General features: G+C 40.7%; 6 protein-coding genes and 2 pseudogenes across 8 annotated transcripts; 3 read left to right on the plus strand and 5 right to left on the minus strand.

Moving 5' to 3' along the window:
• The first annotated feature begins 22,951 nt into the window (after positions 1–22,951).
• gnl3l (G protein nucleolar 3 like) lies at positions 22,952–46,565 on the plus strand. Its single transcript, XM_080845432.1, has 15 exons — positions 22,952–22,992; positions 23,086–23,126; positions 23,391–23,504; positions 29,593–29,709; positions 32,653–32,736; positions 33,096–33,231; positions 34,052–34,155; positions 34,296–34,440; positions 34,552–34,639; positions 34,729–34,906; positions 35,083–35,225; positions 35,465–35,601; positions 35,799–35,947; positions 37,277–37,448; positions 46,316–46,565. The coding sequence occupies exons 1-15, from the start codon at positions 22,977–22,979 to the stop codon at positions 46,375–46,377; spliced, it is 1,686 nt and encodes a 561-aa protein (XP_080701558.1). The 5' UTR covers positions 22,952–22,976; the 3' UTR covers positions 46,378–46,565.
• Positions 46,566–47,342: 777 nt separating this feature from the next.
• On the plus strand, positions 47,343–62,337 carry tfe3b (transcription factor binding to IGHM enhancer 3b). Its single transcript, XM_080845433.1, has 10 exons — positions 47,343–47,599; positions 48,563–48,621; positions 49,642–49,889; positions 50,645–50,869; positions 52,100–52,195; positions 53,234–53,345; positions 53,460–53,516; positions 53,754–53,829; positions 54,286–54,433; positions 59,762–62,337. Exons 3-10 carry the CDS (start codon positions 49,698–49,700, stop codon positions 60,224–60,226), a joined length of 1,371 nt encoding a protein of 456 aa, XP_080701559.1. The 5' UTR covers positions 47,343–47,599; positions 48,563–48,621; positions 49,642–49,697; the 3' UTR covers positions 60,227–62,337.
• Positions 62,338–65,144: 2,807 nt separating this feature from the next.
• Positions 65,145–65,732, minus strand: LOC308371292 (transcription factor HES-5-like; the record flags this gene model as incomplete). The annotated part of the gene is made up of 2 exons (XM_080846137.1): positions 65,145–65,576; positions 65,676–65,732. The coding sequence occupies 2 exons, from the start codon at positions 65,730–65,732 to the stop codon at positions 65,145–65,147; spliced, it is 489 nt and encodes a 162-aa protein (XP_080702263.1).
• Positions 65,733–69,919: 4,187 nt separating this feature from the next.
• LOC308371293 (transcription factor HES-5-like) lies at positions 69,920–70,511 on the plus strand (the record flags this gene model as incomplete). Its single annotated transcript, XM_080846138.1, has 2 exons — positions 69,920–69,982; positions 70,104–70,511. The coding sequence occupies 2 exons, from the start codon at positions 69,920–69,922 to the stop codon at positions 70,509–70,511; spliced, it is 471 nt and encodes a 156-aa protein (XP_080702264.1).
• A 3,535-nt stretch (positions 70,512–74,046) lies between these two features.
• Positions 74,047–74,690, minus strand: LOC308371027 (transcription factor HES-5-like; the record flags this gene model as incomplete). The annotated part of the gene is made up of 2 exons (XM_080845810.1): positions 74,601–74,690; positions 74,047–74,451 (listed from the first exon to the last, which is right to left on the minus strand). The coding sequence occupies exons 1-2, from the start codon at positions 74,661–74,663 to the stop codon at positions 74,047–74,049; spliced, it is 468 nt and encodes a 155-aa protein (XP_080701936.1). The 5' UTR covers positions 74,664–74,690.
• Positions 74,691–106,715: 32,025 nt separating this feature from the next.
• On the minus strand, positions 106,716–107,314 carry LOC308371125 (transcription factor HES-5-like; the record flags this gene model as incomplete). Its single annotated transcript, XM_080845915.1, has 2 exons — positions 106,716–107,141; positions 107,252–107,314. The coding sequence occupies 2 exons, from the start codon at positions 107,312–107,314 to the stop codon at positions 106,716–106,718; spliced, it is 489 nt and encodes a 162-aa protein (XP_080702041.1).
• A 7,015-nt stretch (positions 107,315–114,329) lies between these two features.
• LOC308371023 (transcription factor HES-5-like) lies at positions 114,330–121,037 on the minus strand (annotated as a pseudogene). The gene is made up of 3 exons: positions 120,793–121,037; positions 120,425–120,684; positions 114,330–114,504 (listed from the first exon to the last, which is right to left on the minus strand). The product of its transcript is annotated as a transcription factor HES-5-like (transcript).
• Positions 121,038–131,568: 10,531 nt separating this feature from the next.
• Positions 131,569–132,271, minus strand: LOC308371855 (transcription factor HES-5-like; annotated as a pseudogene). Its single transcript has 2 exons — positions 132,097–132,271; positions 131,569–131,985 (listed from the first exon to the last, which is right to left on the minus strand). The product of its transcript is annotated as a transcription factor HES-5-like (transcript).
• Between the last annotated feature and the right edge of the window lie 11,908 nt (positions 132,272–144,179).

Consider the following 144,179-nt stretch of genomic DNA (forward strand, 5'->3'; position numbering starts at 1 on the left):
GTTTTCATATTGAATACAGTTTTCAATTTGGCACAATATCTACAGTTACATTTAGTCATTTAGCAGGTGTATTTTTCCAAAGCCACTTTCAAATGAATCAGCTATGTTTGGAAAAAAACAAGACATCCATCCCATTGGTATAATTCATACTTCACTCACTCTTAAAGAAATAAGGAACATTTTTAAAAATGTAGCACGACGGCCTGAACACTTTTTTAGTGCTCTGTTTGGAATATTTGGATTTTTGTTGTGATGAAAAAGAACTGTTGTTTACACTCAGATTAGTCAGACAAGTCAAATGCCATCTCTTGTCACTGGCATTACAAGGTAAAGCAACTTCCCCTAAAAGGAAGATTAGCCTAACCTTAAATCACTCACTGTAAAAAACAAATGATTGACATAACTTAAAAATGTAAGACAACATGCTGCATTTAGATTTTTGCGTTTTCCCAACAATTTACTGTGTGATTGTACCAACTACAATATCACTGTTGTCCTTATTACAGTGCATGAAATGCCCTGTATTGTTATTCCTAGGCTTCTTCTTCTTCTTCTTATTACAGTGCATGAAATGCCCTGTATTGTTATTCCTAGGCTTCTTCTTCTTCTTGTTAGCTTTTTCTGCGATTAATTCAGCCCGAACCGCTTAACGTAGAAACTTCATTCAAACTTTGTCGCGTAGGTCTTGTAAAGGACACTTATGCTATGTATTTTTCACTTTTCTAAACTTTATACTTTTTAAGATATTAAATAAAAACGAATCAAAATTTTCCCATTGACTTACATTGGGCCATTATGACATCATAATAGGGTCTTTAAACTGGCTTGCACCTGTGCTTCACTGACACCTGCGCCAAATCAAAGGAACCTCTTCTCTAGTCCTTTTTCCATCAAAAAGATAATGAGCTTTAAAATGATGCGCATCAAAAGTTAGTGCGACATATGTGATGGAAAAAGGGTTATATCGCTCTAACGCCGATTTTGTTGCACTAAGTTAATTCGCTCTGCAGAGGTGGTTTTGGGGAAGTTCTAGCGACATAAAAGTAATGGAAAACGGTTGAAGCGATATAGAATGTCGCGCATGCGCATTGACAACGAGAGTTAAACTAGTGTCCTCTAGTGGGTTTTAGGAAGAGAAATTAACTAATTTAGATTTAAAATATGGCACAAAAATAAACATTTAAAAGATATCTGCCGAGATAGGTGCTAATTATACTGTAGCATGGTAGAGATTTGCAGCTCAAGTGAGTAGGTAAACGTTGTAAGCTAGAGTTCACTAGCTAGTTAAAGCTGGCGGAGCTACTGTTATATCCAGCAGCTGATTATGGAAGCTATCACCGTCTGTCTGCAGGCTCGCGAGGAGGCTCACTTACTCACCACCAAACAGAGCAGGGCGCTTGCCATCACAGTCTCAAACAGGCTAATAACTAATTTGAAGACGACATACACATGCATGCCGTCGTCTTAAACTTGAACACAAGGAAAATGAATCTGGCAGAAATGAAAAAAGCCATTGTCCTACCATGTTTATTGTAGATGTATTTATCTCAAAAGCACGTTAAGCTAAAAGCACAAGACTTCTTCTGCCTTTATGACCTGTCAAATTGATCTACTATGCAGTTGGCTCTAGCCTAGTGGTGTGGTGGTGAAGTGAGTCATGCTGCCTTCATGAGCATAAGGTAGGCTAGGGTCTGGCTATGTCCCGTGGCATGGTATCCTCAGGGGATCCTGCTGAGAGATCGCTGGTTCAAAAGCAGGACGTGAACTATATGAGTTGCACTGGAAACGTGGACGTGCAATGCCCCTGTCATAGTGGCAGACAAACGTTTGCCTTTAAATGAAATTATCTTCCCATATACAGTGCCACTTTAAAGTATGTGAACCCCTTGACCACTTAGGAGTTTTCTGTTGTTTTACCATGATTTTTCATTTTTTTCACCACCAATTTTCCATAGAAGGAATGTCAGGTTTATGTTTATCATTTGCATGTACTTTTTTTAGAGGGAATTGTTTGAGTAGCCAAAAGACTACATGAAACATGGAATTAGTCCATTTCAAAAGTAAGTGAACCCCCAGCTAAGTTGGTAAAGTCAAGCAGGTAACAGATTCAGTGAAACTTATTTGGGTGCTTAATTAGTCAATTAAGCAAACCGATCATCTGAGACATCCTTAGGGAAAGGTTTGGGCAACACAGATTAAAAGAGAGAGGAAACCAACCAAACTACTGTAATGCCAAGGTGTACCCACACAGATCAACAATGCCGAAAGGAAACGAGATATCCGAGAACATCAGGAAGAAGGTTCTGACAGCCCATCAGTCTTGGGAAAGCTATAAGACCATCTCCAAAAGATTCCAGCTCCATCCATCCATCCAAGACAAATAATTTTGAAATGGAGGGCATTCAACATGACCGCATCTCTGCCTAGAAGTGGACGCCCATCAAGACTATCACCAAGAAGCACCAGAAGAAGAATAAATCAGGTAAAAGTCAACCCACACATCACCTCTAAAGAGTTTCAGACCTCTCTGGCAGCATCTGGGGTAAATGTACATGGGTCTACAATCAGAGGAAAATTGAATAGACATGACATTCATGATCGGGTTGCTAGAAGGAAGCCTCTGCTCTCAAGAAAGAACATAACTGCCCGTTTCAACTTTGCCCGAGAGCACTTGGATAAACTAAAGGCCTTCTGGAAGTCCCTTCTTTAAACAGATGAGTCCGAGATAGAATTATTTTGTCACGATCAAAACCAACTATTTTCGTCTGATTGTAGACCCATGTACATTTAACCCAGATGCTGCCAGAGAGGTCCGAAACTCTTTAGAGGTGATGTGTGGGTTGACTTTTACCTGATTTATTCTTCTTCTGGTGCGTCTTGGTGATGGTCTTGATGGGCGTCCACTTCTAGGCAGAGATGCGGTCATGTTGAATGCCCTCCATTTCAAAATTATTTGTCTTGGATGGATGGATGGAGCTGGAATCTTTTGGAGATGGTCTTATAGCTTTCCCAAGACTGATGGGCTGACAGTACCTTCTTCCTGATGTTCTCGGATATCTCGTTTCCTCTCGGCATTGTTGATCTGTGTGGGTACACCTTGGCACTACAGTAGTTTGGTTGGTTTCCTCTCTCTTTTAATCTGTGTTGCCCAAACCTTTCCCTAAGTATGTCTCAGATGATCGGTTTGCTCAATTGACTAATTAATCACCCAAATAAGTTTCACTGAATCTGTTACCTGCTTGACTTTATCAATTCAGCTGGGGGTTCACTTACTTTTGAAATGGACTAATTCCATGTTTCATGTAGTTTTTCGGCTACTCAAACAATTTCCTCTAAACAAGTACATGCAAATGATAAACATAAACCTGACATTTCATCTATGGAAAATTGGTGATAAAAAAATGAATAATCATGGTAAAACAACAGAAAACGCTTAAGTGCTCAAGGGGTTCACATACTTTCAAGTGGCACTGTATTTTCTACTGGCATTGTAGTATTACCAGTTGGATGCCAACATACCGTAGCCTAGCCTACTTGCTTAGGTAGCCTACTTACTTAATATCAGAGCAGAAGCCGGGTAAACCAATTTTTTAAATCATGTTGATGCTTTGTTTCTCGACTTTATTTCTTGATTTATTCCCGTTTGAGTAAGTTATTCTGATAAATGAGGCGAGAAAAACAGGGTTAGGCCTACTGCTTTTATTGTCAGCTCCAAAAGTAGCTACTTTACGGTCTGAGAAAACGTTGACCCAGATGACGTGACGTTAACGTAGGTGAGTTTTAAATGCGATAAACACACAATAAGGGCTTGTCTCCTCGCCGATTTGAACAGCCATTCGAGAAACAACTGTCTGGCATTTTACTTCCTAAGTCAGACAATTTAAAAGCGGAGATATTAAACCATGCCAGACTTAATTATTCCACACATTTTTGAACCAATGCAATAACTCGTTTCAGCCACCCCTGCCCCCCCCCCGCAAACTCCGCCGCTGCACTTGAGCGATGTCGCTGCCACATCTGCGGCGATGGGCGCCGAGGTAACGCCAGGCAGGCCTCGACCAGGCTCAGCAGTTCCACCCTTCTTGCCCTCATCCTTCGCCGCAATACTATGATAGCTGTGATCAGCTGACATATTACCATTAAACATTGTAGGCTGGCCATTCGGTTCTCCATTATAAATACCAGTATGAAGTAGGCTATACTCGATCAGGAAACATCTATAAAAGTATGCGATCAAGCAATAGCTTGCGCTGACAACGAATTGACCTCAGTCTTACTCATCACTCCTGGTTGAGTGAAATATGAATTCGGGCTAGTATGGAGTTCAACATTAGTGTTAAGAAAGTTTAATTTAAATCACTGTACGTATCGAAGTGCATCGAAGTGCGTGAACATCGGTCCCTCCCTGCGCTGCTGTAACCGTCCCAGAAGGTTCTATTGCGCTACATTGTTGATGGAAAATCATCTAGCGGGTCAGAAAAATGCGCTTCAACACGGGGCATTGTGACACAATTTTAATTCGCTACAATCATTCTGTCGATGGAAAACCGTTAGGCGCTTCTTATGTCGCTACAAATTAATTCGCTTTAAGATTTAATTCGCTTGAAAATCTGATGGAAAAAGGACTTCTGTCCCTCTCAATTTAACTGTAACTAGGAACATTAAGACACCTTCCATTCTCTACTTTTTTTTCTCTCCATCTTTCTCTCTATCCCTCTCAGTCTACTTTCTCTCACACTCAATCTCTCTTCTTCACTCCATTTTTATCTCCTTTTTTCAATATTTTCACTCTTTTCCCCTTTTCCAGAGCCACTCTTGTTCACTCTTCTTTCCTTCTTCCACTCTCCTTAATTCTTTCCTTCTTTCACTATTCTTTCCTTTCTTCTTTCCTTCTTTCACGCTTCTTTCCTTCTTCAACTATTCTTTCCTTCTTTCCTTTCTTCACTCTTCTTCCCTTTCTTCACTCTTCTTTCTTTTCTTCTTCCTTTCTTAACTTTTGCATTTCATGCACTGGTATTTCCTTCAGGAAATGCATTTTCTAGTTATTCTTCTCACCTTTTTCTGCGATTAATTCAGCCCGAACCGCTTAACTTAGAAACTTCGTTCAAACTTTGTCGCGTAGGTCTTGTAAAGGACACTTATGCATGTTATACTTATGCATACTTATGTATTTTTCACTTTTCTAAACTTTATACTTTTTAAGATATTAAATAAAAACGAATCTAAATGTTCCCATTGACTTACATTGGGCCATTATGACATCATAATAGGGTCTTTAAACTGGCTTGCACCTGTGCTTCACTGACACCTGTGCCAAACCCAAGGAACCTCTTCTCTATCCCTCTCAATATAACTGTAACTAGGAACATTAAGACACCTTCCATTCTCTACTTTTTTTTCTCTCCATCTTTCTCTCTAGCCCTCTCAGTCTGCTTTCTCTCACACTCAATCTCTCTTCTTCCAACACAACCAACCTTCTTCACTCCATTTTTATCTCCTTTTTTCAATATTTTCACTCTCTTTTTCTCTTTATCCAGAGCCACTCTTGTTCACTCTTCTTTCCTTTCTTCACTCTCCTTTCTTCTTTCCTTCTTTCACTCTTCTTTCCTTCTTCCACGCTTCTTTCCTTTCTTCACTCTTCTTTCTTTCCTTTCTTCACTCTTCTTTCCTTTCTTCAATCTTCTTTTTTTTCTTCTTTCCTTCTTCCTCTCTTCTTTCCTTCTTCCACTCTTCTTTCTTTTCTTCTTCCTTTCTTAACTTTTGCATTTCATGCACTGGTATTTCCTTCAGGAAATGCATTTTCTAGTTAATAATATTCAGTTCTCTTGATAGACACAACTTTAAATTCCTCATTCTGCCAACGAAGATATTTTTGTTTAGTGAATGGTGTTGTTCAGAGTACTACAAAAAGATAATTGCGAATAAATTGATTTTTCTTTTCACTATATTCACTTTTTTATGTTGGCCTGAATAATTGTAAAGCTTAACCCTTTCGTGCATGGTGTCCACATGCGTGGACAGTTCATTAAACATTTTGTTTCGCATTATCATAGTAATATTCTTCAAACCACATAGGGGCAGTGACAGTAGACTCAGAGCAATTTAATAACAATATGTATAATCTTGTATTTGGAATGTTAACTGTATAATGACATCATTAAGTCAAGATGGCTGACGGTGCTGAACATGTGCTGAATACTCCAGGCATATCTGTTAAAAACTTCTACCCAAGAAGGCCAAATCAGTCCCAAAAAAACATTAGCATGTAGAGGACATGTGTTGAACAAATCTGTGTTAAAAAAAAATGAAATTTGATGTAAAATATAGTTTGTACACCCTAAAAACCAACTGTCCACGTATGTGGACATCATGCATCAGAGGTATCGGATGGAATTAAATCCCATTATATAATTATTATATATATAAAAAATATATATATATATTTGAATTTCAAGTTTAGGTTAATTTTGAGTAAGAAAATCAATCCAAAAAAAATCTAGACCATTTTTTTCATAATTCATGCATGAAAGGGTTAAATACTAAAATCAAATCCTTAATACACAATGTTGCACATTTCCTAAATACAAACAGAAGTGTGACCACAGAAGTGTGTCTAAATACAAACAGAAAAGACAAGTGGCACTATGAAGTTAACCCTCCTCCACATAATAATGCATTTAAATTCAAATTTGACATTGGTTTGAAGAACGAGCTGCCCGTCGGCATTACAGTTGACAAGAGGCAATGCAGGGAAGAGAAGACCAACGCATGGAATATCTAAGATATTGTGAGGTAAGTATTTTGTCAAAATAAAAATAAAGTTCTCAAAATGAAAAGTAAACATAGAACAAAAAGTAAGGAAATTTGTGTTTGGTAGATTATTTCTTTGTTGTAACAATGCTTCTTGGCAATACATCGTATACCGTTGGAAAGCTCTTCCCTTTCGAATGGTGTCACATTTGTAAGGACCATGCGTTCGTGGGTGCCAGAATAAACTGAAACTAAGGAAATTTGTGTGTGGTAGATTATTTCTTTGTTGTAACAATGCTGCTTGGCAATACATCTTATACCGTTGGAAAGCCTATTTACTCCCCTTTCAAATGGTGCCACATTAGTGGGATGAGCTGCAGAGCTGAGTTTGTGGGTTGCGCCCATGAAAAGTTTGCCAGAATAAGCTGTTTGGCAATTGTTTCATCGGCACAACCCACAAAATCAGCTCTGCAGCTCATCCCACAAATACATGTTCCTTGCACATGTGGTACTGAAAGGGGAGTAAACAGGCTTTCCAACTGCAAAGGCCAATTTTCAAACCAAACTTTTCTTTGGCCACGTGAGACAGAGTATGGCGTTTCAGACGCGCATTCTTGAATTAAGCACGCACGGAGAGTGACATTAAAGTTGAGATGTTTGCATTTATTGTCTACAGTCCGGTTGACTTTCCATTTCATCACACAAACAAAGAAATAAGCAATAAAGCTTGGATAATGCTATGCGGTTGAAAACTATTTCCTACTCACACTCTGTCTGCCAGGCACCTGTGAGAGTACCAATTAATTAAAGGTCTGTGACTCGCGCCACCAATGCGCGTCAAAGGGAGGGGTTCACAGTGCCATTCCAAATCACCTATAGGTGCGCTGACAAGCCAGAGAGTGTCCAGCCCTCTGTTCCGTTTTCCCTACCTACCGTACCTACCATCCTTAGTGTGAGTACGTAGGGTGTTCCGTTTTCCGATTTCCCATTTCCGCGTCGAAAAGAAGTATACCCAAAGGACCCGTATCTGTACTCATAACGGTCAAAACGCTGAGTGTGGAAGCAGGGTACACTGTCCATTCTCAACGGCCGCCATCTTGTCAACGTAGCGGAAGAGGCGGACCCAGGCAGAGCCGCTCAGCTCGAAAAAGACGAACGCGGGGCTTGTCGCGATCGTAATTTCCGGTAAGTGCACCACGGAGTATTAGATTTGGAGCAGCACTCACCTGCTGAGAATCTGCGTACCTAGTGAGTGTGTACTGTGTACTGCGTATAAGTATAGGTACGGTATGTACGGTAGGTAGGGAAAATGGAACAGAGTCCCGGTCCAGGAAAGTAAGAGCCAACTAAAAAGTCTTCCATTTACAGGTTAAATAAATTAAGGTTACGCAAAATCACAATATGGCTCCAACACCAACAGTTCAAGATTTTTTGCCAAGAAGCATTGTTACAACAAAGAAATAATCTACCAAACACAAATTTTCTTACTTTTTGAACGTACGTTTATTTGGCACATTTGTCATGGGCGCAACCCACATACTCAGCTGTGCTGCTCATCCCACAAATGCATGTTCCTTACTAATTTGGGACCATTTAAAAGGGAACTAAACAGGCTTTCCAACGGTATAAGATTTATTGCTGAGAAGCATTGTTACAACAAAGAAATAATCTACCAAACACAAATTTCGTTTGTTTATAAGCACATCACCATTGGTTTACAGAAAATGCCCTTAGCCTCACTTCATTTCAAATTTGTTCTTCAGAGACCGCACACGCTGGGTACATTTAGGCCCCATTCCCATGAACACATACTGCAGAGTATCAAAGGTATACTTGTGATCCTTTGGGAAGGACATGTTCAGTGCATAAAGAAGGCCAAAAAGATATGCCAGAGTGGTAGGGGTATCAGGAATGTCTTTAAGTACTACAGATTCCTCAAAAATCAGTGCAGTATTTTGCACCTTGGGAGAAGAGGAGGTTTCCACCCTGCAGTCCTCCAGGACATAAAGAATGCCCACAGCCACTCCCTTGACAGCCACGTCATCTGCATCAGTTTCCTGTAGAAAATATGACAAATCAGAGTTGATTTTCATGTATAACAAACACAACTTCATAATTTTGTAGCTAGGGCAATCTTCTTGCATCCCATCTTTCTACTTCTCAAATTGGGGTCTCTTATCTAACATTTCTACCATTCCAATTCATGTTCAGCATGACCAGACCTTTCAAAAAATGATTAACACTTACAAGACATTGCTTGAAAAGTTTCTCAGGTTCCTCACGGAGAAAAACAGGAAGTCCCCGGAGTGCAGCTTCCTTGCGGTGCTGGACAATGTTAGAGGTCTATCAAAAAGGGAAAATAAGGAAATAAAATTGTTTAAAATCATACAAAAACAAAACTGCTATACACATGAATACCTGCCCTGCTAGCACTATACTATATCTATATCATACATCATTTTCAAGCTTCTTCAAGATGTTTTCCATATCGTTCCCAAAGTTTGATTTTCGGTTACGGTAGAGCCGAAGGAGCTTTGGCGTGTTTCTCTCCACTGCATCTCTAAATGTTCCCAGCAAATTTTTGTTTGTGATGCGAAAAAACTCCTCACCAATCTGTTAAGCACAGAAACCAACATGTACAGAAAGACAGTGAGTAAAGTATTAAAACTCCTAAACATGGTAAGGAAAAGTGTACAGCTATTATAATGACAAGAGTAAAAACAAAACCATATTCTTACCTGATCTTTAAAGAATAAGGCAGGCCATCTATTTTGTATATCCACCACCATGGCTTGGTCTTCAACCACCTCTCTTCTCCTAAGGGAGAAGGTCAAGTCCGTCTTCTCCCTTATTAGTGTATTATCTACTCTTGCTTTCTTTGACGCTTCCACCAAGATAATGTGTTGCTCCTCAAGTGTGTCTTCATCATGCTCATTGGGATATTCAGGAAAATGATTAATTTCACCACGTTTAGCCCTTTTCAGTGTGTACTAGTGCAGTGCCCGTAGGAATTATGCATTCTGTAGTGTTAGCAGACGTAGGTGTAGCTGTTGGGTAGTGTAATAGCAAGACATATTTGCACTCCACATAGGTACAGGTTACACTGAAGTATTATTGTGATGCATGTTTCCTTTTCAATAAGAAATGTTTTAATGTTGTATAGCCTTTTTGGAGATATACCAACAAATAAAGTTTGAGATTATGTAGTGGATGCAGTTGAATATAGATGTCAAAGTTGCTGTCTAAACTATAAACTAAATGTCATAAAGAAAGAAATTATTTAAAATGAAGTTATGGTTGAAATAGGATCACTTCTTTATTGTAAGGGTAAGTGTAGGGTAAGAATGGTCATGCAGTTGGACTCAAATGTAGGTTAATTTTATTGAATGTATGTACTGTACTGTATGACTTTGATGATGCTAGCTTTGACAGCCCCCTCTCAGACAGATCGTAAGCTAATAATGTCCTTACAATGGGAACACAGTTTAAATAGTCTGACTGGAGATGGCGTTACTATCCCCCACCCGAATTCAGTGCAGAACTGGGAGGATAACATGACGACGTGGCCCAACATAATTTACAGCGAGATTTGCGCGTATTTTCGTGGACTCCATAGCAACAGATGGGAAAGCAGTGGACAATCTGAAAGCCTCCGAGGCTTATCAATATAAGCTACCATTTGTAGCGGTGTAGTACTCCACTCTTGCGTTGTGATTTGATTGGCACCCAGCCGTTTATTCATGCACTCTGACAGGTTTAATGAACACAGAGCAAAGGCGATCACACACAGTATCTTCGGAATGACAGCCTCTCCCAGCCAGGGTAAATGCAGACTGAGGTTTATAATATTGCAATAATGAGAAAACAAAATACACACAAATTACAACATATACATCGGACACTAATACATCGGAAAACCTCTCTCATTGCGTCAGTAGATGAATGAACGCATGGTCAGTGGTCTAGGCTCTAGGCTAACCACACGACTGTTCTATGACTATAACATCATTCACGTCGCGCGGGTCCGCCCCTCTTTCTCTGAATTACTACAGTACCCATAAAGCAACGAAAACAGGTAAGAGACATTTTTGTAAGTAGGTAGGCTATTAGTGACCTTCAGGTTTTAGGGGGGAGGGGTGAATGGGGGTCATTCCATTACATAAAACATAGGTCCCTAACTTTCAAAGAATACGTCCCTATGCAACTTTCAAAATTAATCAGTTCGATGCACGTCAATAGGCTAGCTAATTTCACAGCAATTAACGTAAACAGGTTAAATTTACTTACAGATGAGCAGGCCTAGGCTACTCCAGACGTCGAAGTGTGTGTTCCTCATGAATAGCCTACACCAGAGCCATAGAAAACAGAGTTTCGACACGCTTTGATGTCGCCGCTACGGCTGTCACGTGGTTCAGGCAAGCCTCAATAGTTCCTAAGAAACCGCAAACTGTCATTGACTTGTATGGTACAGTGAGCTATTGATAGTTTTCAGTGACGTCACCACAATTGTTAGCTGATGGGCAAAAAGAACAGCGAAACAGCGAGAATGGCGACAAACAGTGGTCAACTTCGAGTAGTGCCACCTACTAACCTACGATCCCCATCAACCACAGACCAACCAAATATAGCCAGACAGAGATACTTAGAAAAGCTGAACATTTTAGGGACTTGTGATCCCTTTACTGCTCCAGCGGACATTTTTATTTCTTTAACCTCTTCAAAGTCCCTGCCTGAGCTCCAGTTTGGAGATATTTACATATATCTTGTAGAAAACCCGTCCCCCTACACATCTCATAAACTCAAAGCGTACAAAAGCACCAACAGCTACTTATTTTTCAGAAGTGGATGGGTTCACAATGCGGTCATTTGGAAGGTGAAAAACCAAACATTTTTCATAATCAGAGCAAAGGTGAGTAACAGTAAATAGCTAGTTAGCAAGCTAGCTGCTGTTAGCTAGCAACCTTTAGCCTACCCATTGTGGTCTTTATCATTTGACACAATTTCCTGGTTTAAACAAATACGTACACAAACACCTGGTCTGGCGAATGACAAACTAAAATTATATCCCCATACATTTTCTACTGGCATTGTACTATTACCAGTTGGATGACACCGTAGCCTAGCCTACCTGCTTAGGTACTGTCGCAACCTCAGAGCAGTTGGATGACACCGTAGCCTAGCCTACCTGCTTAGGTACTGTCGCAACCTCAGAGCAGTAGCCGGATAATCCACTTTTTAATCGTGTTGAAGCTTTGTTTCTTGACTATTTCTTGATCAATTCCCGTTTTAGGTAGTTATTCTGATAAATGAGGAGACCAGAACAGGGTTACTGCTTTTATTGCAAGCTCCAAAAGTATGGCTACTTTACTGCGTGTCCGAGAAATGTTGAACCCAGAAAACGTCTAGTCAGCTGACAGCAACGTGGGTGGGTTTTAAATGCGAGTACTGCCCCCTTCCCTGTTTATAAATGTTGCCAGTCACGTTTCAGTGATTGAGACAAATAACAAGTGTTTAAGCATTATGTAGTCAGAATGTAAATAGCAAATGAAATTTTCAACCTAATGTGATGATGATGATGATGAGGATGATATATATCATCCTGAGATTCCTTTGAATGAAAAGTGCGTTAAAAATGAAATGAATTATTATTATTATTATTATAGCCTATGAGCATTTGAAACAATAAAATAAAAGAAAGTGATGTCTGACACCTTGTGATTTTGGTCCTAACCTACATCAAAACGTCTCTACCCACTAGATACATCACTCATACAGTCTTAATGAGCCGCCCCTGACAGCTTGGGTTGCTGTGGAGAAGGAAGGGCTGGTGAGATTCGGCCATTGCACCTGTATGGCAGGGTTGGGTGAGGTATGTTCACATGTAGGCGCCATTCTCTACGCTCTGCTGGCAGCTGTTGAGGGATTAAAAGGAACTGCATGCACGGAAGATGCCTGTACATGGGATGAACCTAGTAGGTCATCTTTGAAAGAAGTTATCTATGCAGAGGGGAGCCAGATAGCGTTCTCAAAGGCACAGAGAAGGAGAGCAACCAGGGCTGGACTGGCAATCTGGCATACCTGGCGTTTTCTCGGTGGGCCGAGGTGCAATATGGGCCGAAAGTCCCGAATTTTTCTTTTTTTCCCCATATAATGGTCTGACCGGCTGGCCCACGAAAGTAGTTCATGAGCGGCCCTATTGACACTGGGCTGGCCCAATCACATCCCCTGGGCTGACCCAACACCAACCCCTTTCGATTTGGACCTGCCCACATAATGCATTAGGACGGTAAACAAATTCAGCGTGGCCCATGGAGATACGATACAACAACCTACGGTAAGCTTACTACTCATGAATTAAAACGTCTCTAAAATATGTTTGACTTAGGACCTATGTTCTATGGCCAAGTTCGTTTGCATTAAATACAAGACAAGTCTGTAGCTGTTGCTAGCCCTCAGCCTACTCTACTCTGAAACAGCCAGCCGTTAGCCTACACTCTATGTTGTGTGTTTGAGTGGTGGGCTAGCCCCTTAGCCTATTGGTGCGCGGTGCCATGTCAATGTTCCGAAAGCCCAGTATTCCCAAACCCTGGTATTCCGAAAATATGCCAATTTGTCCAGATAGTGAATTATGATAGGCCGTTATACGCTCCAGTTTGCCCCCCCCCCCCCCCCCCCCCCCGCGAAGTTCAGGGGACTTGGTTCAAACCTCGTAGACGAGAACAGGGGGTTCTTCAGTCGCTATTTTCTGGTTCCAAAAAAGGACGGAAAATATCGACCGATCTTACACCTCTGTATTCTGAACAAAGCTTTAAAGTGTATGATGTATATTGTATTTTATTGAATTTAGATTAATTAAGACCACCACCTTAACACACAAACTCTTCTTGAACTCATAAAGTAGTAGGTTCAGTGACGTGCGGTGAGACAGCTGTCTTCTGTAGCTTCTGCGAGCCCATGAATCAATGTATCGTTGGAATCATGATGTAACGTTGTTGTTGTAGCAGGAATACAGCAATGCTATTTTCTAATTGGCAGGGCATATGATTCTAGACTTTGCTAAGCACTGAAGCGACTGAAACGGTGAATTTTGATCACATTCAGCGAAGTTAACAGGTAAAACGTGAGAAAAATAGGGCGTCTGTAGGCCGGTAATTTCTTCTTATTTTTTAGTAGACTATAGGGCAGACGCCCTGCTAGCTAAAAGCCTGGTTGGTGTAGACATTCGAGAGACCAAAAGGTGTGTTATCGAATTAAGTGGGCCGGTCTGGTTCAAAATGCCCGGGCCGATTTTTTGTCCCAGTCCAGCCCTGAGAGCAACACATGATTGTGGTGACCTTCCTCCTTCTAAAATTCCACCTCCAACACCAGATGAATGCACAGCATTGTACAGCATGCTACATATCTCCGAGAGCAGGGAGAAGGAGCCTGTGAAATGTGCTATACTTGCTGTAGTTCCTGGCCATGCATGCATGTATGTACCTCGGGCTGTGCAAATTAACATCCTAGCACCTCTAACCAAACTATACAAGCCCCAGCACAGGTCACTTTCACCTACAGAACTGCACTCAAAGAGTGAAGAATTCTTTGCTGGTTTGAGCATCACAGAAGAACAGGTACTTTTTTATGTTAGGAATAACCTACTAGGATAGTTTGAGTGCAGAAATCAGTCTCAGAAATATTGATGTTCATTTGCAGCTAGATCACAAACTTCTTACACAGTCTCTTCATTTGTAGTGTTGTGCAGTAGAGTGTGAAACTCGGCTACAAGCTAAATGTGCCATGTGGTATGACCAGAGGGCAGGAAGAGTCACCGCTTCAAACATCCGAGCAGCCTGCCACACTCATCTGGACAAACCAGCTGTGTCCCTCCTAAAGAGGCTTTGTTATCCTGTGGCCTTCAAGGACCGAAATACACCACACTCTCTCAGGTATTAACATAACCTTTGTTACACTGTTATCATAGTTTTTAAAATAAAAAACTAAATCAATTTATGACATTTGCTTTAGATGGGGCATTGATCATGAAAGTAGAGCAGTTGAAGAGTACAGCAAGGTCATGGAGGGACATCACACCAACTTTGCTGTCAGGAAGGGTGGGCTAGTCATCAATCCCCTATACCCATGGCTAGGGGCATCTCCAGATGGCATTATTTCATGCGACTGCCACGGGAGGGGTGTGTTGGAGGTCAAAGCACCCAGTAGCCTCCAAAACAGTGCACTTGAAGAAAAAGCTAAGTCTGACGGTGCATTTTGTCTTGGAGAGCTTGAGGTGAAACTTTCATTGAAGAGGGACCACCAGTACTTCTATCAAGTGCAGGCACAAATTCATCTAACAAATGCAAGCTATTGTGACTTTGTTGTCTGGGGCCCAGGAAGAGTAACATAGGGGAAATCCATACAGAAAACATTCTGCCCGATAAAGACTTCTTTGAAGCAATGCTTGGTAAGGTTGACACATTTGTCCAAAGATGCCTGATACCAGAGCTATTGGCAAAAACTTTTACAGCCCCTATTCTGGCACCTTCACGTGACGCTACTGAACCGTCTAATGGCAAGGGCTGTTACTGTGGTGTGCCAGTCTTGCATGATGAAGACAGACTGGAGTGTAAATCTGGATTCTGTGAAAGACTGTACATCCATAAAAGCTGTTTACAGTATGACACCTCAAATTTAAAAGTTTCCAATTGGAAGTGTAGTGATTGAAAACTACAAATTGCTAAACAAAAGAGTGCGAAAAGAAGAAAACTGAACAGTGCTTTGTCTTGAATTGTATTGGCAATTGCATTAGAAAAAAACATACATACACAAACATACATACATACAGTACATACAGAAACGAATTAATGTATAAATAAATAAGTTCATAGTAAATTCATTTTAATCTAATATTTGCCTCATGCTTAAGTCAATAGTTGTATATATGTACATTGAATGTGTGTTTATCTATATATCTATATTTATAGTGTATGTATGTATACATAAATAATCATCTATATAAAATATATAAATAGTAAATTCATTTTAATCTAATATTTGCCTGATGTTTAAGTCAATAGTTGTATGTACATTGAATGTGTGTTTATCTATATATCTATAAATATAAAATGCAAAAAACGAATACATTTCTCTGGAATTTAACCCAAAGGAATAACTGAACAAGACAAATTTGTGAGGGCACAACATACACTTTATCTAAATTTGTGTCCCCTTTAGGATGCTCGGATTCACACATCTGAATTCCAATGGTACTCTGAAGTATGGTGTACCTATTTCGCACCTCACCAATAACCCTCTCCACATGAATTCTTAAGGCTGATTCATGCTTCCTTACGTAAGCGTAAGCGCAAGCGCAAGAGGCCGCGCAAGCCCCTTGCGCGACTTCTTACGTCTTGCGTGCGTCGGCCCCATTTTCTAGACTTGCGTCATTTTTTACGTAAGCCCTTACGCGAGCCTCGCAGCCTGCATTCTATCAACGAATGATACGAGATGAGGTTACTAAAATATTCTGCATGTCTACTCAGTTTTACAGAGCTTCCCAAGTAAAGGTTTGAAAATAACTTCAAGCTTCAGACTTTCTGTTAGGGAACCTGTTATCTATCTGCAGAGCAAATGTCAGGCTCATACAAAAACATTAACGTGAATTACTTGATGCTAATACCTAGCGCGGTGTCTATAGGATTTTCCATATATGTTAGCATTAAGCTAACGTATTTTCTACCACAGTAAAACATGCAATACTATGTGATTGTTTTTAGAAAACGAATGTTACGAGATGAGATTACTCAAATGTAGTCTGCATGTCTGCTCAGTTTAACAGTGCTACCCAAGCAAAGGTTTGAAAAGAACTTCAAGCTTCAGACTTTCTGTTAGGGAAACAGCTTTCTATCTGCCAGGCAAATGGCAGGCTCATGACAACACGCGCAACCTTTGGGAGCATGAACTGCACCGAGTAAATTTTGCGCAACCGTTAACCCCCAACGCTGTAGCATGCAGCCGCCTTTACTGATGCCAGTCCTCTAGTCGACTCTAATTCTAGAGGACCCAGCTGTGACCTACCTTTGGTAAATGCGGGGATCTTAAGCTCTGCATTGTATAAACTCACCCCGATCAGCAAGAATAACATCACCTGGACTGAGAAAATCCAAAAACCCACATTGTTCAGTCAAACGTTTATCAGACGTTCTACCTCCCCATCCTTTAGATATGAAAGAAACTGTTCCTTGTGGTGTTATGCCTATTAGATATTTTATAGTGTGGTGGTGTTTGTAGTTCGAATAGGTTTGTGCTCTAGCTTTAAAGTCTTTGGGCCTCTCAATAAAAAACTTCAAAACAATCAATTATGCAAGCACATTTACGTAAGGTCTGCCTAAATATCATGGGCATAGACAGCCTAAGCTCTTCCCTATTTGGCCAGAATACAAGTGGTGGAACAAGCCTTGCATGTAACACGTCAAGGGTACATCTGAATGTTCTGCTAGCTGTAGGTATAGAAACCTGGAAGAGAACACTGAGGAGCGAGAGGGAAAGGTTCATTTTCAACCGCATAAGAGTAAGAAGCAATTGCTGGAATGGGGTGAGATTGCTTCCAGTCAGAGTAGACTAAACTAGGCTACAGTTATCCTGACTAGGGATAGCATAGCACTCTCTGAGCTAGCTAACGTTAACTCACAAGACGGCTAGAGCCAGTCTATGAAACTATTACACGATTCATAACGGTAATATAAGTATTTATAGTATTTAAATGTAAGAATTTAAATCACATACATTGAACTTACCATTTATGAAATGATCACTGCAGATACGTGAATGTTTCGAGGGTTTCCAAAGTTTGGTGGCACCTCCGGAGGCAGGGGCACTATGTATGTCTCTCCCTCACCAGGATATTTATAACATACTAGTATGCCTAATGAGCTCGCGATTCACAACTTCACAAGGCGTGAAGAAGCCTCGGAACCTGAATAGAATGTCCGAGCAAACACATTTACAAAAAAGAATGCCCATAACATAATTTAATATTAAGGGCTGCCAAATATTCGTTCGAATAACAGGCTACATATATTTTGTATAGGCTATTAACGAAGTTCGGAGTCAAAGCTATGGTGAAAAGGCAGGCTGTAGCTCAAAACTCTGTTGGTTTGAAACACTCATTAAAAGTTGATGCTCGTTATCTTGGAAATATTCTCTAACTGCAGTCAAGTTGTCATTGCTTGTGTCAAACTATTGTGAATTTGTTGTTACATTAAAACAGGAGACAACTTACTATTTGTAGAGATTGATGCTCGGAGCTCCAGTGGTTTCCTCTAAGAGCAAGGCCAGACTAAGCGGATTTTCATACTTTCCGGAACGTATTCGGGTTTAGTCAATCGCTGCCAGACAAAGCTGTGCTGCGCTGTTCTACGGCCACACACACCCATTGAAACTGGTGAATATGCTGTAGTACATATGCAAGGCCTGTTGGTGGCGCTGTGAAGGGTGCTACCGGAAATGGAGAAGAAGACTCGTAGAAGAAGACGACAAGTTACAACTAGTTAAGTTGGTGACAGTTCAGTTTGTTGCCAAGTAGTTGACCATACTGTGCCTTATACATTTCCTATGCTTAAATCATCATTGTTCGACCTGTATGTGATGCATTATGTGCATACCTAATGAAAGTAAGGGTTTTCATGAAGTTGCTACTGTGATAGATCGTGTGTATTAAATACCACATTTTGGGCTACCTTCTAGTGCTATTAGTAGTGATTAGCACGCTAAGCGGAGATTTAGCTATGTTCTGTTCTTATGTTGGTAATAAAGATGTGTTCAATCCTGCTAAGATTTCGACTGGATGAGATATGAATGAGATCGTTGTTTGCCAGCCATAAACAGAACAGAAGACTTACATTTTTTTGTTTTTATTGCGATTGGGAAGATGTACGTGACTACTTGACAGCTTCCAGCGTTCACGTGGGATAATTACGTCATCAGATTCGCGGATTCAAACCCGATTTGCGGCCAGACAGGCCCTGATAGCAGGGTAGATTGCAACCTTCCCACTCTGGAAAGGGGATTCTAACCTTGGCGGAAAGTAACGCTCCAAATGGCAGATTTATCTGGCCGGGAGGCCAGTTTGTCAAGTTATTTTCCGGAAAGTATGAAAATCCGCTTAGTCTGGCCTGGCCTTAAGGTGAACGAAAGGTGAATCGGAGATCAGACGCGCGCAATTCCAGGATGCTTTATTTTCATTGGTTGTTGGATTAAATCTTACCCAGATACAGAAGATACGTTTTTTCTGATTGGCTATTGTGTAGCCCTTTTTTTTTTGATTGGCTGATAAGTGGCACCTCACGGCAGAACTCCACGGGATTCGGGGAGACGTGCGTGATTCCTTTATGGTGAGGGCAGCGCAGCCAGGTCATGTTTACGCGATGCGGCCGGCACATATAATAAATATACTAGAGTTTTTTTTCTCAGCGTGAGAAATACGATGTGTGGCAGGAGTGCGTGACTTAAGACCTAAATGAGTGATTGTCACGCTCAATGCGTGACACTTGAGAGCCCTGAAGTTTAAGTAAGCTAATGTTAGCCTCCAGCTACAGCAACCAGCTAAGTCATTTTAAACCATTTTTCCCCACGAAGATTTTCCTCACAGACAAGTAATGTATAGTTGTTTTGGAAAGCTCAAATGATGTGTTCTCATTTAATGTTGTCCACATGTCCAGGTATAGAGTGTGTAATTCGACTGAGAATACACAAATAAGCGTGAAAGTTATAGTAAGCTAACGTTAGCCTCCAGCTAAGTAATTTTAAAGCCATTTTCCCCGCCAAGATTACACAAATAAGCATGAAAGTTATAGTAAGCTAACGTTAGCCTCCAGCTAAGTAATTTTAAAGCCATTTTCCCCGCCAAGATTTGTGTTCTCAATTAATATTCTCCACGTGTCCAGGTATAGAGTGTGTTATTCGACTGAGATTACACAAATTAGCGTGCATTTAAAGTAAGCTAACGTTAGCCTCCAGATGCAGCAACTAGGTCATGTTATTTCAAAGGAGCTAATTTTAGCCTCCTGATTTGTGTTGCTTATATCAATCTTGCTTGACTTTCAATACTAATTTATTTGGTGCATGTGCATGTGCCTTGGATAAACAATGCCATATTAAATCTGTAAAACTGAAAGTTGTCTTTGCTTATTGTTTACAGGTGCTTCTTGGGCATCAACCCACAAGGCTCGAAGAAGAGGCGTGGAGGGATAAATGCAAATGTCAGCAAGTCCAGAGAAAGCTTGTCGACTTCGAGTGGTCATGGTACATTTGTAATTGTTTTTGCATTTTTTTTTTTGTAATTGCATTTCATTTTTGTTTATATTGTATATGTTCTGAAGTTTTGTTTATATTTTATATGGTCTGAAGACAGACAGAGTTATTTAGGAGAGTCTACGTTCTGGAGTGTTGTGTGTAATTTGACGTGTTTTAAACTTTTTTCATTGTGTATTAGGATATTGATTAATTAATTTGACATGTCTTTAACCTTTACTATTTGTATTTGGGTTTTAAGTTCTAGGGTTAGGGTATTGAGTAACGAATTTGACATGTTTCAAACCTTCAGTAATTGTTATGTAATTGGGTATTGATTTTGGCGTGTTTTTAAACCTTTTTTATTGTAATCTATTTAGGTATTGAATAATAAATATGACGTGTTTTAAACCTTCATGAATTTGTATGTATTTGGGTATTGAGTAATGAATTAAAAAAGTTAAAATAAGTATTGTCTTTGTTCTTGCTTTGACTTTTAATTTAGCAAATCCAAAGCACATTTGTGTGGTAAAATCACAGTTAACAAGTCAAATGTGCAGTACTTAAATTGTAAATGTGCAGTATAATGTCCTAGTTGCATTACTTTTACAGTAAAAATACTGTAAATTATATAGGCCTACAGCAAGACGATGTAATTCCACAGCTACATACTGCAAAATCACAGTAATCCAATGGCATGACAACTGAAATTACAATATACCGCTGTAGTTGCATTGCATTTTACTGTGACATTTTTACAGTTCATTACTGTGAAACATGTGCAGTACATTACTGTGAAATATTTACAGTAAATTACTGTAAAATTACCGTGAAATGAATGCAACGAGTAGCCAGGAGTTTACTGTAAAATTACGGTGAAATATTTTACAGTGTACACAACTTTTTTATGTCTACATTGACTTGGTTAGTTGTCTATGTGCTACACGAATGTTGTATGAGTATTGTAGGTCCTAACTGAAGCACAAGGCCATTATTTTTAGGTTAATGCTAACGCTTAGACCAAAAACCCATTGAAACACATAGTGGCTAACTAGCCTCGCTGCTAATAAGTATTACGTTAGCATGCACATCTCACAGATATTGACAGCGCATTCATTTTGAAAGAGGAACAGAGAAACGCGATCAAGGCATTTGTTGATCGAAAAGATGTTTTTGCAGTCCTTCCTACGGGATCCGGTAAAAGTTTAATGTATCAGATGGTCATACTACGTTGCTCTGATTGGTTCTAGGTATCCAATTGAGCGAAGAGGCATTTTTTTTCCTGGTTCGTGAAACACGCCCCATAATCACAGCTCAATGGAGCAGTATCAGACTCATTTTCTGACAAGAATTATGAGTATGGCATCGTCAGGCTAGTTAATGATAACACAATACAAATATGAACTTTTCTTAAATAAAGAGAGAGAAATAATTGTCCTGCGTGTAAAGGAAAGACGGATAAACTAGCTTTCATATCCGCTCCCAAATCCTAATTCTTGATGAGAAAGTGTCAACCTATGAGTTGTTTACTTTATTATGAGCAGAGGGGAAAATTACTTTTATCAACATTTACATCTATTTTGTTATCCGTGTAGTTTTTACATACCAGTGATATTTTATGCTCATTTGGACACTATGGATGGAGAATGGACCTGACAGTGTCAACTTTTGTTTAGAAATACTTGAGAAATATATTAATGCAAAGAATAGAGAGAAGTCGATAGTTATTTCTTGTATTTCGAATTCTCTCGTTGACACTCTTGCTCACTGGAGACAGTTTATAACAAAGCTGGCTAGCTTAGTGTTAACATAGCCCACTACAATATTCCCTTTCATTTACCTCAAGTAAACCTAAATTTAAGCAGGTAACAATCTTTAACATCTACAGAAATTCCCAATGCACCAGGCCAGCCAACATAACTAAACATAACTCTCCACAACAAAACACATTCCCAATATCAATAAAACTGGACTACAGCGCATGTTGTACTGTGAAGGAGGGCCTTAACGGATCCTGGGTACAGCATATGACTTGGTTTGTGGCTGTTGCCAGGCAGTTGGGCACTGCTGTGTACCCTTGATATCATAACTAAAATTTGCATGCACCTTGTCAGCCAACCATAACTAAACATAACTCATCCAAACTAAACAAATACAATTCCCATACACATGGCCAAGCAGCCTCTCTCTCTCCCTCTCCTTCTATATTATACTGCATATGCTGGTACTGATACTGATAAAGTTGTGATATAACCTACAGTTAATTGCTTACCTAAATGTATCTCCTTATCTGTTTATCAAATTGATGTCAACTCCTCTCTGTCCTCTAGATAGAAGGTGTTCCACGGATCATCTTGAAATGGGAATATAGAACTTAGTTCTTCCCATATTGTTGTGTCTGGCTCTTATTGTGGCCAATCAGAATTAGCTCCATCTTTTAACTTTACTCAATCAGAACTTGTTGCGTGTTTGGCCCACTTTACTATTTCCTGTTGGCCTACTTTGTTGATAAAGCTATTTTGTGGAATAAAACAATAATAATAATGCATTTTATTTGTAGCGCACTCTTCATTCAAAAGAATCTCAGAGTGCCACAAAGCCAGTACATAGTAAAAACATAGTAGAAACAAACTATAATAATACAATAAAATTAAATAAAACTAGCAAACATAAGCATAATAAAAAACTTAGTGACAGAATATAATCAGAACGTCTTTGTGGAAAGCAAGACAATTGGCCATTTTGGGGGACATTCTCAAAATAATCATCACAGGCCTCCTCAGAACCATAAAAATAAGAAGAAGTATGTTCAAAGCCCAATGCAAATTTAGTTTTTGGGATATGCCTTTATTTTGAAACAACCAACAACAAAAAAACAGTAGGAACACCTCCAGACGTACAGCTGATTGTGTCGTCACATCCCCTGGATTGTGCCCCCTGTGTCAACACGTGCAATTATGTCGAAAGCCAGTAGTATGTTTCTCTCCTCATAACATGTGATTTCTTCATCCATATAAGAGTCATTTACACACTGTTTGTAACTTTACCACGTATCTTCTCTTTCAGAACAAAAAAGAGCGAAAAGGCTTGGTCTCAACGGTAAAAAGGTAACGCTAGCGTTAAGTGGCTTCCTTGCGACAATACTAGCTAGCTCGTTTATTTACTGGCCAGGCCGATGATGCATCCATGGGAAATGTGTACGTCGTTGAAATGGGATACAAGCAGAGTACAGATTGTGTTGTATCCTTCGAGGGATTTGTTTTTTCTAATGGTGTATGTCGGATTCAAATATACGCGTAATAGCGAATTGTCGATTTTTGTTCGACGTTACTCTTTTTTTATAGCTTTTCCCTTGTACCGTTACTTGTCAGAACAAAGATGGCAAGCAGACTGATTCTCAGACTAGCAGAAAGGGTCCAGGGTTGCCGGACGTGGCACGCTTCAAAGAAAATGCGCAGAGACAAGCTCTACTTCGACAAAAAAGGGTGAGAACATCAATTTGTCCTTTTTTGTCTTGGTGAAAATGTGACGTGTGCAAATGGGTCAATGACGTGACGCCTACATTTTCTGTCCGACTGCATTTTTTTCAGTTAAAAAATTGTTTAAATGCATAAAAAGATACCATATATATGAAGTACCTCTCCCATATATGTACTCACTTTAATTATCCCCAAAACATTAGTTATTCGTAATTTTTCTGTTATTCAAAGTGTCAAAATATCATGTGGTGCGACCGTCTGGCCATGACTGCTGTTGTGAAAACTTCTTTGAAATTGCTCTAAATCTGTTCAAATTTATTTTCTGCCCTATTTGGCATGATATCATAAGTGTTTTGTAGTCCTGTACAAAATTGCAAAGCATTTGTATTTATATTTCCATCATAATATACATTCATTGCAAATGTCTAGTTTTGCAAACGTGTCTAGTTTTTGCGCAGTAGTGAATAGAGTCTCAGTCTACTACACCATGCATATCATGTTTGTAGAAAATGATTAAGGTGCAACAAATGCCAATAAGCATATTTAAATTAAATGATTCACATTGCAAGTAAAATGGTGCGACTGGAGCACATAGGCTACAGGGAGGGACAACGGTGACGCATAGTTTGAATAGCGACAAACATTTATGTGCTGTAACAAACAGTGTTAACCAGTAGGCCTACTAGCCTATTGGACCAGTCTCCTTTCAAGAACAGGCAAGAACTTTCTAGCCTCTAACTAGGCCAGTGCTACATGAGGCAATTGTAACCGTATCGCGAGTTTCTATCGGAACAGACGCGATGTGATCGGATCACATTGACACATGTATAAGGGGCTAGTGTTAAATAACTACTTTTAATATTTTTTTCATCTCCTGACTAACGCATAGCAATATGACACTATATAACTCACAAGACTACGCGAAGACACTGTAGCCAATCAATGATGCATGGAATTATGAGACGTGATAGGGCATTCTACTGATTCTCTCGCGAAGTGCACGTCAGTGTAAGTCAAAAATCGACAGCTACAATCTTTGGTGATTGTTAAAATGGTTTTCAATTGGAACATTGTTGTTATTAGTAAGCTGTCCACCAAATAGCCACCGCTAGAATGTATGGAGAAGGTTAGTGTTTTATGATCTGTTTTTGCTGTTCAGACTGGCATTTTCAGCCTGAAACAATAAATGAACTAAGCTAACTTTAAGAAGCAGCCAAGCAGTTTAGCCTTCACTCAGAACAGAACCTAATAGCCAACAAGCTAAGTTATCCTAACCCAAAGAAAAAACATGACACCACTTTACGACAAAGTGCAGTTAAACTCTCATTAAGGGGCTAATATTCATAGGGGAACAAGGGCACAACAAATGCCTATGATGGCCAATGACGCCCGCACTAAAAAGCGAGTAACACCATACAAACCACTGGCTAGCTAGCCGCTAGCAAATGTCAAATCTGGTAGACTATCGCTACCTGCTTTAATTGTTTTATTATTATTTTTTGGAAAGTCATAATTTCTTAGTTCATTGACTGACAAAGGGGTCTTTAGTGTTACCTAGATTCATTTGGTCTTTGCAATATAGACCTAACTGAAATAATCAAACTCAACTATTAGTTTTCCAATATTTACTTAAAAATATATTTTTGACAATACCAGTTTAACTAAAATACGAGACTAATATGATATATAAAGACATGTGTCCCTCTGTTGTGGTTTCAGCTCTGAATTACACACAATATTTAAGTTCATAGGCTAACTTAAAGTTGTTGGTGCAAAGTCATTTTGAAAAACTGTAGGCTAATAGATTTCCAATGACCCTGAAACAAGTGATGATATAGGCTACTGTATAAATACCAATGTCTGCACTAATGTACTCATGAGTATACATTTTATATTATTCATGCAGCTTTGTTATGTGCGAATAATAAATACGTTTCATAATTTAGTTTGCTGATATTTGAAAAAAAAACATTGAATTGTAGCCTTTTTGTTTGAAAAACTATTCAACCCCACGTATAAGAAGAGGAAAAAGAGCCCCTTTAGTGTAATAATGCATTAATTCATAATGTATGTGAGAGCGATATTAATAAACATGCTTTTGAAAGATGACCATTGACCGCACACAATGGCTCCCCCTCCTCACAAAACCCAATTTAACCATTGGTGATATCATTCATTGAAATCATATTGACAAGAATCAATCAATTGCACCCGCGAGTTTGATAGAATGAGCCCGGTCTGCTCATATACAAAAGTTAACATTAACGTGGAGGTAACTTGTGGCCAGCACCATTGTATTTACAAGCATTGGCAACATACATTCATGATGAGATTCTCTCGCCGTTTACCTCTCATCTTTGAATAATGTAACTCATAAACACATCGTTTTAAAGCCTGTCGCAGTCATTAAATGATGTGTCAATAAACTAACTTTTGCGTCATGTGATCTGTCTTTATCGCCACTGGTACTGAATTGCAACCTTTGTATTTTGTGTAACACATGTATTCATAACATCAAGCCTTTCGCCCACTACACTTTCATGCTCCGGTAATTTTTTTTCCTTTCTCCTGCTGCAATAAATGCGCTTACTTCACTCAAAATAAATCTACAGTTCTGGTGTCAATTTGCTTTGCAACACGCACAATCCCTAGGGAACCTTAAGGAACCGTAAATCAAAACTTGTCTAAAACAAGTCCCTTGTGTAAATTACATGCTTACGGCCCTGCGTCTAAAACAAGCCTAAATCAGCCTTAAATCTAGTTTGCAAAACCAGCCAGGGGCATCGCAAGAAGTCCGAGCTGGAAGCGGCCCCCCTAGGACAGTTGATTAAGTTAGTCCACAGCAATAACAATTCCGTGAGAACCCCCTTTAAACCTTTCATACAGGACACTACAATAACATGTCCAGAAACCTTCCCATAACACTTAACTTGCTAGGAGGCTACCGCGTTAAACGTAGTAGATTCAATTGAAAATGCAAAGATGTCAAAAGAAAGCTCTCTTAGTCCATGCATCCAGAAAGAGGGACAGACACAACGGCTGTCAGAAAAGAGCAGTCTAAGGTTGTGTGCTTACCCATGCTATAAGAAAATCTGTTGTGATGAAATTGTATGTTCAATGACGCGGGTTCAATGACGCGGTTGCCACAACTTAACATTGCTTTTACACAACACTTGTGCCATAATGTTATTGAGGAAATCATTGTAACATTAAATGAAGAATGTTGTAGCTCACCTCCAACACCCTATGTCTTAAAACTATCCCATGTTGCTGCGCAACAGTAAACAAAACCAGTAGCCTGCTATCGATACCATGTATTAAAACTGTTAATTGGCAAACATTCAGAGTAATGAACTTATGAAACTGTTATCAGGGTACCCGCGAGGTCTTAAAAACTTGAAAAAGTCTTAAATTTAGTATTCATAATTTAAGGCCTTGAAAAGGTATTATATTTTGTCAACTGGTCTTAAATTTCGTCAACAGGTCTTAAATTTCGCTCATCAAGTCCACATTTGTTTATGGTTCGTTGTGACAACGAATCTTAGTACACCCAAACGTCGCATCCAAAATACCAGGCAACCTGTATATGACTCTGAACTGGCTGAGATGCTGACACGATATAAAGGATAAAATTTGCTAACGTTAGCTATTCACTAGCTGCGCTAGCTAGCTAGACAGTTATCTAGGACACTGCCCTGTCAGGGACAGGGTAATGCTAGTTAATAAGCTTCTGCTATCACAGGCAACAGTGGAGCGGGGCTTTTGGGTGATTAAAGAAATTGAAACGTCTAACATTAAAGAACACACTGTTGTACAGGGATGCAACAACAGTTTCAGCGACTCCCGTTTTTTTCACGGCAGTTTGGGTGACTTGATTATAATTTTATCAACACTAATTCTGGATTGACTCCACCAAACATCAAATCAGCAGCGATTATTTCCCAAACCCTCGAAAGCTGTTGCAATTGAGATTTTAACTTTACTTTCTGTTTGAAGATAAGGTAGCATAGTGTTGAAGAATGGGTTAGTTGAAATTGGACAACTTAAAATTAATATATGAGATTGAACAACATAAACCCCTATACAGATAAAATAAATTAACAAGGATAGCAAAACCGATTGATAACGGCAGAAAGGCGTGCAGGACAGGACGTCAGATCACAGTGACACAGGCAGTTTTCCCCCCATTATATGTGAAGGCTGAGATATTCATAACACTTTATTCAGTCTTACTGGTGGTCCTTTTGTAATACCAACAGGTGCACTTCGTTGTTGCCTGTGTACTGTTCCCACTACGTGTTTAGCATTACATCGCATAACTATGTTTCTTGATAACAGCTGTTGCCATTTCCACGAGAGGAACATTTGAATGATGTCAAAGTAAAAGTCCAATACTAAACGGTGTTTGTTTCCATAACAACAATACAAGTAATATACATTTAACAGCCTATTTTGCTACATTTTTGCTACATCTTTTATCTGGCATGTTGGTGAGGTTAATATTTTAGAGGACCATTTCTCAATGGTTTTGTTATTTAATGAATGTTTGTTTATTAATAACTTATTTTTAACAAATAACTCAATTATAATTACAAAGAGGGAAATTCGCAACTCTATCACACCTTCCACTTGCTCTCGCAATTTAATTGCAACCAACACCTCAAAAACACAGCAACTTTTATGGAAAAGCTCCCGCTATAATAAGTTGGCTGAACTCATCATACTGGATGAACAGATAGCTGCCAAAAGCGCAGAGCTCCAAAGGCTGTAGGATCTGTTGTATTACAACCGCACACAGGTTCACCCACAGACGTATCCAGTAGGGCTGTAACGATATTGGATCGAACCGAGAAATCGCGACACTCTGGGCCACGAACCTGCATCGCGATGCGAGGAGGCAGAACAGCGACATGCCCTCAGCGGTCACGTGATACAAAAAGTTTGGTTCGCTAGTAAAGGCGGCTGCTTGCTTCAGCGTTGGGGTTAATTGTTGCGCAAAATTTACTCAGTGCAGTTCATGCTCCCAAAGGTTGCGCGTGTTGTCATGAGCCTGCCATTTGCTTGGCAGATAGAAAGCTGTTTCCCTAACAGAAAGTCTGAAGCTTGAAGTTCTTTTCAAACCTTTGCTTGGGTAGCACTGCTAAACTGAGCAGACATGCAGACTACATTTTAGTAATCTCATCACGTTACATTCGTTTTCTAAAAACAATCACATAGTATTGCATGTTTTACTGTGGTAGAAAATATGTTGGCTTAATGCTAACGTATATGGGAAATCCGCGCTAGGTATTAGCATCAATTAATTCACGTTAATGTTTTTGTATGAGCCTGACATTTGCTCTGCAAATAGATAACAGGTTCCGAAGTTTGTTGAATGTTTTTCAACAGCATTGCTTTGAGTTATAAAAACCTCAATATTTGGTTATAAATTGTTTCTTCATTTTTTTACAGCTCATACTTATTCTAATGTGAATTAGAAAATATATTTAAAAAATCACGAGGTAAAATAAATAAATAATAATAATAATAATATCGTGGGGTGTATCGAACCGTGGGTCAAGAATCGTGATACGAATCGAATCGAATCGTGAGGTAGGTGTATCGTTACAGCCCTAGTATCCAGACACGCATGCACACACACACACACACACACATGTACACAAACACACAATCACACGTCCACCCCTCACAGTTATTGTTTTAAATGGTTCTGCCTTATGATTACATTTTTTTATTTTATTCATATGCATATCAGAAAAGGTGCGATGTTGGTCTTAAATTTCATCTAAAGTGGTCTTGAAAAGGTCTTAAAAAGTCTTAAATTTGAGATGAAAAATCCTGGGGGTACCCTGGTTATGGTTGATCTACAGATCACTTTTTGCAGTCACACCCAAATTAATACTGCTGGCTAGGCTATGGCATACTGCCTGGAAGGTGCAATGCACCTGGGGTCTGGGACACATCCTTATACCTGAAATACAAACGGCAATATGATCGGGTTTGACCAAGGGAATGTATGTATTTTTGCCTTCATGTCTAAAATGATTTCTAATTATCAGCCCTAATATCCATTTCATTTTTTGTGGCACCCAAGGTTGAGGAAATCCGGGAGAAGCAGAAACTATCCAGAGAAAGGGAGCAAATGAAAAGAAGGAGTTTGGACACTTTCCAGAGCGATATCCACCGACGGCAGCAGGCCTTTGAACAGAGGGTAATAATACCAGGAAAATGATTAATCTGTTAAGATTGACTTCAATGATGAGAAATATTATATGTGCACATCTGGGTACTTTCAAAATGTATAACAGCGGGATTCAGGTTGTCGGAGGAGCACCTGATGCATTCAATGGGCCGCTGATGCATTCAATGAGCCCCTGATGAAAAGAACAATGGGTTCCAACCCCAATTAACATAATTTTGGGTGGTTAAATGTAAAATAAAAGACCTTGACAGCTATTTGCCTTTTAAAACAGTTATTTAGCAAACATCTCCACAATGAGTAACATTTTAATATGTTCATTTCTCAATCACATTAATAAAAAATTACTTTTGTAGATGTTTATGACCGTGCGCCATTGTGGATGTAGTATAGGGCTTGCCAGTGCGACTGATCTGGTCGCACATGCGACTGGAATTTTGGCCGTGCGACTTGATTTGAAATCACTGTCACACGCGTGCGCCTATAGGCAAAAATTGCGGGTTTCCGGGTGTTTCCCCCCCCCCCCCCCCACTAATGTTCCAAGAAGAACTGATTTTTACTTGACAACAATATTAATTTGGACTATCAACGTTAATCTATGATATTATTGTAGACGGGCTTAATGCGATAAAATATTTTAACGCAGAAACGCAACTTTGTTTACTTTCGGTTTGCGTTGTCACGACACGAAACGTGCCTGAAGTCATTTAGCAGGAGATAACGAAGCGGTAGTGGAAGATGGGGAGTTGAGCGGAAAGTTTCTATTTAAGAGGCAAAATGACGGAACAATCGACCAAACTAAAGTTGTATGGAGCATTTGAAAGCTAAATTTAGCTAGCAGAGAAGCAGCTTGTCTTTAAGTGATCACCTTAATGCAAAGCACCCGTTAGTCCCAGGTTAGATGGTCGCCAACCCACGCTCCACGACTTCCCTAGAAAAATAACTAGACCAGTCTGTGGCGATATTAGCGGAGAAATTGAGAAGTTTCTTAAGCGAAATAACTACTAGTAACAATTAATATTCAGCGTAAATACAACCCTGATTCAATTATATTTGGTTTTGTGAATGGAGGTTGAGCCCAAGCGCAGTGTGTTGAGTGCGCTTTAAAGCTGTCTAATGAGGCGCTCAAATCTGAATCGACATTTGGAGACGCGACATCCAGCAATCACGTTGCTGTTTTTTGTGCGTTATTATTGGAGTGTTATTCTCCAAGAGTACATGCCTTTCTGTGGAGAGCTACCAATTCGAACTACTGCCCAGGAAGTGCTATGTATGTTGATAATAGATTGCAGCCACAGATTTAAATACTTTTGCCAATTATTTGAATCATTGTATTGAACATTATTTGAACCTATTTGTTTGCATGTCTGAAGCATCACCTATTTTAATTAGGCCTAGCTGAGTGGTCTTGTTTGCATGTTTTATCACTTGATTTGAGTGCATGCTATCTTTTGGGTATATTCTGGTGTTATTTCCTTGCTTGTTTGCTGTGCACAAATAGGCTTAGGCCTACTGCAACTAAGTTCTGTATTTGATTTTATGTTGTTTTTTGGTGCACAACACAATTTTGATGCAATATCTAGAGTTAGATTTTCTTTTATTAATTTCTAGGCTTCCACCTGTAGCAGGTTCGCTTATTAATTAGAATTAATGGATTGTAGATTAAATTAGCCTAATGGAATATAGATAAACTAAAATAAGCGGAGTGTCTGTTGGGCCCTGACCTGTTACAAATACGAAAAGGTTGGGAATCCCTGATCTAAATCACCTAAAATACCATGCCATTCTTTTCCACCTATCAATGTAGGCCTAAGCAAGGTCATGCCTTTCCTTTTATAATCTGTTCAAACATGTTATTCCAGGTTGTTAACATTGATCAATAGTAGTATTACTTGGTTTGGCCAACTTTTTATAGTGGTGCGCCTAGATATTTGCTGGTGCTCCCAATTTTTCTGGGTTAGGAGCACAGTGCTCCTAAGCCAAAAAGTTAGTGTCAAGCCCTGATACTAGTATAGTTTAGTCCTAGTGAAGTATACTAACATTATTAAAGATGATTCTTAAATTATATTTAAAGATTTTACCACACCGAAAGGTTTATTTATCAGGTATACCACATATTTAGTACACAGATTACTAAGCAGGGTATCTAACTTGTTAGCTAGACTGTATGTTTATAACATATAGTATTATGTTATATAGATACAATAATTTATATAAGCTTTGCCAGTTTACTTCAGAATCCAGTGTTCTTCACAGGAAGGGCGCACATTTGGACAATGTTTTTCACACAGCCTAGAGAGTATTTCACCTTGCTTTTTGTCCATTGACAGGTTGTCCAATTTGCTCTGGATTAGATTGAAGCAAGGCAATCTCCATGTTTTTAAACTGGAAGGGCTATCCTACAGAGCCTCTGGCACACTCCATTATAACGGCAACTGATGGCATTACATTGCATCTTCTTTATTTAGAGAGCTAAAAGGCAACTGTATCATATTCTCATGCTCATGGGGGTACTCTAGGGTACAATTTTATTTCCCCTCTGAAAGGGCAGGGCACCCATTAGGCCATTTCCTTTCACAAGCTCCATTGGGCACACCATCCTGCTTTACCCATAACCCAGCCATTACATGTTATAAGTGTTCTCATTTGTGCAGGCACCTTAGAGGGAATATAGCATGTTTGATCCTCTGTGGGGGTAATGTAGAGGGCCCTTTTGCAGTATTTTATTTACTTCAGGGGTACCAAGGCGGGCGGTTGCCTTTCCTGCCACCTGCCTGAGTCCATTAGTGCATCGTAACGATGGTGGTTGCACCTGAATCCTGTATCTGTAAGATTTGCTGAGGTAATGGGGTAGAGTGGAAACGGGTTATTGTCAGCAGTGTAAATGTATATTTATTCATGTATTTCCCTGAAGTGCGTGATTAATAATGACGGCGCATACATCTCTTTATCCAGGAAGCGGAAATGCAGAATTTGGAGAAGCATGTTAATTTTGAGAATGAAAATTCAAGGAAGGCGTATTACAGGGAATTTAAGAAGGTAAGGAAAATGTCCTGACATGCATACCGTTTACCTCTGTGGGTGGTGTTGTGTTGTGAACTAAGAATCTAAAGAGATTTTGAACAAAGAAACAAAGATTGTTATCAGGGACTGAATTGATTGATTGACTGATTAGGGAATGAAATGATCAGGGTCTTGATGTGTGGTCTAATCATTAAACTTGAGTCATAACTGCACAATTATAATTCTCCCAGTCTGTGGTATATTGCAATCTTATCACTTGCTTTTAAAAGGCCAAACCCCATTTACACCAAAACAAAAATAAAACGATCAATAATATATAAATAATACATAATTCTGTATTTTTTGTTTTCTGTTTTGCTTCTCTCTCTGTTAAGGTAATTGAAGCTGCTGATGTAATCCTGGAGGTCCTGGATGCCCGTGATCCTTTGGGATGTCGCTGCCCCCAGGTGGAGCAGGCGGTGGTCCAGAGTGGCATCAACAAGAAAATTGTTCTGGTTCTCAACAAAATTGGTAGGTTGAAAAGAGTTGTACAAGTGCAGCTATTTTTTTGTCGGGTTATTTTCACCCAGGATGAGGAATGACTTGACCCAATATCTGGCTGTAGATTGATTTGGCCTAATATGGAATTTTGCTTAGATAAACATGACTTTATTCGAGGAAGAAATGTGCACATAATGTACTGGTTGTGCCTCACTCGTTGAATTGGATACAACCTTTTTCACTTAAGCCGTTACATTTGGCACACGCTGTGAGCTTACAATGGCAAATGTTGAAATTGATTAATTGATTGACCTTTCACAATGATTTGCACTGATCTCAAAGCATACAGCATTATGACCGTTTTAATGGCAGATGCTGTTTTTTTGTTAAGTGTTATAGCGGATTTTGGGCCACACTGAAATGCGAACATGATTTTGGGGATTAGGGATAAAACAATCTCCACGACACATTGTTTTCTAGTTCGCAGCACGCAAAGACTGTATATGGCTTGCCACTGTATGACGTAAAGAGAGCAATGAAAAAACAAACATCTTTTCATTTATTTCCATCTGGTTAAACTACCATCCAGAACAATCATGAGAATGAATAATGAAATTGTGCCATACACCACCAAAATGGAATAGGCGTCTGCTTCTTATGTTATGGAATCTGCTCCATATTTTAAAGGTGCAGTATGCATTTTCTGATTCTCTTGTAAGAACACTCAAACAAACAATGAAGATGCTCAGGTATGCTCTTTTGCACTGTATTTGTACAACTACAGTGATGAACTACAGCTTTGAGTTTAGAATGTTCAAGTAGATTTACAAAGCTGCCTGTCTTTCCCAAGATCTTGTGTCTAAGGATATTGTTGAGAAATGGATCAAGTACCTTCGCAATGAATTTCCAACGGTGGCCTTCAAAGCTTCTACCCAACAGCAGAATAAAAACTTGGTAGGTTTATAGTCCTTGCAAATGTATACTGTGTGACCATTCACCATCAATCAATTCTGTATGTTAGTTGTATATTCAGCAACAGATCAGTTCAATAAAATGCCAGTGGATATGTTTGAAACTGCAATTGTTGTTTTTAGAAACGCAGCAATGTACCAGTCACTAAGGCCACAGCTGACCTTCTGGGCAGCAGTGCATGTGTGGGTGCAGAATGCTTGATGAAACTCTTGGGGAATTACTGTCGGAACCAGGACATCAAGACTCACATCACTGTCGGCGTGGTTGGTGAGTCTTCAGCCCTAATAAAACCATACATTCTTTTGAAAATGCAGATGACACTGTGAATATGATGGGCGAAAGTTTTTTGGGGGGTTTTCCTGTGTGATTTTTCTCAAGGTTTTCCAAATGTTGGGAAGAGTAGCTTGATCAACAGTCTGAAGAGAGCCCGGGCATGTAGTGTAGGAGCCACCCCAGGGGTCACAAAGTAAGTGTAAGGTGTAGCTTAGCTACAAAGTCTTTCCACGCTGTTGCATATTACCTTACCGTTCCCACTAACCTTTGTGTGTTATTCAGATGCCTTCAGCAAGTGCACTTAGACAAACACATCAAGCTTCTAGATTGCCCTGGAATAGTTATGGCAACCTCGACTAGTGATGCGGGCATGATTCTTCGGAACTGTGTGAAGATTGAGCAACTTGTAGATCCTTTACCAGCCATTGAAGCAATCCTGAGGCGCTGCAACAAGACACAGGCATGTTGTTTGCTTTGTGCATTTTTCTTTTTTTCATGTATGTAGATGGTTTATGTAGTTGAGTCATGGATGTGCAGGAACTTTTTTTTTTTTGTTACATATATGTTTACTTCTTTTAACCACTGTAAAACATTGATATTGAAGTCTTCTGCTCTTGGCTATTTGTTTATCCTTAGATTATGGAACATTATGGGGTTCCAGATTTCCGTACTCCTCTGGAATTTCTGGCCTTGCTAGCTCGACGTCAGGGGAAGCTGAAAAAGGGGGGACTTCCAGACAATGACAAGGCTGCCAAGAGTGTCCTCATGGATTGGACCATGTGAGTTGCTGTTACATCTCTTGGGTTGCAATGGAGATAGAACATTTCCATGAAGAAAGTGTTACAGTGCCGCCATCTGGTGGTTACTGTAGATGTTCCCCAGCTTCATCATTAGACTAACTTAAAGGTCACAGAGGCATAAAATATGCCCCCCCCCCCTCACAATATATATCGCTGTTAAAGTATATGAAATGATTAGGATCAATGTATTGATGTACTTCACTAATTAATTATCCCAGGGGTCGAATCAGCTACTTCACGCATCCTCCAGAGACGCACACAATGCCTACCCATGTCAGCGCTGAGATCGTAGCAGAGATGGGCAAGGCCTTCGACTGGGATGAGCTGGAGAAAGGAAATGATGAGGCACTTGCTGGTATAATGACTTTTGCAGCTGTTTTGAATTTATACCCTCCCTGTAGCTCACTCTGAAGACTAAGGTGCTAGCAACATCAAAGCCATGTACTAAATCTGCTGTAGGCAATCAGAGTTTTCACCATGGCTGCTCTTTGGTTGTTTAAATGCTGAGACTGAACCTCTGAATCATGCTTTGTGACCCCTTCTCTATTACAGCATTGGATTCGACTGATGTTGATATGGGATTCTGCATGGCAACGTCCGGCATGACACAAGGCGCTCAGCCGGATATGCCAGTTGAGGAAGATGTCGACTGTTTGGGAGATGGCAAAGCTGAATCAATGGAAGACGACCAGGATCCAGAGGTACTTATTCATGTGTGGTTTATAGTTTATTATTAACCCACTGGTTGTTGTAAACATTAGCTGCAACTAAGAATTAGATATAGGAAAGCAGCAGCAGCAGCAGCAGGAGGAGAAACGTACTTTTTTCTCTCATGAAGTGTTCAATAGCTCAACAGACGCTGTTGTGCAACCAAGATTCTGAACACGCAGAAGCTGTGCTTTTTAATTGCTAGCCTTCTAACACCTCATTACAATTTGGCCTACTTAGGTCAATTCTAGTTCTGAGAGTGACCTTGTCCAACCCATAGCACCAAACTAACTTCCTGCAGGGAATCACATCTGATTTATTTATATATCTAGTCATTTAGCAGACGCTTTTGTCCAAAGCGACGTATAAGGGAGAGAACAGTCAAGCTAAGAGCATTAAAAACCTGGTGTAACCATAAATACTACTTTACATAAGAAATTGAAAAACGACATAGAAAAAGAAAAGGATGTAACTGTAACTGGAATGTAACTGCTGTAAGTGCAAGTTAAGCACTAGTTAAGCACTAGTTGAGGAGCCAGTTAGGAAGGCAGGTGCTCTCTGAAGAGTTAGGCCTTCAAAAGCTTCTTGAAGGTAGAGAGGGACGCCCCTGCTCTGGTAGTGCTAGGCAGTTGGTTCCACCAACTTGGAACTACAAATGAGAATATTCTTGATTGCCGCACTTGCACAGACGGCAGTGCCAGACGACGCTCACTAGACGAGCGCAGCATCCTGGGTGTAACATTGGCCCTTACAAGAGCATTTAGGTAGGTGGAAACAGAACCAGCAAGCACTCTAGGCAAGCATAAGTGACTTGAACTTAATGCGAGCAGCTACAGGCAGCCAGTGGAGCTTAATGAGTAGTGGGGTGACGTGTGCCCTCTTCAGTTGGTTGAACACCATTTGCGGCGCCGCATTCTAGATCATCTGTAGTGGTTTTACCACGCAAGCCGGCAGGTCCGTTAGGAGGGCGTTGCAGTAGTCGAGTCGAGGTTTGCACCAGCAGCTGGGTGGCATACTGTGTTAGGGACGGTCTGATTTTGCAGATATTGTATAGTGCAAAACGGGACGACCTGGAGACAGGCGATGTGGGCCGTGAAGGTCAGTTGGTCATCAATAATGACCCTGAGGTTTCATGCTGTTTTTGATTGAACAAGAGATAAAAAGTCAATATGGATATTGATGTTGTGGGGGATGGCAGTGATGGCAGTGTTGATTAACTGTTACTTACTGAAATTCTCTGATTAATGGATTCTTGTCTTCGGGCTCTGGTAACCTTGTCTTTTTTTTTTTTTTTTTCACCTCTTGCTCAATTTTCTCAAAAGTTTGGACCAATGACGGTTGAGATCAAAACACCTCTGGTTAAAAATGAGCCTGTGGAGGGTGCAACCCCTAAGGCTGTAGACCTGAGAGACATCCTTGATGTGGATCCGCTCCAACAAGGCCAGGCTCTGCTGGCAGCCAACAAGAAAAGGAAGAAACAGCAAAAGAGATCAGGTACTGTATGAAATATGTTCAGTGTCGTCAGCATCTGTCAGTGGTTTCATCTTTAAATGGGTTTGTGCATGGACGGATTAAGAAACCACAGGCCCCTGGGCCTGGTCATGTTTGCGTAAAAAAATAATTGTGCGCTCACAAAACACGCAAGCACTCACACACAAATACCATTATGCGTATATAACGGTGGAATTAGATACGTTGGCTATTGTATTGGGAAAGTAAACAGGTCAAAGTTTACTAGGTAGCATCCACCTTCGGTGTACTGCCCTGCTATTGTTTCTGACATTACATGTGACAAGGCAACAGCCGAGTGATTCTTTTCCAAATTGAAACTGATTAAGACCTACCTGAGCAGCATGGGGCAGGAGAGGCTTAATGGGCTGGCTATCCTGTCCATTGAAAAATCAAATCCTCCATTACCACTTTTATGTTTGAAAGGCGTCGTTCGAAAAAGTGTACTGTGCTTCTGGCTGTGCTCAATCCGCTTATTGTTCTTGACGTTCAGATTCTGCACCTAAACTAGCTAAATCGTATCGTCTCGTCAATTGATCAAATAGGGACTTCACACTGGAGAACAAGATACTTATTACCCAGCAATCATCATTGCATATCTGTTTATTACAAAAATAACAAATTAAATAAGATATTATTAATTTAATTGAATCGGCTTTCTAATAGTTTCTATAGTGTATGTACTATAAGCATATCATTGTGTTATAGATTGCTACTGACGATTTCCCCCTTAAGATTATGTAAACCATGATAGAGACAGGTTTGCCATTTTGATGGAATATATAGCATAAGGTATTTAAAAATGTCATCGAAACTAAATCGAAATTAAACTAGCGCCCCTTTGACGTTCATATGTTCGATACAATTTAGAAAGCAGGGTCTGCTTTAACTACGAACCTTCCGCGCTTACTGCATTGTCTATAGCAGGGGTTTTCAAAGTGGGTGCCGTGACTCATGCTCAGGGGTGCCACGGAATGGCCCAAGGCTTGATCATTTAATGACATTTAAAAAAAATATATATCAATTTCAAAATTCATTTTATTGTAATTGTATCAATTATAAAATGTGTTTGCAGCACAAACAACAATAGGCTACAGTTTACAGTTGATTCAGGGCGTAACATCAACAACAGCTCTCTCGTTGACTTCGTTCGTTATTCCGTATTGATAGCAGATGGAGGAGTGCAGGTAGGCGCAATGGATTGTTTTTAAAGAGAGTGAATCCATCTCCACCAGGGTGGGAAATTTACATATTTTTTAGGGGGCAACTTTTGCCCCCACTTACTGAAATCCAGGGGCATTTCACAAAAAATTGGGGGCACTTTTAGAAACTTGTGAAAAACATTTAACCTTTGTTCAAAATAATAAACACACTTATTTAGGCTTAAAGCAGCAATACGGAATTCTGTTCCAAAACTAGTACGCTAACTAAAAGGCATGCAAAAACCTTGTAACCACCACCAACAGCCCAGTTGACACTGATAGAAGCTTGCCAACACACTAACTGGTGTATTTTTGCAGTACCTGGCATGTCATGCATGTGAAAGCTTTTCTTCCATTTTTACAGGGTGTTCCAGCCCGTTACACAGAACTACATAGGGCATATCTTGGATGGCTAGTGGGAAAGACACAGGTCTTGATCTGTCCTTCACATGACCATACGCGATCAAAATTAATTAGAGCATTGGTTCCCAAAATGTTTACAGTCACTCACCCCTTCAGACATTCTTTCTCCATCTACGTACCCGCCACCCGTTTTTTTAAATAATTTTTTTTTCATGTTTGTAACCGCTGCCACGCACCCTCCACCCCGCGCACATATTCAGCCCATATCACTTGAAACTGTTATTCCGTTTTGGCTCATTTTGTTCACCCTGAGGTAGATTGATGCCTTAAAATGAGTCAATAATATGTGCCACAAGTGACCCAATCCTTCTAAGATTGTTGTTTGCCAGCCATCAACAGAACAGAAGACTAAAAAAACATTATTGGCAGGCGATTGGGAAGATGAGTGAAGAAACATGACAGGCTTTAGAGGAGGTGTGTGCGTCAACTGTTGAAAAGGGGGGCGTGGCCGGAGCGGAGTACAGCGCATAATGTGACATTTTCTCCGTGATTTTGTTTTTAAATTAATGTTTGTTCATCGTTGCGATTGTTGTTGTGTTTATTTGAAAGAAATACAGACTTGCAGGGCAAAATACAGGAGAATTGGGCGATTTTGATGCACAAAATAAAGTTTCCATCTGAAAGTTGCAATTCCATTTCAAAGGCTATACATTCCGCGATTTCCGTCCGTTTTCCGTTATCGTGTAAAATAGTTGGCCCTATAGCCATAGCTATTTTTGGCAGTGTAATTATTTTTGCTGAATATATGAGTATGATTGGCAATGCCACTTGGATATTCAGACTATTTAAGATGTCATGTCTATTTATAGCTCAGTTTAAACCGAATGAGCTTTTTCAGTTTGAAAATGCAAATCTCCCCGCGTACCCCCTGAACCACTTTGCGTACCCCTGGGGGTACGCTTACCCCAGTTTGGGAACCGAGGAATTAGAGGATGGTACCAAAACTAGTTGCCTATAAAACCATACCTCAAAAAGTGTTAAATTGTTGCATAGTGTTACTTTAAAGTATATGAACAATTGTCATCAAATGGCAATAATAAGACTATTTGAATTTGTAGACTAATGCCTAAGTGTTTTCTTAGATTTTTTTTAACAAAAACCAAACAGACAACGTAAATTAGACAATCATATTCACGTTTATTCTTATTTCTTTGTAGTTATTAGTTGTTATTACTACATTTCATTATTCAACTATTAACAGTCGTTGTTTTTAGTGCTGTCAAACGATTAAAATATTTAATTGCGATTAATCGTATTTTTGTCATAGTTAACTCAAAATGAATCGTGATTAATCGCAAATTTTATTTTAATGCTCTGTTCATGGAAAAGTGGATTGGCTTGCTTTATGCAATGTTTTATTTTATTGAAAAACAACATTGCCAAACAGGGCGGTACAAAATCAAATTATAAAGTGCACATTTCAGACTCAGCCTATAGTGCAGTTAAACCATGGCGTAATATTTTCTTATTTTCAAGTTTGCTGTGAACATATAAGTCAGGCCTCTTATTTCAAAAACAATGAACCGTAGCAGTTAGGTTACCAATAAAAGGTAAGCCTACTACTTCTGTGCTTTCAGCCAGCTGCCTCTTGACATTTTCAGACAACAGTGAAGCTCGCTTCTTTTGCACAACACAACTTTTAAAGGTAAACTTTCTATTCAGAAGCATTTTATCAACCATTTTGCCGTATCGCGCTCACCATCACTCAAACCGTAACGTTAGCCTACTACACAGTTTGCAAGGCCAAAAAGAACGTTAATCTTAAAAAAAAAAGAAAAAATCTTTTTTTAAACAACGCGTTAATCGCGCGATAAAAAAAATTTACCGCGTTAAAATGGGTTTGCGTTAACGCCGTTAATAACGCGTTAAACTGACAGCACTAGTTTTTTTCTTTCTTTTTTTAATAATAATAACACATTATATTTATGGATTTTTGTGTTACCTTTAATCAGTGTTGTATAGTAACGAAGTAGAAATATATTGGGATATCTTTACTTTACTACTTATATTTCTGTTTACTTTTACTTCGCTACATTTTGCAAAGAAAACTGATACTTTTACTCCGATACATTTCCCCTGAAAACTTTGTTACTCGTTACAAAATCGAATCATCTTTAGAAAAAATTATAATCATGAGAGTGATGAGACCAAAGTCGGGGACTGTGCTAGAACGACTCCAAGCAGGTTTGGCGAATCAGCTGTCCTATCGCACGTTAATGCGATTTTGACCTTTCGCAAAAGCCCCCTTAGTTACCGTTGCTACGTCAGACAAAACTCTTAGGACTGTACCCAAAAGCATGGCTAGGACGAGGACAAGCGCTATATCTGTCAGTGTCAGTGATTCTTTTTGGAGTAATATATCCGCAATATCCTCCAGATCAAGGCAAAATGGACTGCAATATGCAGTGGAACAACATATCAAAAACATTAAGATCAACAACAAGGGGACACAACAATAATCGAAGCAAAAGCATACAGGTCTAAAACAGGGAATAGCTAAGACGGTAACATTAACATTTTGACGTCAACATTAACATTTTGATTTTAACATTAACACATTTGTTGAAGAGAATAGTTATGTACTAGAAGTGGTAATAATACTAGTTGACATTAACCATAACTGTTTGTGGATGCTATCTTAACTAGATAGTTAGTTACCTAGCAAAAGTGTAGATCGCTATCTAGATATATAGCTGCAAGCAGCTTCATTTGTAGACATACAGTATGTGTTTGTCTTTGTCGATGTATTGAGTAGGGAGTGGGGTTCAAATCTAGGGATGGGTATCGTTTGGGTTTTTTCCGATACCGGTACATAACCGATACTTTTAAAACGATACCGGTGCCTAAACGGTGCCTGAACCGATACTTTAAAAAAAAAAAAGCACAAAGCGAGGATTGATGCCATTAAAGAAAGGCTTTTTTTATTGCAGAGGCCAATTTTTTTTTTTCAAATTGAACAATATATTAACTGTTTAAAGTATACTATGAATATAAATACATACAAAAACTTTGCTTCAAACTACAGGTTCAAACTATGAATATTATATTAACTGCTATCTCCCTCTGGAACGAAATACTGTTTTCTGATTGGCTAATGGGGTGTACAATAAGTTCGTATAGATGGACACCTTGGACATAGTCCCAGTAGAAAAGTTAAGTCGCAGTTCCATATCAATGCTCTTGAATGGTTACCATTGACAACCAACGTAACGTTTATTTTTTGACAGCTAGGATAATTCGAACAAAGATGGCGGCGTGTTGGGAGAAGTTAGTGGGAAATGTTTTATGTGAATTAAGCTATCTACACGACTTTTTATATGTGTAAATTGACTCTGTTAGTTGTTTATGCGCTACACGAATGTTGCAGAGTATTGTAAGTCTTAACTGAAAGTCTCGAATATTATTTGTAGGCGGTTGTGTCCGTTTACAGAGGATAGCTCATGAGTGTCACTTTGCAGCAATGCCCGGGGGAACTAAAGGTCGTATGATAAGACCAGTTCCACGCACTACTTTCTCACTACTTTCTCTAACGGGAGCACTAGGCTTCAAATCAAGAATTCATCAGGTTATTATGCATATTAAGTGTCCTAAAGATAAAGGAAATTCTAAATAATAATAATAATAAAAACATTTTTGGATGTTGTAAACGGGAGATAAGCGGGATAACGGCCTCGTCGGCCGTTATCCCTTACTTAACAACAGTTTATAGTATGCTTAAATAAATATAAATAAATACAAAACACACACACACAGACTACAGCTTCAAACTTATGAGCATATTTGCCTATGTAGTCAAACATGTATTATTTAGTTTGCATTTATTTCATGAAATTTCACAATTTTCTGATTTGTTTATACCTAGCTATCTTTTCTATCTTGTTTACTTGAACACACCGATTGCGTGAAAGTGTACTGCCCCTTTAAGAGACTAGCTCCGGTAGCCTATCTACAGTTTTAGTTTGCGGTTGCAGATCTGACCAGGACTCTTGCTGGACTCTTGCAGGACTCTCCACTCTTTACACGCAATTGTTTTGTTGCATTTTCTGCACGTCGCGGTGTTTGAATCTTTTGTTGCGAAATACAGCCACACTTTTGACCGTTTACCTTTCGCTATTTTCTCTGTTAAAAGGTTGATGGCGAGCTCTGTTTGTGCTTGCGCTGTTAAATGCTGTCTGCTTCACTGTCATAAGACTGTTGCTATGAAAACACCAATGAGCGTGAGCGCCACAGGACAAAGTTAACATTGGGAGATGGGGCAGTTTTAAATGTGACCCACGAAATATGCATGGCAACAAAATAAAAGATAATTCATACAGATCATACATACATACGCCACTCACGTTACTGCTAGCTAGCTATCGCTAGTTTTCTACTGTTTTGGAACCAGCCTCCGTGTTTCATGTTGCAGCCTGAAATAATTCCTGTTTATAAGACAACATTTTACGTACGTTTTGTTCATTTAACTGCATGATTTGTTGCGGTTATTCATTCCAATCGGCTCAGGCACCGAAAGGAAGCATCGAAATCTGCGTGACATTTCGGTCCGTTTTGTTCATTTAGCTGCATGAATTGTTGATGTTGTTCATTTCAATCGGCTCAGGCACCGAAAGGAAGCACCGAAATCTGCGTGACATTTCGGTCCGGGTAGGTATCGGTTGTATAGTCCCGGTGCCATATTGGTACCGGTTCTCGGTACCCAACCCTATTCAAATCAGCCCATGTTTATAAGTTTGCTCATTTTAGTCTGAATAAACTTCATTATACTCAAAATTCTGACCCTTTGCTTTTTTATTAACAGCATTTACTTTTTTAACTTTTAATACTTAAGTACAGTAAAGATCAGATACTTTAATACTTTTACTTAAGTAATATTCTAAAAGGTGACTTTTACTTTTACTTGAGTAATTTACCAGTAACGTATCTGTACTTTTACTCAAGTATGGCTTTTGAGTACTTTATACACCACTGCCTTTAATCATGTTGTACCTACCATAGTAGGCCTACAGGAAATACAGATAAGACTAGGAAGCTAGCTTGCAAACAAGCCTTTGTAGCTAACGCACTATCAGAGACAGCTAACGTTAGCTACCTAACATCAAACTAGCTTAACCGTACTAAATCATTTCTAAAAGTATTATTACTAGTTATCATTCACCGTAGGCGATGGCGTGTTGCTTGGCGCCTGGTGACAAAAGGCCATGGATTTCTGTATGTTTTCGCTCCCCTTGATGAAGTCAGCAGAAAAATGTGCCTGTGCTGACAACGACTTGGGCAACTCGTTGTCCACAAGTCCGACATGCCTTAAAAAAAAAAATCTGGGAACCTGAGATGGTGACAGAGACTGCGCTGATCCTCATTTCTCCTCACTCTCGCAGTCACAGGTCTGATTAGGAAGCGCTCCAAATATTTTTAGTTGGAACGTTCGGTTCTTCACGCAACAATCAGTCAAGGCGAAAATCAAAACAATTAATGGCAACTGACCGGGTCATATAGGCTATGATGTTTTTGTCACGTTCATTAAATTATTATTGCACAAAATTATGGGGGCATTTTTTGCCCCTCTCCTAGTTATTTTAGGGGCAAAATTATATTTCTTAGGGGCAGTTTTGCCCTTTGCCCTCGTGAATTTCCGACGCTGATCTCCAAAGTAACAGACATCTGAATCGAATTTATCAAATAGAAAAGTGAGCCATTATAACGACCCGTACCTCCAGTATGGGTTCACTTAGTGTGCCTGTTCTGCAGGGAGACGTTGGCTAATGCAGCCATGGTGCCTAGCAAGTTGGCAAGGCACCTGGAGACCAAGCACCCGACACACTAGAACAAAGACATTGAATATTTTGAAAGATTTAAAACACAGAATACCACACAGAGCGAACACTTTCTACCGTGCGTGTATCTGAGAAGGCACAAAAGGCTAGTTTTTTTAGTTGCCGAGTTGCTTGCTAAATCTAAAAAGCACACACTTCAAAAAAAAAAATCCCCCTCTCTGATAACACGATCAAACGTCGCATTGATGATATGACGGAGAACATGGAATCTGTACTGAGTGAGAAACTACGGCTAAGGGGGACATTTGCGCTTCAAATAGACGAGTCCACTGATGCTAGTGGCCTTTGCCAGCTGATCGCTAACGTGAGATATGTGGATGAGGACAAATTTACAGAGAACTTTATTTTGCAAAGAACTGGACAACCATGCTTAACTTAGGGGGACACATGTGCCCGTCTTTGACTGCAGAGTTTGTTAATGCGATGAGGGATTGTGGACAGTGCAACACCTGAGGCAAAGGCTGTCAGTTGAACAGGACCTCCGTGTTGCACTGTCCACAATCCCTCCTACACCTGAGGCAAAGGCTGTCAGTTGAACAGGACCTCTGTGTTGCACAGTCATCAATCCATCCTCGCATTAACAAACTCTGCAGTCAGAGACAGGCACATGTGTCCCATTAAGTTGATAAGTTGTCTGTGGAGACGAGAATAACTATATTTTTGTGAGCTTTATATTGAAGGTTTGTTCCTGCTATGTTTTGTTACTGCCAGCTAATTTCTCGATTATTACCAATACATATTTTGGCTGTGATATAGTGAGAGGGACAGACTTTGTCTGTTCATATTCTGTTCACTATTTATTCAAAAGTTCTATTAAATGAGCTGAATTAAAGAGAGTGGTTCATTTGAATATAACAAGAATGAGATAAACCTCACCTTCTCAATGTAATGCCTTTAATAAAAGCAGTTATAGCCTATTCAACATATCACAAGGTTAAATCAAATGGCATAAAGTACAAATATGACATAAAAATAGGGGTGCCGTGGATGGAGAGAGACATGTTTGGAGGTGCCGTGAGCCAGAAAAGTTTGGGAACCACTGACTAACTCTATAGTTACGCCTCTGGCGCACGTTCACAATGTGCAACACAGCACAGGTACACTCAATTTAAGCCATTACCAAATGAGCAAAATACACCTTTTTCAACCACAAATAAGAGATACATAACAGCGACTTCACGCAGAGGCTCTGGCTTAGGGGCCCCCGGAGCTCATGGGCCCCTGGGCCCGGTAGGCCCGGTCGTTAATCCATCCCTGGGTTTGTGTCCTTACAGTTATACTGTTTATAAAACTTACCTGGGGGTTGAGTTACTGCGTAGATATTTTTTACTTTTATCCTATGCTATACTGTAAGGGAGAACTATAACATATCGATATATGGTTGTTTCCTCTACAGACAAGATTGCTGTGAAGCTTTCGGACACACTAACATCTGCCATGAACACTTTTTGGGACTGATACAATGACCAGCAAACATCAACTGGACTTGGTTGTATTCTGATTGTAGTTCCTGTATAAATATTACATTTTGTACGTGCTGTACAACTATCAAGAGAAATAAATATATGATCTGTTTCTGAATAAGGGTTTCAAACCTTTTTTGATTCTTGTAACAATTTCTGAAATTAAAAGTCTTGTGGTATTTATTCTTAGCTTTACTCTGCATTATTTTTCTACACAGCAGGAAAAGCCATAAGGTACTTACAAACACAGCAGTAATACATTTCATTACTTGTTTCAACTCCAGTCATTGGATAATGCTCATATCTCGCACCAAATGAATGTTGTGGTTTACATCACAAGAATCCTGTGATTCCTAGAAAATTCCTGTACCTGTCGGTGACATAGATTTCCATTCCATTAGGTATAATTGTATCAATAACATGTAAAGATGCTTTAAACTCTGGATGATGATATGTGTTAAATAAAAGAAAACCATTGGTCCAGCATTAGTTCAAGACTGGATGGATCAGGTCCGAGAGCAGAAGTTGGCTGCTGTGAGATACTTTTTTTAAATAGCTAGGATCGGTTTATCCAGTGGCAATGATAGTAGCTATGAGTGTGAGCTTGGGGGGATTCGCTTGGCTTACCCGGGGCTCTGAAATAATTAACTAGTATTTCAACATGGTTCAGTATCTTAATCAGTCAATCAATCAATCAATTAGAAAACTTCCCAGAACCAGAAGGGCACACCCCTGTTTACGGTTTCAAGTAGTCGCCTGGCGGAAGTTCTCAAGTGATAACAACACATACATCATGTTTAAAGAGAAGTTAAGCAGTTATACAGGATCTGACTTGACAAAGAGTATTTATTTTAACTACCCGTATACGCCGCTGTGTCAGATGTTATATCTTAGATTTAGCAGTTCAATATTGGGAGTGTGACGTACTCCTCAGAACCAGCTTCAGACCGTCCCGGGGAAGCTCCCTGGAAGTAATGTCAATACCACTAGCATTTTAGCTAAACGAGCTGCACTGGAGTAACGCCTGTCCCTGCCACTTACAATGAACCGGCGAGCCTTGTAGAATGAAAGTATGTCTTCCAAAACGAACTCGGGATACAAAATAAGGAAGCTACGATTGTGGACCCCAGAAAATAGATGCTAAGCAAAAGGGCTGACAGGTCTTCCATGACGTCTGAACTACATGTGTAACGCTAACTACCAAGTACGTAACTAATGTAGGTAAGCGAATTTTAATATAACGTTAGAATGAGCAACAATGCACTATATGTTTTAAATGCCAAACTTTAAAGTCCAGGATGGTTGACAACAATGTTCAATTTGACAGGCTAGCCTGCATGGCCTCCGTTAGTAAGCAGTGGTATGTGCATCATGGCTATGACGCTAATTAAGCCTACTTTAGATGAAGTCAGTTTAGACATCACAAGACTTTTCAATTGAGCACACTAAATCATCGTGTACTTGACTAGCAATGTATTTAAATTATAATTATCTATACCGAACGAAGGATTATTAGCAACCTTCTTAGCTAGCTACTAACCTAGTGTCACCGTTTCAAAAAGTTTGATGCTATATTGGCTAGTTGGAAAGCGATTGCTTAGGTTGGTGTAGCATATAGTGTACTCTCCCTGAAAATGACATACGTTAACGTTGGCTATGAAGCTTATATTATCAAACCACCTAGTGTAGCTTGCTAACTTGGAGAGGCTAATAGTGGGCATATAGGTAAGTTAGCTAGCTTGTGACGTTACTTTAATATGATTTTGCACAGCTTGCTAGGAAGCTAGCAGTTGGCTTTTGAGAATGTAATAACTTTGTACATATGTCATGTATTGGTGACTGAATTTGACTTGGCTGTCAGATATTTCGACATTTTAATTAGGCCAATTTCGATAGTTAGCATTAGCTAGCAAATACTCAACGAAATTTCTTCACCGTTGTTTTATGCATGTAAGTTAGCCAAAGTATTTTCGCCAGATATTAGCTAGCTATCCAGCTATTGGTATAACAACGATGTGGACAGTCCATTGTAAAGACAGTACTATCAACCTAAATATACATTCGATTTATATGATAGATTTATACTGGTTTAGAGAGTAACGTTAGTAGCTAGTCACATTGGAAAAAGTGAAACGTATTCACTAATAGTTTGTGTTTATGATATAAATCTATTTCAATAGGTTTGATACCTGTGGTCAATACTGTCAAACCATTGTCAGCATCAACCGTTTTGTTAAAGGTGAGCCTACGTAAATTTGTTTTGTTTATAATGTGTAACGTTGAAGTAAACGTTGCACATCTACACACCTTACCCTTGCATAACAAATACATTTGGCCATTACCCTATGTTGCTATTTGAACCATGATGACCACGTTGGACTAGTTGAAGGGTACTTAATGCAATTGTTGCAATGACGTCACGGTACAATTATTAGACTGGTAAGAGATGAATAGATATTTATTTAATCTGAGCCTTAGGAAAACCTGAAAACCAAATGCCTGGAATGGTTTGCCATCAAGTGTCTTTTAACCGGGTCCTGAATTAAGTCTGCTGTTTGCAATTTTTTTCTAACTTTTGCTATACTTGGCCAGTTTGGTGGATCGATCCGATTACAGAGCTCAAGAATGCCATCCCTATCAGGATGTTTGGAACATTAAGTCCAAGTTATCTTTTTAACACCATCTTTTTTTCATCAGGTCTAGCTTTTCTTCAAATTGTTGTGCTCGTTGTAAATCTGGTTTGAAGGTTAAAAGTACACCTGATAGTTCACTGGTTTTGTTGTAGTGGTGTTATTATCTGTACTCAAAGTTATATTATTGCATTTAGGCTAGCAGAGATCATTTTGATGGTTCTGTGTTAAGAAGCAACTGACCCTGAATGTGACCCTGAAAAAATAACAGAGGTAAATTGATATGATGACTGTTGCAGTCTGCGCTTTTTAAATACATGCTTTTAAATTTTCCTTCTTGAATATAATACCTTTCTACTTAAAAAATGGTTTAATACCTTCAGGCAACCAAAATCTGGAGAATGTCTGTCTGAAGAGCTACCAGGGATTTTGAAATGTATCAAGCCCTGCAGTGGTTGTGGTCCCAACTGGTGTAAAAATAAAACAAATAGACATACAGTTTCTGAATCTGGAAGTCTTCTTAGGCCCACTAACTTGTTAGTGGTTGGGCTTTCTTCTGATCCTGATCAGGGGTGTTCTACACTGTTTTCAAAAAAAGACACGTCAGCCTCTTATTTATTACCTTTCAGCTTGACCTGTGACCCCGTCACCCAGTGAGTCTTGGGCTGGACGAGCGTGTAGAGCCATGTCTTCCCGTGTGCTGCTGCGGCAGCAGCTGATGAGGGAGCAGGCACAGGAGCAGGAGAGGCGAGAGGCCCAGCAGCAGGCCTCTGCGGCTCAGCTCCGGTCCTCTGACTCCTCCCCTGCTATCTCTGTCACGGTGCCACCGTCCACTGCTCGCCCCCCTCCTGCACAGGTGCCCGTAGAAGTGTTCAAGGTAGGTGGCTAGCAAACATGGTATTGGATGATTGTTCTCCTGCACAGGTGCCCGTAGAAGTGTTTAAGGTAGGTGGCTAGCAAACATGGTATTGGATGATTGTTCTCCTGCACAGGTGCCCGTAGAAGTGTTTAAGGTAGGTGGCTAGCAAACATGGTATTGGATGATTGTTCTCCTGCACAGGTGCCTGTGGAAGTGTTCAAGGTAGGTGGCTAGCAAACATGGCATTGGATGATTGTTCCCTCCTAATACCTCCCTGGTCAACCGTCTGGTATTGTTTGTATGCATTGAAAAGCAATAGAATGGTAGAAACTCTATAAATAGGCTATGGCTCCATTAAACTTAAAGATGCCTTTGAATGAAGGTGTGTGCTACATAGCTACATGTAAATTCTGTTTGTCATGTGATATGTTTGTGTTCTCCGTGTAAGCCAGTTGAATCAAACTGTTTTGAATTACAGAAGGGCAGCAGAAGGGCATTCATATTAGATACCCTTTGCTTCCTGTTGTGTTTGTAGCATGCAAACAGCCCTTTTCTGACTTTGTGATATCTTTCACATATTGTTTTAAGTGATATGAGGGTTGTGTGGTATCACTTTTTTTTTTTTTTTAAGTTATCTGCAAACAAAGCAAGCAAATCAGATTCAGTCAAAGGACCAGCATGTATGATGGATACACCGATTGTGATGGTGTATGTGAGTAGACTGTATTTGTGACTAAAATGCTGAATTTTCGTCCTGTGTTTTCATTTAACAGGTGCAGACTCACTTGGAAAATCCAACAAAATACCATATCCAGCAGGCTCAGCGACAGCAGGTCAAGCAGTACCTCTCCACCACTCTTGGGACTAAAGTAGCAACTCAGACTCTCGGGGTGTCCCCTGTACTCCACTCCAGCTCTGCCCCCGAGATGGCCCCGAATGCCAGCAGTTGCCCCAACAGCCCCATGGCACTGCTGAATCTGGGGTCCAACAAGGAGGAGGTACCCCGATACTTAATTTACTTGGTAGAGATTGAAAGGGTGGGCAAAGGTTGGCAAGCAAGGACAGAGAGAGAAGGATAAAAGAGATTATATACAAGAGATACAAATTATATTTAATAATATGTAAGATATGAGAATGAATATAAATGTGAGAGAAAAATATGCTAGGACTGGGCAATTTGTTGATTTAATGGGATATTGGAAGTGTATGACCGGTTCCTCAGGTGCCCAATGGGTCTTGATAGACCATTATTGTGATAATTATGCCAGATGCTACATACAGAATTGAATTGGTGTTTTCAAGTAGCGTTACAATTTGCACAGAAAATGCCTGCAAATGATTGGTTGATGCAGAAACTTATGGTAAACTTATGGTAAGATGATCTGGTTTTGTTCTGTCTTGTGCTTCTACAAAGTGCAGGGCCCATCCAAGGGCACTATGTACCGAAAGCTAAGGGAAGTGAAATACTGAATACGGATGTCCTAAAAATGTGTCGATTCATTTCCTCCATCTCTTTACAAGTAATGAAAGAAGTATAATTATATATTTCACATTATGATACAATAGATCATCTTGTCATCTTGTCACAGTTCCCATTGTACTGTCAAAGTGAATTTACAGATGCTAAACAAGCCCAAAACCGTTACATCTGTCTACTGAGAGTGAAACTGTAGTTGAACATTTGGGAATTACTGCAAAAAATAAATAAAAATAACGCTTGGAACGTGCTCTGAAGAGACAATGGCTGCACTACTTCTCTAAGGGTCTACCAGGTCAGACACAGAATAAAAATAGAATACAAAATGGAAAAGATTTTTGCCCAAGACATCCCCAGGTAACATTACATTTGTAGTGTTGTTTTTGTGCCCCTCGGGTCCAGTCAGACCTTTTTGTATCATCTGCCTCTTGCAAGCTTTTTGTCACAATAAGCTGTGAAATATCACACACAGAGCTTAATGATATCTGTATGCCAGGCAGGAGCTCTGGAAGAGCAGCACAGTGTAGACGGTATGTTCTTGATTAGGGAAGTCATTTTTTTAATAATTATTATCTGTTTCACTCTGAAAGACTGCTGCTGGCATTCAAGCTATTCTTGACTGTAACCCTTTTCATTTTTAAGGAGTACAGAGTACCTGATGCTTGCTTGTCGCTAATAGACCAGGCTTTGTATATCACAACATTTCCGATTACACAGTGACACCCTAATGCCCTCCCTTCTCTCTCCTCAGATTGATGACGTCATTGACGACATCATCAGCCTTGAGTCCAGTTTCAATGATGACATTATGTCATTGATTGACTGTGGCCTTCAGCTTCCTAATACGGTATGTCTGTCCTCCCTCTCTCTTTGTCTCATTCAGTCAATTATCTGTTTCATGTACTGTGGAATGGGTAAAAGGTACCAAGATCTCATTCCCACCCTGTTTGCAAGATGTCTGATTTAAACATTCACCCTGTACCAAATCCGCGATTACCCAGTAAAGTCAACGCACATGAACCTAGACTGATCCCTGTTATCTCGGTTGATTGTCTGTGTCAGTATTGTCCCTCTAACAGTGCTGATAGATTCTCTCTCTCTCTCTCTCTCTCTCTCTCTCTCTCTCTCTCTCTCTCTCTCTCCTCTTCTTCTTCTTCTTGCTCGCTGTCATGCAAACGCACTCACACATTTGACACTTCACTAATGGCAGTAAGTTCAGGCAGGGTGGGGTCCATCACACAAAGGGTGGGAGTGACCACAGAGCCACACAGGATATTGGTAGTTCTCTCTCTGAGGACTATGCTGGGAAATCCTAGGCTCACTAGAGTAACATCAGGGAGTCTTTACAGTCAGTCTGAGTTTTTGTCTAACGGAGACGTCTGATTTAGAGGGTGCCCTACCGGTCTGTCTGAAGATGAGGATTTTTGTTCTGTCGCCAGAGCATGAAAAGAACAGGAAGAATCTTCAGGTAAAGGGTGGAAGGTTTAGGGGATTTGGGTAAAGGTGGTCTGGGTTTTTATGCTAGGGTGAAACCCAGCAACAGAGAACACAGCTATGCTGTCAGATATTGCTATGAAGATTGAGATAGGAAATGTCTATGGATTGGTTTTAAGACCCAGGAGTATTTCTGCAGAGACTTTCTTTGAAACCGCTAAGTGATTTGCTGTTCAACTGACAGATATATTTGTCTCACCAAAAAAAAGCAATAGTTATCCCTGTGCAGTTTCAACATAATCCTCAAGTAGTACACCTTTCTTCCTTCACACCCATGTTGTAAATGAGAATGTTTGTAATTTCCATGAGATTTCTTGAAATTTACAGTATGCACAAAGCTATGTCCAGTATTTTTCATGAAGTGAAGAGGTGGTCTTGTGGATTTTCACAGCTACCAGGGAATCTCCTGGATATCTACAGCAGTCCTGGCATGGCAACTCCCACCATCACAGTTAGCAACTCCTGCCCAGCGGACCTAGACAACATCAAAAGGGAACTATCGGGTAATTGTCTTGTCTTGCTTTCGCCCACAGTGTAAAAATGAAGTGACTTGGTCAGTGGATAGATGCAGGTATACTGTGTTAACTGTCTATAAATATGTTATAAACTTGTTTCAGATACTGAAGTCAAGGCATTTGTGAAAGAGAGGCAGAAGAAAGACAACCACAACCTCAGTGAGTGGCTCCTTTCTCTTTCTCAAACTGAAGAAGCATCCTTACTGTTTGTGTGTAGTCGTGCTTGGTCTGGGTGTGTGTGTCAATGTGCGCACACTATGAATAATATTTACGATCTCGAGCTTGCATGTGACTTGTGATGTGTATCGCCTCCGTTGGCACTGTGTTTATTTGTGCTTACTGTCGACTAAATGTTTCTGTTAGTCTCCTATTGAGCCACTGTTGTTATTTATTCAGTTGAAAGGAGGAGGAGGTTCAACATCAATGACCGCATCAAGGAGCTGGGCGCACTTATGCCCAAGTCCAGTGACCCGTGAGTATCTGCTCTTTTTCCACATGTGTCTTTGTCCTTGTGATGATACATTTTGCGGCTTGAACAGTAAAATTCCCTCACAGACAGACCAGACCAGAACAATCTCAGTGTTATTATTGTTAAAGCAGCAGGAAGTAGTTTTTGACTAAAATTAGCAAGATTACTGCCTAAAAGTCAATAGACGCAAACCTCTACAGCACAGCTTGCTAAGTTGTTATAATATTTGCCGGGGTCCTGCTGTAATAGCTGTTGCTACATTTTATTTCACAACACTACATGTTGAATATCCTGGACCACCAAGGCCAATCACTAGCACGTTTATCTGCCCTTCACATGACCATGTAGCATCCAAATGGATTTGAACCCAAAAGCTAACTACCCGCCAACAGTTAGGTGCATATGTGAGCGTGTCTCTGATGGTGTCTCCATATTCCCCTGGGGGTTCTGGGGTGGCAGGGAGATGCGCTGGAACAAAGGCACCATCCTGAAGGCCTCGGTGGATTACATCCGCAAGCTGCAGAAGGAGCAGCAGCGTGCCAAAGAGGTGGAGCTGAGGCAGAAGAAATTGGAGCACGCCAACCAGACCCTTCTCCTGCGCATACAGGTCAGCTCAAACACACTTGCACAGAAACACACACACACACACACACCAGTAGAAGATATCGTAGTTTTGGAAGAGGTCCACAAAGGGTTATAGAAGGCGCAATTCTTACTTGTTATTAGGGCTGGACGGTATGACGGTATATACCGCGCGGGAGAGATTTGGCTATACAGTTTCAACCGCGGTATACTCTAATTTTAAATAAAAGAGAACGTCCCTTTATCGGGTTCGGCGAAGCAACTTCTGATAAATTACCATAGTAACATTTCTCTTAGCACTAACCTGCTCCAGGGCAGGCTAAAATGAGAGTACCTGGATTAAGTTTGCCACACCCCCCGGCAAAAGGAGGGGTCCCACTGTTCTTGTATGAGCGCTACCTATTCAGCCGACAAGGAATATTTAATTTACAAGACCTTCTCGAGTCACACCACAGACGTACATTGAATGTCTTGCGCTTTTTTGCGAGTGGATGCATAACGTCTTTGATCCCAGGAAATTTGAGCACATAACCCATCTCCCTTACGGAGATATTGACGAAAGTTGTTTTACCTACCTAAGATCTTGATTTTATCATGTCCCTTCTACAATGACGATGTTATTAACCATACGTCATCAACAAATGCAACTTACATCATTGCAAACGTCTAGTTTTGCAAACGTGTCTAGTTTTTGTGCAGTAGTGAATAAAGTACTACACCATAGAATATCATTTTTGTAGAAAATGATTAAGGTGGATGCATGATAAGAAGAGAGAAATACACACAATATATTTTCATTGCTTCAATTTATTGAATTTCTTATTAATAAATTTACATTTAGTCATTTCACAGACGGTTTTATTCAAAGAGATTTAAAACTACAAGTACGGAGGCGAAGGGGGTCGAACCAGCGATCTGTTGCATGCAAACCATGAGCTCTAACCGCTGCACCAAAGACACATATTCGTCATTGGAAAATAGCTGACGACCCGCAAACGTGGCCCATTCAACTTAACTTTTTTGAATATTCTAATATTCTTATAATTGCCTCATGTAGCTCACGCCTAAATTAAACCGTTTCATTTTTTCCGGCTTAGTCTGAGCCTTTCGAGAGAGGTGGCCTACGCCCAGTGGTTAAAGTGGGATTTGGTAGGTGGGGGTACTCTATTTTCCGGTGTGGTGGCGGCGGCGGGGGGGTATTTGGTGGATCTGGCGGCGGCCGTGGCGGGGGGTATTTGGTGGATCTGGTGGCGGTGGCGTTGAAATCACCCATTCCTATATTTTTTTAATCACAGTGATATAAGGAGGTCTAACCAAAGACCTAAACCAGGGATGGATCATGAGCCTTTGGGCCCCTATTTTGGTTCCATGAGAAAATTTTGAATTTGGTATATATGATTTCCTGTATTCTGGTGCATTTTGGGGATGGCCAGCTGGAAATGAACAATTAGTGCTGACATTTAGATTTGAAACTCATAGCATTTAAGCGATTCACACATTTTAGAATGTTGGCCTATAGTAGATATATGTTTATGCTGTAAACCACTTAGTTCTTTAGTAGGCTACATATACAGTATAGTGATATACTGTAGGTCTTCTCTCTGAATGGTGACAGGCCTACTGCAGACATCCCGGTCACACCCATCCACCACGCAAGGTTACAGAGCTCTTTATCATAAAAAAAATGATACAAAAAATACTGATTAGGCTACATGAAATGGAGCAGAAGAAATTAGCCTAGGCTACTGTAAATCTACTACTCTTACACTTGTGTTCCAATACGTGTTTTTTTTTTAAACAGAAAATGGAAACTTCCAGCCCCTGAGCTTGTAATTGTTTATTATTTTTTGTCTATTTGACAAGCTGACGTGCTAGCCAATAACCAACTAGTTGCCCATTGTTAATGTTCGTCATTCCCAGTCAGGGCTAGAGTGATAGAAAACGAATAACTAAAAGCCTGGTTCTTTCTTTAAGTTGTGTTTGTTGCCCTATTTAAAATATAGACGTTAGACTTTAGCTTACTACTTCACCTTGGACTCCAACATGCACTCGCTCTGACTGGAACAGTCTAAACACTTACCGCAAAGCGTCGCGCTCTCAACTGAACTGACAGGTTAACTGTTTTTTTTCGCGCGAAGCGTGTTTGTCAGAGGGATGAACAAGGCGGGGCTAGGGGATGATATTACGTTTTGATTTGATCGAGACGCTGATGAACTCCCTCAGAAGGAGCGCGAGCCTTTCACAGTGCACGAGCCTTTCCGGCCCACTTTAACCCCTGCCTACGCCGATCGGTGAGCTCAAACAAGGCGGGTCAAACTAGGCCGATGTAACATGGGGGCAGTGGTGACAGGGAAGCCACTCATAGGGAATGTTATGTGCATGCGTGCCTGCGTGCCTGCGTGGAGATAACCCCAGCCTCTTATAGGGAGTGCCAGGGCAGGGCTCACTCACAGCGAGTGATCTCAAGAGGAGTCATGGCCTCATGTGCAGGACATATTTTATGTGAATAAAGGTTATCTACAAGACTTTTTATAATATATGCTACACGAATGCCGTGAGGTCAAACGGAATAGTGTAGGTCTTAACTGGAGCTCAACTCAACTATTACAGCTAGCTTGCCGCTAACACTAACTGAAAACACATTGGTACACATAGTGGCTAGGTAGCTAGCTGCTAATAAGTAACATATTAGCAGTGTTATGCACGTTCACACCTCACATGAACTAGTTCAAAGTTCAGTTCATACAAGTAAATATGAATCATTCACGTTCATAGTTCACCATTTAAATTCTGAACTCGTTCATAGTTCAGTTCAGTTGATTTTCATTTTTTTAAATAATTGCTAATTTTCCAGGAGGACATTGTTTGCACAGAAAGGTGCGATTTTTACTGTCTGAAACTTGATCAGATACACAGCCCTGTTGTACCATTTAAATCATTAATTATACAGGGAACTAACGGTAAGAATGCAACCTCTTAAGCAATGATATGCGACTGGCTTAATCTAAGATATACAAGAGCATTTACACTTAATGAAAGACCGCTCAAAAGTTAGTAAAGGTAAACCCTGTAACATGTTATTTGTACATTAGCAGTTTATGCTAAGCCAGTTCACGAACACTGCAATCATGCTGGATTAATTAAGTGACAGTGCTCGTAACAATTATGAGCAAGCTAAACTATAACAAACACATGACAAGGTAGGCTACAAAGTCAAACTTACATATAGGCTACATGGACGCACACAACTTCAACAAAGTGCAACGTTCAATTATGTGAAAATATTCCCGAAGTTAACTGCCACTCCATCTAAATAAACCGTGAAGAGAAATGAAAACACTATCACATGATCAACGCAATTACCAAATATGGTCATTTACCGAAACATGCTCTGTCTTGGCAATAATTACTATGGCCTTTTTAACAGGTACTGAGCAATGACAGGTTGCAAGCATTCGATTTAGACAGCGTCTTTCCTCAGTAGAAGGAAAACATTCCGTAACGTTTTAGTTTAGTTGCACCGGACCCAGATACGTTCACCGTTCAAATTCATTATTTCGAATTAAGTTGCGTTCAGTTCATCGTTCTCGTAAAAATGAACGTATTCAATGAACGCGTTCATGCACAACCCTGCGTATTAGTAACATAGTAACACATCAGCAGTAATGAATCAACTGTACTGATATTAAATGTACTACTAACATGCTATTCTCAAATTAAAGCCAGTGACATGAGTATTAACGATTAACGAGTTAACGATGGATACCGACAGTTAGCATACCCAGCTAGGTAGCATTACCATTGGATCTGACAGTTATGCTAGCGCTTGCTAGCCCTTGGTATCCCCACGAAGGAGCATTGTTTCCGGGCACTTTTCACTTGACGAGCAGGGGCAATACAGTCATCTGGAGAGTTCAAAATGATACTAAACAAAGGGAAATTTACTGTATGGAGATATTTCTGCTTAGTAGACAATGCGGATTCTAATTAGGCTGTTGGATATGTCCAATGTAAGAAGTGTGTAGTTTTAATGAAATATGATTGATGCAACTCTCGTTCTCCACAACAACATGGATAAACCTGGATGGTTGGATGTAGATAGTTTCATAACGAACGTCGGCGTGCAAAAAGATCTTCAATGGTAAGACTTGTCTGTTGTGCCTCATAAAACGTGAGTTTTATTAAAGCATAGCGTGTGTAATGTGTAGCTATTTCATTCCGAGATTGCAGGGGAGTAAAATGCTCCGCCGCCGAAGTAGATTACATGTTTTTAACTTTGGGTTAATTCCCTTTCCTTTATGTCTGCTGCTGGTTAGTAAATACAGACAGCCGGAAAGGTTAACAAACGGAATAAAATAGCTACACATTACACACGCTATGCTTTAATAAAACCCACGTTACTCACATACTGGTTAACACTGTTACAGCACATAAATGTTTGTCGCTACATCCAAACTATGCGTCACCGTTGTCCCTCCCTGTACGTGCTCCAGCCGCACCATTTTACTTGCAATGTGAATCATTTAATTTAAATATCCTTATTGGCCTTTTGATGTATCAACTGTCACATTTGTTGCACCTTAATCATTTTCTACAAAAATTATATGCTTTGTATGGTGTAGTAGACTGAGACTATTCACTACTGCACAGAAACTAGACACGTTTGCAAAACGACACGTTTGCAATGAAGTAGGTAAAACAACTTTCACCAAAATCTCTGTAAGGGAGATGGGTTATGTGCTCAAACTTCCTGGGATCAAAGAAGACGTTAGTATTCACGTGCAACCTAAAAATCACTTCTCAGGAGTGCTGCGCATGCAAGTTATTTAGGGTGTATCAACTGTACCCATGTCTCAACTGTACTAATACCACTGTCATATAATTATGAGTTCAGTAAAAGACGGAGCAAACTCAGTTTTCTACCGTTGTTGAAACACATCCACACGTAGACTTGTTTTCTTTCCGTCTGAGAGTGGTTATTCAAAGAAAATATTAAGAACTATATACTGATAGAAAGAAGGGAACTTTCAGCCACTACACTGCCTGTGCACGATGCGGATCCACGTTGATGTTGTTAGTAAACAAACCAGGTGGGAGCACATCTCCGTCGTCTTTGCGCATGCCCAAGGCAAGGTAACCGGTTCAAATTTCGCTCCATGTATACACGTAACGACAAGAGCTGTTTCCCTTAAAAATGTTCACACCTATTCGTGAAGACGATTCGATAAATTGGGTGGGTTAAATTGACACATGTACACGGGCCTAGCACAGCATCTGATCATAACCGTGAAATGAACTGTCTGTAATCAAATACCCTTTTTTATTATTGTTTTGCTTGCTGTTAACTGATCAGGAGCTGGAGATGCAAGCTCGGGTCCATGGCGTTCCTTCCTCTTCAAACGCCTCTCTCCTGGCCCAGCAGCCTCAACAGGCCCAGCAGCAGCAGCAGCAGGGAGTACAGCTTGGCGGAGACCCCCAGGCCTCCCGCTCGGATCTCCACTCCCAGACGCTCCTCAGCCTGGATGTGGGCTCCATGGCGCAGGCCTCCTCGTCCTTCCTCTCCCCGCCTCCATCTGGCTCCCCAGTGGGGGTCACCATCAGCAGCTCTCTGGACCTTGGCACGCTGAGCTTCGCAGAGCTGGACGACCCTGCCGGCACCTCCCTTTACCCAGATGTGGGGCTGGCTGATATCCTGATGGATGAGGATTGCGGCTTGGGCCCTGCCCAGTCGAGCGCCGACCCCCTTTTTTCCATATCGCCTGGAGCGTCGGAGAACAGCAGCAGGAGAAACAGCTTCAGCATGGAGGAGGACTTGTGACAGAAGCTTGGTGTAGTAGCTGAGACAGACTCTCTCTCGGTGTGTATGTGCGTGTGCGTGTGCGCGCACATGTGTGTGTGTACTGTGGTATGTATGCTTATTAAGTCCATGTCTAACAGAGTATGCATGTTTTTAAATTTTTGTGGTAAGATCGCCTTTTCAGTAACTCTCCACAGCTTAAATCTTCCTAATTGTATAGTCCTACTTCACTCCGGATCAGGTTCAGTACAATAAGACAAATCATACCTCACAGGTCACAAGGAAAAGATAGTCAGTGGTTTCCTGGTGTGTAAAACAAAATCAGTAATCATTGAAAATATTGCTAATATTATAAGAAAAACAGTTAGTACAGGTATGGCTTGTCGGTGTGGAAGATGTAATACTATGATTAGTGTTTTCCTTTATTTGCATTTTGCGCATTCAGAGCATAGAAGGGAAGTGCACCATCAAACAGTGGTTATATATTTTCATATGAAAACTTTAAGATTAAGGATGGGTGATTTAAGTCAAATTTCCATGGTGGGGTTGTGGGCTGGGTGAATGTTGGCATCAGGGTGCAATACAAGTAATTTATGTACTCAACATGACATTTCTGTTATAAACCAAAGGGATAATTTAGATAATATATTCATAGGGAAATTATATATAAAATGTTTTTTTCTTTTTTAATATTATGTACTTTTTCTGCTACGTGTTTTGAACCTTCTCTTTTTGCGTCTGTGTTCTTTGAAATACCTCTCAGCTGTCAGTAGCACTTTAAGCTGGTATGCACCTCTTAGTTTTTTTTTTCCTCCAGCCTCCTAACCATTTCTTAACTAGACAACATTTCTCAGATCTATATTTTTAGCACCATTCTTGACTATCAAAGGAGTGCAATTTGCATTTTGGTTTGTGGTTTGTGTGCAGTGTACTATTTAGTGTTTTCCGTGCCACTCTTGCTCGCTCACAATAGAAAGTTGCTAGGGCCATAGGGGTGTACTTTTTGGCTTTACACTAATAATGCCAGGGTTATATTAATTATGAGTGCTGCTTCTCTACTTTGTATTTTAGAAGAGCCAATCGTTTCCTACTTACTGTAACTAACTGTATTTTGTAATTGGGAAGCTTAAATCACTGCTCAGTTACTAGCATTTATAAACTAAACGTGTTGAGAAATCCAAAATTGTCATTGCGTCCCTATACAATGCAAGAGATTTTAACAATGGACTTCAAGCCAAAATAAATCATGACTGCATCATTTTGTGTTCTCATTTGAGCAGAGTGCCTTTAGTGTGAGGACCAGAAATGCCCATGGTCAAATGCACAAAGGATGCAACAAAACCTGTGGTTGATGTCAGAATTGTAGCAGGGTTTCAAAGTGTATGTGTCTAAAACAAGGATTTATTTTGAAAACATTTTAAAATCCGGACACATTGAAATAATGGATTTTCTCAAGAAGTGTTGTGTGTCCATCATCAAGAAATCTTTACCCTCTCTGCAATGTAAGTAAGAGCTGACTCTCTTTGGTCATAGCTGTTTCATGGAGCATTTGCTGTTCTGGTTTCATTGTGTTGTTTTCCACATTAAAGGAAGTCATTGTGGTCATTGTCCTCTGTACTGTAGCTGAAACAATCCAGCTCTTGTACGTAAAGCTCTCATGTTAGCAGGTCAATACTGGGAATGTCTACTACTCACAAAATGAACAAAGTTTCCTTGACGACTGTCTCCATCTGCTGTTTTAGACTGCTTTACACTTCTAAAGGTGTGTTTAGCATAATGTTAACTCCTATTCTGTGTACTAATATGCAATTAATGTGAAATATCTTTTGAGAATTTCACTAGAATTCTGGGAATTGTGGTGCTCTAGTGACTTGTTTAGACTTCGATTTGCTTCTGTTTGAATTTATTATCTGATAGTACTGAGAACTCCTCAAAAGAAGGGAGTGGGTTCATGAATATGCATTTTAAAATGACTTTATGCAAACAACGTAAACGCTCATTTGTATTAAAAGAAACGTTTGAGGAGGCAATGTTTTAGATTGAAAGAGTCCCATGGGGCATTTTATAGAAGAAAAAAACATTTTGTAATGACCTTGTGACCATAACCTTCAAATTAACAAAACAAAATAAATGTCAAGGGAAACTTTTAACGTCTGTGACTTTTTTTCTTTGGTGCTGATGCTGGTCCTAATAAGTTCAGGGGTGCTGCATTTTCACACTGCACTGAGAGAGGGACATTACTCTTGCAGGTTCCCCAGTAATATACATTAGAAGTGTATTTGTTGTGTCTGATGAGAGTTGCTGTATATATTTTTAATCATCTTTGGGAAGTTTTTGACATAGTATTTGACATAGGGCAGTATTTGACAGATTTATTCGATTCAGTTTACGGGACAAAAGTTGCATGGTTCCTATGTAATCTGTTTTCTCAAATTCGCCAAAGGCACCAGCCCCGACTTTTCCATAAATACTCCATGTCAATAGGTAATTTTACAGTGAGTATTTGTTTTATTTTATAAATATACTTTGGGAGTTTTATAGGATTTCTCTAGAGGGAGTCAGTGACCACACATTTCTGTTTAATGCAGTCAAGGTAAGACAGGTAGTAACCGCAGCACATTGCATAACATTTTTATCCACCATCATTAGTTTAACGTGGATGTTAATAAGCCTTCATTGGGAATGACAAGGTGAATGTGAACATTTCTAATGGATGCCTCAGTTATCTAACACAGGGTTTCCCAACCCATGGTCCGCGACTGAGGTGTTCCGAATTGCTTCAGGGGATAATTCTTACGATTTACCGTCGAGTGGCAACATTGTGTTTGGCATATATTCCTTCCTTGACGGCGAAAAAAATACCATTAAACAACAGTGTCTAAAATACACGCGGTCTGAAGTGATTACTCGTAAATGTATAGGATTCGACGGACGTCAGTAAAGGTGCATTAGTGCTGTTTTTGTGCGTTATCATTGGAGTGGACTTGCTTTTCTGTGGAGACCTACCAACTCAAACTATTGTCCAGGAATGCATAGTGCTATTTATGTTGATAATAGATTGCAGCCACAGATTTAATTCATTATTTGAATCATTATAGTGACCTATTTAAACATATTTATTTGAACCTATTTGTTTGCATGTCTGAAGCATCACCTATTTTAATTAGGCCTAGCTGAGTGGTCTTGTTTGCGTGTTCCATCACTTGTTTTGAGTACATGCTATCTTTTGGGTCTTTTCTGGTTTTATTTCCTTGCTTGTTTGCTGTGCACAAGTAGGCCAATTAGGGTTTTATGTTGTTTTCTGGTGCACAATACAAATTTTGATGCAATATCTAGAGTTAGATTTTCTTTTATTCATTTCTAGGCTTCCACCTGTGGCAGGTGCTGATGTTGCTTTTTGTGACACATAATAATCGCTAATTAATTTAATTAATGGATTATAGATTAAATTAGCCTAATTGAATATAGATTCGCTTAAATAAGAGGGGTGTCTGTTGAGCCCCAACCTGTTACAAATACGAAAAGTTGGGCCTCGGAGTCAAAAAGGTTGGGAACCCCTGATTTAACATATCCCACTAACTGGAGGATAACCTGGAGGAAGCGCTGTCAGATAAAGATATTTCATCTTTGTCATGTATTGTTTTAACTAAAAAGGCAATGTAACACTGAAGTTGATGGTTTCATATACTGTTTGCATTGCTGAAAGACGTTTTATCAAACCACACGAGGTATGTGAGCATGCAGGCCACTCAGGGACCAGTTTCCAAGTATTCTCTGAAGAGTACTGTGAATATTTTGTGATTACATTTTTTGAATGCTTATATAAAATGTATGTTATGGAAAGTCTATCAAGTGATTGAGAAATAAAACCCACTTCACATTTGAGCTTTGATGGCTTTGAATTCACATATTTACATTTCTCTGCAAATTTGTGACCCTTCTATTGCATGGAATAACCATTTCCAAGATATGTTATTGGTTGAGGAGGTGTTAATTTGCAGCCTGCCTCGCACACTCTCACACCTAGATGTTAAAATTGGCACCCTCACATCAAGGCGAGCGGAGTGTGGCAGCTGATCCTTCCTGTCCACTCTATATCTTCCCAGACTTCTAGCTGGTTTATTATCCACACCAGACTTCAGCGACACACTTCTTTACACAGCAACTGGTTTGTTTGGTTAGACGAAAAGGGGAATGTTAGCTACTTATATGGTTGGAAAATGTTTGGTCGACTAGACAAAAAAAAACATGTGTCAGGTAACACAATGCATTCCTCAAGGGATAAGCATTTTGCACAAAGGATTTCATTTTCATATGGGGTAAGCATTCCAGATGAAAAGTGCATTAGGAATGCAGCATTCATATTTTGGATTTGCATTCAAAACATTTGCAGTGTATTGTCATGCAAATGATAGTAATCGCAGTTAATAACAGTCCTCTCCCAGCCAGTAATGTCTGAATGTAATTTACTTGATCTAGCCCATTGATTGCAATACTTTCACATTACTATTCTTCTCCGTTTAATGAACAAGCTTCATGAAACCCTTAGGTCTATTGTGCATTTCGTATTTGTATGTTAAGTACCCTGTGGTCTGAAAGAATTAAATTGAGAATTTAAAACATCTTTATTAGCCAAGTCAAAAAGACACACAAATAATATCAATATGATATACAACATTGTACCCTAATAATCAGTTTAATATAAAACAGATATATCACAGGCCCACGGCGGGCAATCTGGCATGCGTTTTAACAATATTTACAGAGCTGTACGGTGTCACAACAAGGGTCATTATTGATAAGGTATACATTTATGAATACTTAAAGTAGCCTATCACATTTGAAATGTCCTCAATCACAGTCAACAGACACAGCCTTAGGTAAACAAAAGCCCTTCCTCTAATGGACACTTTTTTTGCGGAGTGTTGACTCATTCATTTCACCACGGTCTCCACGGTGGCTGTCGGATGTTGGCTGAACTTTTGGAAGGAGAGTGAACAACTTCACTGGTCGATACGTGGCCATGACTTAGCCCAGTTCTACCACCAAGCGGCGTTGTACTGTAGTGCTTCATCAACACGGCTTGTGAATCCTTCAACTCGTTGTGGGCTGCGAAGAAGCAGAGAGTCTCCTGCAAACACCTGCGGAATCCTTCTGCATAACTATTTACAGGTCTAGTGACAGGAGATGACAAGGCGCTCTGACGCGTGCGGTCTTTTAAGGAGAGGACGGCCATCTCAAGGATATCGGCTTTTTCAAGCTTGTTTCTGGGTTGGTGTGTCTGGAGTTCACTGCCGAGCAGCATCTTGAGTTGTCCAATGCTGCTGTTGATGCGATCCCTGCGTCTTTTCTCCACAGCTGGCTTTCTTACCTGAGAAAAAGATCAACGATTAGTAGGCTATCAGGCTCAGAAATTGGCCTACTCTACGTAAACAATTTAATGTTGTCATGGAATAATATTTACGCTTACTTTCATTTTCTCTTTCACTGAGGATGTCCTTAGGTTGCAGATTTTGAGAGGTGCCATCGAATTATTTTCAAGAGTCCCAACACTATCTGGTCATTTCGGTTGTTATGCCCTCTGCATTTATATATGTAGCCTACAGCAAAAGGGCTAGACCTTTTGCCTATGACAGGGTATGCTGCTCTAACTAACCAATCAGAGACGTAAACTGCACAATGGTAGTGTTTCAATTAGCCAACTCCATGGCACCAAGAACACAAAGCGTGCATCCCGCGCGAACAGGTGGAGTGCGCATTAAATGAGAGCCGTAAAATAGTTGACTACATGACCCGTGACAGCATTTTAAGACCCTGTCCCATTCACACTGAAGAATGGCCCAGGAATGGCGGGAAACAACTCACAATGCATGAATGAACATTGCTGAACAATTAAATGGTGTGCGCATTGCACTTTCCCGCCCAAAATAAGGAATGAAAAATTAGGCTATTCCAATGGTCAGAAGCTATAATCTGTGGTTCCATCCAATACCCTAGATTCTGACTAATTCATCATTAGCTCTTTCTCTCTTTATATATATATATATATATATATATATATATATATATATATTTATATATATTTAACCAAAATAAAAAAATATTGCATTATATAGGCAAGCCTAATGATCAGCAGTTTTCCATTAGTCATTACATTTTTCACTCACTTGTCTCACATTTTGGCGCCATTATTACAAAAAAAAAAAACTTAAGCCTATTGTGTTTGTCCCCAATTATCAAAGAGGGCAACCCCTGGGAATGAGGTGCTTTACTGAGACCATTACTAATGTGATGGTGACGACGGCACACTTCTTTTGTTCCGTCATTGAATTGGTGCGATGGGAAAGTTGCGACAACATAGCCTCCAGGATTAGTCTTTGAAGGCGACGCCGGTGAGCTCAAAAGAGCAGCTGCCTTATGCGCGCGGGAAACTTTTAAAAATAAGCTTGCTAAGGTCATACGCCTTGTCTACACGCATCTTTTATACTTGTATTGTTAATTATACAAATAAAAAAATTAACACAATTTGTCCTACACATTTCACTTCGGTTAGTAAGTACCACCTAGTACCTACATGGAACATGGTTTCTAAATATAAAATAAACATATAATGGTATCAATAACAACATGATAACAACCACATAAACAAAATAACAGGCCTATGCCTACTCATAATCAATATCATATTAATTTTAATCTTAAACACATACTAGGCCTATTCAAAGTGCTATTCCCTAACCTACAACTAGAATGAATAAGAATAGAGCAGCAGGTGTCCTTTGATAGCAATACACATGTCGGCTGATAAAATGCCCATTATATATTAAGCCTCTGTGTCCCAAAAATCTCTCAATTAATTAGCCCTATGTGTTTTATTATATCTGTAGCCGGTAAACCTAAACCACTTTACAGAGAGACTCTCATCAGGCGTTTGGAAATGTGTTGTTTACTCCCTTGAGCAGAAGTTTATCCTGCAACAAAAATAAGGTAGGGAACAGAGAGAGAGATAAGAAAGAAAGAAAACAAACTTTAAAGGGAAGTTGCAGTAAAGCCGTCTTGGTAGGTCTTTCAAAGTAGGTTTTGAGTCTATCTGCTCCATATATGTATGTGTGTGTCCCAACTGGGGCCCTCTCTCTCTCACACACACACACACACACACACACACACACACACACACACACACAGAGGCAGATGCTAGGCGTTATACTCAAATGTGTGGTGCCCCTGCCAGTCCACTCACTCAGGATCTGGGAATATCCTGACCTCTCCTCTCTAGAGCTCACTTGCTCGCACCCTTGATGTGGACGCAGGCTCAATAGCATTCCAGTATCACATGATGGGGCATTCACCAGGCCAAGGGCCCTGAAAAGCCACTCAGAGTGGGAAACTGTGGCTTTGTTCATTACCTTCTGCCTCATTTGAACCCTCCTTTTTACTGTGTCAACAGTTGGCAGCATGTTGGTGGCCTGCTTTGAAAGGAAAGGAAGTCCACATTGGCATTGTGATGAAAACCAAATTAAATGCACTTAATGCAAGTTTGAGTTGAAACTGCTATTTTCTCAAGTAACTGTAGCAACTGTAACTGCCCAGATATTTTGGGGTTGCTGTATTATTTCAAGTGGGTGTGTGTGAATGTGTTGGTCTGTCAAGCATGACAGGAATGATGTTATCCTCCGTTTCTGACAGAAGACTACCTGAGGCCATTCTAAGGTGTGGTGGTGGGGGCTTTTGTGCTGACAAGAAGAGGTCCAGATGGTCCATTGAGTGGCGGTGGATCAGTGGCAGCGGGGAGGAGTGCAGGCTCAATGGGGCTGAAGTGTGGGAAAGAGGCGCAGGTCTGAGCTCTCACACATTCCACACCGGAGAGGGGCTCCTCTAGCCTTGCTTAGCCACTCTGGCAGCTGGCTTCAGTGTGCCACTGTGTGTGGGTGTCTGTGTGTGTGGTGTGTGTGTGTGTGTGTTTGAGGGGACTCATTAGAAGGCCAAGTCTTTATCTTTTGAATGAAGAGAATATCCATGCTGGAATGCGATCAGTCCCAAACAATGTCCCCACACTGACACCCCCCCTTCTCTGTAATTGGCATAGTTTGTCATGAGTGAGTCACTGGTGAGAAACGTTCAGCTTGAGGGATGAGGCAGAAGTGAAACAAAGGTAAAGTGGAGTGAAGATTTCCCTCCAAAAATGCAGAGCATCTGGCTAGCAAGCAGAGGTATCACTATAACAACCTCAACTCATGATCAAACTATCTTTGGTTCTGAGGGAATCATTTTAAATTGAACAAATGGCTTAGTAGAAGTCTAGATTTTGTATTATGTTTGTGTCATTTTTTCTTTGTGTTGACACATACATCATAACGCCCATATATCCAGCTGTAGTTATGAGTACAGTAAATATGAACTCCACTTTAAGTCAACCGTCTCATCCTAATTCTTGTATTAAGCACACCTGGTCCAATGGACAGGTGAACACAATTTAGAACAATGGTCTTGAACTTTCCTTGAAAGAAGTTCCCATTGTTGTACTGTTTAATCATGCCTTCGTACTGTAAACAGTGGGCCAGTAGCAGATGCTGGGGCACATGTGCGGTTAATGAGAGGCAAAGGAGGGCTGGGGTGGTGGTGGTGGTGGTGGTGGTGGTGAAGGGTAAGTAAGCGTTCAGAGCAGGTGATGTGTGTGAGAGAGAGAGACGCAGTGGGAACACACACGCGTCCCACAGTCCAGAGCGGCCTCTGATCTCTGCCGCTGGTTCAAAGTGTTTGTATCTGTGTGTGTGCATGCATGCCTGGCTGTGTGTGTGGGAGAGAGAGAGAAAGAGTGTGTGTGTGGGGAGGGAGGGAGGTTGGGAGGGTGGGATTCTATTGACTGGAGGACGTGTGAGCAGGATCCTGCCTGGGTTTCCCACACTATCCATTTATTACCCAGTATTCCCCAGGGGGAAGTGGGGGCCCCAACAATGGAAGTGTGCCTTCCTCAAGGGGACAGGATAATTGTTGTCAATTGACATGCACAATGTGAGCATTCGTGTGACTGTGTGTATGTGTATATCTTTCTATCTTTGTATGTGTGTGTTTGTGTGTGTGTGTGTGTGTGTGTGTGTGTGTGTGTGTGTGTGTGTGTAACAGGCAGATATTCTATATGAGTCTGGTAAAAAATACACTACATGCCAAGAGTGATTTATGCGTTACTGTTACAGAACTAAACCTTCATGAATGTCATTCACAAACATGTCACATACTTAGAAATAAGACACTGACAAGAGTAATCTATCAGCCTTTCGTGCATGTTTTTGCCCCAGGTAAAGTATGCCTTGTACTTTCTATTTGTACAATGCTGCCTTGTCAGTCAGACACCATGTCAACTAACCATCTGCAAACAGTTTATTAGTAAGGGAGAGGTTTCCCAGGTAATAAAAGCCAGTGTAACGACCTGCTTGTTTTTAGGATGTGCTATTGCTATCGCAAAAGTCCAGTCCCTCTGCTTTGGGCCGTAAGGCCAGTTAAGCATGAAATAATTGATGCCTCTGCCATTGTTGAGGCGGCCTCACCCACTGGCCAGGGAGTGTGGGAAACCTAATCTTGCCCTGGACTCATGGCTTTGTAATGCTAATGAGCTCCTATAAATAGGGGAGTGGGAGCCACTCTCAGCTCAGACACTGCTTGCCCTCCTCTGAGAAGAACACTCCTCTCTCTCTCTCTCTCTTCCTATCTACAAGAATGGCTCCCACCATCAGCATGGACTTTGCCAACTCAAAGCTTTCCAACAAGGAAAAGCATAAAGTAAGTTTTGCTTGATGTACCTTGAAAAAAGTTTTTTTCTTAAATCTGGCTTTTATTGAATACATACTTTGATGCTGTGATCCAAGAAACTAATCAAACTTTTGTTCTTCCTCAATTTTAGCTGAGAAAACCTGCTGTGGAGAAGATGCGTAGAGATCGCATCAACACCAGCATCGAGCAGCTCAAGGCCATGCTGGAGAAGGAGTTCCAAAAACAGGACCCCAACACTAAGCTGGAGAAAGCCGACATCCTGGAGATGACGGTGGTCTTCCTGAAGCAGGCGCTGCAGTCCAAAAGCTCGGGCCCCCAGCAGGCCCACAGTGACAGCTACTCCCAGTGCTGGAGGGAGACCCTGCACTTCCTCTCTCTCAACTCCAAGGTGGACACCAGTCTCCTGCGTCTCAGCCACTCCGGCGGGCTGCCCCGGGCTGCCAGAGACTTGCATCTGTCTCCTGTCTCTCCTCAACAGAGTGAGGTGTCACTGAAACAAGGCGCCATCACACAGAAGCCAGTCTGGAGACCCTGGTAGACAAACTCATTCAGACCCTCATGTGAACCTGATGGCTGTTGAACCATCATAGTGTGTAGGAGATGTATATTTCCAAATGTTTAATGTTGCTAGTTCTGTTCATGTTGAATGGAATAAGAGCTTGTGCGGTGATGTTTCTCTTAAAGAGAAGCTAAATGATGTACACTTCATGTTGAAGTATTTCTATTGGAAAAAGCAGTTTGCCTTGCATTGAATTGTTTAATGCAGCGGAGGAGCTGTAGCTTCTCCACATTGGCTGGAGCATATATGGAAATCATGTTGACAACTGAATTGTTTCTCAGAATCAGAGTGTTGTATATAGTGCACTTGAACCTATATTTGGGTGAATCATTTTATATTGGCGACTTAAAAAACTGTCGTGTTTTATTCACAATGGTGAAAAAGTTTATTTTAGACACTGTGTGTCTGCATCTGTCACTTAATAAAATACTATATATCTTACATTTCCCTAATGTCTGTCTTCATTTTTACCATGAAAGCCCATCATAATAACATTTTCAATATCCAATCATGTAAGGCAATGGTTCTAATGCTTGAATGTACTAGCCCTTGACGAGGAGGATCAGAATAACGAAAGCGATGTTTGGAATGGAAACTTGAGTTTGTAGGCATAGACTGAAACAAAAATGCGTTTTAACTTTACAGCAATGAGCTATCATTGACAGATTTTAATAGCCAAAATAAAAAAAAAATGATAAGCTAATTTTTCTAACACTAGGCCTGATGCTGTAGCCAACTGTTGTTGGCTTGATAGATAATAATAATCATTTTATAAGTGTGCACAAGATATACAACTTAATTATATTATGGGATGTCATTGCAGTCGGAATAATCCATAATACTCTTTCACGGCGTGAAGTTCCCCTCAAGTACAATACAGGAGTAATTCACATTTATTCCTAGATGGAAATGGGTGGGGGTGGATTACTCAGACAAACTGCTACCTAAATGGCAATAAAATGAGTTGTAAACTAGCAGTTTGTACCACACGACGCCATTCTTTTCATGTACTTCTTTTATCAGAGGGCCTGGGTCCCAAGCTCTAACTGCTTTCCCACACTCCTTAGCCAATCACGGAGCAGCTTGCAAGACCTGATAACATCAGTGGCTTAGAGTCAGGCAGAACTGCGTAGACAAGCTGGGGGTGGGGGTTGGGGTGTTGGAGTGTGTCGGTAATGGGAGGATGGGAGGTTAGGGTGTGCCAGCCTCTAATCCTCTACAACCATACATACACACACACACACACACACACACACACGCACATTGACGCATGCTCAGGCACACACTTCTTTCCTGACTCTCACCTCCACCCCAGACCAAAGGCTTCCAGTAGCAGTAAAAGCCTCATCATCACACCAGCAAGATGTCATCCCACCACCACACTCCCAGGGCTTAGGAGGCCGGGGCTTCAGGCTTGGGAAGAAACGTTCCTCACCTACGCATGCCGAGTGTGTGAGAAAAAGACAAGATCAATACAACAGACTCTTTTACAGAATAAAGGTTTATGTATGAACAGTATTATTTCAAGGAGAACATGTAGGTAGACTTTTCCAGTGCGGAAATGTCATTTTCTCACGCTTAGTTAAACTGTAATCCTTTAGATTATTCCTAATTGTGCAAATGGAAACCACTGTAAATCAGCATCGTATCATATTTAAATTGACAAAATGAGTGATGTTTCTTGAAGCAACAAGTCGGATCTTTCCCTGGGGATAGATTAGAGGGGGAGCCCAAAGTAGAGAGGGGTCAGAACTCACACTACCATGCCTAATGGATAATTTAGTGTGGCACACTTCCTTTGTGTTGGTGATGAAAGGGAAGCCTGAGTCTGGAGTGTGGGAAATCCTGGGAGAAGCCGGCTCCACACATGTGACAGTCAACACAGGCCTCTCTCCCACAGGCTTCACCAGCTGTTTGATGAAACCAGACCTGACAGCACACTGCAGTGCCTGTTGCACTGTGGGAATGGTGGACAAACATGGGTCCGGCACGTTGACGCTCCTGCTATCTTATTCTCTTTCTCACTGATGCACACACATGCCCCCCCCCCCACCCCCCCCCCCCCCCCCGTCACACACACGTCCATGCGCTCCTGCACACACACACAAACACACACACACACACACACACACACACACACACGCACACACACACGCACACACACACGAACACACGCACACACACACGAACACACACACACACTCCGACACACACACAGACTCCTCTGAAGCTTATTGCCTTCACACAAGTATATGAATAAGGCACACATCTACGTTATTTGTGCAGATATCAGGCAACGTTTTTGTGGTGTAAGCTAGTAGGAAAAGCTCGTTCTGTGAATTAAACCTATACCTATTCTTAAACTCACTCTGCCATGGATGATAAAAACAACAAAAAACAAGTATCTTCAACATTCATAATAATAATAAACCCTCTTCATTGGTTGCTGATCTTGAAGTAATGTTTTTACAATCAGCTTGCAAGGCTGAACATGTTTTCGTCTTTCATCTGCGCTTGACATGAGTAGGTCAACCGACTACATTAAGGAGACAGCAATAATGAGCATTAGTAATAAAAGTTAATACAAATATTTTTTTTATTACATATTGTATTTCACTTTTCTACATATTTCCTGTACAAGTAAGTAGGGTGGGAATAACATAATTTTAAAGTAGTCCAAGTTGTGACAAGTTGAATCCAATCCAATGTAATTGTTACCCCCTGTGATTTGTTGGAACTATATCTAAAAGTCCAAAAACTGTAGTCATCTTTGTTCTATGATACCAAATAAGTATGTATTATTATAAATATGTATTTCAATAGTCATTGATGTGAGCTGAAAACTAGGAGTGGTAAACTATGGATGGTCGCTTTAACCTAACAGAGAACCACTTAAGTATTAATGTCTATTCTGATTAGCACAGTAATATTCAATTTGTTCACAGCAAGACTGTAGTATTCACATTATTTTAATTGGCACAAGATTTCAAAAAAAGCATCAAAACACCATACAGTTTCTCTTGTTAATATTCTTTATAATTATTGAAGTACAGAAAACACATTATAACCATAAAATGCATGTATAAAATGTATATATATATTGTACATTTCAAATTACACATTTCAATGTACATTACAGATGGTAAGGCAGTGACTGGAATGTTTAAAGATGCAACAGGCACCCAATCCTTTACAAAAGGCAACCGAGTTGTTCAATTTGTATTCTAAATCAAATACAGTCTATTCAACTCCATAGGAGTTACACACTAGAGTGACAGGGCATCACTAGCACAATCTTCATCTTCAAGATGTACAGCCATTTTCAGGTGAAACACACACCTTACTGGTAGATATAGAGCACAATACCCACAGGGCAGACTTCACAGCAAAGTTACAACATTCTGTTCCATTTCCATAATAACAGGCACAGTCTGTCTACACTGGAAATATACACAGTTTTTTTGTGCACAATGATGGTTCAACTTCAGATTCACATGAGTTTGAGCAGCTTATTTTACCAGGGCCTCCAGACAGACTTCTGTGCGACTGCTCCCTGCCTCTCCGGTGTCTGGTTGTGTTTGAGTAACATGACAGGAGAGAAGTCCCTGGCAGTATTCTGGATAACCTGCCTGTGGTTGAGACGCAGGAGACTGGTGTCCACCTTGGAGTTGAGAGAGAGGAAGTGCAGGGTCTCCCTCCAGCACTGGGAGTAGCTGTCACTGTGGGCCTGCTGGGGGCCCGAGCTTTTGGACTGCAGCGCCTGCTTCAGGAAGACCACCGTCATCTCCAGGATGTCGGCTTTCTCCAGCTTAGTGTTGGGGTCCTGTTTTTGGAACTCCTTCTCCAGCATGGCCTTGAGCTGCTCAATGCTGGTGTTGATGCGATCTCTACGCATCTTCTCCACAGCAGGTTTTCTCAGCTAAAATTGAGGAAGAAGAATTTGATTAGTGTCTTATTTTACTACATCAATTATTGTAACTCTATGCAAAGTGTCAAAACACGCACCCATTCTCATTTACTCATACTAAAAGAAGATCATTTTGTACAGATAATTCAAGAAATACTTACTCTATGTTTTTCCTTATTGGAGAATTCAGAGTTGCAAATGTCCAAACTGATTGTAGGTGCCATTCTAGCAGAGAGAGAGCAAGAGCGTGTGTTGTCAGAGGAAGGCAAGTGGTCTGTCATGAGAGTCTCACTCCCCTATTTATAGGAGCTCATTAGCATTACAAAGCCATGAGTCCAGGGCAAGATTAGGTTTCCCACACTCCCTGGCCAGTGGGTGAGGCCGCCTCAACAGCTCAAATCAAAATTACACACATTCCTCAATAAATCTGTGTGACTACAAATACGCCCCCCCTAACACACACAAACACAACCCCCCATTCACTATTTATCCACAAACTGATGTAGATAGTGTTAGTGTAAACATATTTCTTGTTGAACGCATGATTGAATGCTATTTGCCCATTTCATTTCTGTGAGTCCAGGTAACTGTTAAAATGTGGCAAGCATGCATTTGTTATTTATAAAATAATGATGCAGAATTAGAGATGTCTGCACGAGAGACAGTTTCGTGGCTAGGTGGTAATTGCACACTGCACAGACAGACATAGATGAATGGGCTGGGTGTGAGGACACACAAGCGGTTTTATTACCTGGGAACCCTCCTGCTGCTGATAAGCCTTCTGCAGATGGTGAATAGATGAGAGAGGGGGCTTATTGTAGACTTATCAGAACAGACCTTCTGTTTACAAAGCACTTGTATATGACAGTTGCTGTATATTTCCATTCTGCATCTCTGCATATCCATATGTGGCTCAGGCTCTGATAGAGTGACAGACTGAGATTCTGTTTATTGGTGAGTTAGGGTATGCATGCCTGACAGCCTTTTAAATCACATCAAATAGGATCTGTAATGCCTCAAAAGACAGTGATCTCAGTAAATAAACAGAAGCTTGAACCCTACAGAGAGACGTGGAATAAAGTAATCAACGATGTATGGCCAAACACCTCTGCCTTGTATCCATCCGTTATTTGTTGAGAACGTGTGGCGAGGTTTCCCATGACAGTATTCACGTGTTGAGCTTTTTACGATGTTGAGATCAAAGGACTGAAGCGTGGCTGAGTAACTTTATCACCTCACCATAACGTTGACCGTCCGTGCAATGGCTGTCCTAGCAGGTGTTAGGTGCGCTTCCCAGTGGCTCTTGTCATTGTTTTCCCAGACTGACAGAGCAAGCAGTCCCACACGTTTTTAGGAGAGCCGGAGACAATCATAAAACATATCGCCACCATTGGCTGCAATTCAACGGTTGGCTGAGACTGTGGGAACATCCAAGGTGTTGTGAATCAGACTGCCGTTCGGAAATATAAAAAGCTGCGACAACACTCGGCATCATCACAGACACGAGCACCAGCAAGAAAGAACTTCAACTGTGGCATAGTAGGCTACGAGTGCAACAGAGAATCTCGAGGCGAAATAGTTTCTCCTTCATGCACAAGAGACAGCCTTAAGGTAACTTTAACAGCATTAGCTATTGAAGCTGTTTGTTTATGTGGAACTACATCTAAACATATTTAAAATGCAACTGGTATTAAATATTAACGTTACTTTCATTTTTTAAGTTTCGCAAAATAATTTTGGAGAAAATACGGCTGGAACGAATCAGCAACAGCATCGAGGGGCTGAGGACATTACTTCAAACAGACCAATGTTCAGAGCAGGCCGTCAGACTGGAAAAAGCTGATATTTTGGAGATGGCTGTACGATTCCTGAGGGAACAAGCATCTTCAAAATGTAATGAAAGCTAATACAGTGTTTTTTCGCACTGTCTGCAAGAAACACTCCGTCACCTGTCATTACACGCACCCCTGCAACCCGCAGAGAGGGAGCAGATTAAACGCTTCAATCAGAGAACCAGCATGTACACGCGTCTGTCTGCAGAGCCGCGCATGCCGTCAAAGCGACATTCAACATTAAGAGCGCGCAAATCTTTGAGACCATGGTAAAATGAATCATGACGAGAATGTTACACCCCACTGGACTTTGGGGTGTGACATTAGCTTATAGAGTTCTAAAACTTATCGACCCGAAAGGACTTTCTCAGGCAGCTCACATCAACATTACGTGTGTGATGATCAATTCATTATTGAGTGCATTCTCTCAATTAAGCGTATTGCCTTTTGTAAAGGCGTTGTGTGACATGACATACCCCAAGATGAAATTCAGCAATGATTGTTTTCAAATCATGTTGCATTGATGACACTTATTAAACATTCCTTGTATTTAAAGGCACCCAGTGCAACTTTATGTAAACATTCAATGAAAAATAAACATTCAATTTCTAGTCTTTTTTACACGTAGTAAGTTTCAATAACTCCATACCATTACATATCAACATTCAAGGAGCAAAGATGAGACGTCATTGTGTGGTGAGAACTGATAGAAAATCGTAAACAACAACAATCGCCAGTGGGGAGAAGCCATTTTTCCATTGACTGGAAGCCTGCTTTATTTATTGTAGGTTACAAAAAATAAAGAAAATGGCGGCGATTGTTGTTGTTATCGATTGCAGTTCTCACCACACAATGATGTCTCATCTTTGCTGCTTGAATGTCGGTATGTAATGGTATGGAGTTATTGAAACTTACTACGTGTAAAAAAGACTAGAAATTGAATGTTTATTTTTAAGCCTCGAAAGTTGCACTGGGTGCCTTTAATAATTCGTTTTTTATCCATTTCTTCACACCATCATGACAAAGGACCTTACGCTACATCATATCACTAAGATACCTCATCGAAAATGTTAGCCTAAATTGATAACAAAATAATTCTGAATACTGAATACTATAGCCTATCATTAGGAGATTTTATTGAAGGTCTATCTAACTAATATCTTCAAAGAAAACCAAATTGCATTCTAAAAACTGGCTTCTGACAAAAGGTAATTGTGATTGATACCAACATTTATTTTATGTAAAGCATATCTCACCGATGAGAAATTGTATGTCCCACAGGAGATCATGTGAGGCTTGGCAAATATTGATACAATATAAACATCTTGATAACTCTGAACAGAGTATGGGATAACGCCTCTTTAACCAGAGGAAAATCTCAGTTTTACATCAAACAAGTATGACAGTTATCACATGGTTATTAAAAAACATGAAAATATGTTTTCTTCAAGGTGAAATGTCTCTGACAAGTTCAATTACTCAACTTGAAATATATGACATCTTCATAGAAGGCACCATGAATATTTTCAAAATGAAAATATTGCAAATCTCCAAATAGAGATACAAATGAAAGTTGCCTTTACAAAGAGTCTGATTATGCATTACACCAATGTGGTATGTTCAAAGATAATCTGTAGAAAACAGATAATAATGACAATGCTTTTAGTCTTCCTCAAAAAAGGAAATCAATGTTGTCAACCTTTCTATTTAACAGAAAATTCTGCACACAAATATCAGTGATTCCATTAAATATAAATTATAACATCTCATTTGAAACATATAATTAATAACAATGATAACCATCATAGTAGTTCAATACTATAGAGAGTCCTGCTTATGCAGACTTATGCAGAATCTAAAGAAGCGTTAAGGAACATTTATCACTGGGCATTCCATCTAATGAGCCTGATGAGTGTTTGTCTGGGCGATTCCATAGGGCCCTCCAGGGGGCGCTCTTGGCTGAACTCTTCTTTCTTGTTCAGGGAAGGCTGCACTTAGGCTGTCTGTCGACACTGGGTGCTCTCCTGCCTGTAGCCATCACAGGTTGCTTGAAGAAACGGGAACCAGTTTAAGCAGTCTTCCATTTCAATGAAAAATCCCTCAGGCAAGTTTGGAGAGTCCCCTGCCGTCATGACAATGACAAATGAATAAAATAATGAGGAGTTTTGTTGTAAATTTCAATTACCTGTTGACGCAGATAAAGATGCTCCTTCGGGACAGTTGTTTTGGAATTAGGCTGTGGCGCCATGGTTCTCTATCTCTGTTGCAGATCTCTCGGTTTTGAATGAATCTGATCAGCACTGGCTTCATCTCCTCTATTTATGCTCCCAAATCTCCATATGAATGTGTGGGTCTTGGGCTGGTTGGAGTTTCTCACAGTCGGTAGCCAATGGCTGAGCTGCAGAGGACAATGAGGAGTGTGGAGCTGCCACATGCTGGATTCTCCCACTGGGGGACAATGGTCAAACCTCAGGGGAACAGGTGCCGGGTTTGGGGGTGATGGAGAGAGACCCACAGACCCACTGTGTGGATGTGGGAAAGGACTGACCCTGTAAGGAGAGTTAATCTGCTGCCTGATGTTGGGGTCAATGATGCTGACTCCACACATTCTAGATTATCTTGATCAATATGACAGCCATTTACTTTTTCTTCATTAATATTGCTTAAAAAATGGGTTTAATTATATTTTCCTGCTTGTATCCCAACACGTTTACATCTCGTGTTTGATATTATATCATTTCTACAGACCATTTGTAAGGATAATTTAATCATTTACAAACCTCAAATATCTCAAATTCACCACTACATTTCAACTCATCCTGATTATAGCTCAAGCCTTACTCTAACCCTTATTTCACACAAACCCTGAACTTGGACTTCCATAATCTAGTACCTTACCCGAAACCTTAACAAACTTAAAGACTATTCCTTAATGTCAATTGTCTGTTCTGTGTCTCCGAACTAAAAACAATAAGGCAGAAATTGTGAGACCCTTTGACAGTGGAGGACTACAGATGCAACAAATGTTTCCTCTGTCTTAATGCTAGAATATTCGTTCTACACAAGTAATATAAAAGCTGCTCTTGTCACCACAAATAAAATATGTTCAACTGTCAGTTTTGTGTTGTGATAAACACATTGCATCACACTGTAAGTTAGATTATATAAATACAATAATAAGAAAATATGGTAAGTCCTATTAAGCATTTGTAATAATGGTAATTTCAAAAAATAAATATATTGCTGTTTCTGAAGCAGCCTAGATCACAAATGGTTTGATTTGTCAGCAGGCCAAAACGGCGTCTCATGGAATGCCAGTAAAATGACAAGGACATCCATCCTCTGTTATCAGCTAGTTATTAGTGCCTTCCCTCAAAATCAAAATGTGCAATGTAATTATAATGTAATTCAAGGCATCCATTGATTTTAAGCTGTTAAAATATGTAATTAAAACATTTTAGTAAATACTTTTAGCATGTTGACATGTTAAACAATAACCACAATGCATACCTATCCCCTTGTGTGTCTGTGGAATCTCCAGTGGGACTGTGGATGCTAATGACCCAGGAACTGAGACTCTCCTCTCCAGAGCTTTCCCAGACTGCCCACCAGTAAAAATTCTCTTTGACAATAGAAGCAGTGGCGTAACTATAGGGAGTGCAGGTGCACTAGGGCCCGAGGCGAAAGGGGGCCCGTCCTCAATCTCAACGCGGAAGCGAGTCATTGTCAACATTGATTATAGAAAAAGTCTAAAATTCCCCCCAGTATACTTATTATATCTTGTCGGAAACGTTTTAAACTTTTAATTTGAACTAGTGAAGAATTGTTCTGTTGATATCTACAACAAATAGCTAGCCATGTTAGAGAAAGCCCTACTGTCTGAGATTTGGATTCTGAGACCATTGTCCCACGGGAGGTCTGTGAGAGAGTCCACCTCACTTTCCCACACTCTCTCAATTCACTGCTCTTCAATGGAGCAACAATACAAGTGTGTCCATTCACCATCACATTAGTCTAGTTTCATTCCCCTACTATCCTGCTACATGTGGTTACAAAAGGGTTTCATTCAGCATTCAAAGGGCATTCAAACAGGTGGATCGCTTGTTAAAAATGAGAAATATCAGGAAAATGGAATCAGTTAATCTTTTGAATCTGCTGGTGTGATGGAATTAAGTTTGCCAGTGGTCTTAAAATTATGCTGGGGTTCCTGCCAGTAAAAATGAAACCAGGTAAAAAGTCACAACTATAAATTGAAAGTCAAATTGTGAATTTGCTTAAATTAAAAGTTTCAAGGGTCTTTGCATCTGGACTAAAACACACCAGCCTATTAGGAATGAAGGTAAGGTCATTAAGAGACCATATTGTATTGTCAGATTCTTACGAAAGAAAAATCACTTAAAAATGTTCTGTCAGATTCAGACAAGTCTCATAGATATTGTTTCAATAACTTGGTCTCCACTGAGACATAGGATAGAATAGGTTATATAAAACAAGTCTTTATAAAAGACAACAGCAACCTCATGTTCTAGGCAGTTGTAAGTGCATTTCACAGAATGGACAAAAACACAAGGATCATAGTCCTGCATAGCCTGGATACCAGCCCAAACCCCGCCCACAACATTTTTGTTCTGGGAGATTTGGTCTGGCTTTGAGCTAGTTGGGAGACAATATCAGTTTTCAGCAAAACGATCTGACCAATGAAATTGTCAGAGCGGGCTTTATACGATGATGGACAGATGATCAACCAACGCTTGAGTTGAATTAACCGGTAGATTTGAAATAGTACCAAGATGGCGGCTTCTTGGCCTGTTAGTGGGAAATATTTTATGTGAATTAAGCTATCTACGCATCTTTTTAAATGTCTACATTGACTCGGTTAGTTGTGTATGTGCAACACGATTGTTGCAGAGTATTGTTTATCTTAACTAAAGCTCTCTAGACAATTATTGTAAGGTTATTGCTAAAGCTTAGACCAAAAATCCATTGAAACACATAGTAGCTAGCTAGCCTCACTGCTAATAAGTATAACGGGAGCAAGCATATCTCACAGATATTGACGGCGCATTCATTTTGAAAGAGGAACAGAGAAACGCGATTAAGGCATTTGTCGATTGAAAAGATGTTTTTGTCGTCCTTCCTATCCTACGGGATCAGGTAAAAGTTTAATGTATCAGATGGTCATACTACGTTGCTCTAATTGGTTCTAGGTATCCAATTCAGCGAAGAGGCATTTTCTTTCCTGGTTCCACCCCATAATCACAGCCCAATGGTTCAGTAGCAGACTCATATTCTGACTAGAATTATGAGTATGACATCGTCAGGCTAAGTCCTGCATAGTGGAGGTCCCATTATTTTCAGAAATAACTAGATGTAACGCAAAGCGTTACAAAATATGACCTCAGTTGCACCGGACCCAGATAATATGAACGTGTTCACCATTCAAATTCATTATTTCTAATTAGGTTGCCTTCAGTTCATCGTTCTCGTAAAAATGAACGCCCACACCTTCCGACTAATGACAAAATCTTCTATAACTTTTAGTCGCCCATGGCTGAAGAGTAACCTGACCACATTTCAAGGCGTTACCATTAAATCTGTCGGAGGAGTTTGATCAGATGCGAGGTGTGCAAACGCCGTGAAAACGCATCTTCCACTCAAAATGGCCAACTTCCTGCAGACCTGCCACCATGGCGTCAAGAGACTTTTTGGTGTGTCCAAGCATGATGAAGACGTGTACCGAATTCCGTCAAGCTACGACAAAATAACCCTAATGCGCAGGGTTATTTGCAATGTTCTAGGGGGAGCTACAGAGCCATTTTGCTCCATCCATGGACAAAAACTCTACCGAAGATGGATGGTTACAGGCTTGATGTCCCTGGCAAATTTGGTAATTTTTCGAGCACTTTGATATGCGATTTAAACACCTCATTTTTGCTTTTTAATTTTTAACTAGGTAGCACTATACATGTAATGACTGGTTATGGTATGGGTTAACATGGCCCCTTAACACAAACATACAAGAACAATTTGGCCCTCCAAGGCCCTACGGTTCTCGGGATATTCGAAGAAAACTGTGTCGCCTACAGGCCAGTTGGTGTACAACCATATAAATCAATTTATTGCATGCCCCCACGTGAACGGAATTCCACGAAACTTAACGTGCAATCAGAAGGTGTCATAATGATCCCACACCTCCAATTTCGTGGAGTTCTGACCTTGTCAACTTTTTTTACAACACTCCATTTTTGCTTTTTCATTTGTAACTAGGTGGCGCTATACATGAAATAAGTTGTAGTGGAATGGTTGACGTGGCCTCTTAAGACCAACATACAAAAAAAATGTGGTCCTCCTAAGCCCTCCGGTTTTCGACTTATTCACAGAAAACTGAATCATCCCACCCTCTTTAAAAGGGGTCCAGTCCGACGGGGGTGCAACGGATCAAAACGAAAATCGATGGTTCCACGCTAATCTAGTCCACCAAATTTCGTGCACCCGGTGTTTCTGTGTCATGGGAATTGTTGACTGTCGCGCGGCGGTCATAATAAGACAGTGTTCAAGTGTACATATTCTAAGATTTGAGATCTAAATAGATTTTTCCGTCAATGAAGGAACGTTTGTCTGGAGAAAAAAATAAAACATACTTAAAAGTTAAGCAAAAAAGGGGGAGCTGTGGCTGCAAGGAGCAGCAGCCCTGTACCATGAATGGGTCAGAATACCCATGGGGACCCGGTTCGAGGCCGACCCCCGGCCATTTCCCAATCCCTCTCCCGATCTTTCGCCTGCTCACTTTCTGTCGCTCTCTACTGTCCTATCTGATTAAAGGCATAAAAGCCCAAAAATAAATCTTAAAAAAATTAAAAAATTAAAATAAATAAAGCAAATAGAATATGTTTGACATGTGTCAGGAAGCTTTACCATGTTCATTATTGTTGATTCAAGGATTGAAACTAGTATGTTGAAAAATAGATTTTTATTTTAACAGAAATTCAATCTTCTTAACTTTGTAATGGCTTTCAAAGACTTTCTCCTTTGAAACAACATTTACAATTTTTAAAAGTGTTCAAAGCATCTATTTTTAAAGAATGAATGACCTTGGGCGCTCATCTCAGACCTGTGACCACTGTCAGCTAGAAGAATCTTGGTTTGTAGTTTTTTACCAGGGCTTCCAGGGGGCACTCTTGGCTTGACTTTTCTCTTTGCTCAGTGCGTGCTGGCCCAGAACACTAAACTGAGGCCGGGATGATTCTTGCATGTCCTCATTAGAAGGTAGCTTTTATGTCTGAAAGTAGTTCAGAACTGTTCCATGGGGCTGTGTCTGAACCTCATCTTTAGACAGGAATTAAACAACCTTTTGGGTACACACTGAGAAACCCTGGTTAACAGCATAATGTTGGAGTTGTTGTTTCAGGAGGCAAACAGTCATCTCCAGGATGTTTGCTTCCTCCAGCTTGGAGCTGGGCTGCTGGAGAGGAGCTGTGGACCCAAGAGAACCTTGAGCTGCTTGATGCAGTTGCTGATGCGTTTGGGTAATCTGCTGTGGAAGTGATTGTAGGAGCCATAGCTGTAGCTGCAGTAGTTCTCTCTGTGTAGAGATAATTTAATCAGCACTGGCTTAATCTCTGGCTTAATATTAATACTCCCATATCTCCATATGAACTGTGTGTCTTGGGCTGGTTATCCATGGTCAGAAGCCAATGGCTGAGCTGCAGAGGAGTGTGGCGCTGCCACATGCTGGATTCTCCCACTGCTGGGGTGACAATGTGCAAACCTCAGGGGAACAGGTGCTTGGTTGGGGGTGATGGAGAGAGACCCACAGACCCATTGTGTGGATGTTGTTAAGGACTGACCTTTATATTTGATTGTTTATTGATTGTTAAGATATAAATCATGAAAGAACTATCAAAGACCTCTCACTATCACTATCAAGTATACTAACACAAAAGATATATATACCTATACGTATACCTCACACAAACCATAACCCTTACCCAAACTAGATTACGGATACTATATACTAGACTTTAAGATTAGTTGTATTCCTCCCAGACAACAGTCAACACACACAAAAATGCCTGTTAAAACATTGTCAAAGTGTTCTTTATCCTGTTCAGACTGTTCCTGATGTCACCACCAGTGGAGGTTGACAGATGTTGCTTGGGTCCTGTTGCAGGTAGAGTCGCTCATTTGAGTTTCCAACACCTATTCCTCTATCTATTGTGAGAGGTCCACATCACCAGTGTTTAAAATGGAGGGAGACTCCTCTTTAGACTGTCCCCTCAGGTCTCCAGATGTAACAGATGTCATCATGTGCCATGTGGCTTGTAGAGTCACTCATTTGAGTTTCCCACACTCATTCCTCTATTCTTCACTAAAGCTTCTGTAATCAGCCATGTGGAGGAATGACGGCTATCAGCTCTGTGTTGTGCCCTAAACAGAGGATGACATCACAAACCATCTGGAAGGGAAAGGGCCTCAATGTCTGTGTCTGTTAAAAGAAGGAAATACAGTTAATATAGCCAATCAGTTCACTGTTCAATTCTTTAACAGTAGACTTTTAAACTGAAAGGGGAAATGAACACAGTTCATATTTTTATATTACCTGGCACATTCATTCGTAGGCATTGCAGCAGAACCAAGTCATGGCAAACTCTCAACTAAAATCTTATTAATACTATTAACCTTTAATTTGAATTACTTAATTGTGCCTCTGCCAGCGGTGCAAATTTTATTGTGTGAAAAGTGAAAACATACAATGCAACTGTGGTAGGACTGGCTTTATGGATATGTATACTGTTGAAATATCCCACGCACACACGCACACACGCACACACGCACACACGCACACACACGCACACACACACACACACACACACACACACACACACACACACACACACACACACACACACACACACACATTTGATTCATTTATTTGGAATGACCAATACTGATACAACACCACAGCATCCAAATATTAGTAAAGAGCCTATTATGTCTTACACAACAACACATACATTGTGCAAGTATTTACAGCCAAGTAAATCGATAGATGAATACATAGTCATATCAGGGGTACAGATGGCAGCGCCTTCTCCATACATGCAGACTGCCTATGATTGCTGACACAGAGCAGTATTTGGCTATTTGCCTAGAGTTCTTCTTATTAAGTCCAGCAATTTGCAAACCACACACACACACACACACACACACACACACACACACACACACACACACACACACACACACACACACACACACACACACACACACACGCACGCACACACACACACACACACACACACACACACACACACACACACACACACACACACACACACACACACACACACACACACACACACACACACACACACAAACACACACACACACACTGAACACCTAATTGCTCCTAATGTGCACTGTGCCATCAGTGTAAATGTAAAATGTGTATACATCCTTGTAAGTCGCTTTGGATAAAAATGACTTTATGTAAAAGTAAATGTAAATAATAAGTTCCATTAAGTGTGAGATGTGTAAAAAATGTGTAATGTGCACACGTGTCTCCAAAACAACTAGAAGCTGTACCAGGGAACAGCACAGGCAGTGTTATACATCCAGTAAATTCCATTCAGATGTCTCTTGTTGAGGTGCTGCCTTTAACCAGTCAGGTTAAGAGTCAGGTACTAGGTCTCTGGGATGTTAGCATAATGTGTAATGGACTGGGATGTAGGAGCAGAGAGGGTTGTTGTCTAAATGAATGTTCAAATACTACAGCTGATTTTATATATTGGACATCTTGTGTGTGACTTGAATGCCAACATTGCTGACTATTCATGGAGCTGTTTATGTAAAGACACAACTCTGTGGTGTGAAAGCAATGTTCTGTGTCTGTTGCTAGGAGGTCTGATGGTTAGTTCACCTCAGTTTTTGCATACTCATCTTCCTATTTCTCCCCATTTAGAACGTTGCAAATATTTGAAAAAGAAACAAATTAAGCTCCGGTTTGCATATACAGAAATGTGCAATGCATAAAAAGAGGAAGCATGGTGCCACTTTAGCAGAATTTGGAACGAGTCCTCAACCGCCCTAAGGACTCTAGGAATTCAGATTAGTCATTTGTAGAATATACTGAAAACTGGACATCTATCAAAGAAATAAACAACTGATCTTATTTGGTCAGTGTCACAAGCCTTTCTGGGCATTTCTGGGCCCTTCCAAAGTGTGCCGTCTCTTCCACCAGAAATTCAGATGAGCTCAAGCCAAAGAAATCCCACCCATGGCGTATGAGAGGGCTGGTTGGCTGGTTGGCTTCCTCCTGTCAACTAACTCTGTAGGACCTTTCTATTTCAAATCACACTCCCAGACATTGACCTGTTACTCCCTTTTACGTAAGCACTCTGGTATGAGTGAGTAAGAGTCACTCTGGGAGACGGTTTGTTAGGTCTTCATTTTGAAATTCATTTTGGGATGAATATTTCACATTAAATGCATCTGGCCTCTATCTCATGCTTCCACATCAAGAGTCAGGTGTGTAAAACACTGATAAATGCTAAGTGTCCCAGAAAGTTTATAGATCCTTGTATCTGATGAGACTCTATCAAGAAAAAAAACATCTTCTAAGAAAGTGTATGAGAGTGCTTTTTTTATTTGCATTGTCTTGCATTTGAAACAGCATTTGGCATAGCATCATCACAGGTGATAACGTCAGTAGGTTTTTCTCCATTGGGAAATTAAGATTAAGTCATATTGATACAAGTCTTTATAAAAGACAAAAGTGGCTTCACATCAAAGCTAACTGTGTTCATTTCATACAAGATTACTCCCCAAAAATAGGGAGATTACATTACATTTTCTTAAATATCAAGAAATTCTCATATTGTTCAGATGACTGAAGTTGAAGTACCTAAACAGATCCTTCATTGAAGAAACCTCACAATATGCTTAGAAATCAAGCATTATTGTGATTAAAATACATATTTTGACAAAAATAAAGAATGTTTTCATGTACAACCATGATTGTGACCACACAATTGTGGACGTTTCACAAAGTTGAAACCAGTAAATTTGCAAACTTGACAGTTTTTAAAAAACTCTTCTGAAGACATTGTGCTGTTAGATTTACCTTTGTTTAGATAAAAATTGAACTTTTATTTTGAAACCGTAAGTGGTCCTAATGCCAGGATGTAGGAAGCACAGGTAGTTCCTGAGTTTGCAAAGCACATGTTTACTGTGGATACATGGGAAGTTAATTTGCTGGTCATTTCCAGGGATGCTACTGGTAAGATCTGTTTTTATAATAATTTCGATTGCTATATTTTGTGTTTGTTTCTTGTAAAGGTTTTCAACCTATCAAAAGACTATGAAAAAACTGCTCTAAAAAGACTTATTTGTATTTATGACTACAATAAATCAAAGAAGAATGAAGAAACAGTCTTGAGTTGATTCAATACTACCCTGTTGATGGCCAAGGCCTTTTTCAAGTTTGGGCAGAAATTAAAAAATCCCCTGATAACTTGACAGTTGAAAACCAATGCTGATTAATAACAGTTGAGCTGCATCAAGGCTAGAAGATTAACGGCTTCAGTGAGTCAAGAGTGTGGATGCAGAGGAGAGTTGCTAAACAGCAAGGCTATTCAAGAGGCACTAGGAACCCAATCAGTTAACCTGACTAAATACATTATCAAATTCAAAATGGCAGCCGAAGCTCTCGGCAAAACACTGGATCAGCTTAAGAAAGATAGGACGCTTGCAAAGACCTCCTTCACAAAGCAAGCTAACTATCTCAGTCGGAAAGCAGGCGATTTAACTGAGTTAGAACTCAGACAAGAATTTGAAAAGCTCTCTGCCAATTCAAGGAGAGTTATTGAGGCCAATGATGATTACAGGACTGGATTAGAGGCAGAGCTAGTAGCCAAAGAAGATGGTAAAGATAATGTGCTTAGTCTGGAGCAAGATGCAGACCTAAGTAAATATGACAATGAATGTGAGCAAAAGTTCAATGACCTAAAGCAGATTGTTCAAACCAACCTCTGGAGCAGATATGGATCAGAGATGCTAGAGGCTGCTTTTGAAGAAGCAAGAAAAGCCTGTATGCATACATATGGGCTACCTGTGGAAGGCAGCAACTGTGAAGGATTTGACATCCAACATTCTGTAGTGGAAAAGTTGATAAAAGAATCATCTGACGCATTCGCAGCCTGGGTGTCATGGATTCCTGCTGAAGAGGAAAAAGTCTTTCGAAAGCGAAGCAGGGATCTGAGAGTGGCTTGTAATGAGCTAGACATGAGAAAAGGTGAGTTTGCCAGAGCACGGAGAATAGATATGGAGAAGCAAGGCGCTGGTGTGAAGCAAGAACACACTGGACCAACAATACCAGTAGTGAGAATTAAACCAACCAAACTGCCCACGTTTAGCGGCTGCAAAAGAGACTTCCACCGCTGGAGGACAGACTGGGAAAGCCTTCAGAAGCAGGGAGAGCCAACCGGTTCACCAGAGGTAAAGAAGATTCAGCTTCTTGATAGCGTGGAGGAAAAGATTGTGAAAGATCTCCGTTTGTCGACTTACAGCACAGCTGAGGATGTCTTCAGAGTGCTGGCAAATAGGTATGGTAACAAATGTGCCATTGCTCTAGAAATTGTTGATGAGCTCGAGAAGATTCAACCAGTCAGAGGAATTCAGCCAAGAAAAGTAGTAGACCTTATTCAGACCATTGAAAAGGCTCTTGCTGATCTCACAGATCTAGGAAGTACCGGCGCCATCAAAAACCCATTGGTGGTGAGGTCTTTAGAAAGCAAGCTTCCTGAGTTTTTGAAGAAGGACTGGCTGATGTTCATGGTGGATCCTAGCAACGGTGTCACTCAAGATAATCACTTTGACATGCTATTGGCTTTTCTGAAGAAGCAAGAAGAGATCTTTGAGAGGCTAGAGCACCTACAAATCACAGACAAAACAGAGAGGCCAGACAAAGCAGAAAGGACATTTAACAAGAAATATGCCTCAACTAAAGCCACCAAGAAAGAGGATGCTGAGGAGGGGTGCATTATCTGTGGAGATGAGAAACATAAGGACAGGATTTTCTTCTGCAAGATGTTCAAGGGTCTGAAGCTGTCAGAAAAGGAAGCTGCTGTGAAAAGGATTGGTGCATGCAGGAAGTGCTTAGGGTGTCATAAGTATGAGGACGGCTGCAGAGACACTTACCTGTGCAGAAATGTAGACTGCAAAAAGAGAGGCTCCTCAGATCACCACTTCTTTCTCTGTCCAAGAGGGAACAGCAAGAGGCTCGAACTTGAGAAACCTCAGACAGATGACCGAGACAGAAAGAGCTTAACTGAGGAACAGAAGAGATTCTTGGGTGAACTTACCCCTGAGTTAGCTGAGAAGTGCAGGAGGGCTTTCACCAATAATTCAACGAACGTCAGCTGTCAAGCTGAGGACCAGGTGAGCCTCCTCAAAGAAAGTGGATTGAGAGAACTTCCTGTCATTATGATGTTAATGGAAGTGACCGCTAATGCAGGTCAAAAAATTGGAGCACTTGTGGATCTTGCTTCAGATACTAATTACATCACTCATAAAGCAGCCAAAAGATTGAATCTTAGGAGTGAGAAGATCACACTTATTGTGCATGGAGTGGGTGGAATGGCTACCAAAGTAGCCACAAGAAGATACCTCCTCAGAGTTCGAATCAAAACCTCCAAGGGAACTGAGAGGGCCCATGAACTTATCTGTTATGGGCTGAAGGACATCGCCAAAGTTCATCAAGCTGTCAGGCCTGAAGAGCTGATGAAGTTCTTCCCAGAAGTTAAACCTGAGGAGCTGAGGAGACCTGAGCAGATTGAGTTGCTCATAAGTCACAGAGAAGGGAGACTTGCCCCACAAAGGGTGAAAGTTGTGGGAGATCTCGTCTTGTGGGAGAGCCCTCTTGGAAAGACAGTGGGCGGAGCACACCCTGATCTGTTTGAGCAAGTAAACATGGCGGCACATGAGTCGAAGACACACTTTGCTCGTTCTATGAGAACAGCTGCCATCAAATATGAGGAGATCCCTGCTGAGGTCCCCTTCATGACCAAGACAGTTCACATGCAAGACACCATTGTTGAAGCTAGGCATACAGCTGCAACTCACCGTGACTTCCTTGAGTGGTGGAAATGGGATAGCATTGGTGCAGCCTGCGAGCCAAAATGTGGTGGATGTCGTTGTGGGAACTGCCAGCCTGGAGGAAAGGAGATGACTTTAGCAGAGGAAAGGGAATTTGAAATAATCAAAGATGGCCTTACATACATCATGGAGGATGAACACAGCAAATCCCCACACTGGGATGCGAGGTATCCTTGGGTAATGGATCCTGCTTGCCTTCCCAATAACCGAAGTGGAGTTGAGGCCACCTTCTTAAGAACTGAGAAAAGGCTCAGTAAGGAACCAGAGTGGTTTGCTGCTTACACTGCTCAAGTCCACGAGATGGTTGGGCGCGGAGCTGCTAAAAGACTCACAAAGAAGATGGCTGAAGACTGGAGGGGACCAGTTTGGTATGTGAGCCACCTAGTAGCACCAAATCCCCACTCAGTCACTACTCCAGTGCGACTTGTGTGGAACAGCAGTCAAAAGTTCAGAGGAGTGAGCATGAACGACCTGTTGCTCAAAGGGCCAGACGTCTTAAACCCCATCAGGGCCGTCCTGCTCAGGTTTAGGAAAGGAGTGCATGCGGCCTTAGGAGACATCAGGAAGATGTACAACTCTGTGTGGTTGGAAGAACGCGAGATGCATCTTCACAGATTCCTTTGGAGAGACCGGCAAGACGAAGAGATAGGGGAGTATGTCATCACAAGGGTGAATATAGGTGACAGGCCTGCTGGATGCATAGCACAGCTGGCTATGCGAGAAACTGCAAGGCTCACCAAGTTTTCTCACCTGGAGGAGGCGCGAAGGGGACTGGAGGAAGACAGCTACATGGATGATGTCCTAACATCTCACAATAATGCAAACAGACTGAGCGAAGTGACCAAGGAGATTGAGGAAATTCTGCAAGCAGGTGGATTTTCTCTGAAGCCATGGGTCCAGTCTACGCAAAGTGGGAGGCAGGAAAAGGAAGTAGCAGACCCCACAAAGAGGACGCCCTCTGAGACGCACAAAACATTTGTCCTGCCAAATCAGTTGAGAGATGAGGACAATAAGGCGTTAGGTATTGGATATATAGTAGAGGAAGACAAACTCTACCTGATGGCTTCAATCAATTTCTCCAGAAGGAGAGGAAAGATGAGAACAGGCCAAGACCTATTGATGGAGGAGGTGAGATCGAAAACACCTGATCCCCTCACCAGAAGATTACTGCTGAGTCAGGTTGCTGGGCTCTATGACCCTATAGGACTCGTCACACCACTAAAGCAGAAAGGTGCCATACTCGTTAGGAAAGCATTCCAGGAGACAGCAGGTGGAAATCTGGCCCAAAACACCTGGGACAAACCACTTTCCGAGGGCCTCAGGGAGGAAGCCGTCAAGCTGTTTGAAGAGTATTCACAGCTGGGACAAGTAAAGTTTCATAGAAGCCTTACACCACTAGGCTGGAAAGGAAAACCGTGGGCTATTACTTTCTCAGACGGCAGTGACAAGTCCTATGGTGCTGTTCTATACCTTAGATGGGAAACGGACAAAGGTATAGACATCAGACTTCTGGAATCCAAGGCCAAGCTGACGCCACTGGACCAGAAAGGAGATGCAGTCAAAGCTGAGGTCTGTGGTGCTGTGTTTGCAGCCAGGCTGAGAAAGTACATGGAAAGACATGGTCGGATGGATATAGAGCGCTGGTTTCACCTAGTTGATAGCCAGACAGTATTGGGAGCCATTAAGCGAGACAGCTATGGCTACCAGACATTCTTTGCCAACAGGATAGGAGAAATCCAAAAGTCTGCATCAGTTGAAGACTGGTGGTGGGTCCCAGGAAGCCTCAATATAGCTGATATCATGACAAGGGGAGCTGCCCTGAAGGATCTGCAAGAGACATGGCAAAGTGGACCGGAGTTTTTGAGGAGGCCATTAGAAGAATGGCCAATAAAGTCAGCTGAAGAAGTGGTAACTGACGCCAGGGACAGCATCAGTAAGCTGCAGAGGAAGGCCTTTTCAGCAGTTATGACAAGAGGTCAAGTGAAGAGATGCCGAGGGGTCACCACCCAGGACCACACCAAAGCTGAAGACTCTGTTGTGAAAAATGATACTGTTTCAGAAATGAGACAGAGTGAAGTTGCGCTGAGAGTAGCACTTCCCAGCACAGCCGTCAAAAATCTCTTGGAGATGAAGAGATTTAGCTGCTTGTCCAGGCTGGTGAATGTCGTTGCTTGGGTAAGACGGGCTGCCGATAGCTGGCTAATCCTTAAAGACCAGACCGCAAAGAAACCAAAGTGGGAGGCATCACCCTCAAAAGAAAAATCTAAAGCTTTTGCGATCAGTGTTGAAGACTGTGAGTATGCCTTCAGAACTCTCTGCTTGGCAGCTCAAGAAGGCATAACATTTCCTGACACTACACTCAACCGGTTAGTGGTGGTTAAGCAAGAAGATGGACTCCTTCTCTGCGGCGGCAGAATTCAGGTCTTCAGAGAAGACAAATCTTTAGTGCCAATTCTCCCACAAGATGCGTGGATTTCTACATTGCTTGCAAGAGAAGCCCACAATATCAATCATGAGGGTATAGCAGGAACACTGTTGAGGATGAGAAGAAAAGCCTGGGTGGTTAAGGGAAGAAGGATTGTCAAAAAAGTAGTGGACAGTTGTGTAATCTGCAGGAAAATGAAAGCAAAACGGTGTCAACAAATAATGAGTCACCTACCACCTGAGCGAACCGCGCCAGCAGCTCCATTTCAGTTCACTGCCGTGGACCTATTTGGGCCATATGAAGTGAAAGATGAGGTGAAGAAGAGGGTGAGGCTGAAGGTGTGGGGTATTGTGTTCAGTTGCATGGCATCCAGAGCTATTCATGCTGACATTGTCAGTGATATGTCTGCAGAAGGATTTATGCTTGCCTACCAACGATTTACATCACTGAGGGGACACCCCAGCAAGGTATGGTCTGATCCAGGCACCAACTTTGTCGGGGCCAAACCTGCCCTTGAAGACCTCTATCGGTTCCTGGAGAATCTGGAAAGATCAGGAATGGAGGAAAAGGCGGGCAAGAATGGCACAAGATGGTCCTGGAAGATCCATCCTGCAGACTCACCTCATAGAAATGGAGCAGCTGAAGCAGCAGTGCGGACTGTAAAGAGAGCCCTCCAGAACGTAGGTGGTAATGGAATCTTCACATGGGGAGAATTCCAGACCTTTGTCTACATGGCGGCCAATATAGCCAATGAGAGACCTGTAGATGCGAGAGCACAAAGTCAAGAGGATTGTGTGGAGTATATCACTCCAAACTCTCTCCTGCTGGGGCGGGCGAGCTTGAGAGGAGACCCAGGAGACTTCCAGTTTGAGGGTTATCCCTACAAAAGACTGAGAGTGATCCAGTCGGAGGTGAATAAGTTCTGGAAGAAGTGGTGTCAATTGGCAGGCCCGAATCTCTTTGTAAGGAGCAAGTGGCACACGAAGGAGAGGAATGTTGCAGAAGGAGACATCGTTTGGCTTGCGGATCAGAACGCCTTAAGAGGTCAGTTTAAGTTAGGCAGAGTGATCAGTGCGTTTCCTGACGAGAAAGGAGTCGTAAGAGATGTCAAAGTCAGAACGTTTCCCAGCTATCCAGCTATGATCAAGAAGCCATCCAGTGGAGAACATGGTAGGAGAACATCAGCGGCGAGGAAGCTTCCCAAGATCCCTGCTACAGTCCTACACAGAGATGTCAGACGTCTTGTTGTGTTGATTCCAGTGGAGGAGCAATGAAGGAAAGATCGGCTCCAGAGAAGAGTGGCGTGACCTCCTTGGGTTCTGGTACCAGGAGCTCAAGTGGGAGGTGTGCTGTTAGATTTACCTTTGTTTAGATAAAAATTGAACTTTTATTTTGAAACCGTAAGTGGTCCTAATGCCAGGATGTAGGAAGCACAGGTAGTTCCTGAGTTTGCAAAGCACATGTTTACTGTGGATACATGGGAAGTTAATTTGCTGGTCATTTCCAGGGATGCTACTGGTAAGATCTGTTTTTATAATAATTTCGATTGCTATATTTTGTGTTTGTTTCTTGTAAAGGTTTTCAACCTATCAAAAGACTATGAAAAAACTGCTCTAAAAAGACTTATTTGTATTTATGACTACAATAAATCAAAGAAGAATGAAGAAACAGTCTTGAGTTGATTCAATACTACCCTGTTGATGGCCAAGGCCTTTTTCAAGTTTGGGCAGAAATTAAAAAATCCCCTGATAACTTGACAGACATTTACTTTTCAGTAACATGCAAATCTGCTCTTTCTTGAGAGAAGTTTCTTGATGAAACGAAGCCACCTGCATTTGCAGGCTTGAATGCTGAAGTCCTTGATGATTCATCACCAACCAATGTGGTCTGACAGTTTAGACTTTAGTCTTTCTCTGCATGGGTCTACCACGGCCTTCAGAGGGCGCTCTTGGCTGGACTCTTCTCATTGCTCAGCAGAGGCTGGGCTGAATCTTGCATGTCCTCACCAGAGGATGGCTTTGATGTCTTGAAATGGTTCAGCACTGTTTCATGGGACTGTGTCTTCGTCTACACTACACATCATCATGACAGGGCTGAACCCCCTCGTGGTGGATTAATGGTGAATCCCTGGTGAACAGCATCAGGGGAGGGCAGAGTCTGTGGCTGGAGTTGTCATCTCGGGAGGCAAACAGTCATCTCCAGGATGTCGGCTTTCTCCAGCCTGGAGTCGGGCTTCTGGTTGAGGAGCTGTGGACCTAGGAGAGCCTTGAGCTCCTCTATGCTGCTGTTGATGCGATCTCTGTGCATCTTCTCAACAGCTGGCTTTCTCTGCTATAAAGACAAAGAGGACATCATTAATATATTTGTTCATTAGCTATAGAAATAAGAGGTTGACAGACAAAGGTAACATCAAGTTTGAGACAGGTAAGGTTGTAATATTCACCTTGTGTGTCAGATTCAGGTGTTCCTTTGGGTAATCTGCTGTGGAAGTGATTGTAGGAGCCATAGCTGTAGCTGTAGTAGTTCTCTCTGTGTAGAGTGAATCTGATCAGCACTGGCTTCATCTCCTCTATTTATACTCCCAAATCTCCATATGAATGTGTGGGTCTTGGGCTGGTTGGACTTTCTCACAGTCAGTTGCCAATGGCTGAGCTGCAGAGGACAATGAGGAGTGTGGAGCTGCCACATGCTGGATTCTCCCACTGCTGACAATTGTCAAACCTCAGGGGAAATTATGTTGTGTCGGGGGTGATGGAGAGAGACAGATAGATTCACTATGTGGATCTGGGAAGGACATGACCTTATGGAGGGCACAGTTGCTTGATATTTGGGTCAGTATAGATCCTTCACATACACTTCTTAAATCCTTTTAGTGTTTTGCATTTTCTATTACATTTGTACTTTTACCTTACATTTGAAATGCATTATCAAAAACACCATTCTCTCACTGACGGCCGAGGTATCCAGATATCTGGTAGAATGCTCATTTGTGTCCATGGGTGCCACTTCATGCCATCTCCTGCATGCGTTCTAAAAACGTCTCTAACCACTGATAATCAGTGATACCACTGACAAACCATCTGAATGGAAAGGTTTCTAGAGACTCTATTATTATCAAAACGATCCATAAGTGGCATTGGTAGGAATCCATCTGACAGCATCTACAGGTAAAAAATGCATGTCATGATATAGTATATATTTTTTTGTACATAGCTTATCCATGCATCAGTATATTAGCAGCAGCATTCACATTTAAAAGATATACATAGTTTCTTATATGAATTAAATGATAAAGGTATAAGATTTTGTCTTCATTTAAATGTATTTGTACTATAAGCAGATCATTTGTTTAAATGTTTTATTAATCAAACTATATGATCTACTATAAATTAAAGGGCAGCGTGTGCCTATTCTCTTGTGTATCTGTGGAATCTCCAGTGGGACTGTGGATGCTAATGACCCAGGAACTGAGACTCCTCTCCAGAGCTTTCCCACACTCTACCCATTGATGGAGACCCTGTGAACAATAGAAGTGTGCTCTATTCATTTAGATCCATCTGGAGGAAACTGGTGTGCAATGGGCCCTAATACTGAGGGCTTATGTAGTAGAATATTTTGTCAGGATAGAGTTTTATAAATGTACAGACTATCAGATTACTTGAAGTTGTTGATGGCAGGATAAGACTGAGGATGAAAATAGGAATGCTTTTTTCTTTTTGAAAATGTTAGTGCATTATTTAGTGGGAAATTATTTGGATCATTTAGCTTTTGTTAACTTTGTGTCGACAGCATCGTGATCAGAGAGTTTTTGGAATTTGTTGTCTACTGGAAAAAGTTTTAGGGTGATTGAGAGAGACCCACAGACACACTGTGTGGAAGTGGGACAGGACTGACCCTGTGAGGAGAGTCAATCTGCTGCCTGATGTTGAGACCAATGCCAAAGACGGGACACACTTTTGAAAAAAAAAAAAAATTCTTTTTTTTTAATCAAGGTACAAATACACTATATGGTTTCACTCTATTTCACTCTTATATTATATTATTGTATATTATATGTGCATCTTTAAGTGTGGAGTTTTCATATTGGCTGTTATGTAACAAAATGTTTGAAATAAAAGGGTTTTGAAGCTGTTAATATAGTCAATGTCCCAACCTCCTTATTTCATCGGTGCTTTAGCATCAGCTTTCATCAGAACATACTTTGGAAGTTCTCTCTGAATTCCCTTGTTCAAAATGGAGATAGACTCCTCTTTAGACTGTCCCCTCAGGTCTCCAGATGTAACAGATGTCATCCTCTGTCATGTGGCTGGTAGAGTCGCTCATTTGAGTTTCCCACATTCATTCCTCTATTCATCACTAAAGCTTTTGTAATCAGCCATGTGGAGGAATGACGGCTATCAGCTCTGTGTTGTGCCCTAAACAGAGAATGACATCACAAACCATCTGGAGGGAAACAGTTTTATTGGCTGTCCCCATAAGATTTAAAAATATAACAAAAACATTTGAAGGTTTTAATACATTTCTACACTTTGACTGGCTCTATCAGGCCTTGAACTTCCTTGAGAATAAAGATTTTGACATTATCTACATCACAAGGGATTTCATGAAAACATAATGACATCATAGGCCTATAATTACTATTTGGTTTAGGGCATTCTTTAAGGTATATAACAGGCACTTTTGTCCAAAGCGACTTACAAAACATTAGAAATGCATGACAAAACACAAAACAAAAGCATCAATTAAAGATACAAATTTTAATTTAAAAATAACCAATACATAATAATAATAATAATACAAATAATAATAACAACTCCAAATATCAAAACTTTAATTATATTTATAAAGTATGCCTCAAACTAAAGTTAGACAGGTGACGTTTTAAATTATGGAACAATAGAAGTGAGCTCTATTCATTTAGATCCATCTGGAGGAAACTGGTTGGCAATGGGCCCTAATACTGAGGGTTTATGTAGTAGAACATTTTGTCAGGATAAAGTTTGATAAATGTAAAGACTATCAGATTACTTCACTGAAGTTGTTGATGGCAGGATAAGACTGAGGATGAAAACAAGAAATACTTTTTCTTTAATTATTTAGTTGGAAATCATTTGTTTTGTATTATTTAGTTTTTGTTTCTTTTGGGTTTACTGTATTTTGATCAAAGAGTTTTGGGAGATTGTTGCATAAAGAAGATTTTTTTTTATTTTTTGACAGCCAGACTCTTTTTCTTATACCTGAAGTTTGTCATCTGTGTCTATTTTCCCATGGGAGGTCTAGTGAGAGAGTCCACCACACTTTCCCACACTCTCTCCATTCACTGCTCTTCAATGGAGGTACAATACAAGTGTGTCTCATTGCCCCTGAAATAAGTCAAGAAGTTCAAGTTTTCCCAGCTACGTGTCTTTTGAAACCTTGGTTCAAACCAACCTTACAAAAGTATCTCTTAGAGAAGTTAGACACTCTGGGAAACACTGAAGTGAAAACACACTGAACTCCATCTCCACAAAATAATCCCTGGGAGAACAGGTGCTGGGTTTGGGGTGATGGAGAGAGACCCACAGACACACTGTGTGGATGTGGGAAAGGACTGACCCTGTAAGGAGAGTTCATCTGCTGCCTGATGTTGGGGTCAGTGTAGCTGACTAAGCACATTCTCATCAACACTGTATAAACTTTAAGAGTCTTTTACTCAGGTCGCTTCGAAGCCATCCCAATTTTTTATTATTATTATATTTATGTATGTGCTGCTTAATTTCACCATTCTGAAAATGGAGGGGAAAATCCTCCTCAGAATGTCCCCTCTTAGTTGATGTCTCCTCTGTTTTTATGAGTGTTTGGGTCGTCTACAAAAGCTGCTCAAAAACGTACGCATTTCTAGCAGTGACAGGCCAGCTCTGTCTTGTGTTGTGAACAAAGAAAGAATGACATCACAAACCATCTGGAGGGAAAGAACCCCATTGGCTGTGCTTCACAATAAGGTATTAGTGAGTAAGTGTGAGTAAGTAAGGAAGTTAGTTAATGCATAGACATTTACATGATTGCAATAAAATAAGTGAGTTAAACACTGGAAAAGTTGGTCAGAAAGCTTCATGCATCATAGTGTGGTAGATGTGACCATTTATAATGCTAGAGATCGTAAGTTATGTTAATAACTATGGATCTATGAGACCGAGCGATGACCGTCACCACGGTCTTACTACGAATGATGCCATCCTGGCACCTGCCTCGAGACTTTTATTTCAACAATGTCATGTGACTGACCAGAGGCTGGACCCCCAGCATATAGCGTATCCGGGAACATGCCTCTTCCTCTTGCCTGGAACGCCTCGGTCTGTTCTGAGCGACAAGAGATGGTGACGGTCATCGTTCGGTCTCATAGATCCATAGTTATTAACATAACTTACAATCTATTTCGACCTCTCTCTGACCGTCACCACGGTCTTACTACGGATGACCAGTACCAAAAGGGTCGCGAGGAACAGAAAATTCCCCTTCACTGGTGCGCCCAGCTAGCCTGGATACCAGCCCGAACCCCGCCCACAATTTTTTTGTTCTGGGATGTTCGGCCTGGCGCTGCTCGATTGGGGAGACAATGTCAGTTTTCAGCAAAACGATCTCACCAATGAAATTGTCAGGGTGGGCTTTATACGATGATGGACACATGATCAACCAACGCTTGAGTTGAATTAACCGTAGATTTGAAATAGTACCAAGATGGCGGCGTCTCTGGAGCCTGTTAGAGGGAAATGTGCCTATTCCCTTGTGTGTTTGTGAAATCTCCAGTGGGACTGTGGATGCTAATGACCCAGGAACTGAGACTCTCCTCTCCAGAGCTTTCCTACACTCTACCCATTGATGGAGACCCTGTGAACAAGTGTGCCTTGATAATTCTCATTTATTTGTAGATACGCACCTCTCAAAATCTGTGTAACATGGAATAACATTCATTAAATGATGGCCAACAACTAGTATTTACCATAAACATTCATGCAGTTACACAAGTAAAGGGTACGGATTTCAGATGTACAGACATACTATTGAGCCTTTTGGTGAAAAATATATGATAGTGCTATGACACAAACACACAATCATTTCATATAATTAAACGGATGCAACAAGCCTCAAAGATACTTTGATAAATATACAATGCACTATACAATGTATTGGTAGAGACTAGACCTGATATTTAAAGTCTGTGTCTGTGTTTATTATACTAAAGGAGGTCTGAGGGAGTGTCCTCCATGCATTCACTGCTCTTCAATGGAGGAACAATACAAGTGTGCCTCATTAACCCTCACATTAGTCAAGAAGTTGCATTCTCCTACTGCCCTGCAGCATGTGAGTGCAGTGGGGATTCATTCTGATATTTTATATAATTTTTTTGACTGCAACTGCAACTCTGAAATGGGACCATGATTTTAAAATCAAGAATGTTTCTTTCAAACCAAAAAATATAATATGGTGGGACATACGCAAAGTTGTACAAAGCTTTGATAAAGCATAGGACTTCTAAAAGTAGGTGACAGGCAAATAGCTTGCATTTATGCTGACATGCTAATGTGGCTATGTTTCAAAATTAAACAATATTGTAGTTCAATAGTTTCAATACACCACATTCTAAAACATCAGAATGAGAAATCACCAGGATTGGAAATTAAGGATGAATTACTATTCCAGATACTCTATTATGGAGAACCTTTCTTCATCAGACTTTTTGAGTACATGCCTTTATTTGTCAATGTACAGTTTCCACTTTTTTTTTTTTTTTTTTTTTTACATTTATACAGCTATAGAGAACTATTGTCATACTTTATTTACATTTTTTCTTCTTTTTGCCTGTTGACGTTCCCATTCGACTGAAACATGCATGCAGAACCATGAGTTCCGTAGGTCATCACTTTGTCAGTGGTTACCCATGGAACAGTGGTGTAGTCCAGGGTATACGCAGGTATACGGAGTATACCCACTTATTTTTCAGTCAGCATTGCGTAAACCCACTTCTCAAAACAGGGCGTTTATCCTGTGCAGTATGGGCTGCTTAAAAAAAATAAGAGTATGCCCACTTCTCCAGGGCCCACTACACCACTGCCATGGAAAGTGAGTACACCTATTCAGTGAGTAAGTAAATTACGTTGTCAAGCAAGCTAGCTACATTTATTCTTATTGGTCACAGTTTGAGAGAGATATTTGCCTGTTTACATATCTTTTTATTTATTTATGCGTTTATTTGAAAAGGGACAGTGTACATTGATAAACATTTCCCAGAAAATGTAAATGCACCAGAATTAGCTTGGTAAGCTAGGTTTCATCCTTTGTCCCTTGGCATGGCATGACAGAGAGATATGGAAATTAAAGAAAGAAATAATAATACAAAATTATATCTCATTTGATAATGAATATACAGAAAAGCACATGAGTTAATGAGGCCATTAGAAGGGCCTTTTGCCAATTTTTTTAAATGGTTATTGTGTGTTGTGATTTTGATCAGGGTTTATAATAGATTATTATATTTTTGCTGTTTTTCCACCCCTTTCTGTCACATAACTTTAATAGTTTGGGGGGCTCTGAGACACAGAACATGTAAAGACATGTCTCTTTAAAGACACTGTCAACTTCAATTCAGAATAAGATATGTGTTTAAGCTTATAGAATGGAGAGACAAACTCAGGGAAATACTATATTTGAGAAGATATAATTTATAGATATAATTTATAAAGGTTCTAATGTAGAACAAGACATCATACAAGATACATCAACCTCACTTGAAGTTCTTGGTCTTCATCGAGACAGCAGTCAGGTACATGAAAGTATAATACATTTCATATCAAAGACAGTAACAGTCAATTTGTGTAAATAAAAATGTTTCACAGAAACCACAGCTCAACATCGATATCAGAATTCTTAAATCTTAAGAAAGTAAAAACATGTCTTTCAATAATAACTGTATGGTGCCTTCACAGAAGGATGTTTTAAAGTGGATAATATGCACTGAGCATAGAGATTCCATAAAAGCACTACGTATATGGATATATATGGAATAATGAATATATAATATCCATAATTCACTCCCTCGAATTAAGAAACAATTCATGTACAATCATGAAAATCATACATTTCACAACATTAAAACAAATAGGTTCAGAAACAATTTCTAATTTTAAAAGTTACAATGAATCTCTCATTTAAAGATTTAACACAAGGAAGCATTATCATGTACAACCATGAAAATCATCATCATTATGGATGTTTCACAAAGTTGAAACCAAAAATGTGCACAAACTATTAAGTTCATAGACACATCTGAAGATATATGTTTTGCAAAAGCTTGCAAAGCTTTTCTGTCTTGAAGGAAAATAAGGAAAAGAAAACATCTGCATTAGCAGGCTTGAAAAAAAAACTTGTTTTGATCAGATGAAAGTCCCTAGGTATTAATCTCAGACCAATTTGGTTTTACAAAAGCGAAAATCTCAGTTTGTAGTATCCTACAACAGCCTCTGGGGGACGCTGATAATTCTTCAGGATTTATCACTGACTAATGTGGTCAGACATTTTGTAGAGTCTTGCTCTGCATGTGTCTACCAAGGCCTCCAGGGGGCGCTCTTGACTGGACTTTTCTCTTTGCTCAGTGTGTGCTGGTCCAACACACTAAGCTGTTGTAGGACCGGCTTCTCCATGTCCTCATCGGAGGATGGCTTCAGGGCCTGTAAGTGGCTCATAGGTGCTGCAGGAGGGCTTGCATGCACCATATGACCATTAACTGAATGGGTAAACATGGACAATCCCTGGCTGACAGAATCAGTTGAGGAAAGAGTCTTATGCTGGAGTTGTTGTCTCAGAAGGCAAACAGTCATCTCCAGGATGTCGGCTTTCTCCATCTTGGAGTCGGGCTGCTGGTTGAGCAGCTTTGGACCCAGGAGAGACTTGAGATCCTCGATGCTGTTGTTGATGCGATCTCTGCGCATTTTTTCAACAACTGGTTTTCTTATCTGCAAAGAACAAGAACTTCGATTAATACACTTGTCCCTCAAACATGAAAATGGAAACCAGACGAAGATGTTTACATTTAAAGATTTACTCTGAAGATTTGTTGTTACTTTTATTTACCTTGTGTGTCAGACTCAGGTGCTCCTTTGGGTAATCTGCTGTGGAAGTGATTGTAGGAGCCATAGCTGTAGCTGTAGTAGTTCTCTCTGTGTAGAGTGAATCTGATCAGCACTGGCTTCATCTCCTCTATTTATGCTCCCAAATCTCCATATGAATGTGTGGGTCTTGGGCTAGTTGGACTTTCTCACAGTCAGTAGCCAATGGCTGAGCTGCAGAGGACAATGAGGAGTGTGGAGCTGCCACATGCTGGAGGACAATGGTCAAACCTCAGGGGAACAGGTGCAGGGATGGGGGTAATGGAGAGAGACCCACAGACCCAGGAGAGTTAATCTGCTGCCTGATGTTGGGGTCAATGATGCTGACAGGGCACATGTTACTCACTACTGTACACGCTTGTGGAAGTGTTAAAAGCCCTTCTAAGCCAAATGATCCAACAATGTACACTGACTCTAGAATATATTTCAGAAAGAAATCATGAATATGCTAAAATGTGTGTGAAAGTAAGGCAATACTCCCACTAAATTACGGTAAAACAAATACTACAGTTTCAAATACAACCTGTACAAATTTCAAGAGTCATTGCAGAGGGATAAAACCTTCATACGTTTTTTATTGGACAAATATAGCTTTATTACACCATGTAGAAAAAGGAGGGAAAACTCTCTCCAGAAAGTGGTATGGATCTCAAGATGCAGCAGATGTCGTCCTCTGTCTTGTTGCTGGTAGAAAGCTCCTTACAATTTCCACACTAAGACCCGCTGCTAGCCATTTTGGTGCCCTAAGCATAACTCCTTTATGATGGAGAAAAAAAACTTTGTTACCTCAACCCCAAATGAGGGACACTTTCTTCAAACACCAACAATAATGGAAATCGCAATGTTTCATTAGCCAACCAATTACAGTTTTTCTCGATCGCTTAAACACAATTTAAGCGAGGTTTGAAAACATGCAACGTCAGTTACAAATATTTATTGTCATCTTACATGGGCTGTAGTTTATCTACTGTGTCAATATACAGCATAAAATGATACAACAAGCGTGTCTTTCCCCCTGTGTCTTTGAGGAATTCCCCAGTGGGACTGTGGATGAGCAGTTACTGGGATGCTCCTCTCCAGAGCTTTCCCACACTCTGTCCATTGATGGGGCTTCCACTGAACAATAGAAGTGTGCCTTGTTAAGCCATCTGTAGGGGAGCCATGTCTAATGATGCCCTCAGGCTAAAAAGCTGATTCTCAAGTTAAATGAACGTATCAATTTGTTTGAGTCCTCCAGGACAGGATTTCACAACTGAGTTCCAATTAGAAATTTGAAATAGATAAAGAAAAAAGTGGTGTTACATTCAGCAGGATGGTATCAGTCACACAGCTACAATTTTCGAAGTTGACTTTTTACACAAAAAGAACATTCTGAGGTATCACCAATTTGACACCGATACTATTAGGACTACACAAGAGGTTAGTTGATAACAGGTATTTATCAGGTAGAAAAGAAAAGCCTTAACAATGTCTTAACTGTCAATCATCATGAAGGAACATACTCGTGTTAGTGTGAAAACCTAAAAACAAATCACAGAATTCAGTGTGGATGTGGGAAAGGACCGACCCTGTGAGGAGAGTTAATCTGCTGACTGATGTTGGGGTCAATGATGCTGACAGGGCACACGGTACTCACTGCTGTACACACGTGTGTGAAAAGTGTGAATGTTTTTATAAGCCCTTTGAAATAAATGTTGCCCATTGTAGAGGGTTTCAGAAATAAATAACATTTTGTATAAGGGTAAGCCTATTACTAAACTCTTTCTAAATTAGAATTATAAAAACACAACAGTTTAAAATATTGTTGTTTTGTCAAAATTTAGTACCATATTATAAATCATTAAGATCACTGTCTGTGCAACACTCTTATCGGCCTATCTTTCTGAATTGAAAAGAAATAGCTTTATTTCACCATGTAGAAAAAGGAGGGAAAACTCTCTCCAGAAAGAGGTGGGGATCTCCAGATGCAGCAGATGTCGTCCTCTGTCTTGTTGCTGGTAGAAAACTCCTTACAATTTCCCACACTTAGACCTTTAGGCATCACAAAAGAGTCTCTATGGCCCTATTATCAATCATGGTAGAGGGTGGGAGCTATTAGTGCTGTTTGCTGTGAACAGAGAATTCCATCACAAAACATTTGGAGGGAAAGAAGCGTATTGGCTGAGCTGTCTCACGAGATGTGATATACAGTGAAAACATGTACTTTGCCTGAAAATGATCATAGAACGATACTGAAGTTGAATCCGTATAATTCAGCTTTTTTTAGTTGATTTATTTGTACAACGTCTTTAATTCTATGTTTATGATACATGCTGGATTCTCCCACTGCTGGGGGACAATGGTCAAACCTCAGGGGTGGGTTGGGGGTGATGGAGAGAGACCCGGAGAACCACTGTGTGGATGTGGGAAAGGACTGACCCTGTGAGGAGAGTTAATCTGCTGCCTGATGTTGAGATCATTGATGCTGACAGGGCACACTCTCATCAACACTGTACACACTTCGAGAGTCTGTTCTTCAGTGTTACATCTCCTTGAAGTGTTATCCAACCATTCTTTAGAATTGTTCATTCATATTTGGTTGCGGTTTATTCCAATGAAGAGTACGATGTTTTACATCACTGGCAAATGAGACAGCAATGCGACCTAGAAAGTATTTTTAACTTATCTGTCAATAATGTTAATGATCCAACACTGACATCTGGGACAAAAACTAAGATTTATGGCTTCATTAGCACTACGTTTCCCAGGTATCCTCAGTCCTTTTCTCTTGACTGAAATGTAATGGCCTGTTAGGGAGCGTTGAATGGAATGACACCAACAAAGTGAATAAGGTTGAACAGTGTAGTTTTATTGCAATTTTCTGGCATGGGAAATGTATGCCATCAGGTAAAAATACATTAAAACTAATTTGAACATAGATCTTTGACAACAAAGAAATCACCTTCACTGCTTAGTCTCCATTGGGACTATGAGGTCATATACAAATCGATCTTTATAAAAGAGATGTGAAAACATCATATCACAAACACCAATTATTCAGCTTATTAGAGTATGCTCCGTCCAATTAAAGGATAAATGCAGTTTTCTTAAATATTAAGAAAGTCAAGAATGTCTGAAATCGATCAGAGATCTTGGATCGAGATCTTGGAATCCAATCCTTCAAGGATATATAACTTGAAAGCTTTAAAACAAGCTTTGAAAGTAAAGATTGAGAAATTATAATATTTCACAGAAATACTATTAATTGACTGGCAGTCAGACATATCCATCATGTACAACCATGGAAATAATGTCAGCATTGTTGACATATTACGTAAATTGTCCTCTTGAAAGACATTTATGTTGCCATAACTTGCAGACTTAATTTCTTTAAAAAAGAAACATACGATGTGAAGTCATTACATTTCAATGAAATTTTTTCAATTCAAATAAGAATCAAGGATTCTTCAAAGGATCTTAAACAATAATGGCGATCCATTACAGCGGTTTCAAATCAAAACCAGTAAGTTCACAATTCAAAACAATTGTGTATATTATGTCTTCACAGAAGACAAATACTTTGCAAAAATATGCAAAATGTATTTTCTTGCAACAGAATCAAATATTGTCTTTGATGTAAAGAAGATTAATCCCCTGCATTTGCAGGTTTGAACGCTTTAAAATGTCCTTGAGTTTTCCTCTCTGACCAATTTGATCATGTGAAAGTCTCATCTGTGTAGTGTTCTACCAAGGCCTCCAGGGGGCGCTCCTGGATGGACTCTTGTCTTTACTCTGGACCTGCTGGACAGGAGAGTCCAGTTGGCAATGGGCTCTCTCCCTCCTGTAGTCATCATTGGGTGTTTGCAGGGTCTGGAACTGGGTCAGCAACTTTCCATGGGTCTGTGTTTTCCCTGAGTCCCTGGACAGGAAGTGAAGGACTTCTTCAGCACACTTGGAGAAACCCTGACTGCCAGCATCAGAGGAAGGTGAAGTTTTCACTGGCTGAAGACGCTGTCTCAGGAGGCAAACAGTCATCTCCAGGATGTCGGCTTTCTCCACTTTGGAGTTGGACTGCTGGCTGAGGAGCTGAGGACCCAGAAGAGCCTTGAGCTGCTCGATGCTGTTGCTGATGCGATCTCTGCGCATCTTCTCCACAATGGGTTTTCTCATCTGCAAAAGGAGCAAAAACATATTAATACATTTGCTCTTTCTATATAAACAACTTCATGACACAAACAAATCTTCAATGTAAATACAAAGAAGTTGCAAACTGAAATTACCTTGTGTGTCAGACCCAGGTGCTCCTTTGGGTAATCTGCTGTGGAAGTGATTGTAGGAGCCATAGCTGTAGCTGTAGTAGTTCTCTCTGTGTAGAGTGAATCTGATCAACACTGGCTTCATCTCCTCTATTTATACTCCCAAATCTCCATATGAATGTGTGGGTCTTGGGCTGGTTGGACTTTCTCACAGTCAGTAGCCAATGGCTGAGCTGCAGAGGACAATAGGGAGTGTGGAGCTGACAATGGTCAAATCTCAGGGGAACAGGTGCTGGGTTTGGGGTTGAGTGGGAGACCCACAGACCCACTGTGTGGATGTGGGAAAGGACTGACCCTGTGAGGAGAGTTAATCTGCTGACTGATGTTGGGGTCAATGATGCTGACAAGGCACACGTTATTCACTACTGTACACACGTGTGTGAAAAGTGTGGAAATTGTGAAAAAGCCCTTTGAAATAGTAAATGTAACCCGTTGAAGAGTGTTTCAGACATTAATAACATTTGTATAATAGTAAGCCTCTTTTTAAACTCTTCATAAATTTGAATTTTAAAAACACCAGAGTTTCAAATGTTGTTGTTTTGTCAAAATGAGGTACCAAATTATAAATCATTAAGATCGCTGTCTGTGCAACACTCTTATAGGCCTATCTTTCTAAATTGAAAAGAAATAGCTTTATTTCACCCTTCAGAAAAAGGAGGGAAAACTCTCTCCTGAATGTGGTGGGGATCTCCAGATGCAGCAGATGTCGTCCTCTGTCTTGTTGCTGGTAGAAAGCTCCTTACAATTTCCCACACTTAGACCTTTAGGCATCACAAAAGCCCTCTACATGAGTCTCTATGTCCCTATTATCAATCATGGTAGAGAGTGGAAGTTTTTAGTGCTGTTTGCTGTGAACCGAGAATTCCATCACAACATATTTGGAGGAAAAGAAACGTATTGGCTGAGCTGTCTCACGGGATGCAATATACAGTGAAAACATGTACTTTGCCTGAAAATGATCATAGAATGTTACTGATGTTGAATCAATATTATTCAGATTTGTTCAGTTGTCATTTTTACAACGTTTTCAAATCCATGTTAATGATACATGGTCATGTGGAGTACTGATTAACACCCGTCATTCACACGTGCCTTCCAGACTGTTCAAAGTAGTTCTGTACTTTGGGAAGGAAGCTCTGTGAAAATGAAAGCACAGCAATTACTAACGGTTGTTCCCCAGTATATTACTGAAATAAAACAGTTAGCAAAGTGGCATGCTATTTTCAATGTAAACATTACTGTTTGGTTATTGAGAGCATTGAGATTGTGGCTTTTAGCAAGTTTGACAAATTCTTGAATACCTCTTTTGATTTTTTTTTTTTCAGTTAAAAGACACTATAACAACGCCATTCAGTGTTTTGTGGCAGGGTCCTTTTCTGTGTGGATTCTTGATAAATCTGTAAGGTGCCAAAATATGAAACATCATTAGGCTGTTATTTTTCCACTTTCATAATGAATGCAACGCGTGCCTTTCCCCTTGTGTCTTTGAGGAATTCCCCAGTGGGACTGTGGATGAGTGAAGCAGTTACTGGGATGCTCCTCTCCAGAGCTTTCCCACACTCTGCCCATTGATGGGGCTTCCACTGAACAATGGAAGTGTGCCTTGTTAAGCCATCTGTAGGGGAGCCATGCCTAATGATGCCCTCAGGCTGTAATGCTGACGTATTTCTCAAATTAAGTTTAACAATTGGACAGACATTAAGAAAGACTTTAATAAAGACTATTAATGAGTAAAACAAAAACAATTATGTTCCAAATAATTTTAAATTAGATAGGAGAAAAAAGAAAGTTAAAAACGACATAAAATAATCTCAAATTTCAAATGTAGTTGTTCGGTCAAAATTGAGTACCAGATTATAAATCATTAAGATCGCTGTCTGTGCAACACTCTTATAGGCCTATCTTTCTGAATTGAAAAGAAATAGCTTTATTTCACTGTGGAAAACTCTCTCCAGAAAGAGGTGGGGATCTCCAGATGCAGCAGATGTCGTCCTCTGTTTTGTTGCTGGTAGAAAGCTCCTTACAATTTCCCACACTTAGACCTTTAGGCATCACAAAAGCCCTCTTCATGAGTCTCTATGGCCCTATTATCAATCATGGTAGAGAGTGGAAGCTATTAGTGCTGTTTGCTGTGAACAGAGAATTTCATCACAAAACATTTGGAGGGAAAGAAACGTATTGGGTGAGCTTTCTAATGGGATGCTAGGTACGAAAATATGCTTGTTTAATTGTCATGATGATCTGAAAATAATCACAGAATGTCTTTATAAATTTAAAGCCACATTTTTGTAGAAATGTATTGGCTGAGCTGTTTCACGGGATGCGATATACAGTGAAAACATGTACTCTGTCCGAAAATCCATATTATTCCGCTTTTTTCAGTTGATTCATTTTTGCAATTGCATTTTTACAACGTCTTCAAATCTATGTTATGATACATGCTGGATTCTCCCACTGCTGGGCAGTGGTGGAAGAAGTACTGAAGTTTAGTACCATAGTAAAAGTACAAGTACCCAGGAAAACTAAATTAAAAGTAAAAGTAAAAGTACTACACCAACAATCATACTTAAGTAAAAAGTACTTACTTTTAAATTTACTTTAAAAGTAAAAGTAAAAGTACTCACGCAATGGGTTGTCTCTCAATGTCTAGACTGTGCCATTTTGATAAAGAAATAGCTACTGGTAATACATTCGTCTACAGATGTCACTACTAGTAATAATTATAAGGAACAACATTTGTTAATTGTTGGTGTACTTAATAGGCCTACTGTCTGTAATACTGTTCACGCTCTATCTTGCACGTTATCTACCAGGGATTATTTGCAAAGTTAAAACCATTAAGCCAAACCAATAAAGACACAATGTTATATATTTTAATCTTTTATTTAATTGTAAATGTGTAAAAAATGGAAATATGAAACATGAAAAACAAGTGGAGTTGTTAAACTGGTCAATGCAGAGTTTTATGCTCTATTGATTGCAGACAAGGAAAAAAACATATTGAGTAACCCAAGACCAGGCATTAAGTTTGCATGCCAGGCAATAACCAGTCAATAAAAAAGGCAAATCTTCACGTTAGCCTGACATTGCAAAACTACCAGCTTCATCTTACCACTACGTTAAATAAATAATCAAGGTACAATCGTGTTATTTTGATGCTATTATCAACATGTATGTCAACATGTATTTTGCTAGATAACAGTATAAAATCATGTCAGTAACCGCATACAGTCCTGATACCATCCCCTGTGACACCAGCCACCAGCTCCAGCCCATCAGCGTCACCTTCCCCACCACAGCAGAGGCCTGCTCCTCTCCACAACTGCCCGCCTCAGAGCACCCCCCCTTCTCCCCCACCATGGTGAAGACTCTTTCCATTATGGAGAGGGACGTCTTCAGAATCTTTAGGAGACAGAACCCCAAAAAGCAACCGGGCCAGACTCTGTCTCTCCATCCATCCTAAAGCACTGTGCTGAACAGCTGTCACCGGTGTTTACAGAAATGTTTAACTCCTCACTGCAGTCATGCCACTTACCAGCCTGTTTCAAAACCTCGACCATCATCCCCGTCCCCAAAAAAACTAAGATCACAGGACTTAATGACTAAAGACCCGTAGCTCTGACCTCTGTTGTGATAAAGTCATTTGAGCGACTTGTGTTGCGGCATCTCAAAGCCATCACTGACCCTCTACTGGATCCCCTGCAGTTTGCCTACAGAGCTAACAGGTCTGTAGACGATGCAGTAAATATGGCCCTTCACTCCATCCTCCAGCACCTGGACACCTCAGGCACCTATGCCAGGATCCTGTTTGTGGACTTTAGCTCTGCCTTTAATACCATCATTCCGGCTCTGCTACAGGACAAGCTTCTCCGGCTGAGTGTGCCTGACTCCATCTGCACCGTTCTTTCCCCTCTACTATTCTCCCTGTACACCAACAGCTGCACCTCCAGTCACCAGTCCGTCAAGCTCCTCAAGTTCGCGGACGACACCACTCTCATTGGGCTCATCTCTGGTGGGGATGAGTCTGCCTACAGGTGGGAGATTGACCATCTGGTGACCTGGTGTGGACAGAACAATCTAGAGCTCAATGTGCTGAAAACAGTGGAGATGATTATATATTTCAGGAAGAACCCAGCCTTACCCACCCCCATCACACTGAGTGACGCCCCAGTTGACAGTGTTGAGTCCATCCGCTTCCTGGGCACCATCATCTCCCAGGACCTCAAGTGGGAGCTAACAGCATCTCCCTCACCAAAAAGGCACATCAGAGGATGTACTTCCTGCGGCAGCTGAAGAAATTCAACCTGCCAAAGGCAATGATGTTGAACTTTTACACCTCCATCATTGAGTCCATCCTCACCTCCTCCATCACCATATGGTACGCGGCTGCCACTGCTAAGGACAAAGGCAGACTGCAGCGTGTAATTCGTTCAGCGGAGAAGGTGATTGGCTGCAATCTGCCGTCTCTCCAGGACCTGTATGGATCCAGGACCCTGAGGTGTGCGGGGAAGATTATGGCCGACCCCTCCAACCCTGGTCACAAACTCTTTGTGACCCTCCCCTCCGGCAGAAGGCTGCGGTCCATCAGGACCAAAACCTCGCGCCACCAGTGCAGCTTCTTCCCGTCTGAGGCTGGCCTCATAAACAAGGCCCGGGACCCCAGCCCCCCAACACGGACTCTAATCCTGAACTCTAAATTGCACACTCCTGCATTTTCCATTTGACATATTCTGTAAAACATTTTTTAATATATTTTATATTTAGTTTTTTCCCATGTTTAATAACTTAATATATATACAATAACTTAATATGTGTATTGTTTATTGTGTATGTTTATTGTTTGCACAAAAACGTCCCACAAAAAATTCCTGGTAGGTGAAAACCTACTTGGCAGTAAAAACTTTTCTGATTCTGATTCTGATTCTGATTCTGATTCCGATACGATATGCAAAAGTCATAGACATTAACTTGGCATAGCAAGAACTCCGCATAACTCGACCTGTATCTAGCAACTGTAAGGCTAGCAATTCATTTTTGAGGTAGACAGGAAACGCACTGAAACCTCCAAGAGTCATTCTTGGGGCCTCTGAACTTGAACATGTCTGTTAAATAAGGCCAAGGGTGGCTCTTATCAGAGGGCTCAGTCGAGGCTACCTCTGGATCCATGTTGAATGATTAGACCGTTTGTCAGGCTGTCAGTAAATGTTTAGGCATATGGCAAGTCTACCACTCGCGCTGCTGTCAGACACGTACTCTGCTATCATTGGAGCTGATAGAGACACCTGGTTGGTTTAAACTTCCAACAGCAACGCTTCCATGTTTTTGTGTAAGGCTACCTCTGGATCCATGTTGAATGATTAGACCGTTTGTCAGGCTGTCAGTAAATGTTTAGGCATATGGCAAGTCTACCACTCGCGCTGCTGTCAGACACGTACTCTGCTATCATTGGAGCTGATAGAGACACCTGGTTGGTTTAAACTTCCAACAGCAACGCTTCCATGTTTTTGTGTAAGCAACATTTTGGCGTTTTTCTGTGTTCATAAAATGTAACGAGTAACAACATATTGTAGAAATGTAGCGGAGTAAAAGTATAGATAATAGCTCCCAAATGTAACGGAGTAAAAGTAAAGAGTATGCACTATTATTTCTAATTAAGTTAAGTACAGATACGTACAAATGTACTTAAGTACAGTAACGAAGTAGAAATACTTCTTTACATTCCACCACTGCTGCTGGGGGACAATAGTCAAACCTCAGGGGAACAGGTGCTGGGTTGGGGTGATGAAGAGAGACCCCAGACCCACTGTGTGGATGTGGGAAAGGACTGATCCTGCGAGGAGAGTTAATCTGCTGCCTAATGTTGGGGTCAATGATGCTGACAGGGCAAACTCTCTTTACACACTTTGAGAATATGTTCTTCAGTGTAGCATCTCCTTGAAGTGATATCCAAACATTGTTTAGAATTAATCATTCCTATTTTTTGGCGGTTAATTCCAATGAAGAGTACGATGTTTTAAGTCACTGACAAATGAGACAGCAACGCGACCTAGAAAGTATTTTTAACTTATCTGTCAATAATGTTAATGATCCAACACTGACATCTGGGACAAAAACAAAGATTTATGGCTTCATTAGCACTACGTTTCCCAGGTATCCTCAGTCCTTTTCTCTGGACTGAAATGTAATGGCCTGTTAGGGAGCGTTGAATGGAATGACACCAACAAAGTGAATTATGTTGAACTGTGTAGTTTAATTGCAATTTTCTGGCATGGGAAATGTATGCCATCAGGTAAAAATGCATTCAAACCAATTTCAACATAGATCTTTGACAACAAAGAAATCACGTTCACTGCTTAGTCTCCATTAGGACAACGTGGTCATATACAAATCTATCTTTTATAAAAGACATGTGAAAACATCATATCACAAACACCAATTATTCAGCTTGTTAAAGTACACTTTCTCCAATGAAAGGATAAATGCAGTTTTCTTAAATATTAAGAAAGTCAATAATGTCTCAATTCTATGAGAACTTGGTATTGAATCCAATCCTTCAATGAAGGATATATGACTTGAAAGCTTAAAAACAAGCTTTGAAAGTAAAGATTGAGAAATCATACTATTTCACAGAAATAATATTAACTGACTGGCAGTCAGACATATCCATCATGTACAACCATGGAAATAATGTCAGCATTGTTGACATATTATGTCAATTGTCCTCTTGAAAGACATTCATGTTAGCATAACTTGCATACTTCATTATAAATAATCATAAGACGTGAAGCCATTACATTTCAATTACATTTTTTCAATTCAAATAAGAATCAAGGATTCTTCAAAGGATCTTAAACAATAATGTAGATCCATTGTAGAGGTTTTCAAACAAAACCAGTAAGTTCACAATTCAAAACAATTGTGTATTTTCTTTGATGTAAAGAAGATTAATCCCCTGCATTTGCAGGTTTGAACGCTTTGAAATGTCCTTGAGTTTTCATCTCTGACCAATTTGATCATGTGAAAGTCTCATCTGTGTAGTGTTCTACCAAGGCCTCCAGGGGGCGGTCCTGGATGGACTCTTGTCTTTACTCTGGACCTGCTGGACAGGAGAGTCCAGCTGGCACTGGGCACTGTCCCTCCTGTAGTCGTCACTGGGTGGTTTCAGGGTCTGGAACTGGGTCAGCAACTTTCCATGGGTCTGTGTTTTCCCTGAGTCCCTCGACAGGAAGTGAAGGACTTCTTCAGCACACTTGGAGAAACCCTGCCTGCCACCATCAGAGGAAGGTGAAGTTCTTTCTGTCTGAAGATGCTGTCTCAGGAGGCAAACAGTCATCTCCAGGATGTCGGCTTTCTCCAGCTTGGATTCAGGCTGCTGGTTGAGGAGCTGAGGACCCAGAAGAGCCTTGAGCTGCTCGATGCTGTTGCTGATGCGATCTCTGCGCATCTTCTCCACAATGGGTTTTCTCATCTGCAAAAGGAGCAACAACTTATGAATACATTTGTTCTTTCTATACAAACAACTTCATGACACAAACAAATCTTCAACGTAAATACAATGAAGTTGCAAACTGAATTTACCTTGTGTGTCAGACCCAGGTGTTCCTTTGGGTAATCTGCTGTGGAAGTGATTGTAGGAGCCATAGCTGTAGCTGTAGTAGTTCTCTCTGTGTAGAGTGAATCTGATCAGCACTGGCTTCATCTCCTCTATTTATGCTCCCAAATCTCCATATGAATGTGTGGGTCTTGGGCTGGTTGGACTTTCTCACAGTCAGTAGCCAATGGCTGAGCTGCAGAGGACAATGAGGAGTGTGGAGCTGCCACATGCTGGGGGACAATGGTCAAACCTCAGGGGAACAGGTGCTGGGTTGGGGGTGATGGAGGGAGACCCACTGTGTGGATGTGGGAAAGGTCTGACCCTGTGAGAAGAGTTAATCTGCTGCCTGATGTTGAGATCATTGATGCTGACAGGTTACATACTACTTGTTGAAAGCCTTTTGAAATAAATGTTGCCCATTGTAGAGTGGTTCAGACATAAATATCATATCTATAATGGTAAGCCTCTTTTCACTCTCTATAAAAATTAGAATTTTAAAAACACCACAGTTTCAAATGTGGTTGTTTTGTCAAAATTAGGAACCAAATTATAAATCATTAAGGTCGCTGTCTGTGCAACACTCTTATAGGCCTATCTTTCTGAATTGAAAAGAAATAGCTTTTCGCTGTCTGTTCAACACTCTTATAGGCCTATCTTTCTGAATTGAAAAGACATAGCTTTATTTCACCATGTAGAAAAAGGAGGGAAAACTCTCTCCAGAAAGAGGTGGGGATCTCCAGATGCAGCAGATGTCGTCCTCTGTCTTGTTGCTGGTAGAAAGCTCCTTACAATTTCCCACACTTAGACCTTTAGGCATCACAAAAGCCCTCTTCATGAGTCTCTATGGCCCTATTATCAATCATGGTAGAGAGTGGAAGCTATTAGTGCTGTTTGCTGTGAACAGAGAATTCCATCACAAAACGTTTGGAGGGAAAGAAACGTATTGGCTGAGCTGTCTCACGGGATGTGATATACTGTGAAAACATGTACTTTGCCTGAAAATGATCAAAGAATGACACTGATGTTGAATCCATATTATTCAGTTTTTTTCAGTTGATTCATTTTACAACGTTTTCAAATCCATGTTAATGATACATGGTCACGTGAAGTACTGATTAACACCCGTCATTCACACGTGCCGTCCAGACAAAGTAGTTCTGTACTTTGGGAAGGAAGCCCTGTGAAAATGAAAGCACAGCAATTACTAAAGGTTGTTCCCCAGTATATTACTGAAATAAAACAGTTAGCAAAGTGGCATGCTATTATCAATGCAAACATTACTGTTTGGTTATTGAGAGCATTAAGATTGTGGCTTTTAGCAAGTTTGTTCTCTATTTAGAAACAAATTCTTGAATACCTCTTTTATTTAATTTTTTAGTTAAAAGACACTACAACTCCATTTACAAGTTGGTTTTGTAGCAGGGTCCTTTTCTGTGTGAATTCTGAATTAATTTGTAAGGTGTCAAAATACGAAACATCATTAGGCTGTTTTTTTCCACTTTCATATTTAATGCAACGCGTGCCTTTCCCCTTATGTATTTGAGGAATTCCCCAGTGGGACTGTGGATGAGTGAAGCAGTTTCTGGGATGCTCCTCTCCAGAGCTTTCCCACACTCTGTCCATTGATGGGGCTTCCACTGAACAATGGAAGTGTGCCTTGTTAAGCCATATGTAGGGGAGCCATGTCTAATGATGCCCTCAGACTGAAATGCTGATGTATTTTTTTTGCAAATTACGGTTTACAATTGGACAGACATTTAGGAACACATTAATTAAGACTATTAATGAGTATAACATTTGAAATGATGTTCCAACTAATTTTATATAAGAGAGGAGAAAAAATAAGGTTAAAAAACTACAGAATGAAATTCTGCAAAGAAGTTGAACATTGTCATTATGGATGTAGCTGTCTATAATATGAATCTACTGTGTAAGAGAATTTTTTTGAGAGAGAGTCCACCACACTTTCCCACACTCTCTCCATTCACTGCTCTTCAATGGAGGAACAATACAAGTGTGTCTCATTACCTGCCACATTTGTGAAGGCGTATCCATCCCTACTGTCTAGAGATGAATGCAGCATTCTTTCATTCAGGAGGTTTATTTAAAGAACTGCAAAAACTGACCCTCTTTCAAAATCTAAGGGATCTTCCAAAAACATAAGCTTAATTAAGAACATGTGAGACAAACACTGATATGCCACAACTACACCACTTACACTGACACTGACACTGACACTGACACTGACACTGACACTGACACTGACACCACTGGGAAACGGAAGAGTCAGTTCTCTGAAGATTCATTTGACTTTTCTTGGAGGAATCAGTACTGTATGTGTCAGTGCTAATATGGGCAGGAACACCTTCCAGGTAGTGGTTGACATCCCTTGAAAACTGCAAGAAAACCACATAACCTTTACATTCTTCATGCCTGTATGAGTAAGCAACTGCTGACTATCACCCCGTTGGATTTCACTAAGCTCTCTGGAGGGTGAATTTCTCCTATTGCTGGGGGACACTGATTAACCTTCAGGGGAACAGGTGGTTGGTGAGGGATGATCGAGAGAGATCCATTAAATGTGGGAAAGCACTGACCCTATGAGGAGATGGGCTTCCCACTGTTGGGGTAAATGCCACTAACACTGGTCAGTGCTTTACACAAGAAACATTCAGTCATATTCATTGTTATTTAGTAAAATTAGTAGGATAATGTATAATCACACAACAGGAAAATTAAGTTATCATATACTTGCACATCAAGTAAGAAACATTCACTTCAATTTGATGAAAATAACGTGGAAATGTTTAATAAAGTGGCACTGAGAAATCAACGCACTGAAACTTAAGAAAATACATTCAAAACACAGGAAAATTAACAAAAAATTCTTCATCAATTTGACAACACAAGTTCAGCATTAAGAAACACGCTGCAAATTAATTTAGCACAACACATTACAGAAACACGGTAAACATTCAGACAATATAACACTGCAATTACTGCAATTACACCAAATGACAACAGTGTTTCAGAGGTCACTTTAAAGGGATGGACAAGTCAGGTTTGTTAAACACACAAACTTTAACATCAATAGTTACTTTCAGAACCTGCGATAGGTGACAAGTACGTTAAACTACTGACATGACTAATAAAATAATGAAACTATGACTAAGATTTTTTAAAATCCTTTTGCATAAGTAAAAATGCCATTCTTAACTGGAGGATACCAAACTGGTCCAGATAGTTTTACCTGTGGAGCTATAAAGGAATAATTTTTGCTTACTGATTGAAAAAAATATGAAAATGAAAATAACTGAAAGTAGGCTATAATGTGTTGTATTTTGAGGCATGATTTAAAATGCTTCGCATTGTGTTTTCAAATGATGAAGATGTTTTTTTTTTTTATTTGTTTGTGTTTTGTCTTTTGGATGTGTTTTCTTAAGTTGCAGTGCAGAACGCCCTCAGGGCCACCATAGTTAAACACTTTTATGCCTTTTTAGAAATAGAAAGAAGCCTCCCTTTTTATCTTTACAAATGTGTTGCTTGGTTTCACAATGTAGAAAATGGAGGGAAACTTCCGTTCAGAAAGACCCTTATCAATATATGTCTGCAGATGTAACAGATGTGTCCTCTGTCTTTGTGCTTGGAGAGTTACCCAGATGCATGACAAAAGATCCTCCAGAGTTTGCTCATGTGAAGTGGTGACAGCTCAGATCTTTCTTTTGTTATACACATAGAATGACTTCACAAACATTCTGTAGAGAAAGTATCTTATTGGCTGAGGTTTAGAAGGAGGCATTTGAAAGTAAGCTATGTGAGTAAGTCAATGAAGACAGGAAGGAAGCACACAAATTAATAGATAAATGAATGCATTATGACAACAGAGTGGATGTTATAAATTGTGAACATGCTGGGGAATTGTGATCATCCTGTATAAAAGCTTTAAAGGCTTTCCCTATACTCTTCTCTCATGAATTCTTTAATTTGATTCTTGAAAGATGGTTGAATTTCCTGACTGAAAACTGATTGATCAAGAAAATTCAAAACTAAAAAGCAAGACATTGCGTATGTGCTTAAATGCTGTTAGGGTTGCATAGAGATTGAAGTTAAAATCTGAGAGCCACGTTTTCTGCAGTCTTTGATCTGTGTCTATTGTCCCATGGGAGGTCTGAGAGAGAGTCCACAACACTTTCCCACACTCTCTCCATTCACTGCTCTCCAATGCAGGAACAATAGACGTGTGTCATATTGCACATAACATCAATGAAAGGGCTTTATCTATCTGCTGCCCATCTGATTCTAACTGAACTCAAACATCTGGCTCTCAACAACTGAAAGTTTACATGTAAGATACAAAACAAACAATTTCAAGTGTAAATATGTACAAGGAAATATTTGCATTAATATGTTTGTTTTTTTTAAGCACTGCCTCTACATGGTGCCTTTTTATTTACATTCAGAACTTTCAGTCCATTCCATTCCTTTCATTAATTTGACAGTCCAAGAGACTCAGAGTCCATTAATCAGGGCTGACATAGAACATGCTATCAGGAAGAATCACAAAAACAATGTGAAATAGGTTGAAATGCATTTTATTGCTTTTTTATTTTTTCAATTGCGAAGTATGCCGTACCAACATAATCTGTTCAAATAAATGTGAACAAGGGTCATTGTTAATAATACAATCACTTAAATTCTTAGTCTCCATTGAGACAAAGTGGTCATAAATTAATCAGACTTTGTAAAAGTCACTGGTAATATGATGTCACTGTTTCTGAAAACTTCACGTGGAAATACGCTCCTTCCAGTGGAAGATAATATTAACTTTCCTAAATATGTCTTAGTTTTGAAAGACCTTGGTAAGAAAACAATAATCCTTCAGTGAAGGATGTTTTACAGGAAAGAAACTTTGAAACAAGCTTTGAAATGAAACATCACAAAATCATATTTCACAGAAATATTATGAACTGACAATCATGGAATTCCTTGAAAACAATGTCAACATTGGACATAAAATCATCTTCCTAGAAGACATTTACAGTGCAATACATGCAGTGTTTTAATTTCTTTAAACAGAAACATAAGTAGTAAAGTTCACATTTCAATGAAATCAGAACTGATCTGAAAAAACAATGGAAACGAAATTATGAAAGTTTCAAGTTGAAACCAGTTAATTCACAATTTCTAAAATTGCTGTGTATGTCTTCACTGAAGACATAAAAAGTTAATACTTGGCAAAATATCTATTCTTGCAACAGAAGTATATATATTCAGTAATCTGAAGGAGATCCATCCGCTGGGGGCTTGAACATTATGTAATGTCCAGGAGTTTTCGCTTGTGACTAATGTGGTCAAATACTTGTCCAGGTCTTGACTGTGTAGCATTCTACCAGGGCCTCCAGGGGGCGCTCTTGGCTAGATTCTTGTCTTTATTCTGGACATTCTTGACATGAGAGCCCAACTGGCACTGAGCACTCTCCGCTGGATGGTTTCCACTGGGTAGTTGCAGGGTCTGGAACTGGGTCATCAGCTTTCTATGAGACGCCAAGTCCTTGGACAGGAAGTGAAGGACCTCTTGGGCACACCTGGAGAAACCCTGACTGCCAGCATCGGAGGAGGGTGAAGTTTTCACTGGCTGAAGACGCTGTCTCAGGAGACAAACAGTCATCTCCAGGATGTCGGCTTTCTCCAGCTTGGAGTCGGGCTGCTGGTTGAGGAGCTGTGGACCCAGGAGAGCCTTGAGCTCCTCGATGCTGCTGTTGATGCGATCTCTGCGCATCTTCTCAACAGCTGGCTTTCTCTGCTGTAAAGAAGAAGACAAATTCATTAATATATTTGTTCTTTAAATATGCAAAAGTCAGGTTGACAAAGAAAAATCACATCAAAGTTGAAAATGATGAGTGACAATTACCTTGTGTGTCAGACCCATGTGTTCCTTTGGGTAATCTGCTGTTGAAGTGATTGTAGGAGCCATAGCTGTAGCTGTAGTAGTTCTCTCTGTGTAGAGTGAATCTGATCAGCACTGGCTTCATCTCCTCTATTTATGCTCCCAAATCTCCATATGAATGTGTGGGTCTTGGGCTGGTTGGAGTTTCTCACACTCAGTAGCCAATGGCTGAGCTGCAGAGGACAATGGGGAGTGTGGAACTGCCACATGCTGGGGGACAATGGTCAAACCTCAGGGGAACAGGTGCTTGGTTGGGGGTGATGGAGAGAGACCCACAGACACACTGTGTGGATGTGGGAAAGGACTGACCCTGTGAGGAGAGTTAATCTGCTACCTGTTGTTGGGGTCAATGATGCTGACAGGGCACACGTTACTAACTACTGTACACACGTGTGTGAAATGTGTGGGTACAGCTCTCTGAAACACATGATTTCAAACCATATTTGTTAACTGCAGAATGTATTTTGGAAAGAAACCATGTAAACATTTTATGTAATGTTTTGATAGCCATATTGTTAAAATCTGGTGTTCCTTAAATTGATATATTCTTCCTTAAACAGATTCGACTATACTCTTTTAGGAGATGAAGACAAAGCATCTTTTAAAATCTTTTCTTGAGATCTCCAGATGTAACAGATCCTCCTCTGTCATGTTGCTGGTAGAGTCGCTCATTTAGGTTTCCCACACTCATTCCTCTATTCATTGTGAAAGCTCCACATCACAAATCAGCTAGAGGGAAAACACTTTTTGGCTGAGCTGTGTAATAATAATATAAGACTAAATTGACAAGGACAAAATGTTTTATAAATTCACAAACACTGCACTACTTTTATATTTTGTTGTTGTGAAAAGATCCTCATGTTGAATGGAATCTGTTTGGTGTGTACTTTAGATAACATGATTACTCTGAATATTTTAGTTTTTGCTTTTGCCAGTGTGATTTGCATTCCGTTTTATGAGTTGTGTAAATCAATGCATAAATTGTTAAAAAAAAAAAAAAAAAAAATGCAACATCATTAGCAAATATTTATTGTTATCTGACATGGGCTGTTCATTTTTCCACTGTGTCAATATTTTACATTAATGAAAGCAACGCGTGCCGAATCCCTTGTGTGTCCCTGGAATTCCCCATTGAGGCAATGGATGACAATGACCCAGGAACTGGGATTCTCCTCTCCGGAGCTTTCCCACACTCTGCCCATTGATAGAGCTTCCACTGAACAATGGAGGTGTGCCTTGTTAATCCTAACCATCTGCAGACGAGCCCTTCCCATGATGCCCCTCAGACTGAAATGGTCATTGCCTATGTATTGAAGATTACAGAATTCCAAAGACTGAAATTAAATTAATTTGTTTTAGAATGTTTTCATGACAAGATAACCCATTAATGTGTTTTAAAAACAACATACAAATTAAGTAAGACACTGGGAAGTTGGAAAACGTCAAAATGGATGTCGCTGTTAGCCCCTAAATTCAACCTACAAATTTGTCACAGAGTGGTTGTCGTGATTTTGCCTAAAATACAAAAATAATAAAACTTCTTAGTCAGCCAGCCTTTCATCCACACAAATTGTATTTGGATTATGTTTCCATTGTCCCAGGGGAGGTCTGTGAGAGAGTCCTCCACACTTTCCCACACTATCTCCATTCACTGCTTTTCAATGGAGGAACAATAGACGTGTGTCTCATTACCCCTCACATAAGTCAAGAGTGTTCATCCCTGTGCTGCCCACTAGTGCAATGCTGTTACATTTAGCACTATCACACACTTTGCAAGTTATCAAGCCTTTGACACTGACACTACTAGGATGCAGAGTGAAATCAGACATCAGTTAGAAAATAAACTCTTCTGGCAACTATCTCTCTATCAGTTATTATGCATCATGTCAGAACAGGTGCTGGGTTGGGGGTGATGGAGAGAGACCCACAGCCACACTGTGTGGATGTGGATAGGACTGACCCTGTGAGGAGAGTTAATCTGCTGCCTGATGTTGAGATCAATGCCAAAGGCCGGACACACGATTGACTATACAACTGATATACTTTGAGATATTAATTTTTTAAATGTCTTTGAATCACCAGAATTATGCATGTATATTCATAATTTTCTAAAATCAGTAGGCTCGAATTATGTATAATAACATTGACAACAAAAGTTATTATTAAAACAAACAACATTTATTTGGATAATCCGTCTGCAGAGAGTTACAGAGGGTTTGTTGAAATTCATGTTCAGTCTTTCTAATTGTACACTGAACACCTTAACCACACCCAACCTCTTTCTGAATGCTAAAATTTAGAGAAGCTGCGTTATCATGTCACAATTGAAAGATGTGTTATTGATGAGTAAAACTGCATTTGTTTACCAAACGTGGTTTGAGTCCTAACCCCTATTGTCTGAGGTTTGGGTCTGTGTGTATTGTTGTGAAGTGGGGTGTGACCAAAGTTTCCCACACTGTTACCGGTCAGTGCTCTTCAATGGAGGACCCACGTAGGTGAGTCTTATTACCTATGACATCACCAAAGGGCTTTGTCCCCCTGCTGCCCATCTGACTGTGACAGAACTCAAACATCTGGATCTAATTCTTTCAAAGGTAAATGTAAAATTAATAATTGAATGACAAACCAATAGCTTAATCAATTCATAGTTTTCCAATGTAAAATACTACTACTAAATCTTGTGCCTTCTTAAAAGTATGCTGAACTTACTGCCACTTGTGTTAATGATCTAGCAGTGGTAGCACTTTTTTATCTTGACAGGCAATCAGTCCTTGTATCCAGGACAAACATTGGGGTATGTTTAATGGAATGACAAAGGGAAATATGTTCAAATGTATTTTTATTGCATTTTGGCATGAGAAAATTAGGCCGTATGAAAATAGTTTGTTCAAACTAATTTGAACAAGCAACATTATCAACAATGTAATCACTTTAACAGCTCAGTCCCCATTGGGACAACAAGAGCTTTGACAAATCTGTCTTCATAAAAGACATCAAAATCACATCAGGATGTTTCAAAGCATTTTGTGAATTTACACTCCTTCCAAAGGAAGGCAACAGTCTGTTTTCTTAAATATCAAGAAAGTAAAATATGTCTCAATTTTAGAGATCTAAGTAAGGTCAGTGAAGGCCATTTTACTGGAAACAAGTTTTGAAAAAAAAGCTCATAATATTTCACAAACATCTGGAAAAATAATCATGGTCAACTATGAAAGTCATACCAACATTGTAAATTGAAAAGACAATATAATGCAGAAGTTTGATTTCTTTGAACAGAATTATAGGAAATTATGTTAACACATTTCACAGAAACATATTTAACTTAAATCAGAATAGAATATCTTGTAAAACAATGGAAATCCATTATGGAAGTTTCAATTTGAAACCAATATGTTCACAATTCAAAAAATGATTGTGTTCACTGAGGACAAATAAAATTACAATTGTACAAGCTACTTGGTATTCTTTAATGTAAAGAAGATAAACTGCGTTGGCAGGCTTGAGCAATAAAAAATTGCTACAATATCCTGTTGCTAAAACTTGCAGACTTTTAGTTTCTTCAAACAGAATAAAAAGACGTGAAGTCATTACATTTCAATGAAAATGTTTCAATTCAAATAAGAATGGATCTTTAACAATAGTGGAGATCCATTATAGAGTTTTCAAATTGAAACCAATAGGTTCACAATTTCAAAACACTTGTGTACATGTCTTCACAGAAGACAAATACTTTGCAAAAATTCTTCCAATAGAATTAAATATATTCTTTGATGTAAAGAAGATAAGTCCACTGCATTTTCAGGTTTGAGTTTTCATCTCAATTTGGTCACATAAAAGTCTCATCTGTGTAGTGTTCTACCAAGGCCTCCAGGGGGCGCTCCTGGCTGGACTCTTGTCTTTACTCTGGACCTGCTGGACAGGAGAGTCCAGCTGGCAATGGGCACTGTCCCTCCTGTAGTCATCACTGGGTGGTTGCAGGGTCTGGAACTGGGTCAGCAACTTTCCATGGGTCTGTGTTTTCCCTGAGTCCCTGGACAGGAAGTGAAGGACTTCTTCAGCACACTTGGAGAAACCCTGCCTGCCACCATCAGAGGAGGGTGAAGTTTTCTCTGGCTGAAGCTGCTGTCTCAGGAGGCAGACTGTCATCTCCAGTATGTCAGCTTTCTCCATCTTGGAGTCAGGCTGCTGGTTGAGGAGCTGAGGACCCACACAGAATGAGTCATGGTTGTCAGTGTGTTTGTGTGTATCTATGTGTTTTGTGTGTGTAAATCAGTTTGTGTTTCATTTTTATGTATTAAAGGAATTATTTGTGATAGATTTTGATTATTTGGTAATGTAATGTTTTGTGTTCTACTTTTTTGTGGATTGTTTTGGTATATTTTTCTTTTGCAATGTAGTTTGTTAAAACAGGTCACGTAAAGAGGTGTGGAAACAAAGTGAAGTTTCCAACCACCAACAGGTGGCGCTATAGGTGATATCAGTCAGGCATATGTACAGGCATATGTACGGGTTCGGGCCAGCGTCCACCCTAAGACATTTTCTCTGGATCAAACAATGTTCGCAAGAGTTATAAGAGACTTTGGGCCTGATTTACTAATATGCGAGCGCTGCTTAATCTGCGTTCGCAAATTAACGCACAGAGTTTTTGCGCATTTTACTTGGTATTTATCAAACCAGATCTGCGCTGGGCAAACTGTGTTTACTCCGCCCTATATAGGGCCTGATTTACTTACATTGCGACCGCTGCTTAAACTGCGTTCGCACATTAACGCACAGTGTTTTTCCGCATTTTCCGTGGTATTTATTTAGGAAGAGAAAATGAAGCTTCCGCGAAGTGGAGATAGATATATTGGTTCACGTTCGCTCAATCACTGAACCTGATTCAATGTGTGCGCTGCTATATTGTTGTTCTGCCCGCCATCACCTACAGCAAGATGTTTAAAAGAACACGATTATAAAGAATATGATATTGGTGGCATTAATGCATAAACTGTCTATTATAACAATATAGATGTGTACATGGCGAGATTAATAATTTCTACAAGGGACATGGGTTCACTACAATATATATGGACGTGGGTGCAATCAATGGTTCATATTACGTTTGGAGAGTTTGCGATTTCAAAAAAAGTCCTGTTTGATGTCTATAATTTCAGCTGTGGCAGTGGGGAAATGTATTGACCAGTGCGCCATAGCAATGCTTCGAGTTCCTGTGTGAATATTTGTGAAGGCTGAGATATATCAACTGCTGATACTATAACTGTTTGAAATGATCTGGTGCCAATATTTGCAATGTTTACCAACTGATTGAATGGAATGTGATCTCCGGTTGGAGGGTTAGATGTCATCTCTGATCTGGTTCAGTAATTTAAGTATTGGGTGGCTGGTTAACCTGTACCGTCTAATGATTTGTGGTTAATATAACTGAAAATGTGTTATACAAGTTGAAAAAAATATTTCTGTGCGCTATCTCTGTCTTCTTTCTTCGCCTTTCTCTTATCACTGCTGCCATATCAACGTTTTCAGACTCAATGAAAATGCGCTTCCTGGTTAGGACGTGCTTTTATGAGGCGGAGAATTAGCGCGCAAATCGGAGATGTGCGCTTGCCAGGCAGTTTAGTAAATACCCCGCATTACATCATTAGGCGCACTTATCTTCGCTCCTCCAAAATATTTGCGCATGTTTCCACCCACCTTTTTGTGTCCTCCCCGTCAACACCCACAAAGCGTTAATATGCACTGCGCTCCATTAGTAAATACCGTTTTATGTTTACGACCGCTATTTTACGCCAGAAATGGACGCAATCCTGTAAGTAAATCAGGCCCTTTGTGTTTTGTGGCAAGAACTGGTAAGTTGGCAAAGTTTGAGGGTCTGCCACACCCCCACCTTCTGTCTTATGAGAAAATCCAATATAACTTTTAGTCGCCCATGGCTGAAGAGTAACCTGACCACATTTCAAGGCGTTACCATTACATTTGTCGGAGAAGTTAGATCAGATGCGAGGTGTGCAAACGCCGTCAAAACGCATCTTCCCCTCAAAATGGCCGACTTCCTGTGGACCTGCCACCATGGCGTCAGGAGACTTTTTGGTGTGTCCGAGCATGATGAAGATGTGTACCGAACTCCGTCAAGCTACGCCAAAATAACCCCAATGCACAGGTTTTTTTGCAATGTTCTAGGGGGCGCTACAGAGCCATTTTTCTCCATCCATGGACAAAAACTCTACCGAAGATGGACGGTTACAGGCTTGATGTGCTTGATGTTTTTGTAACTAGGTGGCGCTATACATGAAATAAGTGGTAGTGGAATGGTTCACATGGCCTCTTAAGACCAACATACACAAAAAATGTGGTCCTCCTAAGCCCTACGGTTTTCGACTTATTCACAGAAAACTGAATCGCCCCACCCTCTTTAAAACGGGTCCAGTCCTATGGGGGTGCAACGGATCAAAACGAAAATCAATGGTTCCATGCTTGCCGCTGCAGCGGTCATAATAAAAGGTACTGTAAATATAGTCAACGTCCCAACCTCCTTATTTCATCAGTGCTTTCGCATCAGCTTTAATCAGAAAACACTTTATAAGTTCTCTCTGAACTCCCTTGTTCAAAATTAAGGGAGACACCTCTTTAGACTGTCCCCTTAGGTCTCCAGATGTAACAGATGTCATCCTCTGTCATGTGGCTGGTAAAGTCGCTCATTTGAGTTTCCCACATTCATTCCTCTATTCATCACTAAAGCTTCTGTAATCAGCCATGTGGAGGAATGACGGTTATCAGCTTTGTGTTGTGCCCTTAACAGAGGATGACATCACAAACCATCTGAAGGGAAACAATTTCATTGGTTATCCCCATGTGATTAGACAATGTAAAAGCAAAAGTAAAAAACACAAAGAAAAAAAATTGAAAAGACAATCATAAAATGGTCTTTTGAATAGCAGGCATTTACGGAAATGTTTAAATACTTTTATTTACACTGACAGGCTTAATCATGCAATTAATTTCCTGGAGGTTAAAGATTTTGATGTGGTCCACACCACATGTAGATGAAGACTTAATAACATCATTGATAGAATAATTTTGGATATCATATATTTCACAGGTCTGCAGTATGTCATATTTCAGAAAAATGCATTTTGTGTGGAGCAGTGCCTGCTTTTGAAATATTGTCATATGGCGCATATAACATACATACATTACGTATTAGCATCATGATCATATGCAAAATGAAGAGACACGTGCCTATCCCCTTGTGTGTCTGTTTAATCTCCAGTGGGACTGTGGATGCTAATGACCCAGGAACTGTGACTCTGCTCTCCAGAGCTTTCCCACACTCTACCCATTGATGGAGACCCTGTGAACAATAGAAGTGTGCTCTATTCATTTAGATCCATCTGGAGGAAACTGGCGTGCAATGGGCCCTAATACTGAGGGTTTATGTAGTAGAATATTTTGTCAGGTGTTTTATAAATGTACAGACTATAAGATCACTTCACTGAAGTTGTTGATGGCAGGATAAGACTGAGGATGAAAACAAGGAATACTTTTTTCTTTTTGAATATATTGGTGAATTATTTAGTGGGAAGTAATTTGTTTTGTATCATTTTTTTTGTGAATTTTGTGTTTATTGCATTGTGATTGAGAGTTTTTGGAGATTGTTGCATAAAGAAGAAAATTTGTATTGTTTGACAGCCAGACTCTTTCTTATACCTGATGTCTTTCGTCTGCATCTGTGTCTATTGTCCAACGGGAGGTCTGTGGGAGAGTCCACCACACTTTCCCACACTCTCTCCATTCACTGATCTTCAATGGAGGAACAATACAAGTGTGTCTCATTACCCCTCACATACACACACATTGAGCGTGCGTGAAATGAGAATGATGGGCATGAGTTAGATTGCAGTACAGGTGATCAATGATCAAACTCATCTCTATCATTAGGAACAAGCTAAACAAGTGTGTAGTTGTAGGGTAGAAGTTACTTGTATTCGTGTATCCAATACATGCTTTTCGAAACAGAATTCATTTTTTTAAGAATCTAAAACTATTACAACCGGGATAGCTAAGAGTGGCTCAGACCAACCTTACAAAAGTATGTCTTAGAGAAGATAAACTTTAGTTAAGGATGCTCAGGGAAACACAGTAGTGGAAACACACTGAACAGCCCCTCCACAAAATAATCCCTGGGACAACAGGTGCTGGGTTGGGGGTGATGGAGAGAGACCCACAGCCACACTGTGTGGATGTGGATAGGACTGACCCTGTGAGGAGAGTTAATCTGCTGCCTGATGTTGGGGTTATTGATGCTGACAGGGCACAAGCTCATCAACACTGTATAAACTTTAAGAGTCTTTTACCCAGGTTGCTCTGAAGCCACCCAGACATTTTTTAGAATCATTGATTAATATTTTAATTTGCTGCTTAATTGCACCATTCTTAAAATGGAGGGAAAAATCCTCTTTAGTATGACCCCTTTTAGTAACTGTCTACAGATTTTACAGATGTGTTCTCTGTTTTTATGAGTGTTTGGGTCATCTACAAAAGCTCCTTCCAAACGTGCTCATGTCTAGCAGTGACAGGCCAGCTCTGTCTTGTGTTGTGAACAAAGAATGACATCACAAACCATCTGGAGGGAAAGAACCCCATTGGATGTGCTTCCCTATTAGGTATTAGTAAGTAAGCAAGTGAGTAAATGTGAATAAGTAAGGAAGTTAGTTAATGCATAGACATTTACATGATTGCAATAAAATAAGTGAGTTAAATACTGACACAGAGTTTCTGAAAATATCATTTGACTAAAATATTTCTTGAATACTCTTTTCATTTGAAATCAGAATTTCAGTCAAAGTTTAAAATATATTTCATAATTTGAGTTTTGGATGCCAACATTTTCTGACTGGGCATGAGTTGAACAAGAGACCATGAAGAAATCAGAATGTTGGAGAATGCTGACAGGATTATATCAAGAGATTATATGTTGAATTATAACATTTAGAAAGGCTTTATTCATATGTAGATTAAACATTAACTTACGTAGTTTGACATCTAGCGCACATTTTCGTAAGCGTGTGATGTGTGTAGATTATCCATATGAGGTGAGAGAGTTTTCCACAGTGTCCACGCTCTCACTGTTCTACGATGAAAGAATAATAAAAGTGAGTCTCATTGCACATAACATCACGGAAAAGGTTTCATCCCCCTGCTGCCCAGCTGACCGTGACTGAACTCAGAGATCTTGGTCTAAAGAACAGAAGTATTTAAAAGGTTCAGATGTGTGAGCTAAGCATAAACTAAATAGTTGAATGATACAATTTTTTTTAGGGAAAAAATCTATTTGAAAAATCAATCTTTGTCAGCAGTTGGACATCAGGCCACAACAAAATCTTTAATTGTATCTGTCTTTAGCTGCATGTTGTGATGTGCCTCATGTGACACTCATCTCCAGCTTTGCCACCTTCTGCAGGCGTTCCTGGCTCTGCCTGATGTTCTTGTTCCTGGAGGGGTTCCTCTGAGTCCTATTTTAGAGGAACCATGTTGTGGGGTCCTCAGTGCATGGCCTGGCCATTTGACACTGTTCTTAACTTAGTTTAGCTATAATGCTCATGATCAATTAATAAAACACCAACTTCCCTCTTTATTAACACTGGTCTTTGCAGATAGTCATTGTGTCTGGACTGATACGGAATAATATACTAGAGAATGAAATTCACAGTGCATAACTGTATTCGAGAGAATGACACACACATAACTGACATATTGAATTGCATATTTTATTGTGATTTTCTGGCAAGAATAATTTATGCCATAATGGAAAAGTTTGTTCAAACAATTGAACAAGGATCACAATGTCATAAACAGATCAGTCTCCATTGGGACAAAGAGGTCAAATACAAAATTATTCAGAAACAGTCAATGTGTTTCAAAAACTTTTGTGAAGCTATACTCCTTCAAATGGAAGGTAACATTTCCTTTTTTCTTAAATATTAAGAAAGTCAAACATGTCTCACTTTTATGAGATCTTAGTAAAAACACCAATCCTTCAATGAATGACATTTTAGAGGAAGCAAACTCTGAAACAAGCCTTAAATTAACAACACAAAATTTAATTTCATGGAAATGATATTAACAGATTAACATCAGAAAATATAGTCATGTAAAACCATGACAGTAATATAAACATTGTTTATGATTTTAAAATGTCTTCCCAGAAGATATCCATCTCACTGGCTTGAATAATGTGAAATGTCCTCAGTTTGCCAACTCTGACCAATGTGGTCATGAAATTATAAAAGTCTCTTCTGAGTAGTTTTCTACTAGCGCCACCATGGGGGGCTCCTGGCTGGACTTGTATTCACCATGAAAATATTGTCAGCATTGTTGACATTATATTTAAACTGTCTTCTCAAAAGACATGTTCTTGTTATTACTTGCAGACTTTCCAATTCTAAAAGAATCACCAAGTCATTACATTTCAATAAAGTTGAGAACTGATCCCATATAATAACGGAGATCCATTAAAGAGGTTTTACCATTAAACCAGTATATTCACAATTTATAAAGAATTGTGTATATGTCTTCGCGGAAGACAAATACCTTGCAAAACATTGCAATTTAGAATGAAATACTTTCTTTGATGTAAAGAAGATAAATCCCCTGCATTTGCAGGTTTAAACGCTGTGAAATGTCCTTGAGTTTTCCTCTCTGACCAATTTGATCATGTGAAAGTATCATGTGGGTAGTGTTCTACCAAGGCCTCCAGGGGGCGCTCCTGGATGGACTCTTGTCTTTACTCTGGACATGCTGAACAGGAGAGTCCAGCTGGCACTGGGCACTGTCCCTCCTGTAGTGGGTGGTTGCAGGGTCTGGAACTGGGTCAGCAACTTTCCATGGGTCTGTGTTTTCCCTGAGTCCCTGGACAGGAAGTGAAGGACTTCTTCAGCACACTTGGAGAAACCCTGACTGCCAGCATCAGAGGAAGGTGAAGTTCTTTCTGTCTGAAGATGCTGTCTCAGGAGGCAAACAGTCATCTCCAAGATGTTGGCTTTCTCCAGCTTGGAGTCAGGCTGCAAGTTGAGGAGCTGTGGACCTCTGGACCTTCAGTTGTTTGGTGCTGTTGTTGATACAGTCTCTGTGTATGTTCTCCACAATTGGTTTTCTCAGCTACAAAAAAGAAGAAGAAATCATTTAGATATTTGTTCTTTGCATATTGAACAGAGAGGTTTGATAACAAAAAAATATATAAAGTTAAAAGAGTTAAGTTAGTTTATTTACCTTGTGTGATTCAGGTGTTCCTTTGGGTAATCTGCTGTTGAAGTGATTGTAGGAGCCATAGCTGTAGCTGTAGTAGTTCTCTCTGTGTAGAGTGAATCTGATCAGCACTGGCTTCATCTCCTCTATTTATACTCCCAAATCTCCATATGAATGTGTGGGTCTTGGGCTGGTTGGAGTTTCTCACAGTCAGTAGCCAATGGCTGAGCTGCAGAGGACAATGAGGAGTGTGGAGCTGCCACATGCTGGGGGACAATGGTCAAACCTCAGTTGAACAGGTGCTGGGTTTGGGGGATGGAGAGAGACCCACTGTGTGGATGTGGGAAAGGACTGACCCTGTTTGGAGAGTTAATCAGCTGCCTGATGTTGAGATCAATGCCAAAAACCGGACACACTTAAAAAATAAATAATAATAATAATTATAATCAATGTCCAAATACAATAGATATTGATTGCTCATGAATGTGATTTCACTCTTATACCTTATTATTAAATATGATATGTGCATCTTTAAGTGTACTGGGTTTTCATATTGGCTGTTATGTAACAAAATGTTTGAAATAAAAGGGTTTTGAAACTGTAAATATAGTCCCAACCTCCTTATTTCATCAGTGCTTTAGCATCAGCATTAATCAGAAAACACTTTGGAAGTTCTCTCTGAATTTCCTTGTTCAAAATGGAGGGAGACTCCTCTTTAGACTGTCCACTCAGGTCTCCAGATGTAACAGATGTCATCATATGCCATGTGGCTTGTAGAGTCACTCATTTGAGTTTCCCACACTCATTCCTCTATTCATCACTAAAGCTTCTGTAATCAGCCATGTGGAGGAATGACGGCTATCAGCTCTGTGTTGTGCCCTAAACAGAGAATGACATCACAAACCATCTGGAGGGAAACTATTGTATTGGCTGTCCCTATGTGATTAGACAATGTAAAAGCAAAAGTAAGGAAAAACAGTGGAAAAGATAATCATTTGATGATCTTTGTATAGCACGCAAAGACATGGAAAGGTTTTCATCCGTTTTTTCAACATTGACTGGCTCAATAATGCCAGATTCGAGGATAAAGATTTTGACATGGTCCAAACCACAAGGAATTAGATGTAAACATAATGACATCATAGATAAATGCATAACTATTTCTAAGCTTATTCTTTCTTTCGGATATCATATATTTCACAGGTCTGCAGGAATTCATATTTCAGAATAAAAGCAAATTGTATGGAGCAGTGCCTGCTTTAAAAATGTTCATTCATTATATGTTATCATGGAGTATATAACATATAGACATTACTCTATGTATTAGCATCATGTTCATGTGCAAAATGAAGAGACACGTGTATCTGTTTAATCTCCAGTAGGACTGTGGATGCTAATGACCCAGGAACTGTGACTCTGCTCTCCAGAGCTTTCCCACACTCTACCCATTGATGGAGACCCTGTGAACAATAGAAGTGTGGTCTATTCATTTAGATCCATCTGGAGGAAACTGGCGTGCAATGGGCCCTAATACTGAGGGTTTATGTAGTAGACTATTTTGTCAGGATAGAGTTTTATAAATGTACAGACTATCAGATTACTTGAAGTTGTTGATGGCAGGATAAGACTGAGGATGAAAATAGGAATGCTTTTTTCTTTTTGAAAATGTTAGTGCATTATTTAGTGGGAAATTATTTGAATCATTTAGCTTTTGTTAACTTTGTGTCGACAGCATCGTGATCAGAGAGTTTTTGGAATTTGTTGTCTACTGGAAAAAGTTTTAGGGTGATTGAGAGAGACCCACAGACCCACTGTGTGGATGTGGGACAGGACTGACCCTGTGAGGAGAGTCAATCTGCTGCCTGATGTTGAGACCAATGCCAAAGACGGGACACACTTTTGAAAAAAAAAAAAAAAATCTTTTTTTTTAATCAAGGTACAAATACACTATATGGTTTCACTCTATTTCACTCTTATATTATATTATTGTATATGATATGTGCATCTTTAAGTGTGGAGTTTTCATATTGGCTGTTATGTAACAAAATGTTTGAAATAAAAGGGCTTTGAAGCTGTTAATATAGTCAATGTCCCAACCTCCTTATTTCATCGGTGCTTTAGCAACAGCTTTCATCAGAACATACTTTGGAAGTTCTCTCTGAATTCCCTTGTTCAAAATGGAGGTAGACTCCTCTTTAGACTGTCCCCTCAGGTCTCCAGATGTAACAGATGTCATCCTCTGTCATGTGGCTGGTAGAGTCGCTCATTTGAGTTCCCCACGCTCATCGCTCTATTCATCACTAAAGCTTCTGTAATCAGCCATGTGGAGGAATGACGGCTATCAGCTCTGTGTTGTGCCCTAAACAGAGAATGACATCACAAACCATCTGGAGGGAAACAGTTTTATTGGCTGTCCCCATAAGATTTAAAAATATAACAAAAACATTTGAAGGTTTTAATACATTTCTACACTTTGACTGGCTCTATCAGGCCTTGAACTTCCTTGAGAATAAAGATTTTGACATTATCCACATCACACATGACATCATAGGCCTATAATTACTATTTGGTTTAGGGCATTCTTTAAGGTATATAACAGACACTTTTGTCCAAAGCGACTTACAAAACATTAGAAATACATGACAAAACACAAAACAGAAGCATCAATTAAAGATACAAATTTTAATTTAAAAATAACCAATACATAATAATAATAATAATAATAATACAAATAATAATAACAACTCCAAATATCAAAACTTTAATTATATTTATAAAGTATGCCTCAAACTAAAGTTAGACAGGTGACGTTTTAAATTATGGAACAATAGAAGTGAGCTCTATTCATTTAGATCCATCTGGAGGAAACTGCTGTGCAATGGGCCCTAATACTAAGGGTTTATGTAGTAGAATATTTTGTCAGGATAAAGTTTGATAAATGTAAAGACAATCAGATTACTTCACTGAAGTTGTTGATGGCAGGATAAGACTGAGGATGAAAACAAGAAATACTTTTTCTTGAATTATTTAGTTGGAAGTCATTTGTTTTGTATTATTTAGTTTTTGTTTCTTTTGTGTTTACTGTATTTTGATCAAAGAGTTTTGGGAGATTGTTGCATAAAGAAGAATTTTTTTTATTTTTTGACAGCCAGACTCTTTTTCTTATACCTGAAGTTTGTCATCTGTGTCTATTTTCCCATGGGAGGTCTAGTGAGAGAGTCCACCACACTTTCCCACACTCTCTCCATTCACTGCTCTTCAATGGAGGTACAATACAAGTGTGTCTCATTGCCCCTGAAATAAGTCAAGAAGTTCAAGTTTTCCCAGCTACGTGTCTTTTGAAACCTTGGTTCAAACCAACCTTACAAAAGTATCTCTTAGAGAAGTTAGACACTCTGGGAAACACTGAAGTGAGAACACACTGAACTCCATCTCCACAAAATAATCCCTGGGAGAACAGGTGCTGGGTTTGGGGTGATGGAGAGAGACCCACAGACACACTGTGTGGATGTGGGAAAGGACTGACCCTGTAAGGAGAGTTCATCTGCTGCTTGATGTTGGGGTCAGTGTAGCTGACTAAGCACATTCTCATCAACACTGTATAAACTTTAAGAGTCTTTTACTCAGGTCGCTTCGAAGCCATCCCAATTTTTTATTATTATTATATTTATGTATGTGCTGCTTAATTTCACCATTCTGAAAATGGAGGGGGAAATCCTCCTCAGAATGTCCCCTCTTAGTTGATGTCTCCTCTGTTTTTATGAGTGTTTGGGTCGTCTACAAAAGCTGCTCAAAAACGTACGCATGTCAAGCAGTGACAGGCCAGCTCTGTCTTGTGTTGTGAACAAAGAAAGAATGACATCACAAACCATCTGGAGGGAAAGAACCCCATTGGCTGTGCTTCACAATAAGGTATTAGTGAGTAAGTGTGAGTAAGTAAGGAAGTTAGTTAATGCATAGACATTTACATGATTGCAATAAAATAAGTGAGTTAAACACTGGAAAAGTTGGTCAGAAAGCTTCATGCATCATAGTGTGGTAGATGTGACCATTTATAATGCTAGAGATCGTAAGTTATGTTAATAACTATGGATCTATGAGACCGAGCGATGACCGTCACCACGGTCTTACTACGAATGATGCCATCCTGGCACCTGCCTCGAGACTTTTATTTCAACAATGTCATGTGACTGACCAGAGGCTGGACCCCCAGCATATAGCGTATCCGGGAACATGCCTCTTCCTCTTGCCTGGAACGCCTCGGTCCGTTCTGAGCGACAAGAGATGGTGACGGTCATCGTTCGGTCTCATAGATCCATAGTTATTAACATAACTTACAATCTATTTCAACCTCTCTCTGACCGTCACCACGGTCTTACTACGGATGACCAGTACCAAAAGGGTCGCGAGGAACAGAAAATTCCCCTTCACTGGTGTGCCCAGCTAGCCTGGATACCAGCCCGAACCCCGCCCACAATTTTTTTGTTCTGGGAAGTTCGGCCTGGCGCTTCTCTATTGGGGAGACAATATCAGTTTTCAGCAAAACGATCTCACCAATGAAATTGTCAGGGTGGGCTTTATACGATGATGGACAGATGATCAACCAACGCTTGAGTTGAATTAACCGTAGATTTGAAATAGTACCAAGATGGCGGCGTCTCTGGAGCCTGTTAGAGGGAAATATTTGATGTGAATTAAGCTTTCTACACGACTTTTTTAATGTCTACATTGACTCGGTTAGTTGTGTATGTGCAACATGAATGTTGCAGAGTATTGTTTGTCTTAACTAAAGCTCTCTAGACCATTATTGTAAGGTTATTGCTAACGCTTTGACCAAAGATCTATTGAAACACATAGTAGCTAGCTAGCCTCACTGCTAATAAGTAACGTGAGCAAGCATATCTCACAGATTGACGGTGCATTAATTTTGAAAGAGGAACAGAGAAACGCGATTAAGGCATTTGTCGATTAAAAGGATGTTTTTGCCGTCCTTCCTACGAGATCAGGTAAAAGTTCAATGTATCAGATGGTCATACTACGTTGCTCTGATTGGTTCTAGGTATCCCATTGAGCGAAGAGACATTTTCTTCCCTGGTTCGTTGAAAACACGCCCCATAATCACAGCTCAATGGAGCAGGACCAGACTTATATTCTGACTAGAATTATAAGTATGACATCGTCAGGCTAGCACCCAGCAGCTGACAAGAGTACAGCGGAACTGACCAAGGCGGACGTCATGTTGACTCTATAAAACCTGGCAAAGGTACATGGAGTACTCCATGATGCTGCTGCACATATGTCACTCAGAGCAACCCCCTTTAGTGCTGCCCATGATGTGGCCATACTACGAGTAGAATGAGCCACCAAGCCCTCTGGAATTGGAAACCCCTGTTCTGAGTATGCCTGGGAGATGGTGTCCACCAGCCAGTGGGACAACCTTTGTTTGGACACTGGTAGGCCCGATTGTTCATCCCCGTAGCACACAAATAGCTGAGTGTGGGCTCGTCTCAGTTGTTGTGTTTGCCCCAGATAAGCCCTCAATGCCCTGACTGGGCACAGTGCACGAAGGTCCACCTCTGTCTGGCAGAAAGCCTCTGGGTGAAATGCCTCTAGCTCAATGGCGGAGTTAACCGACTGAGAGTTTAGCACTTTGGGGAGGAAGAAAGGGTTGACACCCCTGTATCCTCAGGTTTCCATCTCATGCAATCAGCACTTACAGACAGTGCCTGCAGCTCACCTACTCTCTTAGTAGAGCACATGGCCATGGGGAACGCAGTTTTGTGCGTGAGAAACTTGAGATCAGATTGCCCCAATGGTTCATAAGGGGCTTTGGCTAAGGACCTCAGCACCAGAGGTAGGTCCCAAGATGGGGCTCTTAAACATCTGCCTGTGCGCAGACGGTTAGCGCCTTTCAGAAATTGTGACACAACTGGGTGTTTCTCAACAGACAGACCCCCTACTGGGTCATGAAAACAAGAAATGGCTGCAGTGTAGCCCCTTAAGGTGCTGGAAGCCCTTCCTGCGTCTAGATGGGACTGGAGGAAGAGAAGAACTACAGCCACAGGGCACGTCTTGGGATCTTGGTCCCTCTCTTGACACCATGACAAGAACACCTTCCACCTCTGTTGGTAATTTGCACGAGTGGAGGGCGCCCTAGCATTTCTGATGGTCTCCAGGACAGCCTCATTTAGCTCTTGAGGCAAGGACTGAGCAGCGGCCAGGACCAAAGCTGTAGTACAGCTGGTCTAGGGTGCCATATTTGACCCTTTGCTTGAGAGAGAAGGTCCGCCCTGACTGGCAGAGGCCAAGGCTGGCCGTAAAAAAAACCAGTGTCTCGCTGGCCATCGTGGCGCAACCAACAGAACTTTGTAGCGTCCTTGAGCAACTCTGTTTATCACATGGGGAATCAGAGGTAGTGGGGGGAAGGCATATAGCAATCCTTTCGGCCACTCGTGAGACCGCTGGGATGATTCAGGGAAAACCATCTCTGACAGTGGGCTGTTTCCCTTGATGCAAAGAGGTCTGTCTGGGCTACACCGAAGTGAGCCCACAAGCTGGTCACCACCTCTGGGTGCAGCCTCCACTCTCCTGGGTGAGGCCCCGACCTGGAGAGGAGGTCTGCTGCCTGGTTCAGATCCCCCGGAATATGAACTGCCTTCAGCGAGGCCAGGCATGGGAATGCCCAAAAGTGGAGCCTCTGGGTCATCTTGAGGCAACGCAGAGACCTCGTTCCCCCCTGATAGTTGACATGGTACACAGCCAGAACTGTCTGTCCGGACCAGGACATGTTTGGCCTGTATGAGGGGAAGTAGAGCTCTGAGAGCCAGATATATTGCTCTGAGCTCCAGGACATTTATGTGTTCTGTATCCCAAGGAGGTTGCCAGAGACCTCTCACCATTCTGCCCTCCCAGACTCCTCCCCAACCTGCCTGGGAGGCATCTGTGGACACCAGTGTTTGTCTGGATGGAATATGGCGCAGGGGAACCCCTTGTGCAAGCAGCTCCCTGCTGCGCCATGGGAGCAGGGCTTTCAAGCACGACTGCGTCACCCTAAGTTTCCTGTGCCTGTCTCTCTGTGGGTGAAGTCTGAACGCATTCAGCCACCGTTGGAGAGGGCGGGCCCTGAGAAGGCCCAATGGAACCAGCATTCCTGCAGCTGAGAGGTCGAGGTACGGCAGAATCTTTAGGCCTCTTTTTTGGAGTGGTGCCACGACCCTGGTAAAGACTGTTGGGGACAGGGAGAGGCCGAATGGAAAGACTCTGAATTCGTATACCTGGCCCCGAAAGGCGAACCAAAGGAACTTCCAGTGGTCCCGGCAAATCAGAACATGGAAGTAGGCATCCTTGAGATCGATGGTGGTGAACCACTCGCCTTGTTCTACCGACTCCAGAATTTGCTTTGTATGCAACATCTTGAACGGTAGGCGTTTGATGTATGCATTCAAGCGGTGGAGGTCCAAGATGGGACGCAACACGCCGTCTTTCTTCGGTATGAGGAAGCACATTGAATAAAAGCCAGCCTGCTGTTCGCTGGCGCTTACCTTGGCAATGGCTCCCTTGTGGAGCAGAGCTGCTATTTCTCCTGCAAGGCAGTCTGCCTGGACTGGGTCCTTGACCACTGTCATTTGGACACGGGTCGAGGGTGGCGGCCGCTGCCGAAACTGGATCCTGTATTCCCTGGCAACTATTTCCAGCACCCAGGGGTCTGCAGTCTCCCTCTCCCAGCTGTCCAGGTGTAGCTGGGAGCAAACCGCTGCAGCTGCCCCATAATTGCTATGTATGACCCCCTTGGGTCCTTGGACCCCTTGGGGGAGGCTTGGCTTGGCTTGCCCTCCTTGTTGAGGACCGTGGCTGACTACGCCCTGGCCTTCCGGCAGCACGATCAAAGCCCTGAATGTTGACATTCCCACGAGTGTAACCCCGCCAGGGCTCCTGAGGCCCCGAGACAGTGGGATATGGGTGCTGACGGCCCCTTGTATTAAGTATGGGGCGCCGAAATGCTCTCTGCACACTTTAACGAGTGCGCAGTGAGTGCTCAGCCCTTTCCAGGAAACTCCAATCGGCATAAAAAAACACACTGCCTGGCTCTACAGGCATGTTAATAAGCTCCCTTTTGATACCATCAGGGAGGGTGGTCTGGGCTAACCAGATCTGTCTATGTGTTAGAACAGCTGAAGACATGGCTGCCCCTACATCCCGGGTGAGCTGAGCATGGGCAGACAGAGCCACAGAAACCAGATCTCTGGTCCCCTGCACTAGTGCACTAGTGGTCTTCCTAATAGCTGCCAAGAGGACCGGCAGGGCGTTACCTGAGCGTGCCGCACGAGCAGCCGCGTTAAATGTTCTGCAAGCGAGGCGATCTGACTTATCACACTCCTTGTAAGGGCAGTGTGGGTCAGTCATTACCCTTGTTGGACCCAAAGAGGTCAGGGTTACCATTTCCTTCTCAACCGGCGGCATATCCCCCAATCCTGTTTCAGGTGGGTAGGCTGCCATGGCTAACTTCCTACATCCAGAGTTAAACTGAGGGGCTCTGCTTGGAGCAATCCAAGCCCGCCTCAGCATCTGGCAGAAGTCCTCCGCGGCAGGGATAGAGGTTGTGTGATCTGACTGAGTAATACCAGCCCAAACACCCTCGGCTGGGCTCGGGATATCTCTATCTCCTTAGACAGCAGGTCACTATTACTGGTTTCCTCTGCTCCCTCCCCCACTGACGCTGAGCCGTCAGGATGATCGGAGGTAATATTACTGCACAATTCCTCAGGAGAGAGTCCTGGGCATGAAGTGAGATTGTATCTGGGTGCAGAGCCCTCTGTTCCTGGCCAGATGGTAGACTATCAGGGGAGGCCTCCTGTGGGCACCCAGACTCCAATGGGGCTGTTGAAGTAAGTAAGTAAGTAAGTAAGTTTTATTTATAGAGCACATTTATATACAGCATAAACTGACCAAAGTGCTTTACAATGACACTAAAAGGCAAATAATACAGTATAACAATAATACAATAACAGGACACCCCACATAGGCAAGAACAGGTGGTTAACAGTTCAGGGGGAAAGGAAGGCCAGGGAGTAAAAGTGGGTTTTTAGCCTAGACTTGAAGGCAGAAATAGAGGGGGTGGATCTAATGTCCTGAGGGAGCTGGTTCCACAGACGTGGAGCGGCGACAGCAAAGGCCCTGTCTCCTTTCTGTTTGAGCCGTGAGCGTGGCACATGCAGAAACCCTTTGGTACAGGATCTGAGGGACCTTTGGACTGAATGTGGCTGTACAAGGTCAGTGATGTAGGCTGGGGCCAGCCCATTGAGTGCCTTAAAAACAAATAATAAAACTTTAAACTGTATCCTAAAATGAATGGGGAGCCAGTGCAAGGAGGCCAGAATGGGGGTGATGTGCTCACGCCTCTTGGTGCCAGTTAAAAGACGTGCAGCTGCATTTTGGACCAGCTGTAGACGTCTGAGTGAGGAATGGGGGAGGCCGAGGTAGAGGGAATTGCAATAATCCAGCCGTGATGTTATAAAGGCATGAATTACTATCTCCAGGTCTTAATGAGATAGGAAGGTTTTGAGGCGGGAAATCACTCTAAGTTGGTAAAAACTAGTTTTGACCACATTACTAATCTGTTTGTCAAGACAGAGTTCAGAGTCAAGGATGACACCCAGGTTTCTGGCGAAGGGTTTGACAAATGTAGTGAGGTAACCTAAATTATTTAGAGTAGTGCATCTTGCCTTGGGGGGGCCAAAAATGATGACTTCTGTCTTGTCACCATTTAACTGGAGGAAGTTGTTGGCCATCCAGTTTCTAATGTCTTCAAGACAGACCAGGAGAGATTGGATGGAGTCCCTAGATTTTAATGGCAGGTAAAGCTGAAACTGTCTCTGTCTGAGCGGTTCCCCCAGATGGGGCATCCCAGTTAGTCAGCGTCTCTGTCAGGCCACGAATGGCCACCAAGAGCTGAGACTGGATATCTGCCCCGCTTGGATTGCCCGGTCCTGAACGAGGGCGTTCTGAGGCCTTCTTTTTCTTTGATTTCTTTGGTCCATGGCCTTCCCACAAAAGAAACAACAAGGACCGGAAGCCATAATGTTTGAGTTAGCCGATCTGGTAAACCCAGTCAGCGCCCCAGTTGTACAACTTGCAGAGCGTAGGAGTAACGCAGTCCACTGTGACCAGTAGCTACTGTGTGGGCAGTGGCTGGTCCAGGCACCACCTGGACGTGCCTCTGAACTTGTACTGTAGCCCCAACTGCCGCGAACAGCAGTGAGTGGGCCAACACGTTAAAGTAAGGGACCTGCCTAATAGAAAACCATTGGAGAGGGCACATTACAGGCTATAAGTAACTGTAGCCCGACCCACTGCGAACAGGAGTCAATGGGCTAACATCTAGCTGTTGCTAACAGCAGCGGCAGGCAGGCAGACAGTCAATTATTTCAATCAAAGCTTTGTCAATGAAGTGGCTGTCCAATAAAAAATACAATAAACACAACAACACCGGTGTACCGGGCTTGTGATGGGTAACTTAAACACCACAACACCGGCGTACTGGGCTTGTGATGAGCGGCCTAGTCGAGATTATTCACTGGACTTTTACAGGCTTCCACTCTTGTAACACAGATGAATCCAAATAATACAACACAACAACACCTGCGCACAGGGTGTGTGATGAGTAACGTAAATATACACTGCCAAACCCACAGTGGGAGCAGTTGAACTTAGATACAGCCTAGCTGCATTAGCCGGGAATTGAGCCCGGTTCTCCGGCGTCGCAGGCGAGAACTCTACCACCCGGAGAATAACCGGCGTGCTGATAAGCACGCTCTAAAACTCTTTTGTCCTACCGTATTATTGGCGTTGCTTCTTAGACAGCCGAATAATTGTAATCTCCTTACCGCACTCTACGGAAGTTTCACAGGTGTTATACCTGTAATCAAACAAAGCAATGTTAACACACGGTGAAGAGGACCTTCCTGCCGGTAACATTGATATTTTAAGGGAAAAATCACTTACCAATCCTCAGGGACGCAAGGCACCTGCACAATAACGTGACGGATTCAGATTTCCCAGATTCAAACTTACCGGTCTCGAGATCGAGGCGAGAAAGGAAAAGAGGAAGAGGCATGTTCCCGGATACGCTATATGCTGCGGGTCCAGCCTTCCGGTCAGTAACATGACATTGTTGAAATAAAAGTCTCGAGGCAGGTGCCAGGATGGCAACATTCGTAGTAAGACCGTGGTGACGGTCAGAGAAAGGTCGAAATAGATCTGTGGATCACGCTCTATCAATTCGTTCCTCAGACTGTAACCATTTATAAAGACTCTTGTGAATAATTGTATTAATAATAATAGAATTTCAGTCAAAGTATAAGAGATATTTCTTCATTTGAGTTTTGGATGCCAACATTTCCTGACTGGACATGAGTTGAACAACATACTTCAAATCTAACCAAGAACAAATTCAGAATGTTATAGAATGCTGTCAGGATTACATCAAGATATTATATGTTGAATTAAAACATTAAGAAAGGCTTTATTGGTATGTAGATTAAACATTCGCCTAAATAGTTTGAGATCTAACCCACATTTTCTGAAGCATGTGATGTGTGTCGATTATCCATATGAGGTGAGAGAGTTTTTCAGTTTCCGACTCTCTCACTGTACTACGATGAAGGAACAATTAAAGTGAGTCTCTTTGAACATAACATCAGTGAAAGGGTTTCATCCCCTGCTTCCCAGCCGACCGTGGCTGAACTCAGAGATCTTGGTCCAAAGAACTTAGTATTTGAAATATTTGAAGTATTTGAAAGGTACAGCTGTGTGATCTAAGCATAATATAAATAGCTGAATGACACACAATTTTTTTAGGAGAAAAATCAAGTGTCATTATTACAAAGGATTTCAATGTTCTTTCTTAAAATATGTTTAACTATTAATATTTCCTACTTGCTCTAGACATTGCCATCTTCACATTGATTTTACATAAACATCTTTGTCAGCAGTTGGACATCAGGCCACAACAAAATCTTTAATTGTATCTGTCTTTAGCTATATGTTGTGATGTGCCTCATGTGACACTCATCTCCAGCTTTGCCACCTTCTGCAGGCGTTCCTGGCTC

This window comes from Sprattus sprattus (assembly GCF_963457725.1).
Source record: "Sprattus sprattus genome assembly, chromosome: 10".
NCBI classification, from domain to species: Eukaryota; Metazoa; Chordata; class Actinopteri; order Clupeiformes; family Clupeidae; genus Sprattus; species Sprattus sprattus.

What these genes read in the sequence shown, in the direction of transcription:
- gnl3l (XM_080845432.1), top strand. An exon ending in GGCGCTGCAACAAGACACAG is followed by an intron (nt 34,907 to 35,082) that starts GCATGTTGTTTG and finishes GTTTATCCTTAG; the next exon opens with ATTATGGAACATTATGGGGT. An exon ending in GAAACAGCAAAAGAGATCAG is followed by an intron (nt 37,449 to 46,315) that starts GTACTGTATGAA and finishes TTTCCTCTACAG; the next exon opens with ACAAGATTGCTGTGAAGCTT.
- tfe3b (XM_080845433.1), top strand. Translation starts at nt 49,698, where the DNA reads ATGTCTTCCCGTGTGCTGCTGCGGCAGCAGCTGATGAGGGAGCAGGCA. An exon ending in TGCCCGTAGAAGTGTTCAAG is followed by an intron (nt 49,890 to 50,644) that starts GTAGGTGGCTAG and finishes TTCATTTAACAG; the next exon opens with GTGCAGACTCACTTGGAAAA. An exon ending in ATGCCCAAGTCCAGTGACCC is followed by an intron (nt 53,830 to 54,285) that starts GTGAGTATCTGC and finishes CTGGGGTGGCAG; the next exon opens with GGAGATGCGCTGGAACAAAG.